The 141,709-nt window shown below is 48.7% G+C and overlaps 4 protein-coding genes across 11 annotated transcripts; all 4 read left to right on the top strand.

The window, feature by feature from the left end:
* The first annotated feature begins 28,716 nt into the window (after positions 1-28,716).
* On the top strand, positions 28,717-55,903 carry NPTXR (neuronal pentraxin receptor). Its single transcript, XM_073326664.1, has 5 exons — positions 28,717-29,415; positions 47,613-47,835; positions 48,500-48,753; positions 49,333-49,512; positions 50,333-55,903. Exons 1-5 carry the CDS (start codon positions 28,801-28,803, stop codon positions 50,555-50,557), a joined length of 1,497 nt encoding a protein of 498 aa, XP_073182765.1. The 5' UTR covers positions 28,717-28,800; the 3' UTR covers positions 50,558-55,903.
* A 16,867-nt stretch (positions 55,904-72,770) lies between these two features.
* Positions 72,771-78,745, top strand: DNAL4 (dynein axonemal light chain 4). 6 transcript variants are annotated; one of them, XM_073326641.1, is made up of 5 exons: positions 72,771-72,862; positions 73,287-73,325; positions 74,594-74,810; positions 76,405-76,488; positions 77,543-78,745. In XM_073326641.1, exons 3-5 carry the CDS (start codon positions 74,739-74,741, stop codon positions 77,705-77,707), a joined length of 321 nt encoding a protein of 106 aa, XP_073182742.1. In that variant the 5' UTR covers positions 72,771-72,862; positions 73,287-73,325; positions 74,594-74,738; the 3' UTR covers positions 77,708-78,745. The 6 variants fall into 6 exon arrangements, with proteins under 6 accessions (XP_073182742.1, XP_073182720.1, XP_073182751.1 ...); XM_073326619.1 differs by having other exon boundaries at positions 73,287-73,430; XM_073326650.1 differs by having other exon boundaries at positions 73,287-74,810; positions 77,543-77,609; positions 78,170-78,745.
* Positions 78,746-83,671: 4,926 nt separating this feature from the next.
* LOC140906462 (extracellular serine/threonine protein kinase FAM20C-like) lies at positions 83,672-98,786 on the top strand. Its single transcript, XM_073330460.1, has 10 exons — positions 83,672-84,168; positions 87,072-87,247; positions 87,401-87,479; positions 89,649-89,741; positions 91,214-91,329; positions 91,983-92,163; positions 93,549-93,658; positions 97,587-97,668; positions 97,922-97,981; positions 98,348-98,786. Exons 1-10 carry the CDS (start codon positions 83,672-83,674, stop codon positions 98,619-98,621), a joined length of 1,668 nt encoding a protein of 555 aa, XP_073186561.1. The 3' UTR covers positions 98,622-98,786.
* Positions 98,787-116,506: 17,720 nt separating this feature from the next.
* On the top strand, positions 116,507-140,858 carry SUN2 (Sad1 and UNC84 domain containing 2). Of its 3 annotated transcripts, none has more exons than XM_073326379.1 (18): positions 116,507-116,775; positions 118,614-118,773; positions 119,808-119,998; positions 120,630-120,764; positions 121,152-121,247; positions 122,198-122,291; positions 122,683-122,753; positions 124,906-125,042; positions 125,655-125,864; positions 126,318-126,395; positions 127,594-127,637; positions 128,881-129,046; positions 129,438-129,665; positions 131,859-131,943; positions 132,425-132,540; positions 133,728-133,895; positions 134,823-134,915; positions 137,261-140,858. In XM_073326379.1, exons 2-18 carry the CDS (start codon positions 118,649-118,651, stop codon positions 137,372-137,374), a joined length of 2,151 nt encoding a protein of 716 aa, XP_073182480.1. In that variant the 5' UTR covers positions 116,507-116,775; positions 118,614-118,648; the 3' UTR covers positions 137,375-140,858. The 3 variants fall into 3 exon arrangements, with proteins under 3 accessions (XP_073182480.1, XP_073182498.1, XP_073182491.1); XM_073326390.1 differs by lacking the exon at positions 116,507-116,775 and adding an exon at positions 117,301-117,509; XM_073326397.1 differs by lacking the exon at positions 120,630-120,764.
* The last annotated feature ends 851 nt before the right edge of the window (positions 140,859-141,709 follow it).

Below are 141,709 nucleotides of genomic sequence, written 5' to 3'. Positions count from 1 at the left end.
ATAACCACCACATCCTTTTCAGCAGTGCTATCAGCTAGCCAGTTATTCCATTTTGTAGTTGTGCATTTGATTTTTCTTTCCTAAGTGTAGTACTTTGCACTTGTCTTCATTGACTTTCATCCTGTTGAATTCCAAGCAATTCTCCAATTTTTCAAGGTTGTTTTGAATTCTAATCCTGTCCTCCAAAGTGCTTGCACTCCTCCCAGTTGGTGTCATCTGCAAATTTTATAAGCATATTCTCCGCTCCTTTATCCAAGTCATTAATGCCAGTTTTGAACAGTACCAGACCAAGGACTGACCTCTGCAGCACCCTTCTAGGTACATCCTCCCACTTTCATAGCAAACCATTGATAACTACTCTGGGTACAGTCTTTCAACCAATTGTGCACCCACTTTATAGTAATTTCATCTAGACCACATTTCCCTAGTTTGCTGATTAGAATGTCATGCGGGACTGTTTAAAAAGCCTTACTAAAATCAAGATATATCACATCTACTGCTTCTCCCATTCACTAGGCCAGTAACTCTGTCAAAGGAGGAAATTAGGTTGGTTTGGGATGATTTGTTCTTGACAAATCCATGCTGGGTATTTCTTACAACCCTATTATCTTCTAGGTGCTTACAAACTTATTGTTTTATCATTTGTTCCAGTATCTTGCTAGATATCTAATAAGGCTGTTGGGTCTCTAATTCCCCATGTCCTCTTTGTTTCCCCTTTTAAAGAGAGGTCCTATATTTGCCCTTCACTAGTCCTTTGGGTCCTCACCCATACTCCAGAAGTTCTCAAAGATAAGCGCTAACGGGTCTAAGTTTGCTTCAGCTAGTTCCTTAAGTACCCTAGGATGAATTTATTCAGGCTCTGCCGACTTGAATACATTTAACTTATCTAAATAGTCTATAACCTGTTCTTTCCCTATTCTGGCTTGTGTTCCTCGCCTCTTGTTGCTAATATTACTTGTATTGTGTCTCTGGTCACCATTAACCTTTTTAGTGAAGACTGAAGCAAAATAAGCACGTCTATCTCTTGCTTCTAATGTATTTAAGAACCTCTTCTTATTACCTGTTATGTCCCTTGCTAGGTGTTACTCATTTTGTGTCTTAGGCTATGTCTATACTACAGCTTCTGTCGGCAGAACTTATGTTGCTGTGAATCGATGTGAATAAACCACCCCCGGGCGCCATAAGTTACACTGACATAAGTGGCGGGGTGGACAGCGGCAGGAGAGCTTCTCCCATCGACATAGCTTCTGCAGCTCACGGAGGCGTTTTTATTATGCCAGTTGGAGAGCTCTCTCCTGTCAGCATAGAGCGTCTTCGCCAGACATGCTGCAGCGGTGCAGCTGCATCAGTGCAGCGCTGTACATGTAGACATGCCCTTAGCCTTTCTGATTTTGTCCCCACATGCTTGTGCTGTTCTTTTGTACTCCTCCTTAGCAATGTGTCCGTGTTTCCACTTTTTGTAGGATTCCTTTTTGATTTTCAGGTCATTAAAGAGCTCCTGGTGGAGTCATAGTGACCTCTTACTATTCTTCCTGTCTTTCCTTTGCATGGGGATAGTTTGCAGTTGTGCCTTTAATATTATCCCCTTGCGAAACTGCCAGCTCTCCTGAACTCCTTTATCCCTTAGATTTTCTTCCCATAAGACCTTACCTGACAGTTTTCTGAATTTGTTAAAGTCTGCTTTTTTGAAGTCTGTTGTCCTCATTCTGCTGCCTTGGGGAGCCTCATAATCCGAATAGACAAAATGGATGACAAAGGAAGTATCTCCATTTTGTGTGTGTGTATAACAGAAGCTCAGAGAGATGAAGGCCAAGGTAAAGGTATTTAAGCTCCTAACTCCCACTGATTTCAATGGAAGTTAAGAGCCTGAATACCTTTGAGGATCTAGGACAAGGTGACGCAGGGACTCTGTGTCTGACCCAGAAATTGAACCTAAATCTCAGTGTCCCATCCATAGGCGTTGACTTTCCAATCTTCCGGTGGATGCTCAAACCCTGGCTCTGCCCCAGGCCCCGCCTCCACTCCACCCCTTCCCCCAAGTCCCCATCCTGACTCTTCCCACCCCACCCCACTCCCACTCCCACCCCTCCCCCGAGCATGCTGCATCCTTGCTCATCCCCCCTAGAGCCTCTTGCATGCAGCAAACAGCTGATTGTGGTGGGCAGGAGGCACTGGAAGGGAGGGGGAAGAGCTGATCTGTGGGGCTGCTGATGGACAGGAGGCACAGAGGAGGAAGGGAGGGAGGGCTGATAGGGGGCTGCCAGTGGGTGCTCCGCACACACCATTTTTTACCCGTGGGTGCTCCAGCCCTGGAGCACCCACGGAGTTGGCGCCTATGGTCCTATTCACTGCCTCAATCGTAAGACCATCCTTCCTCTCTATCGAGCTATTCCTCATTTTCCTCCTACTTGATGCTTGCATAGCATCACTGAGAGGGAGAAGGAGATGCACCTATCTACAGATTTATACAACACACACATTTATATAGATATATATAAAACACTTGCAGTTCCTTCAGAAGGAAAGGCGTTCGGATGCTGGTACCCAGCCTTTAGCAGCTGGAGATGCTCTTCGTCATTCAATAGCCTTGCAAAAAGACAGGAATCACACTCATCCTAATTGCCTGATGTTGCAGTGTCTTTTATTATTTTATAATTATTATTTATTACTGTAGTGCCTTGGAGCCCCAGCCATGGACCAGAGCCCCACTGGTGCCGGGTTCTGTATAAAAACAGAGAAAGGTGGTCTCTGCCCCTCAAGTGATGTTGCATTAATCTGTAATGATGTTCAGTGTTATCCAGCATTGAAACAACAACAGTACAGTCCTGTTAGAGCGCTTTTCATCGAAGGGCCTCCCACAGCTTTCCAAAGGTAGGTGAGATGTTTCATCCCCATTTTACTGGTAGGAAAACTGAGGCACCAAGACATAAAGTAACTTGCCCTGGGTGACTGTGAGTTAGTGACAGATCTCAAGTCACCTGACTCGCAAGCCCCAGACCTAGTGATTAGATTGTGCTGCTCTCTCTCTACAGTTAGCCACACCTTTGTATGCAACATGCACTGTCATGATCAGAGCTGGGTGATTAGAGCAAAAAGAGCATTTGAATATTTGTGGGGATTGCAAATGGCTGTTGGTTTGGCTATGTCCCTGCCTCTTCTTATTGAATGCTTATTCAAGGGGTTTCAGTCTAGGGGATGGTGACTTGGGAACAGGGGTTTGTTCATATGAACAAACAAGAGTATTTGTGCACAAACAAGTATTTTCTGTTTTAAAAGTGCCATCCAGTCAGTGGGCAGAAACAATAGCATGGAGATTTAGCTGGCTACGCAGACATCATGAACAGCCAGTAAAAGTGACCAGAACATCAACAATCCCTGGGTTGAAAGCTGTTCAGTAAATACCTATGGACACCAAATACACTCACAGTAAACAGAAAGGAGGGCCGGATTCAGAGCATAACTTGTTTACAGTGAGTAGATCAGCAAAGCTCTAGCCACACAATAATCACAGGATGTATCTTGTTAGCTCTGTATTCGCCCTTTCCATGGCTAATGAGACACAGCAGGGTGTTTCTCCTTTCTCTTCCATTTTCAAGGCTGCTGGGAATGAGGGCTTGTCTACACTTAACAGGCTGGCTGCTTTAACTGTACCAGTATAGTTAAAGTGGCAAATCAAATCCTAGTGCAGACAGTTATACCAGTATAAGAGCTCTTAGACAGTCTAGCTCATTCCAATTCAGGAACCACTCAGATATCTTTGAGACTAACAAATTTATTTGGCTATAAGCTTTCGTGCCCAAATAAATTCGTTAGTCTCTAAGGTGCCACAAGGACTCCTCATTGTTTTTGCTGATACAGACTAACATGGCTACCCCTCTGAAACCTGTCAGGTATCTTTGTAACAGTAACTGCATCTATATCCGGGGCTTATACCTGCATAACTATCTTTGCAAAATAATAAATACATCACATCCCTAGCAGAGTTAGGGTATGTCTACACTACGGAATAAGGTCGAATTTATAGAAGTCGATTTTTTAGAAATCGGTTGTATATATTCGAGTGTGTGTGTCCCCACAGAAAATGCTCTAAGTGCATTAAGTGCATTAACTCGGCGGAGCGCTTCCACAGTACCGAGGCTAGAGTCAACTTCCGGAGCGTTGCACTGTGGGTAGCTATCCCACAGTTCCCGCAGTCTCCGCTGCCCATTGGAATTCTGGGTTGAGATCCCAATGCCTGATGGGGCTAAAACATTGTCGCGGGTGGTTCTGGGTACATATCGTCAGGCCCCCGTTCCCTCCCTCCCTCCGTGAAAGCAAGGGCAGACAATCGTTTTGAGCCTTTTTTCCTGAGTTACCTGTGCAGACGCCATACCACGGCAAGCATGGAGCCCGCTCAGGTAACCGTCACCCTATGTCTCCTGGGTGCTGGCAGACGCGGTACGGCATTGCTACACAGTAGCAGCAACCCCTTGCCTTGTGGCAGCAGACGGTACAGTACGACTGGTAGCCGTCATCGTCATGTCCGAGGTGCTCCTGGCCACGTCGGCTGGGAGCGCCTGGGCAGACATGGGCGCAGGGACTAAATTTGGAGTGACTTGACCAGGTCATTCTCTTTAGTCCTGCAGTCAGTCCTATTGAACCATCTTATGGTGAGCGGGCAGGCGATACGGACTGCTAGCAGTCGTACTGTACCATCTTCTGCCGAGCAGCCATGAGATGTAGATGGCATGCAGTCCTTCTGCACCGTCTGCTGCCAGCCAAAGATGTAAAAGATAGATGGAGTGGATCAAAACAAGAAATAGACCAGATTTGTTTTGTACTCATTTGCTTCCCCCCATCCCCTGTCTAGGGGACTCATTCTTCTAGGTCACACTGCAGTCACTCACAGAGAAGGTGCAGTGAGGTAAATCTAGCCATGTATCAATCAGAGGCCAGGCTAACCTTCTTGTTCCAATAAGAACGATAACTTAGGTGCACCATTTCTTATTGGAACCCTCCGTGAAGTCCTGCCTGAAATACTCCTAGATGTAAAGCCACCCCCTTTGTTGATTTTAGCTCCCTGAAGCCAACCCTGTAAGCCGTGTCCTCAGTCGCCCCTCCTGGCGTCAGAGCAACGGCAAACAATCGGGCATCTGAGAGTGCTGTCCAGAGCAGTCACAATGGAGCACTCTGATGGGGCTAAAACATTGTCGCGGGTGGTTCTGGGTACGTATCGTCAGGCCCCCGTTCCCTCCCTCCCTCCGTGAAAGCAAGGGTAGACAATCATTTCGCGCCTTTTTTCCTGAGTTACCTGTGCAGACACCATACCACGGCAAGCATGGAGCCCGCTCAGGTAACCGTCACCCTATGTCTCCTGGGTGCTGGCAGACGCGGTACGGCTTTGCTGCACAGTAGCAGCAACCCATTGCCTTCTGGCAGCAGACGGTGCAATACGATTGGTAGTCGTCCTCGTCGTGTCCGAGGTGCTCCTGGCCACGTCGGCTGGGAGCGCCTGGGCAGACATGGGCGCAGGGACTAAATTTGGAGTGACTTGACCAGGTCATTCTCTTTAGTCCTGCAGTCAGTCCTATTGAACCATCTTATGGTGAGCGGGCAGGCGATACGGACTGCTAGCAGTCGTACTGTACCATCTTCTGCCAGGCAGGCAAGAGATGAGGATGGCTAGCAGTCGTACTGTACCATCTTCTGCCGAGCAGCCATGAGATGTGGATGGCATGCAGTCCTTCTGCACCGTCTGCTGCCAGCCAAAGATGTAAAAGATAGATGGAGTGGGTCAAAACAAGAAATAGACCAGATTTGTTTTGTACTCATTTGCCTCCTCCCCTGTCTAGGGGACTCATTCCTCTAGGTCACACTGCAGTCACTCACAGAGAAGGTGCAGCGAGGTAAATCTAGCCATGTATCAATCAGAGGCCAGGCTAACCTCCTTGTTCCAATAAGAACGATAACTTAGGTGCACCATTTCTTATTGGAACCCTCCGTGAAGTCCTGCCTGAAATACTCCTAGATGTAAAGACACCCACTTTGTTGATTTTAGCTCCCTGAAGCCAACCCTGTAAGCCGTGTCGTCAGTCGCCCCTCCCTCTGTCAGAGCAACGGCAGACAATCGTTCCGCGCCTTTTTTCTGTGCGGACGCCATACCAAGGCAAGCATGGAGGCCGCTCAGCTCACTTTGGCAATTAGGAGCACATTAAACACCACACGCATTATCCAGCAGTATATGCAGCACCAGAACCTGGCAAAGCGATACCGGGCGAGGAGGCGACGTCAGCGCGGTCACGTGAGTGATCAGGACATGGACACAGATTTCTCTGAAAGCATGGGCCCTGCCAATGCATGCATCATGGTGCTAATGGGGCAGGTTCATGCTGTGGAACGCCGATTCTGGGCTCAGGAAACAAGCACAGACTGGTGGGACCGCATAGTGTTGCAGGTCTGGGACGATTCCCAGTGGCTGCGAAACTTTCGCATGCGTAAGGGCACTTTCATGGAACTTTGTGACTTGCTTTCCCCTGCCCTGAGGCGCATGAATACTAAGATGAGAGCAGCCCTCACAGTTGAGAAGCGAGTGGTGATAGCCCTGTGGAAGCTTGCAACGCCAGACAGCTACCGGTCAGTTGGGAATCAATTTGGAGTGGGCAAATCTACTGTGGGGGCTGCTGTGATGCAAGTAGCCCACGCAATCAAAGATCTGCTGATATCAAGGGTAGTGACCCTGGGAAATGTGCAGGTCATAGTGGATGGCTTTGCTGCAATGGGATTCCCTAACTGTGGTGGGGCTATAGACGGAACCCATATCCCTATCTTGGCACCGGAGCACCAAGCCGCCGAGTACATAAACCGCAAGGGGTACTTTTCGATAGTGCTGCAAGCTCTGGTGGATCACAAGGGATGTTTCACCAACATCAACGTGGGATGGCCGGGAAAGGTGCATGATGCTCGCATCTTCAGGAACTCTGGTCTGTTTCAAAAGCTGCAGGAAGGGACTTTATTCCCAGACCAGAAAATAACTGTTGGGGATGTTGAAATGCCTATATGTATCCTTGGGGACCCAGCCTACCCCTTAATGCCATGGCTCATGAAGCCGTACACAGGCAGCCTGGACAGTAGTCAGGAGCTGTTCAACTACAGGCTGAGCAAGTGCAGAATGGTGGTAGAATGTGCATTTGGACGTTTAAAGGCGCGCTGGCGCAGTTTACTGACTCGCTTAGACCTCAGCGAAACCAATATTCCCACTGTTATTACTACTTGCTGTGTGCTCCACAATATCTGTGAGAGTAAGGGGGAGACGTTTATGGCGGGATGGGAGGTTGAGGCAAATCGCCTGGCTGCTGGTTACGCGCAGCCAGACACCAGGGCGGTTAGAAGAGCACAGGAGGGCGCGGTACGCATCAGAGAAGCTTTGAAAACCAGTTTCATGACTGGCCAGGCTACGGTGTGAAAGTTCTGTTTGTTTCTCCTTGATGAAACCCCCTGCCCCTTGGTTCACTCTACTTCCCTGTAAGCTAACCACCCGCCCCTCCTCCCTTCAATCACCGCTTGCAGAGGCAATAAAGTCATTGTTGCTTCACATTCATGCATTCTTTATTCATTCATCACACAAATAGGGGGATGACTACCAAGGTAGCCCAGGAGGGGTGGTGGAGGAGGGAAGGAAAATGCCACACAGCACTTTAAGCACAGCACTTTAAAAGTTTACAACTTTAAAATTTATTGAATGACAGCCTTCTTTTTTTTGGGCAATCCTCTGTGGTGGAGTGGCTGGTTGGCCGGAGGCCCCCCCACCGCATTCTTGGGCATCTGGGTGTGGAGGCTATGGAACTTGAGGAGGAGGGCGGTTGGTTACAGAGGGGCTGCAGTGGCAGTCTGTGCTCCAGCTGCCTTTGCTGCAGCTCAACCATACACTGGAGCATACTGGTTTGGTCCTGCAGCAGCCTCAGCATTGAATCCTGCCTCCTCTCATCACGCTGCCGCCACATTTGAGCTTCAGCCCTGTCTTCAGCCCGCCACTTACTCTCTTCAGCCCGCCACTTACTCTCTTCAGCCCGCCACCTCTCCTCCCGGTCATTTTGTGCTTTCCTGCACTCTGACATTATTTGCCTCCACGCATTCGTCTGTGCTCTGTCAGTGTGGGAGGACAGCATGAGCTCGGAGAACATTTCATCGCGAGTGCGTTTTTTTTTTCTTTCTAAGCTTCACTAGCCTCTGGGAAGGAGAAGATCCTGTGATCATTGAAACACATGCAGCTGGTGGAGAAAAAAAAAGGGACAGTGGTATTTAAATAGACACATTTTATAAAACAGTGGCTACACTCTTTCAGGGTAAACCTTGCTGTTAACATTACATACATAGCACATGTGCTTTCGTTACAAGGTCGCATTTTGCCTCCTCCCACCGCGTGACTACCCCCTCAACCTTCCCCCCTCCCTGTGGCTAACAGCGGGGAACATTTCTGTTTAGCCACAGGCAAACAGCCCAGCAGGAATGGGCTCCTCTGAGTGACCCCTGAAGAAAAGCACTCTATTTTAACCAGGTGACCATGAATTATATCTCACTCTCCTGAGGATAACACAGACAGATAAAGAACGGATGTTGTTTGAATGCCAGCTACACTGCAATGCTTTGTTCTACAATGATTCCCGAGTACGTGTTACTGGCCTGGAGTGGTAACGTGTCCTACCATGAAGGACGCAATAAGGCTGCCCTCCCCAGAAACCTTTTGCAAAGGCTTTAGGACTACATCTAGGAGAACCGCAAATGCCAGGGCAAAGTAATCCTTTCACATGCTTGCTTTTAAACCATGTATAGTATTTTAAAAGGTACACTCACCAGAGGTCCCTTCTCCGCCTGCTGGGTCCAGGAGGCAGCCTTGGGTGGGTTCGGGGGGTACTGGCTCCAGGTCTAGGGTGAGAAACAGTTCCTGGCTGTCGGGAAAACCGGTTTCTCCGCTTGCTTGCTGTGAGCTATCTACAATCTCATCATCATCATCATCTTCTTCGTCCCCAAAACCTGCTTCCGTATTGCCTCCATCTCCATTGAAGGAGTCAAACAACACGGCTGGGGTAGTGGTGGCTGAACCCCCTAAAATGGCATGCAGCTCATCATAGAAGCGGCATGTTTGGAGCTCTGACCCAGAGCGGCTGTTCGCCTCTCTGGTTTTCTGGTAGGCTTGCCTCAGCTCCTTCAGTTTCACGCGGCACTGCTTCGGGTCCCTGTTATGGCCTCTGTCCTTCATGCCCTGGGAGATTTTCACAAAGGTTTTGGCATTTCGAAAACTGGAACGGAGTTCTGATAGCACGGATTCCTCTCCCGAAACAGCGATCAGATCCCGTACCTCCCGTTCGGTCCATGCTGGAGCTCTTTTGCGATTCTGGGACTCCATCATGGTCACCTCTGCTGATGAGCTCTGCATGGTCACCTGCAGCTTGCCACGCTGGCCAAACAGAAAATGAGATTCAAAAGTTCGCGGTTCTTTTCCTGTCTACCTGGCCAGTGCATCTGAGTTGAGAATGCTGTCCAGAGCGGTCACAATGGAGCACTCTGGGATAGCTCCCGGAGGCCAATACCATCGAATTGTGTCCACAGTACCCCAAATTCGAGCCGGCAACGTCGATTTAAGCGCTAATCCACTTGTCAGGGGTGGAGTAAGGAAATCGATTTTAAGAGCCCTTTAAGTCGAAATAAAGGGCTTCATTGTGTGGACGGGTGCAGGTTTACATCGATTTAACGCTGCTAAATTCGACCTAAAGTCCTAGTGTAGAGCAGGGCTTATACTGCTAAAACTTTTAAGTGTAGAGCAGGCTTGAGAGCATAATGCTCCACTGGCTTTTTTGCTCCTTCCCGTCACATTTGCTCAGCTCTACCTTTAAAATAACGGGCCAGGTCCTCGGCTGGTGTATATCAGCAAGCTGCATTGGCACTTTAGTGATTCACACCAGCTGAGGAGCTGGCCTAGGGATTTTAAAGTATAGTCTCAAATTTGTTTTAAAACAGGTCTCCCCTGACTATAAATATGTTTTTTCCCTTCCAAAACAAGCATGTCCTTTCTTGTTTATACAAAAATTGTGGGGACACTTGATGAAATGAAAAGGTGACCACTTTAAAACAAAGATTTTTTTTTACATGTGCCATAGAATTAGCATGTGGTACTCACTGCTACAGGAAACTAAGGCAAATAGCTTAGTTAAAATTTCAAAAAGATCAGACATCTCTAAGACTAAAAGCAGCATCTGTAGGGTGACCATATTTCCCAAAGGGAAAACAGGATTCTGCGCAGGGCTGGCCTGAGCCCTTCCATCTCCCACCCCTGTGCGGGGCTTGCCCGGTCGCTGGCCCGAGCCCTGCCTGCCTCCCCCACTACACAGGGCTGGCATTGCCACTCACCCCTCCTCCGCACGTTCCTCTGCACTACATCACACTTTTTTGACAAAAGTGGGCATTTGTCCTGGTTGCTCTTACAACTGATCAAATTGGCCAGAGCAAATGGGACAAATGCCCACTTCTGCCAAAAAAGTCAGGACAGGGCTTAAAAAAGGGACTGTCCTGGCCAAAACGGGATCTGTGGTCACCCTGAGCATCTGCAGTAACATTAGCTAGGATCAAATGACAAGGGCTATTAACCCTCATGCTTCAGGGCATCACACGCTGATCACCAGCTGAAGTCAGGATGAAATTACCTATCAGCCTTTGAAAAATGTTAAGACACTGGCATCCCTCCTATCACAGGGGGCTCTCTCAGCTACCCAGTGTGCTCTACAGTATAGCCCAATTCTGTCAGCTCACAGCTGGTTTCCTTGCACCGTGTGTGTCTTTTATTCCTCTGTTCCTCTGCTTTTTTTTTTTTTTTAAACACCTTGACCATGTAACTGGCACTTTCCACACAGCCAGCCTCCCTCCCCAGCACAGCTCAGCTTCTGAACTGCCCCTTCCTTCCTGTTCCTTCTACTTAGATCCTCCCAATGACATCATTAGCCCCAGTAGTTACCACTCAGGTGCTGGCAATCTCCCAACAGAGGGTTTAATTGCTCACAGCTGAGCCTGAAGCCAACCTCATACTGCAGCAACGTCAGCGATCCGGATGCAGCTGCTAGCACTCGATTACATTTCCCCTACTACATCCCAAGGCTCTAGACAGATGTTTCACCCACACGCAGCAGCTGCAACCAGTGCACCTCTTGCTTCTCAGCTCCCCTTTTCTGCCAATGATACAACTTTCATTGCAACGGGTTTTAATATTCGATGAGTATACAACCTTTCATTTGGGTACATCTTCACTCTGCCTTTCTCCTCCCATTTCTATAGTCCAAGCTCCTTTCATCCTTTCTCTTTATTTCCATGTCTCTCGTTTCTCTCCTGAAGTTTTCCTCATGTCTCTCCCTTCTTTCTGGCTTTTAATCCCCCCACCCCCTGCCCCAACATCTTTTTCCATCTTCTCTTTTAGTCACCGGCTTTCCCTTTTTCCATCCTGCTTCCCTGCTCCTCTCCTCTGTGGTGCTGTGTATTGCTCTTCCCCTTGCTTTGTCTACTTCTCCATGGTCCCATTCTCCCAATCCTTTCTCCTGCCAGTCTCTTCACTTGACAACTTCATCTTTCTACCCTTCCCCTTGGGATCACAACAACCTCATCTCTTCTTTGATAATGGAGGACTGCAGTTTTTGCTCGTTCCATCCCATGAGTGCATCTCCCAGGAGGCTTTCTTCCAGTGAAGATGGATTTCCAAAAGCAGAGAGAGTGCCAAAAACCTGGATAACAATGACTAACTCTCTGCAATTATATCTGAAGGGTGTGAATCCTAAGGTATGAAAGAGATTCTGTATGGCAGGGCCAAAGGAGATCTGGTAGTAATGGAACAGAACAAATGGGATTATAAAGAATAGCAGGAAATAGCTCTTGATAGTGAGAGTTCATCCTGCATTTTGGTAAGCCAGGCCCCGGGCTAGGATCTGAATCCATCCTTGGCTCACTACTGGCAAACAGAATCCCTGCCTGGTGGCTCTCACAGGCATAAATCTTCATGCATCAGAGCATAAGCCAGTTGCTGACTGATAAGGTTAGAAAGGAACTTTTCATATGGACTGCCATATTTGGGTTCAGGAAGGAATTGACCCCCAGGTCAGATTGTCAGAGTCCCTGGGCGGAGAGGGGGTTTCGCCTTCCTCTGCAGCACGGGGCACGGGTCACTTGCAGGTTTAAATGAGAGTAAATGGTGGATTTTCTGTAACTTGAAGTCTTTAAACCATGATTTGAGGACTTCAGTAATTCAGCCGGAGGTTAGATGTCTGTTACAGGAGTGGGTGCGTGAGGTTATGTGGCCTGCAATAAGCAGGAGGTCAGACTAGATGATCACAATGGCCCTTCTGGCCTTAAAGTCTATGATTCTATAATTGTCCACTATAGGATTTCTTAAAAAGAAAAGTAGTACTTGTGGCACCTTAGAGACTAACCAATTTATTTGAGCATGAGCTTTCGTGAGCTACAGCTCACTTCATCGGATGCATACTGTGGAAACTGCAGAAGACATTATATACACAGAGACCATGAAACAATACCTCCTCCCACTCCACTCTCCTGCTGGTAATAGCTTATCTAAAGTGATCATCAAGTTGGGCCATTTCCAGCACAAATCCAGGTTTTCTCACCCTCCGCCCCCCCCCACCACACAAACTCACTCTCCTGCTGGTAATAGCCCATCCAAAGTGAACACTCTCTTTAAAATGTGTATGATAATCAAGGTGGGCCATTTCCAGCACAAATCCAGGTTTTCTCACCCCCCCACCCCCCTCCAAAAACCACACACACAAACTCACTCTCCTGCTGGTAATAGCTTATCCAAAGTGACCACTCTCCTCACAATGTGTATGAAAATCAAGGTGGGCCATTTCCAGCACAAATACAGGTTTTCTCACCCCCCCCACCCCCTTTTTTTTTTTTTTTTCAAAAAAACACACACACAAAAACTCACTCTCCTGCTGGTAATAGCTCATCCAAAGTGACCACTCTCCCTACAGTGTGCATGATAATCAAGGTGGGCCATTTCCAGCACAAATCCAGGTTTTCTCACACACACCCCCCCACACACACACACAAACTCACTCTCCTGCTGGCAATAGCTCATCCAAACTGACCACTGGGCCATTTCCAGCATAAATCCAAGTTTAACCAGAACGTCGGGGGAGGGGGGTGTAGAAAAAAACAAGGGGAAATAGGCTACCTTGCATAATGACTTAGCCACTCCCAGTCTCTATTTAAGCCTAAATTAATAATATCCAATTTTCAAATGAATTCCAATTCAGCAGTTTCTCGCTGGAGTCTGGATTTGAAGTTTTTTTGTTGTAAGATAGCGACCTTCATGTCTGTGATTGCGTGACCAGAGAGATTGAAGTGTTCTCCGACTGGTTTATGAATGTTATAATTCGTGACATCTGATATGTGTCTATTTATTCTTTTACGTAGAGATTGTCCAGTTTGACGAATGTACATGACAGCTTGTGCCACACCCTCTCAAAGAAACTGCGGAATCACCTGATCAACATCCTCTACAGCAAATAGGGAAAGGTTAAGAATGAGCTCTCAAAAATGGATACTCTCATAAAAAAACAACCTTCCACATAAACTTCCTCTTGGCTGGATTTTACTAAAACTAGACAAGCCATTTACAATGCACACTTTGCTTCTCTACAAAAGAAAAAGGACACTAAACTTTCTAAACTACTACATGCTACAAGGGGCCACAGCAATGGTTCCCTCAACCCACCCAGCAATATTGTTAACCTAGCCAACTATACTGTCAGCCCAGCAGAAGCAGCTGTCTTATCTCGGGGCCTCTCCTTCTGCCCCTCCACCCCCACGAACATGATACAGTTCTGTGGTGACCTAGAACCCTATTTTCGACGTCTCCGACTCAAGGAATATTTCCAAAATACCTCTGAACGACATACTAATCCACAGAGGCCTCCCTACCAACATTACAAAAAGAAGGATTCTAGGTGGACTCCTCCTGAAGGTTGAAACAGCAGACTGGACTTCTACATAGACTGCTTCCGCCGATGTGCACGGGCTGAAATTGTGGAAAAGCAGCATCACTTGCCCCATAACCTCAGCCGTGCAGAACACAATGCCATCCACAGCCTCAGAAACAACTCTGACATCATAATCAAAAAGGCTGACAAAGGAGGTGCTGTTGTCATCATGAATAGGTCGGAATATGAACAAGAGGCTGCTCGGCAGCTCTCCAACACCACTTTCTACAAGCCATTACCCTATGATCCCACTGAGAGTTACCAAAAGCAACTACAGCATTTGCTCAAGAAACTTCCTGAAAAAGCACAAGATCAAATCCACACAGACACACCCCTGGAACCCCGACCTGGGATATTCTATCTACTACCCAAGATCCATAAACCTGGAAATCCTGGGCGCCCCATCATCTCAGGCATTGGCACCCTGACAGCAGGATTGTCTGGCTATGTAGACTCCCTCCTCAGGCCCTACGCTACCAGCACTCCCAGATACCTTCGAGACACCACTGACTTCCTGAGGAAACTACAATCCATCGGTGATCTTCCTGATAACACCATCTTGGCCACTATGGATGTAGAAGCCCTCTACACCAACATTCCACACAAAAATGGACTACAAGCCGTCAAGAACACTATCCCCGATAATGTCACGGCTAACCTGGTGGCTGAACTTTGTGACTTTGTCCTTACCCATAACTATTTTACATTTGGGGACAATGTATACCTTCAGATCAGTGGCACTGCTATGGGTACCCGCATGGCCCCACAGTATGCCAACATTTTTATGGCTGACTTAGAACAACGCTTCCTCAGCTCTCGTCCCCTAACGCCCCTACTCTACTTGCGCTATATTGATGATATCTTCATCATCTGGACCCATGGAAAAGAAGCCCTTGAGGAATTCCACCATGATTTCAACAATTTCCATCCCACCATCAACCTCAGCCTGGTCCAGTCCACACAAGAGATCCACTTCCTGGACACTACAGTGCTAATAAACAATGGTCACATAAACACCACCCTATACCGGAAACCTACTGACCGCTATTCCTACCTACATGCCTCCAGCTTTCACCCTGACCACACCACACGATCCATTGTCTACAGCCAAGCTCTGCAATACAACCGCATTTGCTCCAACCCCTCAGACAGAGACAAACACCTACAAGATCTCTATCAAGCATTCTTACAACTACAATACCCACCTGCGGAAGTGAAGAAACAGACTGATAGAGCCAGAAGAGTTCCCAGAAGTCACCTACTACAGGACAGGCCTAACAAAGAAAATAACAGAACGCCACTAGCCGTCACCTTCAGCCCCCAACTAAAACCCCTCCAACGCATTATTAAGGATCTACAACCTATCCTGAAGGATGACCCAACACTCTCACAAATCTTGGGAGACAGGCCAGTCCTTGCCTACAGACAGCCCCCCAACCTGAAGCAAATACTCACCAGCAACCACATACTACACAACAGAACCACCTACCCAGGAACCTATCCTTGCAACAAAGCCCATTGCCAACTGTGCCCACACATCTATTCAGAGGACACCATCAAAGGGCCTAATAACATCAGCCACACTATCAGAGGCTCGTTCACCTGCACATCCACCAATGTGATATATGCCATCATGTGCCAGCAATGCCCCTCTGCCATGTACATTGGTCAAACTGGACAATCTCTATGTAAAAGAATAAATGGACACAAATCAGATGTCAGGAATTATAACATTCATAAACCAGTCGGAGAACACTTCAATCTCTCTGGTCACGCAATCACAGACATGAAGGTCGCTATCTTACAACAAAAAAACTTCAAATCCAGACTCCAGCGAGAAACTGCTGAATTGGAATTTATTTGCAAATTGGATACAATTAATTTAGGCTTAAATAGAGACTGGGAGTGGCTAAGTCATTATGCAAGGTAGCCTATTTCCCCTTGTTTTTTTCTAACCCCGCCCCCAATGTTCTGGTTAAACTTGGATTTATGCTGGAAATGGCCCAGTGGTCAGTTTGGATGAGCTATTGCCAGCAGGAGAGTGAGTTTGTGTGTGTGTGGGGGGGTGAGAAAACCTGGATTTGTGCTGGAAATGGCCCACCTTGATTATCATACACATTTTAAAGAGAGTGGTCATTTTGGATGGGCTATTACCAGCAGGAGAGTGAGTTTGTGGTGGGGGGGGGGGCGGAGGGTGAGAAAACCTGGATTTGTGCTGGAAATGGCCCAACTTGATGATCACTTTAGATAAGCTATTACCAGCAGGAGAGTGGGGTGGGAGGAGGTATTGTTTCATGGTCTCTGTGTATATAATGTCTTCTGCAGTTTCCACAGTATGCATCCGATGAAGTGAGCTGTAGCTCACGAAAGCTCATGCTCAAATAAATTGGTTAGTCTCTAAGGTGCCACAAGTACTCCTTTTCTTTTTGCGAATACAGACTAACACGGCTGTTACTCTGAAACCTATAGGATTTCTTGCCTCTGGAGCATGTGGTCCTGGTTGCTGTCTGAGAAGTGGTATTGGCCTAGATAGAAATCTGGTTTGAACTGGTCTGGCAGTTCCTATGGGTATTGTACAATGCAAGAAGTGGGGTGGGTTGCTTACAGTAGCTAGAAAGGATGTACTTGTTCTGTAGGGAACAATTCTGCACTAGCCAGAGTTCAATATTCTGTTTCCATCTCTTTTGATTCTATGAACACTGACTCTGTGGCTATGTCTACACTATGAAATTAGGTCGATTTTATACAAGTCAATTTTTAGGAATCGATTTTATACAGTCAATTGGGTATGTCCCCACTAAGCGCATCAAGTTGACGGAGTGTGTCCTCAATACCGTGGCTAGCATCGACTTACGGAGTGGTGCACTGTGGGTAGCTATCCCACAGTTCCCGCAGTCTCTGCTGCCCATTGGAATTCTGGGTTAAGCTCCCAGTGCCTGATGGGGCAAAAACATTGTCGAGGGTGTTTTTGGTACATGTCATCAGTTGCCCCTCCCTCCCTCCGTGAAAGCAATGGCAGACAATCATTTTGCACTTTTTTTCCTGGGTTACCCGTGCAGACACCATACCACGGCAAGCATGGAGACCGTTCAGCTCACCACTGCTGTTGTGAGCATTGTAAACACCTCATGCATTATCCTGGAGTATATGCAGAACCGGGCTAAGAGACACCAGCACGACGAGGATGATTGTGATGAGGACATGGACACAGACATTCCTGAAAGCACGGGCTGTGGCAATTGGGACATCATGGAGGCAGTGGAGCTGATTGATACAGTGGAACACCAATTCTGGGCCCGGCAAACAAGCACAGACTGGTGGGACCACATAGTGTTGCAGATATGGGATGATTCACAGTGGCTGCGAAACTTTCGCATGCGTAAAACCACTTTCCTGGAACTCTGTGAGTTGCTTTACCCCACCCTGAAGAGCAGGAATACCAAGATGAGATCTGCCCTGACAGTTAAGAAGCGAGTGGCGATAGCCCTGTGGAAGCTTGCAACGCCTGACTGCTACCAGTCAGTCGGAAATCAGTTTGGAGTGGGAAAGTCTACTGTGGGGACTGCTGTGATCCAAGTAGCCAATCCAATCACTGACGTTCTGCTATCAAGGGTAGTGACTCTAGGAAATGTGCAGCTCATACTGGATGGCTTTGCTGCAATGGGGATCCCTAACTGTGGTGGGGTGATAGACAGAACACATATCCCTATCTTGGCACCAGACCACCTTGCCAACCAGTATATAAACCAAAAGGGGTACTTTTCAATGGTGCTGCAAGCACTGGTGGATCACAAGGGATGTTTCACCGACATCAACGTGGGATGGCCAGGAAAGGTGCATGACACTCGCATCTTTAGGAACTCTGGGCTGTTCGAGCAGTTGCAAGAAGGGACTTACTTCCCAGACCAGAAAATTACCATTGGGGATGTTGAAATGCCAATAGTTATCCTTGGGGACCCAGCCTACCCCTTGCTCCCATGGCTCATGAAGCCGTACACAGGAAGCCTGGACAGTAGTAAGGAGCAGTTCAACTGTAGGCTGAGCAAGTTCAGAATGGTGATAGAATGTGCCTTTGGACGTTTAAAAGCTCGCTGGCGCTGTTTGCTGACTAGGTTAGACCTTAGCGCAACCAACATTCCCATTGTTATTGCTGCTTGCTGTGTGCTCCATACTATCTGTGAGAGTAAGGGGGAGACATTTATGGTGGGGTGGGAGGTTGAGACAAATCGCCTGGCAGCCGATTTTGATTAGCCAGACACCAGGGCGATTAGAAGAGCACAGCTAGGTGCACTGCACATCAGAGAAGCTTTGAAAACCAGTTTCATGACTGGCCAGGCTACAGTGTGACAGCTGTGTGTGTTTCTCCTTGCTGCAAACCCGCCCCCTTTGTTGATTTTAATTCCCTGTAAGCCAACCACCCTCCCCACTTCGATCACAGCTGGCAAAGGAAATAAAGTAACTATTGTTTTGAAACCATGCATTCTTTCTTTATTAATTAAAGAAAAAGTGAGGTAACTGACAAGGTAGCCCAGGTGGGGTGTGGTGCAGGAGGAGGGAAGGACAAGGCCACATTGCTTATTGTAGCCACACTAAAAATCAAACTGTCTGAATGACAGCCTTCGATTGCTTGGCCATCCTCTGTAGTGGAGTGGCTGGGTGCCTAGAGCCTCCCACCTCACATTCTTGGGCATTTGGGTGAGGAGGATATGGAACTTGGGGAGGAGGGCAGGTGGTTATACAATGGATGCAGCAGGGGTCTGTGCTCTTGTTGGCTTTCCTGCAGCTCCAACAGATGCCTCATCATGTCCATTTGCTCCCCCATTAGCCTCAGCATCGCCTCCTGCTTCTGCTCTTCGCGCTCACTTAATGCTTTCCTGGCCTCTGCCACTGAATGCCTCCATGCATTAAGCTGTGCCCTATCAGTGCGGGAGGACTGCATGAGCTCAGAAAACATGTCATCGCGAGTGCATTTTTTTCACCTTCTAATCTGCGATAACCTCAGGGATAGAGATGATAGGGGAAGCATAGAAACATTTGCACCTGGGGGCAGATAAAAAGGGAGAGTAAAATTTAAGATGATACATTTCTGAGAACAAAAGGGAGACTCTTTCACAGTGAATCAAGCAATTCACCAAAGATAGCACATGTGCTTTAGGTGCAAGGTCGCATTTTGCCTTTTATATTGAGCGCCTGCTGGTATGATGACACATCACAAAGGCTGGGCAATAGAATTCGGTTTCCAGGCAGCCATGGTAAGCCTTTTGGTATGCGGGGTTGGCTTCTTCCACCTTCATAACATGTGGGAATGGTTTCAAACTGCAGCGCCATCCTTTCCCATAGCAAGCAATGCCAGTTGGGTTTCACATTTAAAAGGAAGGGATACGGTTTTCGGGTGGATGTGCAGCACACACCTTCCCCCACCCCACCACATGGCTATTCTCTGGGATGATTCCTTTTAGCCAACCGCAGACAACCCATCATGAACAGGGTCCTTTTACTGTTCCCTTACAAAATTTCCCCTATTTCAGCCAGGTGACCATGAATGATATCACTCTCCTGAGGCTAACACAGAAAGATAAACACCGAATGTTGCTTGAATGCGACCAAAACCCAGGACCATTCGCTGCCATGCTTTGTGCTGCAATGATTCCAGACTACTTGCTACTGGCTTGGCGTGGTAAAGTGTCCTACCGTGGAGGACGAAATCAGGCAGCCCTCCCCAGAAACCTTCTGCAAAGGCTTTCAGAGTACCTCCAGGAGAGCTTCATGGAGATGTCCCTGGAGGATTCCCGCACCATCCCCAGATACGTTAACAGACTTTTCCAGTAGCTGTACTGGCTGCGAATGCATCCCAATTCTTCAGGGCAAATCAAATATTAAACACTATTGTTTTTAAACCCTGTACTGTAGTTACAAATGTGCACTCACCAGAGGTGCCTTCCCCGGCTTCAGGATTGGGGATCCCGCCTTGGGAGGGTATTGGCTCCAGGGTGATGAAAAGGTCCTGGCTGCCGGGGAGAACAGATTCACTGCTTGTCTGTTGTGCATTCTCCTACTACTACTACTACTACTCCTCTTCCTCATCCACAAAATCCTCCTCCCTGTTGCGTGAGACTCCTCCCTTGCAGGTGTCCATGGACAGTGGTGGGGTAGTGGTAGGGTCCCCCCCTAGAATGCCATGCAGCTGATCATAGAAGCGGCATGTATGGGGCTCTGACCCGGAGCAACCGTTTGCCTCCTTTGTCTTTTGGTAGGCTTGCCTGAGCTCCTTAACTTTCATGCAGCACTGCTGTGTGTCCCTGTTGTAGCCTCTCTCCACCATGCTCTGTGCAATTTTGGCATATATATTAGCATTTCTTCTTTTTGATTGGAGTTCGGCCTGCACAGATTCTTCTCCCCATACAGCAGTCAGATCCAGTGTCTCCCTTTCGGTCCATGCTGGAGCTCGTTTGCAATTCTGGGGGGACTGCATGGTCACCTGTGCTGCTGAGCTCGACACGCTGACCAAACAGGAAATGAAATTCAAAATTTCCCGGGGCTTTTACTGTGTACCTGTGCATCAGAGTTCAAAGTGCTATCCAGAGCGGTCACACTGGAGCACTCTGGGATAACTCCTGGAGGCCAATACTGTCGAATTGTGTGTGCACTACCCCAAATTCAACCCAGCAAGGTCGATTTTAGCGCTAATCCCCTCACCGGGGAGGAGTACAGAAGTCGATTTTAAGAGTCCTTTAGGTCGACGGAAAGGGGTTGGTTGTGTAGACGCATTCATTTTAAAATTGACCTAACATGGCTAAATTTGAGCTAACCCCAAAGTGTAGACCAGGGCTGTGTCATGCTGGCCCTGGGGAGGATTTGTGCCTCCTCATTCTGCTTATAGCCAGTAAAACAAGCCTGGGCACTTACTGCTTGTGGTACTAGAAGATGTAGACTTTAATATTTCATGTCCACTGTTAGAGTTGTTTTCACCCCCTCTGCCAACTGGAAGAATATTTCATGCTGTTATTGAGTGGTGCTTAAAATCAATTTCATTTGGTTTCCATCCATCTCTTCTCTCTGCTTTAGTTCTTCATTTGTATACTGGCATATTGGTGATATCAGCCTGTCGAGGAGGGGAAGTGTATGTGTTCATGGCCTATAGCAGGCTTGGTTATTAACAGTAACTGCTACAAGAGAAGCTATCAAGGAGAAAGAAACCATGGGTACAGAGCATGTTGTTTAGGTCCACTGTAATGTGATGGTGGTGGTTTTTTATTTCTCAAATACAGAAAAAACATCTCACTCCTTCTCTGGGTGGCGTAAGTCTTGAGCACAAGAGCAGAGTGGTAGCCATCAAACCAGCAGGAGGAGGCAATCTCTGAATAGGCTTTTCTGATTAAAAAAATCACTTGGATAAATTGCCTGAAAACTTTGCACCTACTGCTTCTCTTGTACTTGCAGAGAGGGGAGAATAGAAATAGGCAGTACAGGGACAGGAAAAGTATGTGTAGCTTTGTATAAGTCAAACACTACAGTGCAAAGGACTTTAAAGTCGTACTTAATGTAAAGAACAATTATAAGGGGAACATTAACACAGGGTTATTACTCTCAAGATAGTAGCAGATTTCCTTGTATTTCTGAATAAAAACTTGTCAGTCTGATATTCTCTGTTAAGTTGCCCTGACATCTTTCCTCCAAGGAAGAGAGCTCTGCTCACTATGCTCTCTCTTTCACAGGAGTTAGAGAAAATACTTATTAATGTAGGTCATGTCTTGTCTGTACTTCCCCACCTCTGGCTAATGCAGGTCTATTCCCTATAGTATATTCTCCAGTGCTCCATTCAATCCTTTTTTAAATGAGTCAAGTCACTGGGGGTAGGATCCACAAAGTTACTTAAGTGCCTAAGTCTGGGCTATTAATGCCGAAGTCACAATTTTAAGCTCTGCTACATCCACAAAATCCTGCCAAACGCCATAGGCACCTAAACTCACTTGGTGCCTTAATTTGCAGGGTAAAAGTTCCCTAGGCGCTTAAGTTTCTGCCTGTGGGTATACGCACAGCTGATTCACACTAGCTGTCCAGGTGCCTATCTCCTTCCTAGGCCCCAGAGCTATTCACAAACCTGGGGAAGACAGGCATTCAGCCACCTAAGTTGCATGGGGCTCAATCCGGTAGGTGTGTTGCTTACCATTCAAGATGAGGAGTAGGAGGAGGTGGTGCTGCCCACTTAATAGCTTTTAGCCCAGTGGTTAGAGAACTCACCTGGGATGTGGGAGACCCAGGTTCAGTTCCCCCCACTCTGCCAGATGAGGAGACGAGACACCTTGTTCAAATACTGTCTCTCAGCAGAGAGCTGGTCTAACCACTGGGCTAGGGGACATTCTGATGTAGGGTTCCCTCAGTCTCTCCTGTTGAAGTCATTCAGCTCTGGATAAATAGCGAAAGAGAGATTGGAGCAGAGGGGACTGGACTATGGGTCTCCCACCTCCTAAGTCGGGGCCATGATCACCAGACTACAGAACCACTCTCTCTCTCTCTCTCTCTCTCAGGTCTAGTGACTATTTAACTATTTATCCCTAGTGGAACAGTCAATAGGCCAGAGAGAGAGAGTGACTCTGTAGTCCAGTGTTTGGCCCACCCACCTGTGAGGTAGGAGAGCCAGGGGCAGCCAGTCCTCCTGCTCCAGGAGTTGTTAATTGTTCCACTGTAAATAAGCTTTGGCAGGAGAGGCTGAGGGAGCCTCACATCGGCCTACCCCATAGCTCAGTGCTTAGAGTTAGTGATAGGATTTGAATGGGGAGGCCAAGTGATAAATGAAGGGGCGGGAGCTCCCGTTTATGGACACCCAGCCAGCCAGTTAGCTATAAATAGGGTGACCATATTTCCCGATGCTGAATATGGGACCTGGTAAAATTACTCATATTCAAGCGAATTCAATGGCAATCAGAATTCTGCAGTACAAATATTCAAATTAACATCAAGTTGACTGAGCCCCTGTTAAAAAGAAATACTGTGTAGTTGGATTCTTTTTATTTACCTTTTATCTTTAAGGCTGTAGAGTTCACACAGGGAGACGTGACACACACACTCCCGTACACCCCTCTCACACAGGGAGGTGACTAACCGACCTGACCCTCCCTGCCTGGCGCTCTCTGCCCTCCATGCCTTGCTGGGGACCCGGGATGGACCCGCCTCTCCTGGTGCCTGGCAACACGTCTTCTCGAGGCAACACATGGGCAGGGGGCACACAGGTTCACATGCCCCCCTCCCCAGATTTCTGCCAGGATTCACACCAGAATGTGGCCAGCAGCAGCCTTTCGGAACTTTGTGGGAGGGAAGGGACGGGAGCTGCTTCCAGCCGCAGGGGAGTCAGGGGAAGGGATGACTTGGCCTGTGCTTTGCAGAGCTCATCTCTTCCCCCCACCTTCCCACTCTGCTATGGCTGGAAGCAGCTTGTCCTTTCCTACCTTAACAGTGTTGAAAGGCAGCTAACACCTCCAGGCTGCTGCTGGCCACCAACATACATAGCCACCTCCTGTCCCCCAGCTACAGCACAGGCAGGAAGGGGTTAAGTCCTAAGGATGCATTGTGCACCAGGGCTCAGGATACCTGACTGCAGGGGCTTCAGCGAATCCGGCCAGAGAGGTGGCTCAGCAGGTGAGGGTATCTAGGGGACAGAGCAGTCCAGCGCTCCCTGGGGGCAAGACCTAGGGCAGAGGGCTGGAGAGTGAAGAGGGTGCTAAGCCGCTGCCCAGGTGGCTGCTGTGGAGTCTGCAGGGTTGGGGTGCAAACAGGCTGGAAATTGCTCCCCCTACCACTCCAGAGCTTAGCTGAGGAGCAAAGAGGCTTCCTTGCGTCAGTACTATGCAGGGCTTTCGCACATGCAGAACTCAGCTCCTCCTGCCCAGCACCCTTAGCCGGAGGCTCTTGGGCTTTTCTGGGTCACTGACCCAGCCACAGGCACTGCGGGAAGGAAAGAGTCATAACATCTGCCAGCCAGGCTGTTGGTGAGCTGAGTGCTCCGATCAGGGGCTGGTTCTCCACACAGCCCTGGGAGCGGGAGGTGCCCCAACAGGGGATGGGAGGCATATGGAGGACAGTGGGGTTGGGGGGAGTGAAGGGCAAAGCAGGAAGAGGACAGCAAGAGAGGGAGCACATAAAGGGCTGATGGGCGACATGTAACTGGCTGACACCTGGCGCCTGCCCGCACTCACCAGCTACCGCAGCTCATAGCCAGTGCCGGTCAGAAACAGAATGCGGGGGCGGGGGGGTGTGAGGCCCTGGCACACAGTGGGGGCTGTGCTGATGGAGCAGCAAGGGGAGCGGCCAACCCTGTGCGCTGCAGCTTTGCCCCGCCACCAGCCTTGCACAACCACCCCCATCGCCAGCCACTGGACCCCTCTCCCCACTGCTCATGGGACCCACCAATACTGAAGGGAAGAGGAGACAGAAAATATGGGACAATTTGCCAGCTTTTAAGAAAAAGTTGGGAGACCCGCAGGAGGCCTTAAATACGGGACTGTCCCTTTAAAAACAGGACATCTGCTCACCCTAGTATAAAGTCCCTCTTGGTGGCTGTTCTCTGCTTGCTTTACCTGTAAAGGGTTAACAAAGTCCCCCAGGTAAAGAAAAGGCACCTGACCAAAAGAGCCAATGGGAAGGCTAGAACTTTTTAAAATTGGAAAAGAAGCTTTCCATTTGTGTCTGTGGTTGTTCTCCGAAGAGCGGACACACAAAGAAGCAATGCTGTAAGCAGCTTTAAGCCAGGTATAATAATAAATTATCAGATCATATTTAGAATTACTTATCTGAAACTCCCAAATGTGTAAGTAGATCAGGAATGTTTAGAAAGACGCGATTAGGGTTATTTCTGTTTATTTCTTATGGCTAATGGATGCCTCTGTGCTAACCCCAGATGCTTTGGTTTGCTTGTAACTTTAATCTGAACCCCCCAAGAAAGCTATTTTGGGTGCTTAATTTTTGGAATTGCTCTTTTTAAAATCTAGCGAAAGCCTAAATTCCAGATGTATTTTCTTTCTTTTTTGTTTTTAATAAAATTTACCTTTTTTAAGAGCAGGATTGAATTTTGGTGTCCTAAGAGGTTTGTACATGTTGTCTGATTAGCTAGTAGCAACAGCTAATTTCCTTTGTTTTCTTTCTCAGCTCTTCCCTGGAGGGGGTTTGTGTGAAAGGGCTTTAGGGTACCCCACAGGGAGGAATTCCCAAGTGCTCCTTCCTGGGTCTAAGGGGTTTTTTTGCATTTGGGTGGTGGCAGCATTTACCAAGCCAAGGTCAGAGAAAACCTGTAACCTTGGGAGTTTAACACAAGCCTGGAGTGGCCAGTATTAATTTTTAAAATCCTTGCAGTCCCCCACCTTCTCCACTCAAAGTGCCAGAGTGAGGATTCAGCCTTGACGGGGGCTCCCTTCTCCCACTCTGTCAGAGAGGGGGAAATTGAACCTAGATCTCCTACATCCCAAGCAAGTGCTTTAAACACTGGGCTAAAGTTATAACATGGGTAGTGCTACCTCCTCCTCTAGACATACTGTGGTGCAAGGCCGGCACCTAACTCATTGCCACAAGAAATGCCTTGGATGCCTGAGCAGCCGGACTCCAGGCAGTGTCTCCCCATTCATGGATAACTAAGCAGAGATAGGCACCTCCTTAGTACACACTCTTCTCCTCAGCACCCCCCATTGGCTAGCTTAGGTGGCTCCCTACCTAGCATGTTGGCTTTTATGGGTCATGAACTAAGGTGCCTATTTCTCCCTATTCATTGTATAGGAGTTTAGACCTCTAACTCAGACTTTATGGGTCAGCTGAAATCAGGAAGAACAAGCACTCTTGCAGGGAGGGGAAAACATGCATCTCACAAGATCTCCAGCCCCTTTCATTTGTGGACCAAAGAAGAACACTCTGAACAATTCCTACTTCTCCTTGGTGTTTACACCTTTCATATACTTGAAGGGAATTATCATATCTTCATTGGGATCCTCCCTCAGGAAAGCACTAAACTTTGGCAAATCTAGACATATTTAAGTAGTTTAGTCTTTTCTCATAAGTCAAATTCCTCCAAAACCTATTGCCTAGTCCAGGGAAATGGTTCATGTTCTAAAGGAAAAGACTGAGGGCATATTTACTTTTACGTTAAGGATAATTGGTGCCACAAGTTTTCACTGAGAATTCTGATAACTTATCTTCCCCGAGGTTCTAAAATTTGGGTATTTCATTTATATTTGAACTACTTAAGACTTTAATTCCTTGGTAACTAGTGACCAATTTGGGAAGAATATAGAGAAATGCATGTTTAGAACATCCCATTGGCGGCTGCTTCTCCATGGGAATTGAGGCTTCTTGCTCTCCTTTTGTCTCTGTTAATGTTGACTGTGGCTTTTATACCTGTAAACCCTCATCATCCTAATAGGCCAAATTCAAAGATGACAAATGATGTAGCAGATTACATGTTGGTAAGTCAGCGCAAGCTGGTTGAAGTGGATGAACTTACACTCTAACAGGGCAGAAAGAGAGGGTGTAGCAAGAAAAGCAAGGAGCTGGAGAGTGTAGATGTAACAAGGTGGTCTGCCCCATTAAGGGTCAGGGGGCCTAGGAGCAGCCAGCCTTGTTCTATTATCACACCCAGCTGGGAAGGAGGCAGGAGATCCCTATAAAGGACTGAGAGAGCTCAGGAAGAGCTGTGAGATGGGGGTAAGCTCCTGTGAGTGGCCCTGGAGCAGAGGGAGGCAGGCAGAGTGAAAGGCCTCTAGGCATCTATGGATAGTTGTTGTTTAGCAAAATAACTTTGTCATGTGTTTCTTTGTGAGTTTTTGCTTGAGTTAATAAACCATTCCCTGAGGGAAGGACCTGAAAGAGATCTGGACATGGTGCTGATTCTTTCCTGGGCTGGGAAGACAGGCCAACAGTTTACAGTCAAATAAAGCAAGGAGAGCCATCCAGCTACTGACATCCAAAAGCTAGACCCCATCACACTCGAGGTTCCAACACCCAAGCATGCCAACACACTCTCCTGCATCCATGTGATGACAAGATGCCACGTGGATGGCTCCTCACATGACACATCTACACTCATGCTGGCACCCACCCACCAAGAGGACACACAGACCCTCAGGCACCCACCAGATGGGGCTGGATCCTCAGCCCATTGCAGCCAATGGGAGTCTTTCCACTGACATCACTGGGCTCTGGGTCAGGCACATAAACAACCTTGGCAGAGTTTGATTTTTGACCATATAATTTTGACTGAAAAGATCAAGGTTTATTTTAAAGCATTTTTAATTTTTATCAGTTTAAATGTTCACAAATACAGGAAATTGGGAGTGGGATCAGATCATTATTTAATGACAGCTGATGCTGCAATTCAAAAAGTTAAAGCTTTTTAAGCTGTGAAAACAAGATTTGTCAACATCATGTGTCCAAATACACAAAGTAAATATCCTTAAGTCAACAAATCAGACCTGTTTTTACTGTCCAGTTGCTAGTCCCTTTATAGAAAGCCCAATTCAAAAATCTAAATAATTTAATAAGGTCTCAAGCAGCATTTTCTTATTATTTATTATTTAATGGAAACATGTTCTCATTGGTCTGTGCAGGTATAGTAAAATCAACATTTACCAATAAAAATCTAATCCTTCCTATACAATATACAATACTACCCATAGACATCTCCCAAACTCCTGAACACATGTGATCCTGGGAAGGCTGCCTGGGGGCTGCTATGATTTTATTTAATTGTCTTTAGGCTACCGGTGTGCATGGCACTTCAGTAATGTTGGCTAAAGGAGGAGCTGCTTTATATTTCTGGGTATAGTTATTTACCTTTAATAATTTTTAAAGGAAGAAAGCAATTCGTTTTAGACTCAGAGACACATAACAACCCCACTCATGTGTCTAACATTTTTGAAACGCTCAACACCTCCCAGAAGACAAAGCCTTTTCCTATTTGACATAGCAATAAAGAAAATAAGAGGAAATAGAACAAGCCTCTTACGGGTTCTTATTGGCAGCTTCTTGTTGGGTTCTGTTGGGTTCCTGTTGGCAGCCCTTAGCTGTTGCTTTAAAATTATTCTTATTGTATGACTCCCCACCTCCACCCCCTTGCAGGCTTGCCAACCCTCCAGGACTGTCCTGGAGTCTCCAGGCATTAAAGATTAATCTTTAATTAAAGACGATGTTATGTGATGAAACCTACCGAAACTGGCAACCCTACCCCCTTGCTTAAAGAAATGTGTTTAACAGCCCGGGCTAGGTGGGGTGCAGGGGGCCACGTGGTGGATTCTGGGAGTGGGGCCCCAATCCATGAAGTGGCAGCCCCCGTTTGCCCAGGGAGGGGGCGATGCCAGCTCCCAGCTGGGTGGGAGGGTTCCGAGGACTGTATTTGATCTCCTGCGCTGGCTGGGGCTGCGGTGCTCAGCAGCAGCAGCAGCTCCCGGGCTGGGTCTCTTCTCTTTCCCCTCTCGCGCCTCTGAGCGCCGGAGCGAGGCGGGCTGCGCTCCCGGGCCGGCGCCGAACGGGTGCGGGGAAGGGCGGGGAGGGAACCCGGAGGGGCAGAGTCAGTGACGTGCCCATCAGCCCCCCCCCCCCCCCCCCCCTAGCCCCAGCCCCAGCCGGAGACACTCGGCGCCGCGCTGGTTCCAGCGGCACAAGACAGCCGGGGGCTCCTCAGGCAGCGCCCGCTCCGCCTCGCGCTCTCTCGCTCCCGGGGCGCCCGCCCGCCTTGTTTTCTCCTGGCCGGGCCCCCCTCGCAGCTGCCACCCTGAAGTTTCTGGCCGTGCTCCTGGCCGCAGGGATGCTCGCTTTCCTTGGTGCAATCATTTGCATCATCGCGAGCGTCCACCCTGCGGCCAGCCCCGCCGGGGCTCTCCAGGGTGCTGACAATGACTCCAGCGCCGCCGCCGCCGCCCTGCTGCCGGCCTCCGCCGCCGACAAGGGGCCGGGCGCTCTCCACGGTGCTGGGCAGAGCTTCTCGGGCGGCCCCCAGGACTCCCTGCTGGAGCTGCTCTCCAGCAGCGCCCGGCCCCGCCAGCAGCAGCGCCAGCAGCTCTTCAGCCGCTTCCTCTGCACCCCGCTGCCGGCCGAGTGCCCCTCCGACAGCCCCCCGCCGGGGGACGGCCCCGCGCCCGCCGGGGACCTCTTCTTCCTGCACGCCGCGGCCGAGCAGCTGAGGCAGACGGCGCTGCAGCAGAAGGACCAGATCCTGAGCGACCAGGAGACCATCCGCGAGCTGACGGGCAAGCTGAGCCAGTGCGAGAACGGGCTGGAGCGGAGCTTCCAGGACAGCGCCTCTCTCTGGGGCGGGCCCCGGAAAGACACCATGGGCGACCTGCCCTGGGACTCGCCGGCCGTGGTCCAGGAGATGGAGGATGCTGTCCGGTCGCTGAAAGACAGGATCGACAAGATAGAGGCAAGGCGTGAAACCCACCCCCCCCATCCCGTCCCCCCGCAGCCCCGCGCCCTCCCCTGCCGATCTCCCCTCTTCCCCCTCCTCTCCTTCCTCCCCACTCCGTGCCCCTCAGCCTGTCAGCTCCCACGGCTGAGCCTTCTCCTCCCCTGCTTTGCACGGCCCTCTCCAGGCTTTTCCTAGATTGCCAATGCCTGAGGGGTTGGGGGGAGGGGGGTTAGTGTATTTGAATACTTCATGTAATTAAATCAGAGATGTAATGTACTCTGGTAAATCAGACCCAGCCAGGCAAGCCCTGACTGTTGGCTCTGGGAACTGTGGGCCCATGGGTGGGTGGCTGGCTGTGTGGGCGGTGGTGGTGAAATGGGGACACAGTATAATGGATTGAATACCTGTGAGTGTGTGTTTGATTCCTTGCCACCTTTTCTCTGGTTTCTCCCTACTCTTCGATGTGAGATTTCCTCTGATAAAAAGCTTTCATTGAAATAAAACAAGTAGCTTTCATAGAATTCAGAGGTGGAAATTATAGCGATATTGCGTGTGTGTGTGTATATACAATATATAATACATAAAAATGGATATTTCATGCCCTCCTCTCACGCTTCCAGATGCCCCACCAATGTTGGATTGTTCCCCACAGAATATTCCAGCCTAGTTTTAATTGACTCTCAGGGGATGGGGCTTTCATCACTTCCCTTCAAAGACTATTACTTATGTAAAAGACCTTAGGACATTTTATAGGTATCCATTGAAACATTTTGTAGACATCTCTTCTTCATAAATGCGGACGTGTGTCCCTTTCAACTCCACCGTCGAGTTTATTTTGAACTCATGTTTTCTCCATTCCCTACATATCTATACTATTAATTGCCCAGGGCCAGAGCAGGCCACCAATGCTCCCACAGAGTAGTACCTCACTCTGCCCATAGTCCTATTGCTGTGGGAGAGGGTAGCACCATGGAGTTAGTAGGGCTAGATTCTGCTGCCTTCGCACATAATGAGTAGTTCCTTAGTTATCCAGTTATGTCACTGATTGCAATGGGACTGCTTGCAGAATAAGGCTCTGTACTGCTCAGTGGGAGCAAAGGTGGCAGAATATTTCCTAACAATAATGAATATTGCTTACATAAGAAATAATGAATTATGAAAGTGAGGCCATGGACATTTTTGTTTACATTCAAGAAAGGGCTCTGTGTCATTTTCTGCTTGCCTGCAGTGCTATTCCTCTTCTTGTCCCTGCTTTGGGGTCACTGCCAGTGTTTCAGTCTCCAGTCTGGTTACAAGGGGATGAAAGCCAGCCTTACATAAAGACATACAACAGCTGTTCCCCTTGGTGGGTGGGTGTGGGAGGGTCTGTGTGTGGAAACTGAATTTTCATGTTGTTAGTGGCTGGTGGCAATCTCAGAGATGATATACACCTTTGCAAAGTGAGTTAAATGTCTCTTTTCTTTCTGGAATGCCCTCGGGCTAGATCTCAAGCTGGGAGATACTGATGGATTTGTGTACCTTCAAGGGGTGAAATCCTGGCCCCATTGAAGTCCATGACTTTGGTGAGGTCAGGATTTTACTCAAGGTGGGTAGCATGTCATCTGGGTACTTAATGAGGAGACATGTTTCTTATAGCGAGTAAAGGGTTGCCCCTTCCCTGTGGAATGAGCATGAGTTTGCCACTCAGAACCCAAGGATCTTCCCAAGATCTGTTTGGATCTCAGGAGATCTGTCAGAGGCCAGGGCCATCTGTATAGAAACCTGGATGTCATGACTGACTCCAGGGCCCACTCATCCCCCTGCATCTGACTCCCTTGCAAGGGATTCCCCACCCATTTCTATCTATGAATGAAAAGGGGGCTCTCAGCATGGGAGAGTGAAAAGTTAACCCAGGCTGATGTCAGGGCCTGTCCTGACTCACCTGTCCACATCAATGTCTCTCAACCCCTGGAGAGCTCTCAGTGGATTCACGGGGGAGAAGAGTATGCCATGAAGGCAGCTCATCATCTTCCACACAGGAAGGGGGAGAGCTATATGTTGGGGGAATCCTATAAGCATGGAATCTAGAGATGGGTGGACAGGGATGATCCCTCTCCTAGAGACAATGTCATCAGGAATAACTTTCTGTGTGCAAGAAAGAGAGAAAAGGAGAGAAACACACTTAGGCACATACAGTGAGAGAGAGAGAGGCTGATACACACACACACAGAGAAAGAGCTAACACAATACGTGAAGCCACTCAGATTATCCGTGCAACAGATATGAAGAAAAACACAAGAAGAGATAGAGACAAACAAAGACACGGAGAGAGACAGATATGCAGGATGGCGAGACAAAGAGAGAGGCAAGTGCACACACATAGGAACAGACTATGAAACACGCATGGATTACAGATCCACACAGACATACAGAGTGAGAAGAACTAGTGAGCTCCCAGAGAACAACATGCACACAGAGGAGAGAAACAGGTACACATAGGAACCGAGGAAAAGACTGTCACACACACAGTGTGAGACAGACACACAAAGACACACATGCAAGGAGACAAAGACCCATCTAGAGAGAGAGCCAGACACACCAGACCCAAAGAAACCCTTCAGAATGGAGAGACACATGGGCAGAGGGTCAGAAAGATGCAAAGACTGAGTGAGAGAAACACACAAACACAACTGGACACACACAGAGGGGTAGAGAGGAAAAGTCTCTCTCTCTCTCTTTCACACACACACAAACACACACACAGAAGGACAGTACAACGCACAGAAACCCAGAGAGAGAGAGAGTGAGTATATATGGTGGTGGGTGTGCATTACATTTCATCTCATTGAACATCATGAGATGACAAGTTAGATAATAAGCTTTTGTGAGCTACAGCTCACTTCATCGGATGCATACTGTGGAAAGTGTAGAAGATCTTTTTATATACACACAAAGCATGAAAAAATACCTCCTCCCACCCCACTCTCCTGCTGGTAATAGCTTATCTAAAGTGATCACTCTCCTTACAATGTGTATGATAATAAAGGTGGGCCATTTCCAGCACAAATCCAGGGTTTAACAAGAACGTCTGAGGTGCGGTGGGGGTAGGAAAAAACAAGGGGAAATAGGTTACCTTGCATAATGACTTAGCCACTCCCAGTCTCTATTCAAGCCTAAATTAATTGTATCCAATTTGCAAATGAATTCCAATTCAACAGTTTCTCGCTGGAGTCTGGATTTGAAGTATTTTTGTTGTAATATAGCAACTTTCATGTCTGTAATCGTGTGACCAGAGAGATTGAAGTGTTCTCTGACTGGTTTATGAATGTTATAATTCTTGACATCTGATTTGTGTCCATTTATTCTTTTACGTAGAGACTGTCCAGTTTGACCAATGTACATGGCAGAGGGGCATTGCTGGCACATGATGGCATATATCACATTGGTGGATGTGCAGGTGAACGCGCCTCTGATAGTGTGGCTGATGTTATTAGGCCCTGTGATGGTGTCCCCTGAATAGATATGTGGGCACAGTTGGCAACAGGCTTTGTTGCAAGGATAGGTTCCTGGGTTAGTGGTTCTGTTGTGTGGTATGTGGTTTTTGGTGAGTATTTGCTTCAGGTTGGGGGGCTGTCTGTAGGCAAGGACTGGCCTGTCTCCCAAGATTTGTGAGAGTGTTGGGTCATCCTTCAGGATAGGTTGTAGATCCTTAATAATGCGTTGGAGGGGTTTTAGTTGGGGGCTGAAGGTGACGGCTAGTGGCGTTCTGTTATTTTCTTTGTTAGGCCTGTCCTGTAGTAGGTGACTTCTGGGAACTCTTCTGGCTCTATCAGTCTGTTTCTTCACTTCCGCAGGTGGGTATTGTAGTTGTAAGAATGCTTGATAGAGATCTTGTAGGTGTTTGTCTCTGTCTGAGGGGTTGGAGCAAATGCGGTTGTATTGCAGAGCTTGGCTGTAGACGATGGATCGTGTGGTGTGATCAGGGTGAAAGCTGGAGGCATGTAGGTAGGAATAGCGGTCAGTAGGTTTCCGGTATAGGGTGGTGTTTATGTGACCATCGTTTATTAGCACTGTAGTGTCCAGGAAGTGGATCTCTTGTGTGGACTGGACCAGGCTGAGGTTGATGGTGGGATGGAAATTGTTGAAATCATGGTGGAATTCCTCAAGGGCTTCTTTTCCATGGGTCCAGATGATGAAGATGTCATCAATATAGCGCAAGTAGAGTAGGGGCGTTAGGGGACGAGAGCTGAGGAAGCGTTGTTCTAAGTCAGCCATAAAAATGTTGGCATACTGTGGGGCCATGTGGGTACCCATAGCAGTGCCACTGATCTGAAGGTATACATTGTCCCCAAATGTAAAATAGTTATGGATAAGGACAAAGTCACAAAGTTCAGCCACCAGGTTAGCCGTGACATTATCGGGGATAGTGTTCTTGATGGCTTGTAGTCCATCTTTGTGTGGAATGTTGGTGTAGAGGGCTTCTACATCCTTAGTGGCCAGGATGGTGTTATCAGGAAGATCACTGATGGATTGTAGTTTCCTCAGGAAGTCAGTGGTGTCTCGAAGGTATCTGGGAGTGCTGGTAGCGTAGGGCCTGAGGAGGGAGTCTACATAGTCAGACAATCCTGCTGTCAGGGTGCCAATGCCTGAGATGATGGGGCGCCCAGGATTTCCAGGTTTATGGATCTTGGGTAGTAGATAGAATATCCCAGGTTGGGGTTCCAGGGGTGTGTCTGTGCGGATTTGATCTTGTGCTTTTTCAGGGAGTTTCTTGAGCAAATGCTGTAGTTTCTTTTGGTAACTCTCAGTGGGATCAGAGGGTAATGGTAATGTGTCACCCCTCCCCATGTGAACCTTAAAGCCTTAAAGATAAGACGGTAAATAAAAATAATCGAACTACTCAGTATTTCTTTTTAACAGGGGCTCAGTCAACTTGATGTTAGTTTGAACGTTTGTACAATTGATTGCCATTGAACTTGCTTGAATACGAGTAATGGTTACCAGGTGTCCCATATTCAGCATAGGGAAATATGGTCACCCTACACCTAATACAAGACAAAACATCCCATTATGAAGCAGAAATATGATAGTCCCTCTTGACACAGCTTGATTAGTCAGCCTCTAAAATACTGCATTCAATTTTCGGCACCTGATGCCAAGAAGAGGGCAGAGGAAGAGGAAGTTGTCAGCAACCTGGAGGAAGCAACCAAAATTATTGGGGATGGGAGTGATTGACCAAAGAAGGAAGATTAAAAGAGCTGAGCGCATAACAGACCACAGGTATTTGAAAGGTGTTGCTTTTAAGGAGGGGGAGGAATTGTTCAATGTGGGTATCACTAGGAGCAATAGGATGGAATTGAGCAAAGGGTAAACTTCACCTGAATCTTAAGAAACATTCCTTAAGGGCAAGATTTCTTAGCCTGTGGAACAGTCTTCCAAGGGAAGGAGTGGAAGCCCTAGCAAGTTGGCACTTTTAGATAGGATTGGACAAAGCTCTAGAAAATAAACTGTATGGGGAATATTCTGCAGTAGTTGGAGATGAGGGGAGTTCGACAAGATATGGCCTAATATGTCTCTTCTAATTATGATTTCTGTGCTTTTTGATCCAGATTGTGGTGCTGGGTTGTGTCTCTGCACCTCAGCTTCCAGTTTTATTTGCTTTCTGCTAAGGATGTTTTTAAAGATAAAAATTCTGTCTGTGCGTGGGAGGGGGATAAAGTGGGGGGAAAGAATCAATTGGTGGGGATCTGTCATGTCAGAAGTCTTTCTTTGGGACTGACAGAGCTCTTGGCACTGAATAAGGAATAGAAAAAGAGCTGTTCCCTGCCTTCAGGAGCTTAGTCTCAATAGACAGACAAAACCAAATGCACTGGGAGACTCATAGGAAGGTTCTGTCTTAGAGCATCTATCTGGTAACAAGCACATTAAGCAACAGTCTTTTTATTGACATGGGTTAACATATGCAGGTTTTGCAGGAGAAGTGAGTTTTGGGAGGGATTTGAAAGAAGATTATTAATATAATCTGGATGCTGTTAGTGTGGCTGTCAGACATAACAGGATTTATTGGTGCTTTAAAAACCCCCTATTAAGTAGTTTCGTTCTTAATTTTTTTAAAGTGATTTAGCTGTGGTGAGACAGGCTGGCTTGATAATCCTGGAGGCTAGAATCCCCTATCCCCAAAGAACAGGGGCACAACAGACAGAACCAGTAACACTTCCCAGGCACACCACCCTCAGCAACTGTGCACCCAGCTCGCTCTGAAGAGACCCCTACCAGCTGAGGGTATCCTTGGGCCTTTCAGTCCCCAGCCTTCCTGCTGAGACTGCAGATAGAGAAGGGAAGAACAGCGTCCGTTGTGTTGGATCTGTGTGTGGAATGTGGACACCTGTCCACTATGGAAATGGAATGGGTTACCTAACTCATTTCACATAGGCCATCAGACAGTCATCGTCAGATGGGAACAACTCTTCCGACACTACCGAACTCAGGCTAAATTCAAACAGGTGCCTAGAGATAAAAGCTTCTATAACCAATTGCTTAATCCCGCCAGCCGCTCAGTCTGCCAAGCGAGTCTTCCTTTCTTCTTCCTGTGCAGTATTTTTTTCTATTTTCTCACGTTCTCTCCATGTCTCTCTAGACACACACACGCATACCTATGCTTGGGCATCTGTTCTTGGCTTGCAAAGCCAGTGATGCCAGAGGTACCAGTTAAATTATTTTAAGCCCCAAACTTAAGAGAAAACAATTAACCTTAACCCAATTTGCTGCTTTCAGTCTGTGGAGCCTTCTCCACTCCAGCACCCATCTGAAATGGGTAAAGGTGGAAGGGAAACGGACAAGCCAATCCAGAGTTTTATAAAGGAACTAACCCTTATTAAACCACAATACTATTCTACACTAATCACCCAGTAACTGCCATGTCATTGTTGTAAACTGTAATGTTTTGGCCTATTACATAAATTACTAGTGTACCTTTGTCTAAGGGAATCTGCTATGGAGAAAAACAGGCACATCCATCCCATTTCAGTTCATGGCAAAGCAGAGACATTGGGCCTCTAACCAGGAAAAAAAGATCCTAGGTGGAAAAAGGCTATTTTGTCACATCTGGTCCACTCTCCACCCCCACCTCCACTGTAAGGTGGTTCTCTATGGTACATCTGTAGTGGCTTTGTCTCGGTGAATTTTAAGTGACTTCAGCACCAGGGCTTTCTACCTCTTCCCCGGGAGACTGGTCTGCAGTCTAACAAGCCTCTCTGATAGGAATGGTTTCTTGTCATTCATATGGAGCAAGTGTACTGAGGCAGTGCCCAGCCCCAGGCTGCAGAGTGGCTGTAGAAAGGCTGTGCTCAGGCTAATGCAGTCCTAATGCTACAGTAGCACCTGTGGCCATCTCCATGGGGGAGAGGAGGAAGTGAGGCTTGGCAGGACGGGGGGGGGGGGGAATCCATGTAGGAGCAGAATCTCTTTTGCTATGTGTGCGTACAGTACCTAGCACAATGGAGCTCTAGTCTCAGCTGGAGCCTCTAGGTCCTACTGTGATAACAAGAATTCTCCAGCCCCATTTTTTCCGCAAACCACTTCAATCCCATCTGCCCCCTGCATGCCAGTGTGCATGGGTCCCCACAAAGCTGAGCTCCCTTTATGGACCTCTGCTACACCCCCTTGCACAGTGGAACCACAATGGTGTTGCTTCCAGAGGAGTCTCTGCAAAGACAGGGGGAGGACTGGTCCCATGGCTCCCAAGTGATGCAATCTAGACTGAGAGGTTTCCCATGAGTATACGGGGCATTAGTCCTTGGTCCTGTCCTCTTTATCTTAGCAGTTAAGGTGAACATATTGGAGGAAGGGAATGGGGGGGAGATTGTAACAAAAGCAGTGGGAACAGATTTTGTAATGCATTAGTTAAACGAGGGGCTTTGATCTCCTTATATAAATGAAAGTGCATTTGCTTGACAACGAATAGAAACCAATCAAGTCCCAAGACTCACAGATTGCCAAGGTGCTGGCTTCCCCCCACCACTCCAGACGTTGACATTTAATGTGGTTAATATTAACTGGCAAATTTCAATCTTTTTGTTGGCTTGGCAGCACAAAGGCATAAAGAAGCCCCCGCTGCCCACCCCCCGCTTGCTGCCTTCGCTTTGGCAGGTGGGTAGCACTGAGCTGAATGAACAGCTTTTCAGAAGTCATTCCGTACATTCCCTCCTACCAAAAGGGCAGTGGAAAATGACATTAGTGCCGCAGTTACGGCTCTGAAGTCATTTGGTCTGAGGGGAAAGGTGCTAGACTGGCAGCCCTGGAAACTGAAATTGCCAGCACAGGGCACAGCTCAGCTGGCGGCAGTGAAAATTTCCATCACTCCACTGTATCTTAATGCTGACTGTAGGGGAAGCCCTTTGATGTGGGGAGTTCAGTGTCCATGGCCCTGTCAATCCTGGGCCTCTCTGGTGAGCTGGGCAATTAAGCCCCCGATGGGATGATGGTTTTGTGCTGTGAAAATCTGTCCCACTAGGAATGGGATTGAAACACCCCTCAGCTAATTCTGCACAAGCCACTGACCACGTGTCAGGAGGTATTTATTTCCTGGTCCACTGGCCTGGGACCAGGCTGGAACTGCTGACCTGGAGGTGAAAGGCTGCGGGAACCATTCACCATCCAATCGTTTGGCAAATACATTTTTGTCTCTTCCCACAAAGAGTGAGGCTAACATGATAGTTCCAGGGAGAGCTGTAAATGGTGTCCTCATACTCCGTAAACCTCCTGTCTTGCTTCCCACCTGGGCCAAGCAGAGTCGTTATAGGAATGGCCAGACAGATCCCACTAGTCAATCCTAACTGCTCCTCACCCTCTCCTAGAAGATGAGCTAACCCAGAGGAGCCTGTCCAAAAATCATGCTCTTTGCTGCCAACCCCAAGCACAAGCCAAGTTTTGAGGTGCAGGGGCCCTTGTTGGCATCTCCCAACCTAGCACAAACCTTCCCATCTGGCTGACCCCCCCACCTCCATGTGAAAGGTGATGTAGAGCGGAACCCTCTTTAACACTCCCAGGGACAAGCACCACCATCCAAAACCCCAACCAGCTTCTGAAGCCCTCTCTCCTTGCAGCCCCAAACTGACCCTCTCACAGCTTCTGAAATCTTCCCTCCCCGCCCCCCAGAGACAAACCCCCTCCCAGCTGCCGAAACCTTATGCTCTGCTCCACAGTGACAGTTTCCACTGTCTCCTGCCCAGTTGCCAAGCCCTTTCCACCCACCACTGACTTCTGTTGCTTTCTGAAGTTTTCTGGGGCTCTGCAGGTCTGATTTTGCACCGCCCCCTGCTAGGGTTGATTGAGGTTCTCTGCTAGGGAAGTGGGATGACATTCTTACTGTCCCTTTCAGTCAGCACACAGGGAAAGTGGTGACAAGTGAAGGCTCCGTGTGTGGGCAGGTTACGAGGGCTCATCGTCCCATATGCTGACAGTGCCAAAGCCAATACTGTAGTCTGGTTCTCCTTAGATCGGATACAAGATCATCTTTGTGACCCATCCAGGAATCAGCGGAGTCAGGGGAGAGAACAGATAAACTGAGCTAGACAGATCAATACAAAAAGAGACAAAAAAGGTAGGGGAGAGAGACAAAAATAATTAGAGAGAGAATGTGGTATGAAGGGAGCTAGAGAAAGAGAGAAAAGTTTCAGAGAGAGAGAGAAATGGAGGAAGCTGCCAGAAGAAAGAAAGGACGTTACAGAGAAAGAAAGGAAAGAAGGAAAAGAAAGAAAAGGCAGTCAGTCAGAGGGAATGAGGGAGAGAAACAAACCTTTATTGATCAGTGTAGGGCAGATTGTCATGATGCTAACAACAGTGACAAGAGCTCTTTTCTATTAACAGGTGGAGCTGAACATATAAACAGGGACATGGCATTTAAATCCAGAGCTAGAACAATCAAAGGGTGTAGCAGACAGTATCTCTGCAGCCTTTGTAATATCCAGCAGCCTAAATGGATTAGAAAAGCCCTCAAAATCCGCAGCAACAGTAATAGTAAATAAATAAATAAAAGCTAAAACCAACAGGGAGCACAAGTAAATAACCCCACCAAAACAAAGCAGGGCACCCCCCACACACACCTGATCATAAATTATTCCTCTCATGGGCATGTAAATGACTCATTCAGCTTTCCCTCCTCTCCATCCATCCCCCTTCCCTGATGTTCCTCTCCTCAGCTTTCTCTTCTCCTTTCTGTGTCTTTATCAATGTGTCATTTTGCTTACACCAAAAGCACCATGTGCCCCATGGGGAGTAACTAGAAGTAATGGCACAAATTTGAGCAAAGGGAAAATGTGGCTGGAGATCAGGAAATGTGTTCCTAACAGTGAGAACTTCAAAGGCTATAGAATAGTCTCCCAAGGAAAGTGGTGGGAGCCCTGTTGTTTGGGACAATTAAAGCTAGAATGGAAATACCACCAGGGAATAGATTTTAGAGGACAATCCTGCATTGGCTGGTGGCAGGGGGTGGAACTAGATAGCATAATAGATCTTTTTCATCTTTAATGCTTACAATTCTATGACTGTAATTGCAATTAAAGCATCTTTTGCCCTGAAGGAGGCCAGGATAGAGAAGTACTCAGCAGGCAGTTGACTAAAGAGAGAATTCACCCCCCTCTAACTATCACCTCTTTGCTGAGGGATCATTTTCTTGTCAATTCATCTGTATTTTAAAAGTATATTCTATGCCTCATTTTACCCACAGTGGGGATGTTTTTTCCCTTGATAGAATAACCAGAGAAGTGATGCAGTTTGTGATGGTTTTTTTTAAATGATTATTATTCAGAAAGAGGTTCCGTTATCACCGGCTTAGCTAAAAAAGCACAGCAGAGGCAGCTGGTCTTCTCCCACCTACTAGGTTGCTAGGAAGTCCATCTCTCTGCATGAGTCTTTGCCAGACAGTCCTGGAATTATTGCTCTATTATTAATGCTGTTATTATTAATGCAAAGAAGATGAGAAAGAAAGTTGTTCACCAGTAGCCCTCCCTGCTCTTTCTCAGGAAATAGATTGTGTGGAATATGCCTTTCTGATCCTAGACCATCCCAGTTCACCATTCCAAAGAAAGGAGACATACCCAACATGCTGACGGGCAGGACTCCATCCTGACTTCTGGACTGAGAGGAGACAGATCTTTGACCTAGCAGAACAAGGCAGAGCAAGACCCAGTGGTTGGAGAATGAAGTCAGATAAATTTAGATTAGAAATAAGGTCCACATTTTTAACAGTGAGGTAATTAACCAGTGAATAAATTACCAAGGAATGTGGTGGATTCTCCATTGCTTGAAGTCTTTAAATCAAGACTGGATATCTTTCTCTCAAACGGAAGTTATGAGCTTGATTCAGGAATTACTGGGTGAGGTTTTCTGGCTTGTGTTTTGCAGGAGGTCATACTATTTGACCATGAAGGTTCCTCCTGGCCTTAAACTCAATGAATCTAATGATCTACTAAGGTGACCTGCAAAACTTAATATTAAAATGAGCTTGTGCCCTTTCTTTGTTTCTTTTGGATCAGAGCCAGTCGGCAAATTTCTGACCAAATATTTTTTCGTCAGAATTTGCTCATTCATTGAGTCAATATGTTTTGCCAGGTAGGTTTCAAAACTGCCTCATTTCCCACAAGATTGCCCCCTCCTGGCTCCTCAGCAGCCTGCCTGCTGGACTGCCCAGGGCTGGAGACCCCAGTACTTCCTGGGTCTGCAGCTTCAGGGTAGCTCGCCAGACTGCCTTGGGGCTGGGAAGCCCAGGGCTTCCAGGGCCCAGGGCTCCATGGCAACACACAAGGCGAACTTCCCCGGGGTAGGGGCTTCATTTGCAAAGAATTTTGTTTTCATTCCTAATTGGAATGACACCAGATTTCAAAGTATCTAAAGCCTGTGTGAAAGGGGACTCCCTTTCTCCACCCAGCTCTACTGATGATGAATAAAGAAGGCCTGAAAGTGTGCGTGTGAGAGGTTTCTGCTTGTTTGTTTACCTTAAAAATTCAGGTCTTGTTTGCCCTGGAAAACTCTTGAACTAGTGACTTCACACAGCCAGTAGAGAGGAGAAGGCGATTTTAGTCAGACTGTTTAAAAACCCTTTGAACCAGACCATCATCTGAAGAGCTGGCTCTATAATTTTAGTTTGTTTATCTGGACACCTACATCACTCCTATGACTAATGAAGATTTTGATGAAGGAACATCCTTGTTAAAGTTTCAACACCACCCAACACTTCAGTCAAGATCTGAGAGCTCACAACATACATGATCTGAGACCCGCAACAGCTCCTGCACCAAAACCTGGAAGGGGGGCAGAGAATGCCAAACACTGATCTCCCTTTCAGGGGAAAAAGACCGTGTGTGGATTAACTACAGGAAGAGACTATTCTAGCTACCACTAACTGAAGAGAGCAGGAGTGAGGAAATTCAATATGTACCTGAGCATGCTAGTGAGAGCTTAGGGAAGAGCTGGGAGGAGGAGGAGCTGTTCCATTTGTATAGGTTTGCTTGAATGGAGTCCACTTTAACCCTACAGCCTGTTTGCTTATTTCAATCTAATTACACAGAGCTGCTTTGTTTTAAATTTCCGGGCATGCTAATGAATTCTTTTGTTGCTGCTTAGCTTGAATAGCTCCTATTCCAAGTCTGTGATTCCCTTGGGAGTTACTTTTGTTGCCAGCAGTGGGAAAGCTGCATGCAAGACATTCCCCGATAGGCTCTCCTACCTGTTTAAACCTTCCAGTTAGACTTCCAGACAGATGGCCTGACTCTCCTCTCACTCACACCGGCTTTATGCCAGTGTGACTCCACTGAGCTCAGCAGCAGGACTCCTGATTTGCACCAATGTGAGGGAAATCAGAACCAGGCCTGGAATCTTCTGTGCCTGTTTATCAAATTGAATAGACTTCTCTTAGAACCCTGAGAGAGCTGTTCCCATATGAGCCAAAGGGGCCACTACAGGGGTGCAGGAACCTCCTTCCCCTTCCCCCTGAGCCAGAGGTCTAGGACGGGAATCCAGCTGGGATCTCTCTTTGGCCCAGCACAGCAATGTATGTCACCCTTATAAAAATATAACTGCTGATAGATAGATTAGATAGATAAATAGGGCACAAGTCAAACAACACATCTGTCTATCCAAGTGTCAGCACTTTGCACAGCGGTCCAGTGGACCTTGGTTTAATTCCCAGCTCTGGTCTTTGTTCCACAGGCTGAAATACTGTGGAACAGTGTTCTTAGCCCCCAGCGCAGGAAAAGGGCCTCGTGTCCCCTTAACAGCCAATCCCCTTCTGGCCAGTAAAGGGTATGTCTACACAGCAAAAAAAAGAAACACAGAAGCAAGACTCAGAGCCCAGGTCAACTGATTTGGGCTCACGGAGCTCAGGTTGTGGGGCTAAAAACAGCAGTGTCAATGTTTGTGCTCTGGCTGGAGCCTGGGCTCCAAAACCTGGCGACTGGGGAGGGTCTCAGAGCCTGAGCTCCAGCCTGAGCCGGAACATCTACACTGCTACTTTTAGCCGCACAGTGTGAGCCCCATGAGCCCAAGTCAATTGATCCAGGGTTGGAGACTTGCTACCCCTGGAGGGTCGGGAGAGGTTTGCTGTGTCGATATATTCCAAGAAGCAGAGATAAATGATGGTGCGGAATCCTCAGGGCATTGACAGGGAAATAGAAACTGTCCTGTAGCGTGGGATGAAATTATGCTGGCATTGGATTCTGGAGTCCAAGGAAAGATGGATTTCAACATGTTAATGTGTCACACACTGGTGTCTACTAGCCACACTTCTGAGTCTCAGTGTTCCTCCCTAAGCTCTGGGTGCTGGAGGAGTGGAGCACAGAATGGAGCTAGCCTGGGTGGGGCCCGCTTTCTGTGTGAATAGAAATGCTTGCCTTAGAGGGCACTCCTGGAGATCCCCATTTGGATTCTGGGCAATACCAGTTCTTCCCAGCTAGGGAACCGGAAGTGCTGCTGGCAGTGATAATAGAAATCAGCCAGAAATCCACTTTTGCTGGCCTTTGCAGAAGCTTCTAGGCTGTGAAAACACAGGAAGTCACCACCCTGTGACAGTTTCCAATGAAGCAAAGCAGAAAATGGAGAATTTTCTCTGGATCCCTTTCCTAGCCCACGTGGTGGTGAGGTGCCTGTTGGCAGTGCAGTCTGGGCTCAGACCAAGCCAGTTTGCAGTAGAACAGCCTGCAGGCCCATCAGTTTCTTTAACATCTAAGCAGGGTGGAAGGAAAATAACTTGTTTAAAAGGTTTTTTCTGTTGATGACAAATGGATTTTTGAACAGTGTGAAAAATGTGTTTGAAATGTTTCCAGTTTTTCCACTAAAGAATTTAAAAGAAAAAAATCATTCTGAGTCATTTGGTTGATGAAGTGGAAAATTCCACACACACAAAAATTAAAACAAATTCATTTCATTCAAAATATGTATGGAAAATAATTTCCTTTTTTTCAACCAGCTCTACATTGAAACTCTCACTGAACATTAGCATTCAGTTTCTAGTCTTTAGGGCTGTGGAAAAGACCTTCAGAACACAGACCCAATGCAGTTTGGAGAGAAATGATAATGCTATGTGTGGGGGGGTGGCCTAGTGGTTAGAGCATGGACAAGAACTTAGGACACCTGGGTTCTATTCCCAGCTCTGCCATTGGCCTGATGGGTGACTTGGGTAAATCCCTTCACATCTCTGTGCTTCTGTTTTCCCATCTGTAAAATGGGGACAGTCATGTAATGTGCTTTGAGATCTACTGATGAAGAACATTAGACATTGCTGCTACTCTTATGTTGCAAATGCTGCCCCAATCCTGTCAGCACTGATGGTCTTAAGTACAGTGGAACTAACTGCTGTGGGTTCCGCTGTGTGTTGGGGTGGGGAGGCAGGTCATGTACAGTGACCCTATGTCAAGGTATGGGCAGGTGGAGGTGCAGTGAAGTGGCCTGCAGATTCATAGGAGCACAGGAATTGCCAGACCGTCTACCCCAGTATCTTGTCTCTGACCGTCAGCAGCAGCAGGTGCTTCAGAGGACAGTGCAAGAACCCCAGCACTGCATGCCCAGGGGTCTCATCCTCAATCACAGCCCTGCAGAGGAGCAGCTGTGGCCCAGCCCACCATGTGGTGTGTACAGAGATTCCTTTTCCATTCCCCTCTGCTCGTTGATCCTATGCACAAAGCAGACTTTTGGTCTTGAGAGTGGTATTAAGAGTTCCTGTTCCTGTCACTGGGGAGTTGATTCTAACCCTAAAGATGTCAGTTTCAGTTATGAACTATTTCATGTCTGGTCCTTTTATCAGATCTCTAGCTAGTCTGGGATTGTGGGTGGAGTTGGGGATTTTTGGTGGGGCGTGGGGAGAGCTTCACCACTCCCACTGCCGTGCCCTATCCCCAGTCAGACCTCGGAGCACAGCAACTGACAGAGCGAGCACATGGCCTGGGATAATGGAGCCTGTTTTACTGTGAGGAAAAGATTTGCGTGGGTATCAGAATTAGCCCCCGAATTTTTCCAAAAGGGCCAGAGGGTCCTTCACTCCCAACTGGACAAGCCACTGGGGAGGGGCAGAAGCGACATTGGTGTAACATCTCACTAGAGATGGGTGGAAGGGACTTTCATGTAATGCTTCATTGGAGGTGGGTGCAAGACGCTCAGTTTAACATCCCAGCTGGTCAGTGAATGGTGTTTTGTATCCTTCCTCTCTCTAGTCTAGGTCTGTAACAGGAATTATCAATTGAGGGATGTCTCAATGAGGAAGGTTTTTCCAACCATCAATACTTCTTGCAAATCCAACTCGAAAAGAGGCAGGAGGCATTGATGGAAAAGCAGGACAGATGTACATGTGTATAAAAACAGACCAATACGCCACAGGCAGGGGTGGGACAGGCAGGCAGAGATGGATTGGTTACCTGTAAACAGACAAACTAGGTGGGGGAGGAACCTATACTCCAGACACCTGGAAAGAAAGCAAGAGACAGAGACAGTGTTTGATCTTTCAGGTCAGTTTCCCTGCCCCTGGCACATTTTCCTTCCTCGCTTGCCACTTTGAGCCGATATCAGCGCTCACCTGAGCTGGTCGTACCCCCAAATGCCCTCTCCCCAAGTCATTAACTAAGCAGTGATTATCCAGAAGCCTTGAGTGCCATGACCTCATCTCAGGCCAGCTCTGGGGGGCAAAGGCTGAGCGTCACAGCTGTTCTTTCCCACCCGACCCTGCGTCTGTAGGAGAGCCTAAGCTTAACATAGCAAGAGGGATACACGGGGGAAATAAAAGAAGTTTGTTTCTCTGGGGGAAGAGAATGGGAGATAGCATGAGGCAGCTCCTCAATTCCGCACGGGCAGGAGGAGGGCTGGAACGGGAAGAGGGTGGAAGGTGACCACAGTTACAAACCCACACACATACAGGCACCCCGGCCCTGGCATCAGTAGCCTTGAGAGGATTTGTGAAGCCCAGCGCAAAGGGAGGCAGAGAGTGTAAGCTAGTCCAGAGAAGAGCTGATACTGGAGGGGGAATGAATCCCGGCAGCAGCCACCTCGCCTTCACCACGCTGGCGTTAAGAGCAGGAGGCGTGTGGGATGGTGTCGAGCGCTGACTCCCACAGCACCATCTGCCATCACCGAACTGATTACGTACAGGAGGCAGCACATTTTAGGCTAAGACAATACCCTGTCCTTGCGAACAGTGTCAGCTGGGGATGGGGTTGAATAGGAGGGTTTCTCTGGCTGAACTGAGCCCTTCTGCCAGAATGGACAGGGGCATAGACAAAGGCTGTGCAGCAGGGCCCCCCAAGGGCAATACCCTTTCATTCAGCTTTCCCCTCTCACCACAGATTCCACCACCACTGAGTAATACCATCCCCTTCTCCCATCTGGCCTGGTGTCCGCTAGGGAGCCTGCAGGATGATGGTTGGGTCTTTTGAAAATGCCGTAACATCTTGGGACATGCCCTCAATGTTCCTGACCAGGGCTTTGCAATAGCCAAAGCAGAGCCTGCCTCAAAGAGTCCAGTGCAGGTTTTACTCTGAGCCTGGTCCATGGGGAGGTAGGACTTCGAGAGTTTGGGGTGGGCAGCGCAGGCATGATCTGTAAATCTCAGCACTGGGATTTAAACTCCCAGCAACTGGAGACACTGTAGGTGCGGCCACTGCACCCCAAGATTCTGTTATACAAGTTAATACACACCCTGGTGGGGAGCTTTACCAGCTGGGGCCTTATCTCCTGTTGGGGTCCTCCCCACACTTTGCCATGTACTACCTGCTGTGACCTCACACACAAACACAGAGAGAGAGCAGCACAGAGAGAGAGCAGCGACTGAGCTGAGCTAAGAGGATTACAGCACCACTTTGTGATGTTACAATGACAGTCGCCTGAAAGTCGGAGATGAGAGCGGCAGGGAGGGAGAGGACCTCTGATCTTTCCTTGCTCAGCCCCAGCCACTGTTATAGACTCAGAGCCTTTAAGGTCAGAAGGGACCATTGTGATCATCTAGTCGGACCTCCCACACGTCGCAGGCTACAGAACTTCACCCTCCCTCTCCTGTGATAGGCCCCCTAACCACTGGCTGAGTTACTGGAGTCCTCAAATCATGATTTAAAGACTTCAAGTTACAGCGAATTCACCATTTACACCAGTTTAAACCACCAAGTGACCCATGTGCCGCGCTGAAGGGGAAGGCGAAAAAATCCCAATCTGACACGGGGGAACATTCCTTCCCGACCCCAAATATGGCGATTTGTTGGACCCTGAGCACGTGGGCAAGACCCACCAGCCACACACCTGGGAAAGTATTCTCCGTAGTAACTCAGAGCCCCCCCATCTAGTGTCCAATGCTGGCCATTGGGAAAATCCTCACAAAATTTCCAGTCACAGCCCCATGGTCTCCTTTCTCCATGGAGAAAGTTTGTCCAAAGACAGAACTGACATCAATGGAAGTCCCTTTGTCTATTCAACCCCAAGGTAACAGGGAAGGATCATGAAGGGTAACCAGTTGACGTGCTTAATGTCAGATATGTTTGTAATGAAACTAATGGAGTCTCCTAAAGGTGAGGGTCACATGAAGACGGAGGCCCTTAAAGACCAACCAGTTTGACTTGGAAGTCCAGGGCTTTATCCCCAGGTGACTCTGAAGAGATGGGGCTGGGTAATTTGTTTTCATCTTTGTGGTTATGTTTATCCCTGATTTTTGTCTTTCTTCCTTTCCCTCTCCCCTCCCCGTTCTTCACCTCTCTTTCCGAGTGCAGCAGGAGCTCCCAGCACGAGCCAACATCTCCACCACCTCCTCCCCTGTGCTGACCCGAGATGTGCTCCACACCGAGATGGAGGAGCTAGAGGAGCAGCTCCTCTCCAAGATACTGTCTCTGGAGAAAGAGCACTCCTCCGTTACTAGCAACAATGACCAGCAGCAACAAGAGGTGGAGAAGGAGCTGAGTGTTCTCCAGAGCCGGGTCTCTGAGTTGGAACAGGGTCAGTACTGGTAGGGGAGAGTCTGATTAAACCATGATCTGCTCCTGGCTGATTCAAAAAATCCTATCCCCCGCCTGCCATCTATGCACATGACAGTGCCTCACCATTCTTAATCAGGAGGAAGGGTAGATGCTTTGGGCTAGAGATGAAATACCGTGTCACTCTAACGATTATTTTTCAGTGTATCTGACTCTGTACAAATAAGTGGCAACACAGCCTGTGGCCTAAGGAGATTACAATCTAACCTGGACTCGGGCCAGGTTCAAATATAGGGCACAGAGTCTGAAGGGCCAGACATTGAGCAGTAAGGGTGTTCTTTCAAATCTCTCCTATGCACTGTGCTCATTGGGCTATTGCTGCCTGGCCTGTTTGATTGCACCATGCCCTTTCAATGCAGCCTTGTCTATGCCACGAAACAGAACCACCACTGACAGTGGTTGTTAACAGTTGCAGCTGAGCTGGTGCTGTACATGGAGGCAGGATGGTGCTGAGCTGCAAGTGCTGTCAGTGGCCTTTGTCAGCAAGGGTTCCATTCTGTAGGGTTGATTTCAGTGTTGGATTGGTTTAATTTTCAGTGTTTCCATGCGGGACAGTCCCTCTGCAGCTCCCACTGTTACTCACCTGTAGCCCTGTTTCTTTCCCCGCTCTCCTTTGTTTGCCCAAGAGCACCCAGTAGCACCAGACTTCAACCCTCCAGATGCCTACAAGGTGACCATCCCTGTACGGACCAACTACATGTACGCACGCATGAAGAAGAGCCTGCCGGAGCTTTTCGCCTTCACAATCTGCATGTGGCTGAAGTCCAAGGCCTCGTCTGGGCTGGGCACTCCTTTCTCCTATTCTGCCCCTGGACAAGCCAATGAGATTGTGCTGATGGAGTGGGGACACAACCCCATGGAGCTGCTCATCAACGACAAGGTCAGGAGGGGTTAGAGCCTCCGAGCAGGGAGCATAGGCGGAAGTAAGCGTGTTTGCCACCCTTTCCTGGAGAGGGGGAGCGGGGAGAGGGAGGAGCCTCCCACCCTACTCCCATTGATCGGGATTACTTCCATGCTTCCCCTTGTCCTGGAGAGAGGAGAGGTGTGACTACCAGACCCTATTGTTTCTAACTCAGAAACCTTATTTACCCACCCCTGCTCTTTCCTTCTCCCTGCTCCTTCCCCCTCCCCTTTCCTACCTCTCCCTTTCTCTCTTATTTGTCTCCTTTCTGTTTCCCTCTCTCCACCTCCTCCCTCCTGAGGGGATCCTCCTCTTTCCAGGCACAGTCCTGAGGATCTCTCCTCCGCCCCCTCCCTGCATCTCCCAGTTCCCCTCTACACTATCCCTGAAAATCAGGCTGCTGCATGTCAGAGCCAGTGGGAGAAGGTCTGTGCAGGACTCCTGACCTGCTGCTGCAAGTGACTGCTGGGAGAGATTGTCCCACAACATGCCAAGGGTGCGCTGTGGCTTTTAAGGCAGCCCCATGACACCCCTGGTTTGGTTTTGGGTTTTTTTAAGGTTGCCCAGCTGCCCCTAAATCTGAAGGATGGGAAATGGCACCACATCTGCATCGCCTGGACCACCCGGGATGGCGTGTGGTGGGCATATGAGGACGGTGAGCAGCGCGGGTCCAGTGAGAGCCTGGCCGCCTGGCATCCCATCAAACCCCACGGGGTGATAATCCTGGGCCAGGAGCAGGTAGGTTGCAGTTGCTGCATCATCTTGGGAACAATTAACCTGGTATTCTGTGGAATATGCACAGCCTTCTGGGGTATTTGTAAGCCTCAAAAGCAGAAAACTGGTGTCCCCTCTAGCACTCTCCCCAGACTGCAGTTACCACCCTATCTGGAGCTGGTCAGGACAGCTCCTCAGCTGATCAGAGGGACCACTGTTGACTGCTGCAGCGTCCGCCTCCCTCATCCTCTCCTCAGTGGTGCTGGGAGGGGTTGCCTGTGTCAGCCCTGCACAGCAAGAGCCCGGGTTCTTTTTGGAATCCCCTCCCTGATTGCTTCCAGGTCCAAGCTCAGTTATAGCCCGCGGATGCTTGTAGAGCACCTGGGAGTTTGGGTGGGAGTTCGCTTGGCAATGCCGTATTCAGTCTGCAGCCATTGTTGGCTGTGTGTGTTTACAGTAACAGCGCCCCTCCGGATCACCTGGGAAAGGGGATCCCCAGGAAGAGAAATCTGAGGTAGTCAGGAGTAATGCAGTGGCCATATTCATTCATTGTATTCGCTCTACCCTTGTCTGTCTCTCTCTCACTTTCTCTCCATGTCTCTCTCTTTCCTTTGTTCACTCTTGCCATTTGATTTCCTTTGTTTTTTCTCCATTTCTGTTTGTTTCTTCTTTTTCCCTCTCTATTTTACCTTTTCTCTCCTCTCACTTTTCCTTTCTCTCTCTCTCTCTCTTTCCCTCCCCCTCGTTTCCTTTGTATGTCTCTCATTCACTGTCTCTCCCTCTCCCTTTCTACCATTTCTCTGTTAATGGGCTGATACCCCTCACCCCCAATGTGCTGGTTCAGGATACGCTGGGCGGTCGATTTGACGCAACCCAGGCCTTCGTCGGCGAGATAGCTCAGTTCAACATATGGGACCACATCCTGACGCCCACGGAGATCCTGGGCCTGGCCAACTGCACCTCCCACCTGCAAGGCAACGTGATCCAGTGGGACGACGAACTAGTGGAGGTCCTTGGGGGTGCCACCAAGTGGAGCTTTGAGATGTGTGAGGAGAGGATGAAGGCATGAGAACCCCCCTCCACCCCCACCTATGGAAAGGAGCATGACAGCGACTTCCACTGTCTCCACGTCACCTAAGGAATGAGGTGGCAGGGATCCCCTTTTTCCCAAATAGAAACATCTTGAGTTCTGAATCCACTCGGGGAGGGAGGAGGGAGGAGCAAGAAAACCATCTGAACTCAAAGAAATTTGACGCTGTTTGTTTGATTGTGCCAGTTAAGGCCTATTTGACTCGTAACAAGTGAGTGGCAAGGTCCTCCACCAACCATCCATACAATGGCACCACCAGGGGTGGCTCTGGTGTGAGGATGAGGGAGCCATAGGTACCATGGGAACTCCCGAGCCAACATTTCTCCTCTCTGCACATCCTATTGCTAGCATTGCATAGTCTAGTGTGGGTACTGGGTGGAACTGCAAAGGCCATAGAGCCTAGTTGGCGGGGCATTGGTCCTGGGGAAGCCACTGGCTGACTGGGAATACCCAAGCTAACTGCATGTTCCACTGGGAGTGTCACAGTGAAAAACCCTCTTCCAGATATTAGCTCCATGGTCCTGCCAGCTGGGATTCCCCTTGGATTCCCCCCGTCTGCTATAGATACCAACACCTGGGTTCCACAGAGGACTCAACAGGTTTTGTTAATTTCCCCCACAAATGGGCCAAACTCATCCTGGGTAGAACTTAATACTTTAAGGCTGAGTTTCTCACAGCTGCCCTAGGGGCATTTGGAAGCTCAAATCCCATTTAGTTTGGGCTTCTCCATCCTGTCGGCAGATTTGAGAAACTCAGACTTTTAATATTCACTACATGAAAAAGTCTTGTAGCCTCTGAACAATGGGGGACAAGAACAAGCCCCTGATCGATTCTCAAAAGCTGTCCCATTCCTGTTTCCTTTCTTAAAATAGGATTGTTCATTCCCTCCACTCCTCCCACATCCCCTTTAAATCCCCTGAAAGGGAGACTGTCAATGCAAAACTCACAGGGCTAGATTCATTCCACTGGCCCAAGCCCTGGTGGACAGCTCACAGTAGGAGGAAGTCAGCCTGAAATATGGGGGGGGGAGGGTGATGCAAGGAACTCCCTGCCTGGGATCAGTCCAGTCTCAGAAGTGAATGGTGCTGGGTAGGGAAAGGGTAAAAGCAGGACAGGGTAACAGCTGGTGCGGCCTCAGTGTGCTGGAGCTGCGGGCAGATTGTGTGGAACCCCCCCGCCCTTCCTCCCGTGGAGCACACATTGGGGACACTAATTGCCTTCTCCTGGAGGTGCTCTCTCCCCTCAGCCTGGTACTGCCTGCAGAAGCAGGGGGCAAATCTGTCCCACAGACTTAAAACCAAAGCCTTGACTGTGTTACACTTGCTAGCTCCTCCTAATACTGAAGCCAACAGAGTTAGAACATGCGAAGGGCTTGAGTACCCCAGAAAGTTTTGCTGGGTTAACTGTACCCGTATAGTTAAAGCAAACAAAGCAAATTAACCCCGACCGTAGTGTGGGTGCAGTTATATGGGTATCAAAATACTTGTACTGGTAATTGTACTGGTATGGCTTATTCTGGTTCAGGGAGTGGAATAAGATCTGCTTGTATAAGGCACTTTATACTGGTACAACTATAACTACTTTTGTTAAAAAAAAATCACACACATCCCCATCCAACATGGTTATCCTGTAAAACTTTTAAATGTAGACCAGGCCTTTGACTGGGATTTGCAAAGGAACCTAAGGGAGCTAGGCACTCAGTTCCCATTGAAATTCAATGGGATTTGGGCACATAATTCCTTCAGGCTCTTCTGCAAATCCCAGCCTGATTGCCTTATTCTCACTGATGCAGTTTGTTTGCTTTTTGCATGTCACCGAGCTGGGAACAGGAAACAAGCCTAGTCAGTTTCACTTTCTGCTTTAGTTTCACTTCCTAATTCCCATAACCCAGCCTGATGCTGTTGTCAGGGCTGGCTCCAGGCACCAGCTTTCCAAGCAGGTGCTTGGGGCAGCATTCAGAATGGGGCGGCAGTCCGTGTCCCGCAGCGGCAATTCGGCTCTTCCCGCCGCGGCAGCTTTTGGGCAGCAGCCCGCCGCTCTTCCGGGCGCAGCGGCAATTCGGCGGCGACTGCTTGGGGCGGCAAAATTGGTAGAGCCGCCCCTGGCTGTTGTGTTTGTGTTTCCAATAGTCCAGTCCTCCTTGAAAAGCACTGTTGTCCCCCCTCACCCCACCCCCCCACAATGCCCTGACATTTATCATCGTAAATTTTGTGAGGCCGTGCTTTTACCACACTTAAATGCTGGGCCTAAAGCTACTTGACAGCATTGCCTTCAATCTATTACTGTTCCTACCCATCAACCCCCTCCAGTCCTAGTCAATCAAATACATCTTACACCTCTTGGAAAGCAGGTAGTTACAGTCAATAGAATGGGTGGCAAAGCTAATGCCAACTTTACTGATAATTTTTTTTACGGATAGCTATATTTATATAATATGACTCAAACTCCATCTCATCAGCAAACCCTTTTTAGTCCTAAGAATACAGTAAATGCAAACACACACACACGTTTATACTATATAGGGAGTGGTGCTAGCCGCATGAAAGATGCATTTATCAGGCACTGTTGGCTTCCTCCCCTGCATTCTGTCCAATAAGCCATCTCCACTGGAAATACTTCGAACATTCCAAACCTCTGAAGCAATTTAAACAGCTGCCTTTAAAAACCAGCCAACCTGCCAAGAAATGTTCCCTAATTCTCCCCGCTCTAGAGGTGGAATGTTCCCCCCACCAAAATTACAAAGCTGGAGGCTCAGGATGCCCACCCACGGACAAGGTCTAGTATCTTGTGACACACCAAAGTTAAAATCAGATGCTTTTACCACTGACAAGGAGTTTTTGTTTCCAGCTCTAATAGATCAGGAGGTATCTTGACCTCAAAACCATGACGTGATGGTGTATTAGAGAGGCCTTTTAGAGGTTTTAGAAAAGCACAAGTTGACCTTTCCCTCTGGGCGGTAAAAAAGTAGATGGAAACAGCACAAGGAGCTTTCTCTGCACCAGAGGACAGGGATGGGGGAGCTGGGAGGCCGCATGATTTTTCTAGGCAAGGAGAGAGAGGGGAGCGCTCCCTCTGCTTTTCGCAGTGGGGATAGAACTGTGCTCCGTCCTTTACTTTCACCCCTGCCTTTGAGACATGTACAGTTAGACTCCTGGTATGCAGGAAACCTGACTACAAGCAGAGGGATACAAGGTAGTTCCAATAATGTTGTTAGTACCTCTTCACCATTTCTTAAAGCATTTTTCTGTGGCCTAAACAGGCTCTCTGATGGGGTAGGGTGATCTGAGTGTTCTATTGGTACTGAATTAGGATGACCTGAATAACTCGCTCAGCGCCGTGCCACCCAGGAATAACGTGGTCATCCCATGCTGATCAAGCCTCTCTACCACACCAGCATGCGTTCTCTTTCTATGCTATATATTTTCATATCTGCTGTATGTATGGAGAGATTGAGCCAGATTCAACTCTGGCTTATGTTAAAGCAGCTCCATTGTAGTCAACTGAGTTTCATTTGCACCAGGTCCAAATCTGATTGGCTGTAGCGTAGAAACTGGTGTGTTCTCTCTGAGCCACTCAGAATGCAACTTTTCAAACCTGGGATTGCAGCTGGGTGTGTTCCTTTGCTCAGCCTTCTTTCTCCACCCCCCAGCCATGCAGGGATTTGGGGTGGGCATGTCCCACTTGCAGCCAGGACTGGGAAGCATGCAGACAAAAAGCAAACTGTGATCCCAAATCTTTCCCCCTAAAACAAGTTCAGGGCCTGATTCTTCTCTCTGGCACCAGCCTGATGTAACTCCACTGACTTGACTGAAGTTGCTTTGGAGTGTCACTGGTAGAGTGAGAGATGAATCAGGCCCTTTGGGGTTTGAAGGCTTCTTCTTGTATTTTATCTGACCCTGAACACTTAGATGCTGGGTCAGTAACTAGCTGTTCCCCACTCTGCTGCTGGAAAGGCCTCAGTTACAGCCCTGGGTGGGGAAAAGTGAAGCAAGCCGTTACACCCTGATCTCAGGGTTGCAACTGGAGTCTCTTCTGAAATAGAGCCAATATGTTTCCTCTTTCCATTTGGCCAACAATCTGCATTTCCCCTTCTTCACTGACTCCCCTTGGTAGGCTGCGGGCAGAGGGTATTTTCCTTGATGGGAGTGCTCATGGTTGGCCATTGCACCTGCTTTGCTAGACTCTGTGCTGCCTTCTGGTGGAGGATCTTTGGGGCAGAAAAGGTTCTGCATATCAAGGTCAAAGGCAGTTGGGAGTTGGGAAAGGGCCAGCATGGCTGGGTTAGCTAGGACAATGCTTTCCTGGGCTGCCCAGCAAGTGGTGGGTGCCACCTCTGTAGTGAGCTAATCAAAGGAAAGGGGGAAGAGGTGCTCCCTGGGGCATGTTTTCCAGATCAACATTAGAGAACAAGAAGGAGAGTAGGAAGAATCCAAGATGAATTCCCTGGGGCCAGAGTACAGAAAGGAAGGGAAAACAATATCCCAAGGGATAGATAGTCCAGTCTGAGTAGTCATGCCTGCTCCATAGCCCCGTCACTTGCTAATGACATGTGGAGGTAGCCTGCCTGTGCTTCTTAGCTGCTCAGCAGGTGTGGGAGGAAAGGGGAGTTGAGGATGGACTTTCACCAGAGCACAGGGAAAGAGCCAGCACCCTTAGAGGGGAAGCAGCTTGGGGGGCGCGGGATTGAAAGCTGCTGGACTTGAAGCTGCAGGTGGGGGAGTTCATTTTCCTTTGGAGTGCATGACCGCTCAGTGTTTCCAAGCTGCGTGAAGCCACTGATGTCTGCATACACTGTTGGGCGGGGGAGGGGGGGGTACTTTGGGGTTTTGTGATTGCTCGTGTTGTGTTTTGCTTTCCCCTCCTCAAAACCTTCCACTTTCCATGTCTGGTGGTTCCACCTGTAGGATCGTTTCCCTTTTCTCTCTCAGCTACACAAGGTGGGGAAGTGGGGGTGCAGGGGAGACAGACAAATACATTGTTGTTTCCTGGATTATTCTAGTGTCTGTTCTGACTGGATCTCCTGCCTCTCCTCTAGCTGCCCTATGCTCACACTGAGATGCAGCTAACGCCCTGCTGGAGGGAGGGACGTTGGGGGGGGGGGCTCAAACACAATCATGTTCAAATTGTAAAACACTGTGATCTTAGTGCACCATGACTGGGGTGGGGGAGGGGGAACAACTACGCCAAGCCGCTCCCTCCCTCTCTCTTGCTCTCTCTCTTTTGTACATCCGTGACATGAGATTCCACGTGCGCACGCGTGTATATGTATCATATCTATTTTTCTTTTGTAAAGCTGTGAACAATAAACGTGACGTTTATGTTTGATTCCCTCTGGGAGCTTAAGAACCATCCAGTGACTTGCCAACTTGAGGCAAAGGTGGTGGAGCTGCCGAGACACCTAGACAGTGGCTAGTGAGCGCCGTGTTCCTGGTGCGGATTGGTATGAGGGAGAGGTCCTGGAAGCTAAACTTAGGGCATGGCTACAGTTGCAGATGTAGAGCGCTTTGAGTTAAACCAGCCTTCAGAGAGTGCAGTAGGGAAAGCGCTGCAGTCTGTCCACACTGACAGCTGACAGCGCATTGGCGTGGCCACATTTGCGGCACTTGCAGCTGCATTGGGAGCGGTGCATTTTGGGCAGCTGTCTCAGCATGCAAGTGCTGCAACGTGCTTTTCAAATGGGGGGTGAGGGGGTGGGGTGGAGTGTGACAGGGAGTGTGTTGTGTGTATGTGGGGGGAAGAGAGCATGTCAGTATGCTGTCTTGTAAGTTCAGACAGTAGCAGACTCCCCCCGCCCCCGACTTCTCTCTCTCTCACACAGCATTCCACATTAATGGTTGCTTTGTCTCGGAGCAAAGATAAGCAGCCAGCTGTCAGAAACAGAGCTTTCAAAGGGCATATCTGCATTCCTGCAGTGATTCAAAAACAATGACAAGAGTGGCCACTTGACTTAAGGGGATTGTGGGACATTTCCGGAGGCCGATCAGACTGCAGTAATGCAACACCTCGTTCACCCTGACACCCGAGCGTTTCAGCCAAGATGCAGCAAGCGTTAATTTTCTCGCCGAGGTGGAGTACCAGGAGCTCTCTAGCTGTGGAGTCTGGGCGCTCTACGTGCCTTGCCAGTGTGGTCGGATAGTGAGCGAGGGCAGCTGGGGCTGCTTTAATGCGCTCTAACTCGCAAGTGTAGCCAAGCCCTTAGATTATTGGGACGAAGGCTTAAATCCAGGGCTTTTATGACAGGTATGGTAGCTTTCTCTGTAATGCTTCCAGTGCCTCACAAAGGGCAAGCTAGACAGAAGGACCATCCGGGACTCAACACATGGATGAGAAAACATTATAAAGGGGCTAATGTGTATTGGGGTAGCACCTGGAAGCCCTAGTCCTGGACCAGGACCCCATTGTACTAGATGTGATACAAACACAGCACAAAGAGAGGATCCCTGCCTAAAGAGCTCACAGTCTAAATGGAAGGTTTCAGAGTAGCAGTCGTGTTAGTCTGTATCCGCAAAAAGAACAGGAGGACTTGTGGCACCTTAGAGACTAACCAATTTATTTGAGCATAAGCTTTCATGAGCTACAGCTCACTTCATCTAAATGTAAGGCACCAGGGCACTTTTGAGAAAGGAGAGAGCTGCTATAGAAATGGTGGGCCTCACCTTAACCAAAGTGGAACCAGATTGCTGGTGCAGCAAAATGCCAAGATTTATTTAGCCTCCAAGCAGAGAGAAAGCTGACAGTTGTCAAGGCGCATTCAGGTTGGAACAAGGTGTCTGTTGGGGATGTCAGGCCTACAAAGTTGACTCTCTATTTGATACTAGGACAGAAATTTCAACTGCCATGGAGGAGAAGCAGAGCTGGATCAAAGAGAGGGACTTTCTAGAAAAGTAACAGGGTGTCAGATAAAGGGGCTAATTAAAAATAGGTGCACTGTCACAAATAAAAGCTATAAATATCCATAGACCAATGTGGAAAGCATAAAGACAAAACAGACTTGAACTAGATGGGAGAGGCGCTTGTTATAACAGACATTTCTGAAACAAACAAAATCAATGGGATACTGTTGTGCTTTGGTATAAACTATACAGGAAGAACTGACTAGCTCGGGGCCCAGGTGGAAGAGGAACAGATTCTATAGGATCAAAAGAGAACACTTCTGCACAGAGAGGACTATCTGATGAAAGCGGTAGGAATACAAATGCAAGAATACAAATATACGAGGAGGATGGTGCTACCAGCCTCTCGATCAGAAAATAGCATTGAGTATGTGTGTACATGTCGTGCTCATGTGCTCCCATGCTGAGGGAGCTCAGCTGAGCAAGAAATCTAATCAAACAGTAATAACGGGTGTTTTTAGCTACCCACAAGTAAACCGGTCGTACCAGGGACCAGGTTGACAGGAGAAACTTCTTAGAACAGCTAGTTCGAAAGCAAACAATGGCTGGGTCTACGCTAAACTTTTTTCCTTAATATTTCTCACCATTGCTGTCACTGGCACAGCTCCACCAGGGGTAGCAATAGCGGGGGTGCTTGTAGAGATGAGGCACTGGCATCTGCTAGAGTTTTACCCATAGTATCACCCCAACCTGCTCTGAGCAGGGCTAGACGAGATGGTGGTTAAAATACTGGCAGCCAGTCTGCACAAGCTCTCCACTGTTGCTTCTGCTCATGGAGCTGTGTCTGGTGCTAGCTCGGGTGGGAAATTTTAAGGCTACGTCTGTGGCAGCCACAGCCAAGGAGAGGCTATTCTCGGTTTAGGCCCTGACTCAGCGAAGCACTTAGGCCCAGATGCTCAAAGGGATTTAGGCACCTAATTCCCATTGAAATCAATTAGCATTAGGTGCCTAAATGCCTTTGAGGATCTGGCCTGTAAGCATGTGCTTAGGTGCTTTGCTGAATTGGAGTCTTACTCCTCAGCAACCCACAGAAGCTAGTTCAAGACGTAGCCATAACTGAGCCATTAAGTAATAGGGATCTTCCATATAACTAGAGCAGCATCTTCTAGGGAGACGTCATCCGAAAGTGACCACTGTGGTACTAAATAGTAGAAAAGGGGATTTAAAGAAATAAAGAGGACACCAGTCAAAAAGACGCTATAGTCAAAACCCCAGGACACTACAATCCTTAGACTCATCCTGGAGGCTTCTGGGATGATATCCTGGCTCCACTGAAGTCAACGGCAAGCTGCCCATCAAAGTCACAGAAGGCATGTATGCCCCTGTGCTGGGGTGTCCGCCCCACACAAACCCTGAGCAAGTTAATGTGGGCAAGGAGAGGCCAATTAACCTTAGATGTTGCACCTGGAGGGGAATCAGAGACTGACAGGGCCTAATGGCAGATGAAGCCGAGCTGGGGGAGGAGCTGGGCTAGCATTATAAGCCTGGAAGTGAGTACAGGAAGAGGCTGCAGGGAGGACAACTGCAGTCACTCCCTGGAGGGGGAAAGGAGTTAGTCAGGGACAAGAAGGAGATCCAGCAGAAGAGTAAGACCTAGATCCTGCCCTGGACTGGGAAGTCTGGCAAGAGGCTGAGAAGGGTGGAGTAGCCATGGAGAACAGAGGAATCGCTGATGATAAACCAGGGATAGGCTAGGATATAGAGAGGTGGGATAGGAAGATACCCAGTAAACAGCAACAGGGTCTGAGTCTGCTAGTCATAGGGTCTCTGGGTTGGAACCCGGAATAGTGGGCAGCCCCAGGTTCCCCTACCAGACACTGGCAAAGGGGTCCAGGGCTGGGAAATGTGAACTGGAAGACTGTCTGAGGCAGCATCTGGACAGTATGTCTGGTGGGACTACATCATGACCTAGTCGGAGGGCTGAGTCACAAAGAGGGAGCATCCCGAGTCATGGAGAGGGGCCACAGCATGAGCAACTGACAAATGGGGGCGCCAGACAGGAAGAGAGCTAATTCCTAGACCCAGCCACAAGGAGTTGCCCCTGTAGTGAGTGGACCCCGTCACAGCTCCTAGACAAAAAAGGATGCTGGAAAGCAAGGAGCAAAGCAGTCTGGTTAACTGGCGAGGTTGTAGGGGTTATTGGAGCCAAATAGGTATCCCTTCAGACCTGGAAATCCAAACTAAGGGAAAACAATAGAAAGGAACAAAAACTGCCACAAGTAAAATGTGAGGTGGAAATTGGAAAGGTTAGAAGCAAGTGGAACAGCAAATAGCCAAAGGCATAGAAATCAATAAGAAATTCCTTAAGTATATTAGGAACAGGCAACCAGCAAAAGATCAGGAGCATCTGTTGTATTACCAGAGAGTAAGGGAAGCAACTAAGGAGGATAAGGCAGAGCAGCCTTGATTTCTTTGCCATCATCCTTCACTGTATCCAGTGCTGCAGAGCTATTTCACCCAGACCTACTTTATTCAGGTAACCAAGATGAGGCGCAATCAGACTGAGGTGTCGAAAAAGGAGGGGCTGGGGCAAACTGATCAACCAAAGAAAAGCAAGTCACCAGCACCCAATGATATTTCATCAGGGATCTCTGAAGGAATGGAGGAGTGACACTGAGCTGCTAACAAAAATATGGCAGGTTTCAGAGCAGCAGCCGTGTTAGTCTGTATCCGCAAAAAGAAAAGGAGTACTTGTGACACCTTAGAGACTAACCAATTTATTTGAGCATAAGCTTTCGTGAGCTACAGCTCACTTCATCGGATGTCATCTCATTAAAATCAGCCGTTGCACAAGAGGACTGGAGGTTTGCACGTGTACTTCTCTTGAAAAAGGTGCTATGAGTGATCCGGCCAAAATTACACGCATGTCACTACCAGGTAGCGTTATAATATAACTTAGATGAACATGGTCTGCTAGGGACAAACCAGCACAGGCTGTGCAAAGGAAAGCCGTATCGCTCTCATTTTTTAGAATTCTTTGGGGATGTCAACGAAAAGGTGGATAAAGACGACCTGGTTGATATAATTTATCTAGCTATTCAAAAAGCCTTTGACAAAGTCCTCTCTATGCAGCTATTAAGGAAAATAAATAGTCATGGCATGAGAGATCAAATCCTGCAACGGACTAGAAACTGGTTGAGAGACAGAAGACAAATAGTCAATTTTCAACATGGCAAAATGTTACTAGGAGGTGCCCCAACGTGCTGTGCTAGAATCAGTGTGGTTCGTTTATTTATTAGTGATCAGGAAAGGAGGTGAAGGGTGAAGTGGCAAAATGTGCCAATGACACAACATTTTGTTGGTTAGTCAAGCTATTGAAAACAGAAATTCCAGAGGGACCAAAACAGATAGTCGATTGGACAGCACGGTGACAGATAAGTGCAAGGTAACTCACACTGGAAGGCTTCACTGGAACTACCTGTACACACTGCTGTGTTCTAAATTAAATGTGGCCACTCAGGAAAAAGATCCGAGCGCCACTGTGGGCCACTCAGTGAAAACCTCTGCTCTTTGTGCGGCAGCAGCCAAAAAAAAAAAAAATTAAAATTAAAAGCAAACAAAATGTCAGGATGCATAAAGGAGGGAATAAAAAAGTCAGAGTGAAAATGTTATGATGCAACTATATCAATTGACAGCACACGCTCACCTTGAATACTGGCTTCAGTTCTGGTCACCCCAAATCAAAAGCCATGGCAGAAATAAAAGAATCCAGAGCTGGGACACTGCTCGGAGGGCTGGTGGAAAGACTTGTACATGAAGAGAGATTGAAAAGATTGGTGCTGTTTAACTTAGAGAAGAGGTGATTAAAAGAGGACATGACAGAGAAAGAGAGAACAAGGAATGGTATAGAGAAGATAAAGTGAACTCTCTTCTTTACCCTCTCTCAGCAAGTCATTCAATGAACATGAGAGGCAATGCTACTAAAAGTGATCAAAAGAAACATTTTTGTATACTGGCACATAGCTAACTCATCACCACAAATATCACTGAGGCCAAGAGTTTAGGATTAGATCAAACAAAGGGTTAGACTCAATCACAGACCATACGGGAACCTACAGGGGGAACAAAAATTTGATAATGGGCTCTCCAATCTAGCAGACAAAGGTACAACAAAAGCCAATGGCTGAAAGTTGAAGCTAGACGATTTCAGACTAACACATTTTTAAGTGAGGGAAATGAACCACTGGGACAATTTACCAAGGGTCGTGGTGGATTCTCCATCACTGGCAATTTTTCGATCAAGATCGGCTGTTTTTCTAAAAGATCTGCTCTAGTTCAAAGAGGAGTTAATTCTGGGAAGTCCTATGGCCCGTGTTATACAGGTGGACAAATTAGATGATGACAATCATCCTTGCTGACTTTATAAACTCTGATAAAAAGACTCTACATTTACAAATACAAGGGATATAAACCCTCATGATGCAGGGCATAAGCCAACCACTAATTGGCAGGGGGCTAGAAGAAACATCCCCTATTTACTATCAGTATTGCCACAGCCTCTAGAGGCCCCAGCTGCGTCTAGAGCCCTATTATGCTAGGCTCTGCACATACACATAATAGGCTGCCCCTGTCCTGAAGAGCTGATGGGCCGGCTATTCATTATAGACTTGCTTGGACTTTCCTCTGGAGCATCTGCTACTGACCCCTGCTGTTGACAGGATACAGGACTAGATAACCAGTAGTCTGATATGAATTGAGGTTATAGTAACCTCTCTGCTCTGGCGTGGTGACAGTTTTATCTCTGTGGCACTTGTTAGAAGCAGAGAGGGAGTGCTCAGCACAGGGAGCAGATGACTTTCCATTTGGGAGCAGGGGAGGGCCAAGCATTACGCTGTGTTCCAGGCCTTCTGTGAGACAAGATCCCACCAGCCCATTTATCTAGGCAGGGAGCTCCCAATGTCCTGAGCTGGAGGATTCACACAGTACCTCCCTATCCACCCGCTTCAGAGCTGCCTCTGCTCCAAGTGAAACTCGACTATGGCATTTCTGTCAGCTAGCCAAAGAGGTCCTGCTGTCCCAAGTAAACCAAGATCACAGCTCCTGCTCTGATGTGGCTGGAGAGATCCTGCTGCCCTATGCACGACTGAATCACAGCACCTCCCACTTGCCAAGCTGAGAGTGCGTGGTGTGGGAAACACTAGATCACAGTGCCCTATCCTGACTGGCTCGAGAGCTCCCACTGCGCCATGCAAAACGTGTTTCTAGCTCAGAGAGCACACCTCTGAGAGCTGATGCTCCCTAAATGAGAAGAGAGGCCAGCACCTTTTTGAGCCAGCCAGGGTTTCCATTGCCCCAAACTAAACACAGTTCGAGAAGCTCCTGTGGAGCTTATAGAGTCAAAGATTATAAGGTCAGAAGGGACCTCTGCGATCATCTAATCTGACCTCCTGCACAGCACAGGCTATAGGAGAGGCCAAATTCAGGAAGACGAGAGAACTTTAGGATTTCCCTCCACATTGGAACAGAGACACCAACAGAAGTCTAGCCTTTGCTTACAGCCATTGATCAGGAGGATATCATGAACATTGAAAGAAAACTCCCATTAGCTGGAGGATCCAGAACTCACCCTCTGTGGGGTTAATAATTTAGGAGCTGACAAGCAGGCAATGCCAAAAGGCAGTGACTATTTTTCAACAGGGGCCATGAAATTTTTTTTTTAAATCAACATTTACTGCAATTAATGGTTAAATTTCCCATTCAAAAAAAAAGCAATTCCACAAACACCATGATACAATCACCTCCCATGCTGCAGAATATATTGATTTTTTTCTTTATTGAATGTCACTTTATCTACAGATCGGTAAGAGACTTTGGTCTGACCTAAGACTGGGTGGAATGAAGGAGCTGATCTAGGCCCTGAGCTCCAGAGAGACCCCCAAGTCCCCTCACACACACACCCCCAAAAAAACCCAACATTTCAGAAATGGAGTCTCCCTCTAGATGTGGCCACTCCACCCACCCCACTTGGAAACATGCACATGTGAGTACATGTGTTCCCAAAGAAGCAGTTGTTGGGAACACTGGGGCATGGCCACTAGGTAACTCGAGGGGATGGAAGACCACAAGTGTCAATGAAGCCCCCTCGCACTAGGCCCCGGTGTCCTTGCCCCCGACCTCCTGCCTGGAGGCACTCGCAGCAGCTCTGTGTGCTAGGCCCAAGTGTCCTTGGCCCCCCCGCCTGGAGGCACACACAGCAGTTATGCTAAAAATTTGCAACAGTATGTTGCAAAGTCAAACTGCCTAAAACTAAGCAAAGCCAAACAAAAAAAATATAAAAAAACAATGCTAAATAAAGCAGCTTTATATATAGTTTAACAAATGATACAGAGAATTAGGGAACTAGCTGGGAACTGAATTAGCTGGCTATATAAATACTTAAAGCAGCTTGCTATTAAATAAATATGCTAAAAAAAAAAATGTATAAAAGCCTGTGTAACTTCCTGCTCTGTTGTGCAGGATTTGAGATTTTATTCTCCCTGTACCTTTTTGCAGCTGCAAATAAACTTTTCTGCTTCTCCACCCCGTTGTAATTATTGGGTGTAGCACACCGGGTAACAAACCACTCAAGCTGTTGTTCAGCCTCTCGGCACTGGGTGCCGGCAACAGCTTTTGGCGTCCCTGGGTGGGCTCGAGGCTGCAATTTAGCCTTGCCCGGACCCCTCCTGGAGGTCGAGGATTGCGGCGAGAACCGACGCCCAGCGCGCACCGGTGAGTTCATCGGGGGCCTCGGAGGAGACGCGATTTGATCGACCCCAGAGGGCACAACGGTGCAACGCACTCATATAGTGGAGAAGCTGTTGTGGACCACGGTGAAGAACCGGTCCCTTAGACGTGGGGGAGGAGCAGCTGCAGGGCCACGGTGAAGAACCGGTCCCTTGAATCAGGTAGGATCCTTTTAAAATCCGGATTATATGCTCTTTTGGAACCTGGGGACGCCCAGAGTTACCCTGTAGGTATGGGACAGGGACAGAGCTCAGAGGTTAGGGCACGGTGTACGCCCCTAGAGTGCATTCTAGCAAACTGGAAGGTATTTGGTGCGGATCCAATGACTAAGAGCCAATTAAAACAATTCTGTACAGTTGACTGGCCTCAATATCAACTAAAGAACCAGGAGTGGTGGCCACCAGGAGGGTCAATTAATTACAACACGATCCTCCAATTAGTTTTGTTTTGTCAGTAAATAAATAAATGGAATAAACATATGTATGCGCATTTGTTTCTGACTTTATGTACTCGACCAGATATTTTACAGCACTGTAATCTAACTCCGACTGGTTCGGTAGTAGCTAATGTTAGTCCCCAGACCCCAACCCCCACTGTAATGGCAGAGCCGGTGTCCCCTTCGGCCCCCACACCCCCACCGTATAAGGGTAGAATGCCTCGGGTTATAGAGATTGCCCCCTCGGTGGGACTCTATCCTTTGCTTACCGAGACGGTTGTGGCTTGCCCAGGGGCAGACGGACGTCAGGCTACCACTATGCAAGTTTACACCCATGTGCCATTCAATCCAATAGACTTAGCAGCTTTTAAAACACAGGCTGGGGAATTCTCAACAAACCCAAGCAGGTTTATTTCAGTCTTTAAGGGGTGCCTCAGTAGTCACAAGCCAATTGAGACGACTGTAATATCTTCCTAAGAACCTTGTTGTCTGAGGTGGAAAGGGATCAGGTTACAGCTAAGGCAAGGGGAGCGTCAGCGTTCAAGCGAAAAAAAAGAAAGGAATCTATCTGTCAAGTTCCTCTCCAAATAATTGTAAGCGGCTCAGGGCATTTCTGGGTATGGCAGGCTTTTGCAGGATATGGATCCCAGAGTTTGGACTGTGGGCTAAACCCCTGTACAACTGTGTAAAAGAAGCAGATCATGACCCCTTCTATTGGACCCCAGAGGCTGACAGGGCATTTAAAATCCTAAAAAAAAAATTAATAAAAGCCCCAGCTCTGGGCCTGCCAGATCTCTCTAAGCCGTTTCAGTTGTATGTACATGAACAAAGGGGGGTGGCCCTAGGAGTGCTCACACAGCTGTTAGGAGCATGGAAGCGTCCTGTGGCTTATTTTTCTAAGCAATTGAATCAGGTTGCAAAGGGTTGGCCGGCATGTTTACGGGCGGTCGCAGCTACTGCCCTATAGCTTAAGGAAGCAAAGAAGCTAACATTGGGAGGGGTTATGCAAATCTATACTCCCCATATGGTCCGAGCCTTATTGGATGCAAAGGGAGGGCTTTGGCTCACCCAGGCTCGGATTGCTCGGTACCAGGCTAAGCTGTTAGAGAACTCTGAAGTCACCCTACAGCCTTGCCCCTCCCTTAACCCAGCCACTCTCTTGCCAGAAACAAAGGAACAGAAACATGACTGTTTAAAAATCATAAATGTCCAGTACTCCAGCCGTCCGGATTTAAAGAATGTACCTCTCCCAAATGCAAATTATAAGTGGTACACTAATGATAGCAGTACTGTAATAGATGGGCAAAGGAGGGCGGGTTATGCTGTTGTAACCCTCCATGACACTGTGGAAGCTGAAGGTTTGCCTGCGGGGACCTCTGCCCAGCTTGCCGAACTAATAGCCCTGACCCGTGCACTTGAACTGTCAAAAAAAAAGCGGGTCAACATTTTTACTGATTCAAAGTATGCTTTTGGTGTGCTGCATGCTCATGCTGGCCTATGAAAGCAAAGGGGAATGCTGACAGCCCAAGGCTCCCCAGTCAAGTACGGGCCCCAAATCCTCCGGCTCCTAGAAGCTGTACAACTCCCCTCGGAAGTGGCGGTGGTACACTGTAAAGCCCATCAAAGGGAGGATCAAAATGTGGCCAAAGGTAACGCCCGGGCAAATAAAGAGGCTAAGCATGCTGCCACCCTGCCATCCCCTCAGGCTAAGAACGCCCATATGCATGCCCTTATCCCATCAGTAGGGAAGCTTCCAACCCCTCAGTACTCTGGGGAGAAGAAACAGCTAACTGACAAATTCAGTCTCCGGGAAAAGGAGGGATGGCTCCATTCCCCAGAAGGAAAGGTCCTCTTACCAAAGGGCCTAATCCGGCCAGTGCTGCAGAAACTACATCAAACCACTCATGCTGGCAGAAAAACACTTATCCAGCTAATGGGAAAATACTTTATCACTTCCGGACTCCGACCCCTGGCTGCCCAGGTACAAGCGGACTGCTTAGTCTGCCAAAAAAATAACCCCCGACCGGGACATCCTGTGCCACCAGCTGCCCTAGAACCCACTCCGGGCCCCGGACAAGTGTGGCAAATAGACTTTACTAAGTTTCCCCGGACCCAAGGGTTCAAATATCTCCTTGTTATAGTGGATCGGTTCAGCGAACGGCCAGAAGCCTTCCCATGCCGTAACTGCACTGCCAAAACAGTGGCCCTCAAGTTTGTTAAGGAGATCATTCCTCGCTTTAGACTCCCCCTGTAAATAAAATCTGACAATGGGACACACTTCACGTCAAAAATCATTCAAAGCATCTCACATGCCTTACAGATCCCCTGGAAACTCCATACGCCCTGGAGACCGCAAGCCAGTGGGGTAGTGGAGCGGACCAATCAGACCCTTAAACGGCATCTCTCAAAAGTGTACCAAGAAGCCTCACTGCGATGGCCTGATGCTTTGCCCCTCGTCCTACTCCGTATCCGCGTTCTCCCAAAGGGTAAATTAGGGCTCAGTCCCTTTAAAATTGTTTAAAAGGGCATGGCCCATGAATGGCACCCCGGTTCTGTCAGGGGAATGGGAGTTGTGTAATGTTTTTTTGTCACAGTATATGTGTTCCCTGTCTGCTGTTCTCTTGTCTCTTCACAGGTATACCAAGGATTCCCAGCCTCTCCCCTTGGACTCTCCCGTCCACTCCTTACAGCCCGGTGACTCTGTGCTTGTTCGCACCTGGAAAGACGAGCCTCTCCAAAAAAAGTAAAAAGGACCCTATACCATCCTGCTGATCTCCCATACAGCGGCAAAAATCAAGAAACACAAGAACTGAATCCATCACTCTTGTCTGAAGGCAGTACCTGCCCCCTCGTCAGCAGAACAGTGGACCGTCCAACCTGCTGACTCCTCATCTAGTAACAATCTCGGGCTAAAGCTACTGTTTAAAAGGCACAAATAGCGGGCACCTTAATGCTAAAATGGGCCCACCCAGGTACTGGAGACCCTGGGTTAAAAAAACTCTGGTAATAATTAATTGGGTAACATTGTTATTCTCTGTATTGATATTTCCAAATTGTGCATATCGGAAGCATAACTCCTTTGTTTTGCTTGCGCACCATGTTGCTACTTTAACAAACCAGACTGATTGCTGGGTGTGTGCTCCAACTCCACTATCCCCCAAAACGGGAATGCCCCTTGACATGCTGCCCTTGACCCTAGCAAAATTAGCCACCACCAAAAAGCAGAAAAAAACGGACTCACCGTTCTAAAACAAAACCTCTTTACAGCAAGCCACCTATTAGGACCAGAAGTATTCAGTTGCAGTACTCACTAAAAAAGTGTTATGTTTTACCCAAAACCAATCTAATCCCTATAGGCATCCTGTAAAAAAAAGCTCCTGTGTTATTACACAGTGGGCTAATGGGTATTAAATAAAAACCAACAGGGGAGGCCAACAGTGTGGGTGTAATGGTTCCTCCCCTTTTAAAAAAACACTTACAAATAATCTTACCACAAAAAAGGTGGTACAGGCTGAAGCCCATGCCCGAGCCGGAGCACAGGTTGCCTATACTGCCCCAAAAAACAATTGGTTGCAAACCTTGTTTTCAGGCTGGGGTTTGTCGTCTTGGCTTGATGGTTTATTTAGCCTGCTATTAAAACTTCTCTTTCCTGTACTGCTTGTATTACTGGTATTATGCTGTGCGGTATCATGTGTCAGGGCCCTTTTGCAAAAGTTAATAAGTCATTCTCTTCAGGGCTATCACAAAGTGCTTATGCAAAGTCATATTATAAAAAAATAAGTAGCCCAAGTGAGAAAACTCAGAGCCAAGGCTGTTGAGTGTTCTCAAAGGGGGGAGTTGTTGGGAACACTGGGGCATGGCCACTAGGTAACTCGAGGGGATGGAAGACCACAAGTGTCAATGAAGCCCCCTCGCACTAGGCCCCGGTGTCCTTGCCCCCCCCTCCTGCCTGGAGGCACTCGCAGCAGCTCTGTGTGCTAGGCCCAAGTGTCCTTGGCCCCCCCGCCTGGAGGCACACACAGCAGTTATGCTAAAAATCTGCAACAGTATGTTGCAAAGTCAAACTGCCTAAAACTAAGCAAAGCCAAACAAAAAAAATATAAAAAAACAATGCTAAATAAAGCAGCTTTATATATAGTTTAACAAATGATACAGAGAATCAGGGAACTAGCTGGGAACTGAATTAGCTGGCTATATAAATACTTAAAGCAGCTTGCTATTAAATAAATATGCTAAAAAAAAAATGTATAAAAGCCTGTGTAACTTCCTGCTCTGTTGTGCAGGATTTGAGATTTTATTCTCCCTGTACCTTTTTGCAGCTGCAAATAAACTTTTCTGCTTCTCCACCCCGTTGTAATTATTGGGTGTAGCACACCGGGTAACAAACCACTCAAGCTGTTGTTCAGCCTCTCGGCACTGGGTGCCGGCAACACACCTATATTTTGTGGCTGCCAATGACTAACCCTTGCAAGTAGGCCCCAGGATACCCTGAAAAGCATCCTCTCTGGCCACTTTCTTTGAATGCCCAAAGGAGCCTAGTGCCATCTGTCATATCCTGAAACTTCATACAGTGGGATCTATTCACTCGGCAGCATCAAAGATTGAGGGGGGAAAAAAGAAGAAGAAATCCTCTCTAACTTGCTGCTTAATGACAGGGGTGGGTGAACTACACAGGGATTACAGCATTTAAAAAACAACTGACTCTAGAGTTCATGTCATCCCTGGAGAGATCACAGCAGCTGCCTGGAAACAAAATCGCAATAAAAAGATCTTCTTCCTCCCAGAGATCCTGTTCTTAATTATCTATTCATTGCAAAAGAGACGATCTCCAGCTTTTACCCATCCCTGGATGGCCAGGGTGCTGCTACAGCCTCGTTCCAAGAGAACAGTGACATTAAAAAAAGGGAAGAGGTGAGTAAAACATCAAGTGGTGAAAGGAATTGAAGTGATTGTAAATGAGTGAAGGACAAGAGGCAGCATTAAGTTTCTATCCTTTATGGTGGCGGAAAAAGTTTCCTAATGTAAATCAAATAAGACCACTGCGGTATCATCTTCCTGAGTCTGCAGACAGACAGCTCCAGTGCCTCTACTGCTTAGTCAGGAAAATGATATTAACAAAGCTCTGATCAGTTTCATTGCTGCTGCATTTAGAAACCTGTGGCCAGCTGTTAAATTGTCAAGAGTCAGGGCACTCTACTATTGCTTGGGAAAGGCATAAGCAGCAGCCTAGATGAGCACTGAAGTTATTCAGAGGGGAAGAAGACCCATGTGGAGGCTGGGGATAGGGGCATCTGACTACACCTTTCATGTTCTCTCATGCTTACCTCTGTGCCTTCTTTTGGATGGCCCCTTACCTCTAGAAATCACTCCTGGATAGAATAGCAGAAAGAACTCCTCACTACTCATCTCTGGGGAGAGAGAGCTCCTTCTTCCAGCTGCTGGACAGGGGTGGCGGAAGCTTCAAACACATGCTAGCCAAAAGCTGATAGGAAAGATGGAGCCTGCAAGCAGAGTGCAAGGACAGCATCCCACTTAAAAGGCCTGTACCCTGCCTAGCAGTTGGGCTTGGGGAGCTAAATTTCTCCTCAGGGTGTTGCTGTTGGAGCTTGCTGGTGGGGACGCCATTCATGTATTGACTTTGGGCTAATCTAGCCCAAAGGCCCTATTAAATTGTTCAACCTCTAGTTTAGAAGGGAGTCAATGCTTGGCTAACTGGACAGTAGAGCTGATCAACATTTTCTGAAGGAATAGTTTTCCATCCGAAAATGCTGATTCCACATAATCAAAATGTTTCACAGGAACATATTGATTTTGTCCAAATTTTCAATGGGAAATCATTAAAACTGTTTGATTACTTAGTATTATATTATAGTCAAAATGAAATGTTTCAACCTTATTGAAATGAAACATTTTCCTAAGGTGGCGACAAAATATTTTCAGAATATTTCATTTTGCAAAAAATGCTGAGCTTTCAACTATTCATCCCAATTCAGAACTAAATGAAATTTCAAAATCTCAGAATTTCTGACAGGACAGAAATTCTGTTGTTTTTTTTTACCAGACCTACTCTATAGCAAGAGATGCATCACTTTGGGGACGTAGAGGATTTCATAGACAATTACAGGTATAGAAAACCCTCAAAGCAAGCAGAAATGAAATGTATAAAGGTCTTTGCTGAGGCCGGGGGGGGGGGGGGGAGTGGTTAGTGTCACGCCAGCTTCTTGTTGAACCATAACACCCTTCCCCTACCCCTCCTCCCCCCCCGTCCTCCCCCAAGATTCATACAGGCGTTTTTCTCCTCCCCAACATGAAAGTCTTAGGCTTCTCCCAAATGAGTTTACAACGAGAAACTCAAAAGCTTGAGATTTTCCAGACCCTTCCCAGCCGCACTCTCTGCTATTTAAAAGGGGTGGAGGCCTAATATCAAAAATGTTTTTTTAAACCCGAAAACATTACATCCAAAATTTAAGTGGGTTCAGATAATGGTAGAGCTCAAGGTCTATTGTCTTTGCAGTCTGTCTGATCAGAATGCACAGTTCAGGGTCTTTAGGTTTTGATGGCTGATTAGAAAAGTCTCCTTCTCAAGTCAAAAGCCTGAGGTTAGGTAGCAATGGCCCCTCCCCTACAGATCTGGTGTCCAGGGGCATCCCTCTCCCAGGCCACAACTGTCCTTAATCATGCTAAGGAAGTGGCATAGCCATGGGTGAAAGGGGGTTAAAGCTAAACAGGAACAAAGCACTCATATTCCAGACTAAGAGAGTTATTCAGGAACAGCTATTGGTCTGTAAATTCACAACTTGCCTTAATCTTAATTAACTTTCAAGTGTAGACAAGCCCTAAAGTATTGGTTAGCAACCTTTTTGGGCTCAGTACCCATTTTTAAACCTTGATGGCCTGTGGCAATGCTGTAAATAGCTCATAAAGCCCTCAAGTGGCCCCAGAACTGCCCTGATCTATTTGAAGAATTGTCTCTTGAAAATATTACACTCCTCACCTCCAAGGGGGAAGGAGGTGGCATTGCAGCACTGCTGCTAATGCAATGATCTTGTTGCAGAGGACTAATGAACAGGGATGTGAACCTCAAGGTAATGTCAGCACGAGAAGACAAGGTGTTGGGGTGGCATAGACGTGTCATGACATCACAGCATGGCAGGTCTGCACATTGCAGCAGCATGAAGGCGTCTTGGAGTGGGTAGTGCTGTGGCACAGTGATGCCCAGGCATGATGCCCTCACAGTGTTGTGACAGTAGGGCAGTTTTATGAATTGCCAGTCTCAGTGGCGCCGTGGCATGGATAGTGTTGTGGCATGGACGTGTCACAATGCCATAGTGTCATGGCATGGATTATGCCATGGCATGGCAATGTGATGGTATGCAGGTCTCACTGTGCCATGCAGAGGCTGATCTAGCTATATATCAGCTAGGCACCTGCCTAGGGTAACAGATTCCTCGGCAGCTGCCAAGGGTGGCAGATTTGATCCAGCTGGCCCCTCCATCATGACAGAGGGGCCGCCGCGCCAATTTGAGTGATATTGCAATACCGCACTCCAGCGTGTGACGCCACTTGCAGCTGCCTAGTAAATCACATTTGGCCTGGCCGCACCTTTGTCATGACAGATTGGCAGCCGGGTCAATTTGAGTGTTATGGGGCACATGGAAGTGTTGCCTAGGGCTGTAGATTTTGTTGAGCAGCCTCTGGTGCTATACTGTCATGGCATGGGTGGTGTCAGGGCATGGAAGTGCACGGTGCAGCGGTCTCCCCGCACCCTGCTATCTCAGTGTGGGTGGTGCTGTGCACACCACTGGCATGGCACGGCAGCCTCAGTGTCATGCTCTTGCAGGCAGGGTTTTGCTATGTGGGTGGCACTGTGTTGTCAGGGTGCCGTGCCAGGGCGTGGGAGCTATATCCCGTGACGCTGAGGGGCTAGTGCCTGCTCTGAGCACAACCCCTCAAGAACCTGAACCACTGCCACAGGGGCTCCCTCCCAATACTTTGAGCTCACATGTGATCAGGCAGGTATTGGACGCCTACCACCCCAGCCCCGAGGAGAAGGAAGGACCCTTTCACGCCATCGACAAACCTTGGAACCAATAAGACGTTTCGAATTTTCCAAACCAACCAATGAGAAAGGGGAGGCGGGACTTCCGGCGCTGGTTGCTAAGGCAAGCACGTCTCTCTTCCTAACAACGGAGCGAAGCTGATATTTTGGGGTTCAGAGCCGAGGAGGCGCAGGTGAGACCGAGTCCCTCCCCCGCCCGACCCCTGCCCACGCCCCCCAGCCAGGGCTGTCAGCGGGCAGGCCCCCGCCCCCCAGCCAGGGACCCCACCCAGCCGGGGCTCCTGCCGCAGCCAGGGTCCAGCCCCCGCCCGGGATAGCGCCGTCCCCTCCCCCCAGTCCCTTCTAGGTTCTGGTGATAACCCCTCCCCCGGCCTGTGCGATCTGCCGGGCCCCTCCGTGATGGGGTGTGGGGAGGCTCTTGTCCTTCTATGGCTTGATGGCCCTAGCCACCCAGTGGGGGGTCTCCCCTGTGCTCTGTGTGTGTGTGGGGGGGCTCTGATAACCCGCCCTTGCCAATCACCCAGTGAGGATCCCTGCATAAAACACCAAGGCCCAAAGCATTCTCTGTGTGTGTGTGATTATTTTTCCTCCATCCAGGCCATCTTTTCCCTCTACCCCCCATCGCCCCCATGTCAGGTGGGTCCAATGCCTGGAGCAGGGGGCGTGTGAAGGAGGTGCTGTGCTCAGAAGCGGGTCTGATGCCGCAAAACAGGAACGGGTCTCCAAGGACGCTTCCGTGGGGTTGTTATAAACCAGCTCTATTTAAAATTAAAAGACTTATGGGTGAAATGCCTCTCAGCAGCATTTCTTCCCAACCTGTTTGTGTGTTTAAACTGTCTGCTGTATATGAAGGACTCGGAGCTGGATTGTGTATGTCATGGGGCCTGGGGTTGTGGGTATGACGTTTGGGAGATAAACCTGAAACACCGCAACAACTCAAAGGAACTGCCTCATTCCAGCCATCTAGTTTGCTATCCTGGCTTCCACCATCTGTGACTCCGTGCTGACTGAGTATTTCAGAGGGATGTGTAAAACTCCCACAATCCCTTTTGGGGGAATCCGTAGCCGTAGTACTTGTTACTTCAGTTATTGTGTCTGTAGACTGGCTTTACTATGGCCTCAAAGAGGTGCTGGGTGTGTTATTGCCCAGTGATGGATCATTAGCTTGTCAGGACCTCTTATAATGCTCCTGTTTTCTTTGAGGGGATAGGGGAGTGTCTTATGCCAGATAGGAGAACCAGAGGAGACCAAGGTGAAATGTTCTGAATTTGCCCATCAGAGAGTGCTGTAGGACTGCGTCACCTTCTGAGCGACTGGCCAGGCACAGGCCCAGAGAAGTGGTGCAACAGAGTCTGATGTGGCACTTCCCTGATTGGCAAACCCTGGAGTTGAAAAAAGAAGTCGAAAAACAAACCAAAACAACCCATTAACTATTTCCATCCTGAAATGCACACAAAATCTGTTCCTGTTGCATGCATACTTTGGCTGCATTGCAAACTGTATTGTGTCCTGAATTGGACAACAGCCTAAGGCAGGGGATGGTTGATGCTATGCTCTCTGTTCGGCTGTTGGAAAGCATTGCTGTAATTTCACTGTGTCCTGCCCCTTCACTAGCAACCAAGCTGCCATCAAGTCAGAGCCATATGTCTCTTTATGGAGTTGTGCCCTGAGAGGTGCAGCACATTTGAAGTCTTGACTATGGAAAGTGACAACTTTTTGTAAGCTCTTTGTCTCTGTAATATCTTGTAACAGAGTTCTCCAGGTTAATTTATATACCCTGGAAAAGGTATGGAGAAGCAGTAAGCAATGGAGGAGATGGCAGGATTCACATCTTGCTTCTCATAGTGATCAAACTGAACCTTTTTAAAATTAAACTTTCTCCCCCCCCCCCCTCTTTTAACTAGTTGGGCAGAGAACCACCTGCTTCTGCTGAAACTGTGCTCTCCCTGATTCTCGAGAGTTCCATCCCTCTCGCCCACCTGCACTGCAGCATCTGGCTGGTCCTAAGTAGGCACCTCTGCCCCCTCTCAGGGTCACAGTGGAAGGACCATGGCAGACACCGGGGAGGGGAAAAAGGAGGAGGCAGATTATAAAAGACTTCACAGCTTCCCGCTGATCAGGGTAAGAACAAGGGTGGGCATGTATGATCATGAGAACGTCAAGGTACAAGGATGGGAGATAAATGTATTTCAGTCATACCTACCCTCCAAATCAGTTTGTCCTCAACTTCTGAGTAGCTACAAGAATATGATCGTATCATATCAATTCTGCCTGAGGACTGCACCCTCCTACCATTTCCCCATGTTCCACTCTACTGTGAGGCAACTTAGAAGCAGCCTGCTCCAAAGTTTACTAATGTTGCCACTCAGTCAGCCACAGCAAGCTAGGGCAATAGAAAGCAATCCCTTTCTGACCCCACTCCTTCAGCACTGAACATGCTGCCTTTACAGCACTCCCACCACATTCAGGGTACTCTGTGCAGCTTGGGGTTTTTCAGAGGAGCTTGGAAAAAAAACCTCTCTAGGCAATGAGATAATGGAACAGAGGGGAAACTATGTGTAACTTAGATTTCCCTGTAGGGCTTATTGCAGTAATATCCAAGGGCTGCCTACCTACTTTTACCAAAATATGAGCACAAAATATTATGATCTATGAGGAAAGGTTAAGATAAATAAATCTTAAATTCAGCTTGGAATAAACAGGTGCAGTTCCATGGGAGTGTCAGGGCTCTAATCACCAGTGTTGTAAATAGTAGTATAAATTGTTCAGAAACTAGTTGTAAGTAGTAACGGAGCATAACTTTTACCTATTTGGCATTGAGTGGCTGTGCAGAAATGAGTGCAGCTGACATGTTGAGGCCATACAGGAGAGGTTGGGATGTATAGGAAAAAGACATTAGAAGGAGAACAACTAACACACCTTCCCTTTATCTTAATTCCCCCTTTAGTTATTTTTTTCTCATATACTCCCTCTTCTCAACCCTTTATTCTGCTCTCACTTACTCTGGTCTCCCATTGACTACACTGATGCCACTGAGAGCAGACCTTGACTCATTGTATGTGTCACGCTTGTCTTGGAAACACAAGGAATGCCAAATTGTTACAAGTCTCGTTGCTTTGTCACTTACACCCATTTTCTTCTCCAACTCTCCCCACTGCTCACAACACTCCTGAATTTGGCCCTAAATATGTCTAACTTGGCTATGTGGCAATGAAGCACACCAAGAAGGGAAAGGAATGGTTTAGGAGGATCCCAGAGGTACAGCTAGGAGTGAAAGGATGAAACTGAGCGAAGGGAAAGCCTCAAATAGCTATCACTGCAAGGTATGTTAGGCTGTGGAATACTCTCCTAAAGGAAAAATTGGAAACTTCATCACTTGTAACTTAAATCACTGAATCTTTGGAATATAAGAAGGAAACAATTCTGCATTGACTGGGAGGGAGGGATGAACAAGAGGTGACCTAATAAGCCTCTTCCATCTTGAACATTTGCATTTCTCCAAAGGCAGAGCTATTTCTGATCTCAAACCCTTGGCATTTGAGCTCCTATTGGTGGTGCTCTTGCGTCCTCTGTGGTACAGATCAGAGGAGGTAGCATGTGTGATTTGTAGGGCACAGCTGTGGCATGATGGAGGGAGCAGCTGACACCAGTTTATCTGATCTTCTGTCTTGTGCCCAGCTCTTTGGGTTGCTGAGCTCCCTCTTGTTTTTCCCAGCACACAGACATGCCAGAGGAGATGCGAGTGGAGGCCATGGAGCTGTGTGTCACCGCCTGTGAGAAATACGCCACCAACAATGAGGTAACAGTCAGTGCTAAGAAGGTTATTTTGTCTGGACATGCTGGTTGCAATCACTCTGTCTATATGTCTCCATACTTGGAGAGTCTTCTGGAGCAAGAGTAAAGGGGGAGGCAGAAAGGAGGTCAGACACTCTGGTCCCGATTTTCTGCTGCTTTGTTCCTGCACTGGGCACAAGGAGAAAAGGGATGGGGGAGGAAAGGTGATTGGAGTCTCAGACTAGGCTCCGAGCATTGAGAGAAGCTTCAGGCCTGTTCTAACTTAGTCTACGTCCCATTGGCTCTTGTAAGCCAGTTTTCTGTATTCTGAGCAAAGTGGGAGAGAGGTCTCTGATCCAAGTATCACTTGGCGGTGCTGTACAGGTAGGGGGGTTTTGCTCCCTCCTGAATTAACATACTTGGTCTAGTACATCCCGTTATCCCTTGGTCTCAGATGATTTCTGGCTGAGCAACAGGGGACAGTCTGCTTGTTACAATGCATGTTCAGTGCTGGGAATGAGTAAGAACTAGAAGGGAGAGTGGGGGAGTTTTTCATATCTTCCATTTGCCCCTCAGGCTGGGAAAAATGCCTTGTGCCACTCTCCAGCATCTCCCCACATCTCCCATCCATTCTCTAGCTGATGCGTAGTGTGGGGGGAAGGAGCTATTCACAGCCTGGCCCAGTCACAAAAGTTGTGTCTTGCTGATTCACTGCAAGGAAAAAGGAATTCCCTCAAAAACAATAAAGAATAATGATCTGATTCTCCTGTCAAACTCATTCTTGTGTGACTTAAATGGGCCAAGTCCTGATTCAAACGAGTGAGAGGAGAATCAGGTTCTAAATACAGACCTCTAATATCTCCTACTGGGTTTTCAGAAGTCTGCAGCAAAGGAGTCTGGGTACTCCTCAGTGGAGTTCTGCTGTACTGTAACCTCACCCTAGCTCTCACCCTCCTCCTGAGAGTCATGTTAAAGAGAGGGCAACAGTGGGGAATTTGTATGCACAAACACACCCCTCCCATCTCTCTGACCTGCTGCTCCCTCTGCATACTCCTGGACTCTTTCTCTTTATTCCTCAGAGTGCTGCTAAGATGATCAAAGAGACAATGGACAAGAAGTTTGGCTCTTCGTGGCATGTAGTGATTGGTGAGGGCTTTGGCTTTGAGATCACCCACGAGGTGAAGAACCTGCTGTACATGTTCTTTGGCGGCAGCCTGGCTGTTTGTGTCTGGAAGTGCTCCTGACACATCTCCTCATGTCCAAGGCTCACCACATACAAGGGATTTCTTCATTCCTTTCACAGGTTTTTGTACAATCTTGAGGCAGGGCTTTATTTTTAATAGGAAAATTTGGGGATTCTTTTTCATACGCTGTGTCTGTGCGTATGTAAATCTGCTGAGCTATCTAATCCAAATTCAAGGGGTATCTCACTTTGATCTTGTGTGTCTCGTTGCTTAAACAATAAGGTTAGGCAGGAAGGGATCTGGTGGGTAGGTTATCCCATGGGGTGCTGTTTATGAAGCCATACATCAGAGCTAGGAGTGTGTGTGAAAGGGAAAAGGGTGCTAATCCAGCCATGCCATCTTCTTCTCCTGTCTTTCCACACTATTTTCTCTCTTCTCTGAAGTCCCTCCTACAGCACGGAAAGGTGATGATCAATGTTGACAGTATTCCTCCCCTCTCATTTTCTTTCTGTCCCTATCTAGGATGACCTTTTGGAACAGGTCATGTGAAGGATCCTCCCCCACTGTCCCAAACAGTGCTGGGGGCTAAGTCTGCTGTCCTGCACCTCTCTCCCACTCTCTGGGACAAGAACATGACAGCTGAGCTGCCTGGGTGTGAGAAGAAAGTGACAATTTAGAAATCCAAACCCAGTGGGTGGTTGCTGTGCAAACTGACCCTTCCTTTTCACACCCACTGAGCAGTGGCATAGCTCTAAAATGTTTGCAGTTTCTGGCACACGGGGGAGTGGGTGAAAACTCAATACAGCATTTGAATGCATCCTTAAGAGAGGCAAAAACTCTTTGCACACCATAGGTGCCAGTATTGTGCACACTCCATATCTTGTTTAGAGGCTGGTAGTGGGGGGGGCTCCATGTGAGCTGCCAGTTTGTCAGTCATCAGAGATTTAATATACATTTGTTCTTGAGTCTGTTTTATCTTTTTGAAGCTGTGGGGAAGGTGTTAAGAGAGAGAATGAACCTACTTGTATTTTACATATATGGCTTATTTATATGAATATGGGGATTTTTTTTAACAATAAAAAGTTTATTACAATGGTGGCTTTTGTGTTTGAGGTTTTCTCTTTAGAACCCATCAAGGTGGGGGCCCAAAGGGAAGGCAGCCAACTGTGACTTAGTTCAGACTTGGGATATGTCTTCACTATTCTGCTGTTGGCTGGGTAACTTGTAGCAGTGGGAGGAAGGAGTTCTGTCCTCTTTAATTTTGGTTTTGTGCTGGTGGAAGGATTCAGTGCTGAGGGAAGGTTGCCAGATCAACAATGCTGGAGAGCAAAGTCGTCTGTTTTATCTCTAGAGCAGGTTCAATATGAGCAGCAGCAGGGCAAACTACTCACGCTCCACACCTTCTGCCAATCTGCCTCAGTCCTGATCTAAAGGGGCAACCTCTAAAGAGGATTTGAGTCTCTGTGGATCATTGAATTGTTGGCATTCTCAGACGAGAGCCCAACAATGCTACAGTCCATGCCAGGTCTTGTCTATCCACAAGGCCTTTGGAAAGAAAAAAGTGGAACTAATTGACTTGCATTTAAAAAAAAAATCTCCATTTGTCCCCTAATCTCTGTTTTACTTTAGACTGTGAGCTCTAAGGACAGGGCCCATCCTTTCTTGAACATCTGAAAAATGCTTGGCATACCATGGATTCTACTGTAAACAAATAATCTAGTATTACAAAAGCCATCAGAATTTATTTTTTAAATGAGACTATCTGTGCCACTTGCAGTAGGAGCAAAGGCCCTGTGTCCTTTCACATAGGCCTCACCTGTCAGATGGGAAATAAATTTTCCCCTTCCCAATGTGGAAGTGGGGACTTAGAGTAGCAAATCCCCATATCCCTTGAGCCATCTACTCCCGTTTCTCTTACCTTATAGGAATTACAGGCTGCATCCCACAAATGAGCCAGCTCCCCCTTTTTTTAAACGAACGTAGCGCTACTGGAAAGGGCTCCAGGGTGATCCAGACATTTAGCCAATGAAAATCTTGGTCCTTTTGTTCTAAGTCTTCCATCCTCCTCAGTGCTATGTTTACGTTCCTTAGGGCCCAGAGGGTAAGTAAGGCAAGTGACTCTGGAAGGCCCTGCCTCTTGTGGGTTTGCAAGCTGTTATGGTGTTTCTGAAACGACACTTTAGTTTCTTTAATTTTATTTCTTTCATGCTAATGAATAGTTAATAGCTGTGCACGTGTGCGCACACACACACGCATCCTGGTCATGGGTGCCCATGCTAGGGTCAGGTTGACCTGTAGAGATCAGACAGAGGGAGGGGGGTTACCTCAGCAAACAATCTCTTGGCCCCACCAGCCATCTGTTATCTGGCCAGTGGTCATGTGGCTGCAGCCATGTCTCTGTGACCTGCACAAAACAAGCACATTCTGCTGAAGTTGGCTGGTCCCCAGCAATTAGACCCCACGTCAGGAAGATAAAACCCCTCAGTTACCCCAGTTGCACTTGCTTTAGGAATCTGGGAGGTTCCCATCTTCTTCTATGCCTTTCCCAACAAACACTTCCCTCTACAGACAGCAATCTTGGGCCTTTCTGGGGCCTACTCTGTTCTGGGAGTAGCCACAGTCATTTTCACTATTGGCTGGAGTGCGTACCTTACAAACGTGTTCCATGAGTGCATCAGCAATGGAGTTTCAAGGAGATGCCTATTGGGCTGGCAGCAAGTGTGTTTCTCCTGTGTTAAGGGGCAGGGAGAGGAGAGGTTTGTCCTAGTGTAACTTTTCTGGCACCCAGTCCATGTGCTGTTACCATCATCCTACCATCAAACAGTGCTTGAGTCACAGGTGGGGAGGGAGGTGGAAAACTGCAGGGTGGCATGTGTCGGCACCAACCAGCATGACCCTTCCTATCTGCCAGTTGGGAAAGGCCACAATCCTTCAAAATCCAATTATAAGCAGTGAATCATTTGTGACTTACTTTACTGCGAAGGGGAGCAGGGATCCATAACGTTCTGCTATTGGACTGCATGGTGGGGAGTCCCTGAGTCCTTGAAAGCACTGGAAAGGTCGCAGAGGGAATGACCATCATGGACTCCCTGCCCCAAAGGTGACTCAACTCCAGCAGGCAGGGGATGGGAGGCATGAATCTGATCACTTCCCTGCAATGATGTCATGGCAACCAGATGCACTGCTACACAGCCAGATGAGGAGTGTTGGCTTTGAAGCGCTCCATCTCTCGTTTCGCTGCAGGCTCAGACCTGACTCCATGAAAAATCTTTTGGTTAATATTTAATGCTGGCATTGAAGTGATGCAGAGCCTGAGGGTTGCCAGCGCCGTGCCCAGCCTCCTTTCTGCTTCCCACTGTGACACTAACTCACTGTTGTCACAAGGGATGAGGGTTTTGAACACTTCTCGTGTAAGGCTGGGATCTTTGTGAATGGGCAGGCTCCCACACATACACTGATGATGATGATGAGCCCACAAGCTGGGTATGGGATCCTTGCACACAGACTGACCTCAAACCCAGCTCTGTGACCCGGGGAGGTGTGGGGTCCCCACACACCGACCCAGCTCGGACCTGGCCCTGTGACATAGGAGATAACCCCACTGCTCAGTTGTGGGGGGTCCCCATTCACAAAGCAGTGACCAACTCATTTCACATAAGCCACTGAATAGCTTATGGTGGTAAAAGGTTTTGGGAAGCAGGAACCTAATGGGTCTGTATTCCACCCGCAATCCCTTTGAGCCACTTTGTTCCCCCAGGCCAGGGCCAGCTTGGAACCAGTGGCCGCCCTGTGAAGGGCTCTGTAGCCTTTCCCCAGTCCCTCAGCCTTATCCACTCCCTGCTGCCTGGCTAGGTCAGCAGGACTTTTTGAAGTCAGTCATTTTGCTGGAAAGCTCTGCTCATGTGAGCCCAGAACACGGATGCACTTAAGAGTTAATGTCTTTAGCAGAGACTAAAGGGGGAAATAAGACCTGTGCATTTACTATCGGCCATGTTATTACTGCAGCGCCAAGGAATGAAATATAGCATTGTCAGAATCTGGGGCGGCCGAAAGCGTCAGCTGGAGACCGTTACTAGGCAACCATTGCACCATGGGACATGAGCAAGCAGAGAACTCATCGTTCTCTCCACAGCAGCTCTGTGTGTATGTGTTCAAGAGAGTGTGCATGTGTCCTAGAGAATGTATGACTGTGTCAGAAAGAAAAGTGTGAAAGGGAGGGAAGTGATACTGAGTCAGAGGAATGTGTGTAAAGAAAGTGGGGCTCTGTGTGTGCCCACTGGTGCCATCCAGCCCCCTGGACCTGGGCCCAGGTTGGATCTGCTGACATGGCCACGAAGGGCTTCACATCTTAGCCCCAGCCCCCTGAGTTATCTATTCTCCTTTCCCCAGATCTCCTAGGTGAAAGGAAGATTTAAAAGAGAAAACTGGCATCTCTTTGACTCCTGTACCCCAGTGCTGGCCTCTCACCCACAAGATGGTCTAGGTCCCACTGCCTGTTGCATTAAGTTTGTGATTGCAAGCTTTGCAGGGTTGGTTAAATCCGGGAAGCTCTCCCTTCTATTTACCTCCTTGGCCTTCCTGATGGAACCAGCTTTGTGTGCTATACATCACTGGAAAGGTGAATTTCCTGCAGGAAGGTTTCCCAGGGTTAAGGAACTCTTCAAAAAGATTGAAATCCTCCATACCCATTTGGCTTAAAAAGTTGCTAGCAAGCTCATTTGGAACAGAGTGAAGATGCAGCTTCCTCTCTCACACTTCTGATTCCTACTTGTCCCATTCTGTAAAGTGCGGTATCAGCAGAAACAATGTAGTGCAAGGGGCCGGTATCATATAGTGCAGGTACTTGAATAACTCTTCCATGGCACCTTTAGCATGACATCAGCACCCCTTGCTATTCCAGTGCTGGAACCCCACCCCAGAATTGATGATGTACCTAAATTCTGACCCAAAACATCCTCTATTATTCCAGTTCTAGGATTCCCCAAAGCAGTTGTACCATCCACCTTGCTCCTGACTTACAGCAACAAGCCTGGGACCCCTAAAGCAGCTTTGCCAGCACACCTCACTCCTGATCTGCAGCCACTCTTGATGTGCCAGTCCCGTCCCTCTCTTCTAGCTCTGCCAATACTTAAATTGTTGATATATCCAGTATGAGTGTCTCTGTGTCTGCATGTCAGTGAAGAGGTTGGTATGTTCAAGAGGCCTTGTAGGTATGAGGGGGGATGTTAGTGTATATGTGGTTGAGTGAATATATTTACATATGTGTGTGGTTATCTGTGAGTGTCCCATTGCGAGCAGGAGGTGGGAGCAAGTTCTTTATAGGTGGATGAATATGTAGGTGCATGCATGTAGATATAAATGCAGATGTAGATGAGGGCATATTAGTGTATATGGCAAGGTGACTGGGGGGTATGTGAGTGGGTATGTCAGGGTGAGTGTGTGGGGCTATGTATGATTGTATGTCAGTGTGAACAGAGGGGGGTATTTGAGTATGTGAAGAGCAGTCCGGGAGAGAGGCTGCAGGGTGGATTAGGTGAGGGGATTGTCTGCAGTCACTTCTGTCATTGAACAATTTGCTGAAACTGATCTGGAACTTGCCCTGTTCACTCTAACCTTGGCACTGCCTGCTCTTCTCTTATCAACACTGATAAACCAAGCTGCAACCTCCCTTCTTCTCTCTGTCCTGCTGACAGCTGCCACATCCAGGGGGTCCTCTCCACAAGGGACCTTGGAGCTGCTCCGGACTCACTGCTATGGAGAGACACAATCACCTTTTGTCCTGAAACAGCAACAGCAGCAGAAGAGAAGGTGACAGGTGTTGCTAGCTTAGTTTTCACCTGCAAACCCCAACTTCTGCATTGCCCTTGTTTTTTAACGCTGAAACTCTAAATCCAGGGTGCTACACTGCTTGGGACTTCTCCATCCTTCTTGTTTTTGGCAAGGGGATCACACCGCATAAGTATTAACTCTGTCCTACCCACACGTGGATGTTCGCTCCTTGCCACGTGTATCAGCTTGGAGAGGATGTTACGCCGACTGCAGATTCTGCTCCAGAGGAAATTTAAAATTTTGCTTTTCTTTCTCCTCCTCTTGGCTCTCTTGATGCACATGGCTTTGGATTTGGCTCTCCCAGCTGCTCCCAGCTCCTGCAGCTGTATCCCAAAAGCAGCAAACCCCTTGGGCCTCCCACCATCTGGCCCGTTAGTCTCAGTTCAAAAAAAGTTGAGCCTGCGGATCCTTCAGGATTTCAGTGGCAGCAATGGCTCCTTGGAGAAAGGCTCCCGTTCACTGGAAGGGAGGCCACCAGCAGGTGGTGGAAGCAAGATGGTTCTCAGAGATGGTGACTTTGAGCACCAGTGGGAAGATGTGAAGTCGGCACGGACAGGGCGGTCAAAGATGGCAGCACTCTTTGAGCATCCCCTCTATAAGATCCCAATCCCGGAACTGGTGAAGGAAGACAAGCTCTTCAGTGTCAACCCCAAAGAGAAGTTCACACTGAAAAACAGTGGGAGTGATGAATGGTGAGAGACCACCTAATCCAGCGTATTCTTTAGGAACACAATAACCAGACCAGCCTATAGTCCATCTAACGTGGTATCGTGGCCAGGGCTGGCCCTAAATGTATTTGGACCCTGGGTAAATAATTATTTTGATGTCCCAACTCATTCTTCCCCACTTGGTTTAGAAGAGCCAGGTCCCAATCCCAGAATGCGAGGATGCAATGCCAGCTGGCCAGCCAGCCTTGCAGGGCTTGTGTTCTAGCACAGAGCTGTAACCATAAATGTGGCATCCTAAGCTGTTACCCATGTATAGATAAAGCCAGCCATGGGCCTTCCTCCGTTAGTGGCCATTGTCAGATCCTCTGCAGGAAGGCACAAAATCCCCATAATGCACCTAACTGTGCAATACCATACCATATTTTTGTGGGGGTGGGGATGTTTTGAATTCAGTGGGTGATCAGCTTCTGCCCAGGAGCGTGGGCCATTGTAACTTTATCCTAGTCAGAGTCACTGTTATTCCACATCTCATAAAGGGCTTCCTTTTAAACTTTACTAAACTATTTGCCTCAGCTGTCCTGTGGCAGTAAATTCCACAGGTTATTGGCTATGGCCTGTGTTTTCAGAAGTGACTAGTGATTTTGCGAGCCGCACTGGAGGCTCCTCAGAGGGCAGCTGCATGGCACTTTCTGACAATCAGGCCCCTTTAAAGTGTCTCACTGGGCTGCCAAAATCAGACGATGTGAGTAAGTATTTCCTTTAGTCCATTTTAAATGTACTTCCTTGTAATGGGAGGGCCCCCTTGTCCTTGTCTCCTGAAAGGAAGTCAAATGGGAACCTCTATACAATTCATTATATTATATAAGGTACCTTTATTCTATCGCCTCATCTCCTTTCCAAACTCAATAGTCTTTAATCTTGCAGTGCATAGGAAGTCCTCTTCCCCCTCTCCATAGCGCTCACCATTTGCGTTCCTGTTCTCCAGACTGCCCCCCTTTGAAATGAGATGACCAACAGTTAAGTTACCTACAATCTCAGCATTACTTCCTGCCTTGCATTTCATGAGATGTTCTCTCATCTGCAAGGGACTTGGTGGTGCAACGATCACACTGTTGGCATGTGGTTATTTGCGTCCCCACATGCCCATGTCACCACTACTCCTAGATGAAGAAATAAAAGCCAGTTGGTAATTAATATTGTAAATACGTAGTAGCTACTTTAAAGGAACCACATTGTAGTTATTAAAAATAGAAGTTAGAAAGAATGGAAATTCAGAGCTATATTCCACAAACAATCTTAACCCTATCTATCTCAGAGGATTAGTTTGTCATATGTCTATAATGTAACCTGAAAGATGGGTATGTGTTGTTTAAGGTATAACTATTAGATGATGTAGTTTCAGTATACTTCCAGGGGAGGGGAGTAGATTTAGAGTATAAACTCTTTTGGGGGTGGGACTGTCTCTTTGTTCTATGCTTGTACAGTACCTGGCACAATGGGGCCCTATTCTCAAGTGCCCAGATCCTCAAAGCTATTTAGGCTTCTAAGTACATTTAAGGCTCTGGGCCTAGGTGCTACTGTAATATAACATCATAATGCAAGTGTGCAGAAACTACACTGTATGATAGTTTTAACAGAGATAACGTGAACTCCTCTCCCAGAGGTAAATCAGAGGTATAGGACAAAGTAATCAAAGGGAAATGGTGGGTCAGGATAAAGGGTCGGTGTTAAGGTTGTTTCTGGAAAATAACTATGAATCTCCTTTGTTCTAACATTTAAAAATATATAAATACAGGTGCCTCCTTTAAAGTAATTGGTATCATACAACTAACTGTACACTCTGGTGGTAATCCTTATGCTGGGGGAAATTCAGTTAGATTTGGACTCCAAGTTAAAATACATGCAAAGCAGGACTAAGAGGTTTAACTCTATTGTCTTTCTTAAAGTGATACTGTGGAATCCTTCTCGGATCATCAAATAATGCATCCTCCCTCTTCTGTGCCCAGCAGGCACTGTGGGCCAAAGGTTTAGTCTGTCCTAAAATACTTGTCATCTGGTAAGACCAGATGCAGAGGATACTTTGGAGAGGCCCAGTCCAGGAAGAGCCAGGGATGGTGCAGGTCAGGACTGAGGTGTGTGTAGGAGCCTAGGCCTGGAAGAGCAGGGAGTGCTCTCCCACCCTCTCTTTGTATTGCCATTCCTCCTATCTCCTTTCCATCGGCTGCGCATGACTCTTGTGTTTGGGGAGGCTGGATCTGAGTGCTGAAAGCTCCTTAGAAGCGGGACGCCGGCACCCGGACTGTAGCCCTGCTCCCGCTCGGCCTCCTCCCCCTGATGCCCCACCCACCTGATGCTCCCTTCTCTCTGCCCCCTCCTGCCTTAGGGGCAAGCGACAGAGTGGGAGGGGGTGGAGAGGAGCAAGCCGTGGGTGGGGAGGGACCTTGGGGTGGAGCATGGGCAGCACCATGGTCCAGGTGCTGGTGGCATCCCCACCTCTCAGGAGCTTCTGCCGGCTAGGGTGACTAGATGTCCCGATTTTATAGGGACAGTCCCGATTTTGGGGTCTTTTTTCTTATATAGGCTCCTATTACCCCCCACCCCCGTCCCGATTTTTCACATTTGCTGTCTGGTCACCCTACTGCTGGCAGTGCTCCAAAGGAGGCAGGTCATGGCGCCTCCAAAGGGAGATGTGCCACATCCGGCATTGCTTGCCCCGCATGGTGAGGCTTAGCCTCCCCAAGCCTCGTATACCCGCCACCCCTGCTCCTCTCCACCCGGTCCCCTCCCAGCTTCTTGTTTGCTGATAGGTGTGTGAGAAGGGACTGATCTTGTCTTGGTGTGACCATACGGGAACACTTTGGAGATGGAGAGTACATTGTGCATGTCCTAAACCCTGTTGTTATGCGGTGGTGGCTTTGGGGCTGCAGGGTCAGCAGCAGTAAAGCAGAGATGGTCCTTCCGACTGGGAAGACCCCATATGATACCTACCCCACGTGGCTCAGGTTCCACATTGGCATCAATCGCTATGAGCTGTACTCCCGGCAGGACCCCATCACTCCTACCCTGCTGGAGGAACTGGCTACACAGAAAATCATCGGCTCAGGTACCAGTCTTGCTTGCCTCCCACTGTGTGCCCTCCATGTCTGCGTTGCTTTTTGTCCCTCTCTCTGAGTCTGTCTGTCTGTCCGTCCCTCTCCTCATTCTCTTTTCCCCTTTTCTCCTGCCCTGGCCCTGATTCTCGTCTGTATCATTTCAGTCCAGAAACCTGGAGGGACCCAGCTGAAGTTGATCATGACGTTCCCAAATTATGGGGAGGCACTCTTCAAACCCATGAAGTGAGTAAGGCCAGCAGGAGAGGGGCCAGGGCCCCGTCAGTTCCAGAAATGGGCCTGTACCAACATCCTGGATCCAAACACCCTGGGCTTGGGCTTGGGCTCATTGTAAATCATTTCATTACCTGGTGAGGAAATCCAGGTAGGAGACTGAGGGAGGCAGGGACTCTAGCCTTATTCCATGAGCTCACTTACCAGGGCCCCTATAAGGGAAGCTGGTGGGAACCTGAGGTGACCTCCCCCACTGGCACCTTCTTCCTGGGAACAAATGAGATGTGCTGTTCAGCTGTTTGTTTCTGATGGGGCGGTGCGACCTCTAGTGGTAGAGGAGAGCAAATCCTCAGAGTGGATCATTTTGTATATTCGCAAAAAGAACAGGAGGACTTGTGGCACCTTAGAGACTAACCAATTTATTTGAGCATAAGCTTTTGAGAGCTACAGCTCACTTCATCGGATATTCGCATCCAGTGAAGTGAGCTGTAGCTCACGAAAGCTCATGCTCAAATAAATTGGTTAGTCTCTAAGGTGCCACAAGTCCTCCTTTTCTTTGTGCGAATACAGACTAACACGGCTGTTACTCTGAAACCTGTCATTTTGTATATTGTTTGCACAACTTGCAGGACTTACAAGAGGTGGGGGGCAGAGAGGACGGTTGTACCAGGGGGTCCCGAGCAGGGTGCCCCCCAAAACGTCTGTAATATCTGTGTAAATAAATAAAGAAATGGGAGGGGTGAGGCCCCAGCCAACACGATGTACTGGGGCTGTTAAATTTCTCTCTACGGGCCTGACAGCATGTTAGGGTGACCAGATAGAAAGTATGAAAAATCGGGACAGGAGGTGGTGGGTAATAGGCACCTATATAAGAAATAGCCCCAAATATCAGGACTGTCCCTATAAAATCGGGACATCTGGTTACCCTACAGCATGTATATGTAAAGAATAACAGGAGGAATGTCAGGATGGGGGACTCTATCCTGGGAAGCAGTGACTGAAAAAGGGTGGTTTCCTGGTGAATAATAAGCTGAACTTGAGCTCCCTGTGTGATGCTGTGGCCAAAAGATGCAATTCTGGGACGTATAAACAGGGGAATCTCAAGTAGTAGTAGAGAAGTTATTTCATCTGTGTATTTGGGATTGGTGCAAGCACTGCTGGAATACTGTGTTCAGTTCTGGTGCCCACAGTTCAAGAAGGATGTTGATAGATTGGAGAGGGTTCAGAGAAAAGCCATGAGAATGATTAAAAGATTAGGAAACATGCCTGACACAGTGATAGACCCAAAAAGCTCAATCTATTTATTTTAAAAAAGAGACAGTTAAGGTGACTTGTTTATAGGCTATTAGGGTGACCAGATGTCCCGATTTTATAGGGACAGTCCCGATTTTGGGGTCTTTTTCTTAGATAGGGTCCTATTACCCCCCACCCCCGTCCCAATTTTTCACACTTGCTGTCTGGTCACCCTATAGGCTATAAGTATCTTCAGTCTAGCAGAGAAAGGTATAACATGACCCAATGGCTGGAAGTGGAAGCTAGACAAATGTAGACTGGAAATAAGGTGTAAATTTTTAATGGTGGGAGTAATCAATCATGGGGACAATTTACCGAGGGCCGTGGTGGATTTTCCATCACTGGCAATTTTTAAATCAAGATTGGCTGTTTTTCTAAAGATCTGCTTGCGGAATGATTTTGGGGGAGTTCTATGGCCTGGGTTATACAGGAGGTCAGGCTAGATCAGTGGTTCTCAACCTCTTTACCATTGTGGGCCACATATGCAGCTCTTTATGTATTATGTGGGCTGCAGCTGTGTGCTGTATGGCCATGAGGGCGTCACATGGGCTGCAGCTGTGTGCTGATTGGGCCACAAGCAGCCCCAGGGGTTCAGAACCATTGAGCTAGGTGCTCATAATAGTCCCTTCTGGCCTTGGAATCTATGAATCTATGAAACATATAGCAAATGATAGGATGACACTGGGGCAGTTCATGAATGGGGATGGGAGGTGGTTTCCACAGCTCTGGTGTCCACAGTGAGTTTGAAGAGGGAAGTGACATAAAACATGCACCTAGATCAGAAAGTGAATGATTCTAAGTTTCTCCCCTAGTGGTGAGCAGGCTTAGGCTTGGCACTGGAGGCTTTAACCTCCTCTGTCCCATCCCTGCCCTTCCCTTTCATTTCAGGCAGACCCGGGACCAAGAGACCCCAGCAGATTTCTTTTACTTCTCGGACTTTGAACGACACAATGCAGAAATAGCAGCCTTTCACCTGGACAGGTGCGCGCCTCAAAGCCCTTCCAGCTCCCAGCTCTGTTCTTCAGGAGACAGAGAGTACATCTATTAAAGGGGGCTGGCAGCAGCCCTGAGATCTTAGCCACAGGATCTGCCATCTGCAGGGAGCCCCCTTTCTCCATCTGGTGGGGAAAGAGGGGAATCCTAATTCAGACTGTTAGCACCTTGGGGAAATAATTGTGTATGGCACCTAAACATCATGCACATCTACGATGCTATGTAGATTCAGCTCCACATTCATTCATTCATAAGATCCTGCACACTCATTGCTTATTCAGTGGGCCCAAACCGGAAGGCATATGCCTTTGCCAGTGCACCTCAGTCTTGACCTGCAGCATTTCCTACTTTAGCAGTCCTGGGACCCCCTGATACAAGCAGCTGTCAATACCCTTCAATCCTGACATTAGAGCACCCCTCGCCTTCCCCCCAATCCAGCTCTGCCATGTACTCTTGTCCGGACCCATAGGATCCCCACTGGCCTACCCTTGGCCAGTTCTGGTCCTGCCACACAGCTCTGCTGATGTACCCTGAAACTGACCCCAGGCACTTCCAGTGCAGGCCTCTCCTAAACACAGATAGTCTGAAGCCCCGCGACGGGGGGATGGAGCCTGAAGCCCCGCGACTGGGGGATGGAGCACGAAGCCATGTGGCCAGAACCTGGGGCCCCGCTACTGCACAGCCAGAGCCTGGGGCTGGAGACCAAAGCCCTGTGGCCAGAGCCTGCTGCCCCGCCACCCCAGGGCTGAAGCCCGAAGCCTGAGCCCCACTACCCATGGGAAGGTGGGGAACTCACCGGCTGCCTGCTCCTTCAGTGTTGTGCCTCAGGTGTCTCCAGAGTGGGGCATGGCCCAACCCCTGCTGGCAGCCCTTGCAACCAATACCAAGGGAGTGCATCTTGGCGCACCAGGGAGGGGGAGGGACTACTGCTTTGCTCCCCATCACATCCCCCCCAGTCACAGTCCAGGAGGCTGTGGCCGCAAGAAAAGCCCCTGGTGGCCCCATGTGGCTACGGTGGCTGCATTTGAGAAACACTGCATTAGCGTATCTTCTCCAGGAACTTAAGAGTTGCTGTATTGGATCAGATCACCTGTAAACAACCTCCACCTAAGGGAGAGCAGGGCAATGACCTATGGGGGCCATCTAGCCCAGAAACCCATGTCCAACACCTGCCAGTATCTGAAGCTTCAGAGGACGGTGCAAAATCCCTGTGATTTGCACCTAATTTGTGCAATACTACGACAGTGGGGTAGCAGAGATATTCCTGAGCCCACATCTTACACACCAGAGCATGGTGATCAATAGCCCTTGTCATTTTTACTCTAGCTAAAGTCGCTGCAGATGCTGTTCTTATTGCTGCGTCTTCCATCTCATTGTGAAACAAACACTCAGTTTAGGGAAGAAACTGCTTTGGTCCTGCGTTTTGTTTAGTTCCTTGTGTGCTCTCCTTGTCCCCGAAGGATCCTGGATTTCCGGAGAATCCCCCCAGTGTCTGGCCGTTTGGTGAATATAACTAAGGAGATTCGTGACATCACAACTGACAAGAAACTGGCTAGAACCTTCTTCATTTCCCCAGGTGAGTGTTCTCTGTCACAAGCTCCCCGGCTGGGCTGCTGCGGGGGGAACTGCAACTCCGGTGACAGGCAGCTTCATGCCCCACTTGCCACTGCCCAACCCACATGTGATTAAGGAATGATCTGCAGTGCATCTGGAAAGAGAACACCTGCCTGAGTGCTCTGGAGCCGTTCCTGGGTTATCTGCCTGGGTTCTATGTCTTCCTCCAATTCAGATTATCGGCCTGGTTGCTCCATCTCACTAGAGATTACCTGCCCAGGAATCCCATCTTCCCTTGGAGTTACCTGCCTGAATGCCTCTTTCCCAAGATACAAGACTTCCCAATGACTTTACCAGTGGGCATGTCCTCTCCCCCAGCCCATTGATCTCCTGCTAGCCATGTATTTCAGGCTGTGGGTGTTATAGTGGGATCCCAGCTATGTCCTTGCTGCGTTCCAGCCACATTGGAGCCCTTTTAGGTTAAGTGCACAATGATAGCACCTCTTCTAATCCAGATGGATTGCTGTACAGAATTACTGTCCACGTTCTGCAGGTGAGCTCTCCTGAGCCAGCATGCCATCGCACTCACCGGATAGGCTGTTACTCCTTGGGTGGGTTGGGACTGCTGCTCTTTGCTGACCTTTGCTCTGTCCTGATTTGACCGGCTCCCCACAGCCAGCAATGTCTGCTTCTTCGGCGAGTGCTCCTACTACTGCTCCACGGAGCACGCCCTGTGTGGCAAACCGGACCAGCTCGAGGGCTCCATGGCGGCCCTCCTGCCTGACAAGGAACTGGCTAAACGCCACTCCTGGCGCAGCCCCTGGAGACGCTCATACCACAAGAGCAAGAAGGCGGAGTAAGTGTGTTGGAGGGGAGGTTAGGGGTGCAGGTGGGGTGGGTGGTGAGTGTGGCAATGGGATGGGGGCTGCAGGAGAGATATGGCGGCGGGACAGGAAGACTGACAGCTGTGTGGGGAAGAGGAGGGAGTGGGAAAGGTGGTACAGACAGTGTCAAGGCACTGGGTCAGGGATGCAAGCTGAAAGTGGTGATGTTCCCCACACCACAGCCACACATGAGAGGGGACATCAGGATTGCCAGGTGTCCAGTTTTTGCCTGGAACACCCGGTCAAAAAGGGACCCTGGTGGCTCCGGTCAGCAATGCTGACTGAGCCATTAAAAGTCCAGTCAACGGCACAGCAGTCGACTGCCTGCCGCGGGTCCATGCGGCTCCTGGAAGCAGCAGCATCTCCCCCCTCTGGGTCCTACACATAGGGGCAGCCAGGGGGCTCCGTGTGCTGCCCCCGCCCCAAGCGCCAGCTCCTCAGCTCCAATTAACTGGGAACTGCGGCCAATGGGAGCTACGAGGGTGGTGCCTGTGGATGGGGCAGTGTGCAGAGCCGCCTGGCTGCTTAGGAGCCTGAGAGGGGACATGCCACTGCTTCAGGGAGCTGCTTGAGGTAAGCACTACCCGGAGCCTGCACCTCCAATGCCCCAACCTCCTGCCCCAGCCCTGATCCCCCTTCTACCCTCCGGACCCCTCAGTCCCAGCCTGGAGCACCCTCCTTCACCACAAACCCCTCATCTCCGGCTCCATCCAAAGTCTGCACCCCCAGCCAGAGGCCTCACACACACCCCACACTCCAACCCCCTGTCCCAGCCCACAGTCCCCTCCCACACCCTGAACTGCTCATTTCTGGCCCCACCCCAGAATCCACACCCCCAGTCCAAAGCCCTCACCCCTTCCCACATCCCAACCCTTTCCCTCAGCCCCCTGCCTCAGCCCGGAGACACCTCTCATACTCCGAACCCCTCAGCTCCACCTCCCATCCCAGAGCCCCCTCCTGCACCCCAAGCCCCTCATTCCTGGCCCAACCCCAGAGCTCATACCCCCAGCGAGAGCCCTCACTCCCTCCCGCACCCCAACTCCCTGCTCCAGCCCAGTGAAAATAAGCGAGTAAGTGAGGCTGGGATGGAGTGAGTGGTGGGTGGATCCTTGGAGAAGGGGTGGGGCCTCAAAGGAGAGGTGGGGCAAGGGTGTTCGGTTTTGGGCGAATAGAAAGTTGGCAACCCTAGACATCTACCATGGAGTGTCCCTTGAAATCCGTTCCTGGGTGTGGGGGTTGAGAAGGCCCAGGGAAGCCCAAATGGTTAAAAAGAGTCATCCAAAGTTTCTGTGATGATCTCCCCACTCCCGGAGCCCAGGACACCCTGTGATTTCCTCCCTTCGGCCTCTCTTCTAAGGTGGGAGCTGAATCAAAATTACTGTGCTCAGGTGAGAAAGACACCACCTTACGACAGTGGCTCCCGCCTGCTCAACCTCATAGACATGACTGTGCTTGACTTCCTGATGGGTGAGTGTGTGCCCCTCTAACAACCTGCCCATGCCTTCCCAGGCCTGGGGCTACAGATCTGCCCACATGTGACACACTCATGCCTGCAAGGAAGCTCTGAGGCTTTTGCATAGACATTTTTATTCACAGATGACTAGGGTTGCCAGTTTTGGTTGGCTGTATTCTTGGAAATTTCATCACATGACATAATCTTTAATTAAAGATTAATCTTTAATTCCTGGGAACGCCAGGCCAATCCTGGAGGGTTGGCAACCCTACAGACAACCCATGCCTGCAGATAGTAGGGGGGCAGAGTCAGGGCAGCTGGCTTCAGCAGTGTTACTGAGCATGCTCAGTCTGTGTGAGCATGCTCAGTACAAGCCAAGCAGCAAATCTGGGAAGGCACGTGATCCTGCCTGCCACTTCTGCTTTTATTTATAGATCAGACAGAACTCACAGGGCAATGACAGGGCCCCTTCTGTGGAACTTGTCTGTCTCCCTGCCTGCTTTCCCACGCTACCCCTTCACAGCTGTTACTCAGTGTTACCGCATGAGTCCCTTGCTCTGCCCCCTATTGGCTGCACTCTGGTATTGCACTACACACCATATTAGGTATTTCCATCATTACACTTAATTTTCATTTTTAACTTCCAGAATTTTGTTTTAATTCTGTTTTAAACCAAATGAACCCTGGGCTCATCCACTCTCCCCCGTTCTGAAATGTCATTCTTAGCACTCCAGTTATATATTACACTTTCTCCATTACCAGCAGAAAGCCGTTTCCTTCTTGACTGTTATTAATGCCACTGGCACCATAATGACCTGCCCTAGATCACTGAGGTTCAGGTTGTTGTTTGGGAGGATGAAGCCCAGCTTGTCAAGTGTTCCAGGGTAACATTCACAACAGTGGGTGTAATATTGTCCTTTCACATGCTTCCTTGTTGACCAACCTACAGCATTGTTGGTCTACACCACATTGGGAGAGCTACTTTCCTTTTAGTAAAGGTGCCTTTTTATCTTATCTGTGTCAAGGTTTGCACCCCCACACATCTAACTTCAGCATCCTGCTTTGCTTAGCTGGCCAGCATTTTCTACATCTGTTTTTGCATCTTCCGGACTGAAGTGTACAGCCAATGGCTCTCCCCTTCGAGCACTGCCAACAAGTCACAATTTCCCCTGCAAAGGTCGTAGAAATAGTACCAACTAATGAAATTATCCCGTTCTCCAGCTGTTGTGGCCCTGGGAACTCCTTAAATCGAGGCAATAAGGCTCAATAGCATCTGTAAGCTTTATCATTCATCTGTCTTCTCCCTTCTCACAATAGGCATTCAGAGCATTATGGTGCCATCTATTGGGAAGCAAGGGTCAAAAAAATGGTTAAATCCTGCTGTTACGGTAGCCACAGAGAGTATGTCTACACAGCAAAGAAAACCCTGTGGCTGGCCCATGCCTGCCAACTTGGGCTCGCGGGACTTGGGCTGCAGGGCTGTTTCATTGCTGCGTAGACTTCCAGGCTCTGGCTGGAGCCCAAGCTCTTGGACTCTGCAGGGTGGGAGGATCCCAGAGTTTGGGCTGTGGCCCAAGCCCGGGAGTCCTCAAAGCAATGAAACAGCCCTGTGAGCCCAAGTTGGCTAGCACAGGCCAGCCACAGGGTTTGATTTGCTGGGTAGACATCCGGAGTCAGTGCATCCTGACCCCTGCCATGTGACAGGGACCTGATCTTTTGTAACCCCACATCTGATGACTAAAGCCAAGAATAAAAACCAGTTGGTTATGTTCTGAATGTCTGTCATAGGATGGGAGAAGAACTTACATTTACTTCAGTGGGGCCATGTGGGATGTAAATCTATGTGGCCTATATGTCTTGTGCTCTTACACTGGGTGGCTAGTGTTTTTAACTTATCTCCAAGCTGTTGAACCTTTGCTACTGTCAATATACAGAATTTGCTGCACAGGGGCATTCAGCCAAAAGACAATGATGGCTATTGCCCAGTCATTGGCTAATGCTGTTAGTATTTTTTTCCCTACCACTCTCATTCCTACCCCTCCTGTTTCAGACCCTTCTTCTTTGCTGTGGACGTATTCCAGTGCTGTGCCTCGGTGCTGTTCACAATGTTCTGTTCACTGAGGGATCTGAAGAGCATGTCTTGATCACTGCTTGTTTGTTGTCTCTGCTGAATCCCAGTCTCTTTAACTGGTTACATAACTTGGACAGTTTCCCTTTTCCACTATGTTTTGTCACTGATGCAAGCAGTTAGGCTGATTTTGCTGTTGGTGCCATTGGACTTACTTCTGCTCCATTTATGGCTATTGTCCGTTAATAGCTTTCAGGGTGCCCCAGATTGTTGCAGTGAGAATAGTTGGAGGCCTTCAGTCTCAGCTCCATGCTGGGGACAGATTGATCCTCCAAGTCCCACACACAACTTAGACTTGGAAATTAATATCTTAGATTTGTCCTCAGTGATCTCTTCTCTTTCATCCCTTTCTCAATTTTCATTCTGCTACTTATCTACCTCTTCCTTTTCTGGGATTCAGTTCAGGTTACACCCTATCAAATACCACCAGACAGATTAATGGGGCATGCTGTTGTGGGCAATAAGACTTACAAATGTATTGCTGAGCATTGCAACTTCACTCCCTCTTTGGGAGTTGCCAGTTTCTCTGCAGGCCATTTTCCTCCCTTGACCCTTCTGTTAGCATTATCCATGTTTTCAAACACTTCTGTCCTTTGACCCCAGAATTCAAGGTTGTTCCCTTAAGCAGATGTCTGAATGTTGATTCCCCAAACTGTAAGGGGTCTGTAACAGACCATGCCTCCCTCTCTCTAATTTTCTTTTGCTGGAATAAATTTGGAACTATGGCCAAGACTTTCAAAAGTGTTGAGTGATTTTAGATGCCCAACTTGAGACATCTTAAAGTGGCCTGATTGTCAGAAGGTGCTGAGTACTGGCCCTCTGCAAATCAGGCCTTTTAAGCTGTCCCAGATCAGAGACCCCAAATCACTAATCACCACTTTTTAAAATCTTGGCCTGTGTCATTGTGCTAGCCAGTGTTCACCCTCTGGAGCAGGCCTTTTGCTGCACCTGGATGCCTTACGCCTGACAACATACTGGAATAGTGTTCACCATTTTTCTTCTCGACTCTTCTTTCTGCTGCTTGGACAACAGCTACATCCCTGGTATCTCCTTAGCTGGTATCTCATCAGTGTCCTGCAAGGGACTTTGGAGATCTTCCCCGTTAGCTTATTTCACTTGTTTCCCCACATAGGCATATTACTGGATAAATCGTCCATTAAGCAAGTGTTATACTTTCCCCTGAAGTGTATTGCACTGGCTATTGCTAAAGAGAGGAGGCTGGACTTGATTGACCGTCAGTCTGATCCCTGTGACTTGTCTGCTTATCTCTGTTGTCATGATTAGCTGTTAAACTCTACGGGAGTTTCCCTGGCCATTTACAGCACCTTACAGTTCTCAGGGTCCTGACATAGTAAGTGTTCCATGAGACTGAATTTTGGTATCTGGAGACAAGCAGATCCAATCACTTTCTGCTGATTTTTTTGCTTCCAGTACTACCACTGAATGCATGTGTTCAAGCAAAAAGAAAAGGAGTACTTGTGGCACCTTAGAGACTAACCAATTTATTTGAGCATGAGCTTTCGTGAGCTACAGCCCCACACTGACAGTTAAATCAGTGCCCCTGGCTCCTGGTGAGGACATGCACTGCTGACACAAGAAGCATAGTGTGGACAAGCAAAGTGATGTAATTACTGTGGTGGCTGTGTCAACGTAACTTAGGTCAACATAATTTTGTAGTGTAGACGTGCTCTTTGTCTACTCTATCCCTGGAGTGCAGGATGTGCTTGAAGCAGAATGTCCAGTTTACCTTCTCTGCTGCTTTCCCCCTTCCCCTTTGCCCTTCCCCTTTCCCCATTCTCCTCTCCCTTCTGCAGGTAACATGGACCGACACCACTATGAGACCTTTGAGAAGTTTGGCAACAACACCTTCCTGCTTCACCTGGACAACGGCCGAGGGTAAGGGTGGGAGATGGACTCCTGCTGACAAGGAGTATGGAGAACAGCAGACACAGGGAGACCAGGGGAAGGTTCTGGCAGGGGGGTGTCTCTGCACATGCTGGGAATGATGTGGCAGTCCAGACATTGCTTGTGATGTCATTGCCATATTGCTGTTGAGGTCTCTGGCCCAGGTGGCTGGACAATATTGCACAGCCCATAAGGGGCACATTACACTCATTCAGGAAATCGATACTCTCTTTGCTCTCCTTAGATTTGGGAGACATTCTCATGATGAAATGTCCATCCTGGCCCCTCTCCAGCAGTGCTGCAGGTAATGGCTTTCTTTACCCCTTCCCTCCTGCCCCATTCCACCCCTGAGGGGGTAGCTTTCCAAGGAATCAGTGGAAATCTGATTGTTCTGGTTCAGGAAGTGCCCTGTCTGTGCTTGGGCGACTGGATTTTCAAAGTGGAAAAGCAGGATCTCTGTCACGTGGAGTAGAGTGGCTGCTGTGGCCCACCCCATAGGTGTCTGTTTCAGCAGTGGGTGAGCAATCCCTGCATATACTGTCTGCAAAGCACTTCGGGATCAGTCAGGATGGACGGCACTGCATGAATGTCAGGTGTTGTTGCAGCTGTCCCTTTACTTGGTTGATTTTTCTTTTCTCCTTTCTTCCCTTCCCCTCACCCCCACTCTTAGTATCAAGAAGTCGACATTCTTGCGCTTGCAGCTGCTTGCCACGGAGCCGTACCGCCTCAGTGATGTCATGCGGGAGTCGCTGGCCTCAGACCGCCTCTCTCCAGTCCTGTCAGAGCCTCACCTGAAGGCGCTGGACCGGCGGCTCCAGCGAGTACTGGACATGGTGCGCGTGTGCATGGCAAAGGGAGGCCAGAAGGCAGTGCTAGTGGATGACATGGGAAAGCTGCAAAAAGGGAAATGGCAGCACCAAGAGACAAGGAGCAAACAAGCGTGATGGGCTGAGCAGACACTACTTCCCACCATGACCCCTGAGGCTGCCTCTGCAATCTGGACTCTTGCTGAATGAGACTCAGCACTGGTGCAGCCACGGCTAGCTGCCCATATTGGGGGCATAGTCCCTGGATCTACTGATGGTGGGGAGAGGGAGACAGTTTAGAGGGGGAAGTGAGTGGGGCAAAGAGAGACAAATGGGAGGTCTGGCTGTAATCGAGGGGGGAACCCTACATAGTGAATCCAGGGGAGGGAGGGAAGTAGATTTCAAACTCCAGTAAGCGTTCAGCTCCTACAGAGTCCTGGAGCCAGCAGGGCCAGTCTGCACTAGAAACTTGCATCAGCACAGTTGCGCCGCTGTAGCACTTCTGGTGAAGACGCTCTAAGCTAATGGGAGAGAGCTCTCGTATAGGCATAATAACTTCACCTCTTTGAGAGGCGGAAGCTATGTCAGTGGGAGAAGCTCTCCTGCCGCCATAACGCTGTCTACATGGTGGGTTAGGTCGATACAACGACATTGCTCAGGGGAGTGGATTTTTCACATCTCTGAGCAATGCAGTTATAGTCTTGAAGGGAGTATGTAGTGTAGGCCTGGGTTTAGGTAAGGCTAAGGACCCCGGGCTACTTAGGGAGAAAGGTTGCTCTTGTGGATAAGACACTTCTGGAGACTCAGGAGATCTGGGTTCATTTTTTGGGCCATCGCCTCTGTGACCTTGGGTAGGTCACTCATCTCTCTGTGCCTCCGCTCCCCTTCTATAAAAGGGAGATGATAATAATCATGCCTTTCTCTCACCTGTGTCTGTTTATTTGTAAGTTCTTTGGGCCAGAGACTGTCTCTCGCTATGTGTTTGCACATCACCTAGCACAATGGGGCCCTGATTTTGGTTAGCATCTCGAAGCACTGCTGGAATACAAGTAAATAACATGAATATTTTGCAGGGGGAAAGCCTCCAGGGGGAACTCCCTGTCTTACAGTGACAGTCACATTAAAAAATCATAGCTTCTTAGTCTACATTTAAGGTGTTTCAGTGTTTTTGTCACTCAGAGATAAGCCTGTGACGTGTGAGTTAATAAATAACTCTCACCTAGCTGGGAGCGCGCTGCGGTGGCTGGAAACTCACGGACACAGTAACTGGGGGGCTATGGGGGTGCATCAGGTCACCAGGGAAGCATGGTGTAGTGATTAGTGTGTGGCTTGGGGAGTTGCATTCATGACTCCTCTGGGTTCCATTCATGACTCCTCTACTAGTTTGCTGTGCGCAGCTTGGAGAATTCAGAGAAGAGCTGCGTAAAGCAAAAGCAGTCATTATTGTGATAAAAACAACAAGGAGTCCGGTGGCACCTTTAGTCTTTAAGGTGCCACCAGACTCCTTGTTGTTTTTGTGGATACAGACTAACACGTCTATCCCCTGATTACTGTGATCGTGGTGGATCTCGTATTGCCACTGCAGACCTTCACTGCATCTCAGCTTGTGTCACTGCCATTACAGTGTACTCTTCCTTTGCTCGGTATAGATCATTGCCCTCATCCTAGCGTGAAAACAAGGTGCTAGTGACTGCTGGCACTTTAAATCTCTAGACCTGTTCTGAGCAGGGTTGGGTGATACAGTGGTTAAAAACATTGGCAGATAGCCTACAGGAGAGCTCCTGCCAGTGAAGCTGCCCCAGTGACAGCAATGGTGGAAAATTAGTCCAGTGTGGTAGAAAAGCCCCAGCGGAGTTGGAATGATCAAATCCCTGGTACACAGAGCCATGGAGAGAATCCACCCCAACCTCCAATAAGGAGGCAAACCTTTGCAGATTCTCATATAATTGCCTTTCACCACTTCTTAATTCTCCCTGAATAAGGGTAATAGCAATATACAGGACTGTGCACATTCACAACACTTTACCTGCTAGATCCTCACAACCAAAAAAAGAGATAAAAGATGGTCCAGTGCTCCAGGCATCAGCCTGGGGCTGGAGAGAGCTGGATTCAAATCCTTCCTCCGCTGCAGACTTCCTGTGTGACATTGGCCAAGTCACTTAGCCTCCCTGTCCCTCAGTTCCCCCTCTGTAAGATGGAATTAATTGTGCTTCCTTACCTCAGGAGAGGATTATAAGGAGAACTACATTAAAAACTGGGGTGCTCAGGTGCTGTATTAATCGGGGGTAGGGAACCCAAATCTCCCTTGCAAGGTGGGTAATTCCCATTTACAGATGGGGAACTGGGAGGTGACGTGAGAGGTCAGAGAAGAAGCCATTGGCAGAGCCAGGACTAGCACTCAAGATTTCCCATCCTGTGTCTAAACTATTGGATCATGTGTCTCTCCAGATCTTTTCCCTCCTCCGTTTTTCTTGATAAATCCTTCACAAACTCTGCCATGGTGACATCACAGCAGCTCTCATGGGAACAAAAGGCATCCATCTTTTAATTACTGATGGGATTACATGATTTTGCACTTGGAAGAACCTGGACTTTGTTCTGGGGGGGCGGGGAGGAGAGCAAGTGAGCCTGCAGTTCCAGCACAGTTATCTAAAGACACAGCAAAGAGAAACATAAATTTGCCAGCCAAGGCTTTGGGAGAACAGGATCACTAATCTGCCTTTCCTCTTCAAATGCCCCCTGCTTGAATTTTCTCTCACACGTGAGAGTTGTTCTTTTAAATGGCACAGATCTATTCAGGGACTAGCACCATATTTAGCCCTGGTGGCTCAGCACCTAGATTATCCCCCTAATCCCTCTAGGGGGAGTTGGAAATTAATCTGCAGTAGGTTTCCGTCAACAAAAACTGCGATGGGGGCAGGGGGAAGGCAGGTGCTGCTAGCAAGTTTGAGGGTGCTGGTGCTACTATTAGGCTGTGGTAGCGTCCAGGATGTGCTAGGTACTGGTGTTCTTGCTTTAAGGAATGGAGAGCTTGTGTTACAGGGAGAGGTTAAAAGAGTTTAAATACATCTAGTTTGGTCAATGATGATAAATGGGGGATTCAGTCTACGAGTAACAGGGTTGTACACAACAAGGACAGAGGGGCATACGGTGGGATTTAAAGGAGTCTCACTAAGGCCTTGGTGGCACTGAAGGTATGTCTACACTGCAATAAAAGACGGGCAGCCCGAGCCCAGTGAACCCAAGTCAGCTGACCCAAGCGCTGAGACTCAGTGTAGACATACTCTGCAGTCCAGCCCCGCGGTGGGGAAAGCTCTGGTGTGGGCTGGCTTCCAGGGCGTCAGCCCCCATGTTGTCTAGGCCTGCTCCCCTCTGGTTAAATGACCTGGCCCTATAAACACCAGAGCCTTGCTCCCACTAGAGCTCTCCCCAGTGCTACTATGGGCTGTGCCCAGGGCTGCCCCAAAAGCAAAAAAAAAAGGGGGGGCTGCCGGAGATGGGGGGCGGAGGAGTCCGGGAGGGGGGGAGGGCGGCCTCTCTTCTCCGCTTCCGCTCTCCCCTGCAGGGGCAGAAGCTCGGTGGTGCTGCGCGCCCCGGGCTCTGCCCCAAGGCTCCACTGCAGTCAAGCGCCCGCCTCTTCCCCCAGCGTCCTCCGCTCCCTGCCCCCGGCCAGCCCAGCGGCGGGGAGAGAGAGGAGGAAGTGGAGAAGGGGGGGGGCAGGGCCTTGGGAAAGGGGGTGGAATCGGGGTATACCCCTCTCCAGCCCCCTGCTGTGAGCCGCTCAGGGCAGGGGGCTGGGAGCACCCCCATGACCCCAGCCCACCTCCCGAGCCATGACCCCTGCACCCCCCTCACACAGTGCCAGCCCTCTGCCCTAACTCCTGCACCCCCCACCCACTCCCAGCCCTCTGCCCTGACTCCTGCACCCCTCTCCCACACCCTGTCCTGCCCCCCCCACACTCCCAGCCCCCTGCCCTGACTCCTGCATCCCCCCACATGACCCCAGCCCTGACTCCTGCACCTCCACACATACCCAGCCCCCCACACCCCATGTCCTGATCTTGCACCCCCCACACATACCCAGTCCCCCACACACACCCCATGGCCTGACTCCTGCACCCCTCCAACATCCCCACCCCAACCCTGAGAACCAAACGGGGAGCTCCTGCACCCTCCTGCCCACATATCCACCTGCACCCCTCGCACCAAACGGGAGCTGCCCCAGGTAAGTGCTCCACACCCCTACCTCCTGCCCGAACACTGAGCCCCCTCCCTCATTCTAGCTCCTGGCCAGACCCTGCACCCCAACCCCCAGCCTGCTCCTGCACCCTAACTCCCTCCCAGACCTGCACCCCCAGCCCTGTACTCAGTGCACCCCCACCCTCAGCTCGATGCGGAGAGAAACAAAGAGAATGGGCTAGAACCAGGGAGAAGGTAGGTACCCACTTTATGTGGGAAGGAGTGTGAGGGATCCTGTTTTGCCCCTCCCCAGCCCTGCTGCACTTGCAGTTTACCCCCAGCCCCTCCCTTGCTCCAGGGTCTAACCCTAGCCCCCGCCCTTCTGTGCTTTTGCTCCTGGTCCCTGCCTTGCTCCAGTCAGCAGGAACTAATCCTCCCCCCCGCCCCACTGTGCTCCTCTTGCCCCGGCCCCTGTCTCACGCCAGCTGGTGACCAATCCTCCCCATTCCCCGCTGTGCTCTTGCCCCTGGCCCCTGCCTCACTCCTGCTGGGGACTAATCCTCCCTCCCCCCATCCCCCCATGCCCAGCTGTTAGGGTGGATAAAAATTAATGATTTTTAAAAAAAACCAAAAATATCGGATTTTTTTATTTAAATTGGATTTTTGAGGAAAAAACATATCTAAAGATAGTTTTAATTAAGATACATTATATCTCATCATGGAATAGGGATTATAAATTCTAATTCTACGGTATGAGACAATATATTCATGTAATATTTAAGAAAAGTTTTGTAAATGAGTTCTAATAGTTCATGAATTAGGGACCCAATCTTATGGGTTCCAGGGGCTTCTGAATAGATTATTTAGGTTAATCTTTCTATCTACCCAATGGGACTCAGTGCTCAATCTAGAAGATACCATCAGAAATGCTTAGTTTTGCAGCTGTATTATGTTGTATTATGCAATAAGCGCCGAACTGCGTGATATAGATGTTATCGAAATGTATAGAAAGCCCGCGTTCGCTCGCAGCATGCGTCCCCACTACCATTACCATTGGTCCTCCCCTCCCCCTCCGACTACTATTCTAGAAAATTCTTTGACCTATATAAGTGGCCGGGTCAGGCATGCCCAGTGCAGGGTCTACAGTGTTTGTAATCTTTGTCGCGTGTACTCTACTGAAATAGCATAACAAGCCCGTGGCTTTATGTTTTAATTCAACTGTATGATACCCCCTTTTAATTTTAAAATATGGATCGGTTCGTTGTTGATATAAGAAAAGGAGCAGACAAACTGAATTATAATGAATGTGCTGATGGTAGTGCAAATACCTTGGACTCCTCGGTTAAGAACTTACATGAAGATAATACCGCCACCAGTTCCAATGTGTGCAATAAACTGAGTAATGACCAACAGAAACAGATTGTGTCTCTTAGTTCAGGTCAGTGTAGTTCCTATTCAAAGCCATCAAATATTCCATCTGATGACTTGGTCTGTGATATTCCAAAAAATAGATTAGAACACCAGTCTCGATTATCTAGAGGTCCTTATCAGCCTAGATTGAGTATGTTTCCTAGAAGTAAAATAGGGAAGAAACAAAGACGTTTTCAGTCCGATTGGTATGAAAAGCATAGGTGGTTAGAATATAGCCCATCAAAGGACGCAGCATTTTGCTTTTACTGCCGTTTCGTCTCCTTTAATGATGCAGCATTTATTGATAAGGGATTCAGAAACTGGCATAGGGCTAATGAATGTTTTAAAAACCACCAACTGTCAAAATCTCATGTGTTGAGCTGTTCTTCATGGTCAAGTTTTAATGAAGGGAAACCTGTTGATGCATTGTTGGATGAGGGCAAGCAGGCTTATCTGTCTAAGCAAGAAGAAGAACGGTGCCATAAACGAAGTGTAATTGACATTGTTCTGTGTTTGGCGAAAGGCGGGAGACCATTCAGGGGTCACAATGAAAAAGCTGACAGTTTTGAGAAAGGCTTATTTCTAAATCTTGTCAATATGCTCCAAAAATATGATCCTGTAATGACAAAGCACGTGCAACAATCTCCTCGAAACGCTACCTATCTGAGTAATCGCATCCAAAATGATTTAATTGTAGCCTTGCACAACATTGTGCAACAAAAGATTGTGTCTTTACTAAATGGAAAAATGGTCTCAATAATTGCCGACGACACTACTGACTGTGGACACCATGAACAGATGTCCATGGTGGTGCGGTATTTTGACAATGAAAAACATAGTCCAGTTGAACATTTTGTGTCTGTTCAGAGACTATTAACAGTTGATGCTCAGTCTATTTTTGACCAGTTAAATGACGTCCTTGGCATTCCTAAAATTGACTGGTCATCAGTGATGTCTGTCTGTTTTAATGGCGCATCTACTATGTCTGGATGTACTGTGGGAGTTCAAATGAAGTGTAAAGAAAGAAACAGTGAAATACTCTATGTATGCTGCTATGCGCATTGTTTGAACCTTGTCCTAGAAGATGCATGCACTGGAAGTAAACAAAACAGAACTGTCTTTGATTTTTTTTGTGTTATTCAGACTCTTTATGCCTTCATGGAGGGGAGTCCTGTGCGACATGCAGTAATGGAGAAGATTTCACAAGAAGTCGGATCCCAGTTGAAGACTTTGAAGTCCCTGTCAAACACAAGGTGGGCATGCAGAGCAGAAGCTGTGGCTGCTGTAAAACAAAACTACTCCATCATTTTACAAGCTTTACAAGAGATTATTGAAACAACTCGCCTTGCTGATGCTAAAATAAAAGCCAGGGGCCTTATCCATGAACTAAATTCATTCAAAAAAAACCAGGAGTACTTGTGGCACTTTAGAGCCTAACAAACTTATTTTGAGCATAAGCTTTTGTGGGCTACAGCCCATTTCATTGGATGTATGCAGTGGAAAATATAGTAGGAAGATTTTACATACAACAGAGAACATGAAACAATGGTGTTACCATACACACTATAATGTAAATTAGGCTTGAATAAAGACTGGGAGTGGATGTGTCATTACACAAAGTAAAACTATTTCCCCACGTTTATTTTTCCCCCTACTGTTCCTCACATGTTCTTGTCAACTGCTGGAAATGGCCCATATTGATTATCACTACAAAAGTTTTTTTTTCTCTCCTGCTGGTAATAGCTCACCTTAACTGATCACTCTCCTTACAGTGTGTATTGTAACACCCATTGTTTCATGCTCTCTGTGTATATAAAATCTTCCTACTGTATTTTCCACTGCATGCATCCGATGAAGTGGGCTGTAGCCCATGAAAGCTTATGCTCAATTTGACAGGGCAAGGCCAGATGGCTATAGAAAAGTAGTGGGAGATAGATATATTAGCTCCAGGCTAAACAAATCCCTGGTACCAGGATAAGTGAAATGGCAGCTGCTCCAGGTCAATTAAGACACCTGGGGCCAATTAAGAACTTTCCAGAAGGCAGGGAGAACACTAGGTTGATTGGGACACCTGAAGGCAATTGGGCTGGCTGAAACTAGTTAAAAACCTCCCAGTCAGTCAGGTGGGGGTGCATGTCACGAGCTGTGGGAGGAAGTTGTGCTGTTGGAGAGGCTGAGTAGTACACACCATATCAGGCACAAGGAAGGAGGCCCTGAGCTAAGGGTGAAGTGGAGCTTGAGGAAGTGAGGGCTGCTGTGGGGGAAGTAGCCCAGGGAATTGTACCTGTCATGTTTCTAAAAGGTCAGCTACCATAGCTGATACTATTAGGGTCCGTGGGCTGGAGCTCGGAGTAGAGGGTGGGCCCGGGCCCCCCCCTCCCCCGCCCTTTGCCCCCTGATTAATCACTGAGACTGGGAGACAACAGAGACTGTGCAAGGAAGGATAACTTCTCCTCACCTCCCTTGCTGGCTTATGATGAAAATGGCTCAGGTGACTGTGACCCTTGTCTCAAAAAGGGTTACGTGGAGGGTCACAGTGAGCCTCTGAGGCTAGCGAAATCCACCAGGAAATGTGGGACCCACAGAGGCAAGGACAGACCTTTGTCACATCAAATAAATTTGTTAATCTCTAAGGTGCCACAAGTACTCCTGTTCTTTTTACAGATACATACTAACACAGCTGCTACTCTGAAACCCAAATTCATTCAAGTTCATCTTTGCCCTTTGCTGTACCCTATTCTACAGATGGTGGTAAAAGTGAGTAAGGCTCTTCAGGCTCCAGATCTCAACTTACTTACTACAATGACGGGGGTGAAAAGCTTGTGTAACTCTTTGGCTGCGATGAGAAGTGGCCCAGAATATTTTCAATCTATTTTCAATGACAGTATGAAAATGTGTGTAGAGAATGATATATCGATTCCTCCAGTTAAGAAGAGAAAAATGTCCATTTGTATTGATGACGTGTTTGAGTCCCAGCATCACTTTGATACAAAAGAGGAGCAGGAGAGAATAACTTCATTTTACCCACTCCTAGACTCAGTGATTACCGGTATTGACCAGCGATTTGAACAGGAGACTTGTAAAATTGTGACTCCAGGGAAAACTGCTGAGCTTAGACATAGGCAGGGACGATATGAGAATCATTGCCAACAAATGTAAAGTGTCCTTGGATGAGTTGGAAGCTGAAGTCAGATTGCTTCGGGATTATGATGGTTCTGTTCCTAAAGGTAGCACTACGAACACCACCAGAGAGTGGCTTGATTGGCTAAAGGAATTGGATCGGTCTTCCATGTTCCAGGCCTTTTACAAATCTATCCAATGCTTTGCAGTCTTACCTGCTACAAGCTGTTCATGTGAAAGAGCCTTTTCGAAACTAGTACATGTATAAAACAAACTAAGTACAATGTCCCAGCAGTGCCTCGACTCACTCATGATTCTGTACATTGAACAAGAATTGGCTTCGTCAGTAAATTACAATGATGTGATTGAGGAATTTAAGTCCATAACACCTGGTGAGCAACGTCTCATTCTCTAGGACAGGAAGATGAAGAAATCTTAATCTGTTTTTGTCAATTTGGATTAGCTCATTATCTGGTTAAAGACAAAGATCATGAAAATTGACTGTATCTTTGTATACGCCTGGTTATCACTACAGCAAAAATTTGGTATTTTGTGTCTCATTTTTTAAGTTTGTATTTTTAAAGTAAAATTTAGTTAACTTAAAAAACATTAAGTTTAGTTAAGTTTTAGTTTCTTTAGTTTGTTTGATGAATAAAAATATGTACTTTATGATTGAGTATTCAATAAATGTTCGCCTTTAAAAAAATTAATAAATAAAATTCCCTGGGTGCACACCCTAATGAAATGTGTTGCACACACACTTATGGTAGAGCTGCACAAGCAGCTGTACGATGGTGGGGGTGTTAAGGAAGAGCTTGGTGGAGACACGGCCAAAATGGGATGAAGTTGAGCAAAGAGAACATTTTAGCTGGATGTCAGGAAACCATTCCTACCTGACAGCCTGTGGCAGGCCTATTGCATTGTGACCTAGCCTCCCAAGGGAAGGGATGGGATAAAGCCCTGGGAACGTACTATAAGGAACAGCCCTGCTCTGGGCAAGGGGCAGGCAGGGACGTGCAAGAAGTATCCAAATAGGTCTTTGCCGTCTCCAGCACCTGTGATTCTACATCCTTACGCTGACTTTTGGGAAGCAGAAAAAAAAACATTGACTGGGGATAGGCTGTGACTCACTAATCTCATGTCATTTGTGAACCCATGTCTCTAGAGATGAACGGGCAGCATATTTTCTCCCCAGGTTTTATGCTTCTGAAATGGCAGAAATTACCAGTCATTGTGCTGGCTCCAGGAGACAGGAATTTCATATTTCCTGCCCAGCCCTCTGTCCGTAATGGTTACCAGGGGCTTTGTTGTTCTGTGTTTGGATTTAAGAGATTTTTTTATTTTTTTTTTCCTTTCTTTCTTGGGGGTGGGCAGGTGTTGGCTTGCTTAAAAGGCTGGCAGGCCCTGTTCTCTCCCAAAATGGTGGGAAATTTGCCCCAATTATATAATGATGGCATGAGAGAGCAGGACAAAGGAGGGCAGGTCAAGTGCCTGCTGAGTGAGCTAGGCTGAGTGCTGATCATTTTTTCCAGAGAGGATGGGAACAGGGGGAAAGGACTTGAGGGAAAGAGAGGAGCACTGTTTGGGCATGACTGACTCCTACAGCTGCAGGAGGTGCTGTCCAACACTGGCTGTAAAGGCACCTGGCTAGTGCGAAGGATTTGGAGTCAGTGAGAACGTGCCCATGTACTCCGGGGCTAAATTTGGCTCTATCTCTTTGACATTCCATATAAACAGTTCCCAGCATAGTCAGACTCCTGAAAGCAGAAGCAGCACCCAACCCTAGGATATGAGAACCCGTGAAGTGGCCAGGCCATCAGAGGTGCTCAGTAGGGGTGGAATTAACCCATGCCCCCCTCTCCACCACCACCTATTAAAGAGAGAGAGCAATATCAGAGGGATAAACTGTCCAGATACACTGGGTGTGAGCTAGAGATCACCAACTGCTCCCCCGCCCCTGCCCCAACAGGTGTAGAACTGATAAATGAAATTGGTTTTAATTCTTCACTTTATTAATGTAACTTCATAAGTAAAGTTTTGTGAATGAAACTACATTCATTCATAAAACCAGGTACCCCAATAACTGGCTAATTGACAGTTAAGCTGCTTGCTAAGAGCCACAGCTGTTCAGGCCTCTGCCCTTGTAAATTTCACTTTCAATCCAATTGCTGCTTAAATCCCTGAAATTTACACTGTTTCAACATTGCAACTTCTGTTCACTGTTTGTCATGCATTATACTTGTCTATATTGTAACTTCTGTTCACTGTTTGCCATTCCTTACACTTGTCCATATTGTAACTCAAACTCCATTTTAACTTGTCTCAAACTCCATTTTAAAATGCTCACTCAATTTTGTAAAAGCTTGCTGCAACCTTCATTTTTGCAAAACCCTGCTGTAATCTTATTAGTTTAGTTTAGATGTGTGAATGAGGTATGTATGGATGATGGAATCAACCTCCAGCCCCAGACTGTCCTGATTAAATAAAGTGTAATAAGCGATGGTCACATAAACACCACCCTATACCGGAAACCTACTGACCGCTATTCCTACCTACATGCCTCCAGCTTTCAGCCAGATCACACCACATGATCCATTGTCTATAGCCAAGCTCTACGATACAACCGCATTTGCTCCAACCCCTCAGACAGAGACAAACACCTACAAGATCTCTATCAAGCATTCTTACAACTACAATACCCACCTGCTGAAGTGAAGAAACAGATTGACAGAGGCAGAAGAGTACCCAGAAGTCACCTACTACAGGACAGGCCCAACAGAGAAAATAACAGAGCGCTACTAGCCTTCACCTTCAGCCCCCAACTAAAACCTCTCCAACGCATCATCAAGGATCTACAACCTATCCTGAAAGACGACCCATCCGTCTCACAGATCTTGGGAGACAGGCCAGACCTTGCTTACAGACAGCCCCCCAACCTGAAGCAAATACTCACCAGCAACCACACACCACACAACAGAACCACTAACCCAGGAATCTATCCTTGCAACAAAGCCCGTTGCCAACTGTGTCCACATATCTATTCAGGGGACACCATCATAGGGCCTAATCACATCAGCCACACTATCAGAGGCTCATTCACCTACACATCCACCAATGTGATATATGCCATCATGTGCCAGCAATGCCCCTCTGCCATGTACATTGGTCAAACTGGACAGTCTCTACGTAAAAGAATAAATGGACACAAATCAGACGTCAAGAATTATAACATTCAAAAACCAGTCGGAGAACACTTCAATCTCTCTGGTCACTCAATTAGAGACCTAAAAGTGACAATTCTTCAACAAAAAAACTTCAAAAACAGACTCCAACGAGAAACTGCTGAATTGAAATTAATTTGCAAACTGGATACAATTAATTTAGGCTTGAATAGAGACTGGGAGTGCATGGATCATTACACAAAGTAAAACTATTCCCCCATGTTTATTTCTCCTCCCCCCCCCCCCCCCCACTGTTCCTCAGAGGTTCTTGTCAACTGTGGAAATGGCCCACCTTGATTATCACTACAAAAGGTTTTCTCTCCCCCAACACCCCCCCCCCGCCGCTCTTCTGCTGGTATTAGCGCATCTTAAGTGATCACTCTCCTTACAGTGGGTATGGTAACACCCATTGTTTCATTTTCTCTGTGTATATAAATCTCCCCACTGTATTTTCCACTGAATGCATCCGATGAAGTGAGCTGTAGCTCACAAAAGCTTATGCTCAAATAAATTTGTTAGTCTCTAAGGTGCCACAAGTACTCCTTTTCTTTTTGTAAACACCCAGTGGCTGAAGATGCAGACAACAGCCGTGACAAAGTAAGAGGAGTCCACCCTCAAAAGAAAAGAACAAAAGAACAATTGAAAAAACATCAAAGCCAGGTCCTAGGCTGAAAGTCAAGTCTGCAATTGACGGGTGATCAATCACACCGAACCCAGAGGCAGCTTGACACAGTAAGACCTATAGACTCTGGATTCAAACTAAAGCCTACAAAAAGGATGGATGAGATGGAAGACTTTGGAGGGTAACATTCTGCTGCCAACATGGAAGGGCATCGGTGCATGCCCAACAGAGACCCAGCCCTTCCTTGTGCCCGGCTTTCCTGTCCAGTTAGCCGCTATAAGCTACGAACCCAAGCCACGAACTCAAGCTACATTCAGGACTGGTAATTATACAGCAGCTGCAGAACATTTGGGGGGGTGTGTGTGTGTGTGTGGGTGTGTGTGTGTGTATACGTGTGTATACATAGGTGTTAGATATTAGTTATTGGTCATAAATCAAATTGTATTATAATAAACGTGACATCTTGTCTTGTCCCCTGAAACGATCCTGTGTAATTCTGTCTGCATAACACAGGGACTCTGAGTCTTAATGCAGGAATTCCTGAAAAGAAGGATTCCAGTCTGGGGACTCAGGGTTTCCAAAGGAATCCAAGTGGCAGAGTCCTCAGGGGTGAATTATGGCCATACGGAATGGACTGGCCAATCCAGAGACTACATCCTGATCCAGCAAAGCACCTAAGCATGCAAGAAATACCACTGAAGTCCTGTGCTTAAATGTTTTGCAGGATTTGGGTCTATGTGACAGAAGAAAGACAAATCATAAAACAAAATTATTGTTAAGAAAGTTAAATGATGGGGGGAGGGGGGAATCAATGGGAACATTAGTAAAGGGTGAAAAACCACAGACAAATCAGTTGTGGGGAAACAGATTCTGCAAGCCTGTAGAAAAGGGACTGAATTAGAAGAAACAGAAGAGACCAGGAAGAGAAAAAGGAAATAATACAAAGCAGATCTAGTCTATTATTTTTACTGTAGAGAAAGTTTGCTTCATGCAACATTTTGAAGCTGTGGTTTAATGGCGAATTGGCTGCTTCTAGCAACAGCAAAAAATCTATCCATTTCCCTTGGCTATGAATGAGGGAAGGTGATCTTCCTCTCCCAGGCCGCTTTGGATGCTGCAGAGCCACCTTAATTTTCTTCCTGAAAGTTGGCCCCTGGGTCTAAGAGATTGCTATCGTAGCTGACATAACTTCCAGTCACCTCATTTACATACTTCAGCCTATCTTGAGACTGAAAGGTGAGACCTAAGGTGAAACAATGGGCTTGTGCCCTATTTTGTGATAAACACAGGAGGCCCAAAAGGTGTTTTCCACTCCCCACCCCAACCATGCTTGTTTGTTTTTATCCTTAAACTATCCTGACTGTCAAGACTGTTTCTTCCTGTCCTGCTAAAGGACTCGTTGGAGGTCTCAGATGTACCTTGTGATTCTTATCTTCCCTCTCAAAGCTTTATAGCGTTCTACTGATCTTTCTTTGTCATGCTTGGAAATAATCAGGGTGTTGTTTTTTAATTAAAATGTCCTACTTTGTCAATGTTTTTCAAGTCCCCTGTCTGTCTTGCATGGACATGGAAGGTTCCATTGCACTTTTCTTAAGAGCATGTTGTTGCCCCAATGTCTTTGGCCAACATTTCCCTGCACCACATGTGTACAGCATACTGCACCACCAACTACCATTCCCCACCTCAGGGGGGACTGCAATTCCAAGCAGGTTTTTTGTCTACATTGTGAAAAAAAAAAGTCTTAAGCAATCTGCAAAGAGAGTCTCAAAACTCATCTGCCAGGTAGAGTTTGTTCATTAACAAGAAGTTGAACCAAACGGCATTGGAAAACTTGGGGATGTCATAATGTAGTTGCTTAACCCTGGGTGTTGCCTTTTGGAAATGCACTGTTTAATACAGGTTTCACTGTATTTTGTAAAGATTCGTAGATATTAAGGTCAGAAGGGACCATTATGATCATCTAGTCTGACCTCCTGCACAATGCAGGCCACAGAATCTCACCCACTCACTCCTGCTATAAACCTCTCACCTATGTCTGAGCTATTGAAGTCCTCAAATCATGGTTTAAAGACTTCAAGGTGCAGAGAATCCTCCAGCAAGTGACCTGTGCCCCATGCTGCAGAGGAAGGCAAAAAAACCCCAGGGCCTCTTCCAATCTGCCCTGGAGGAAAATTCCTTCCTGACCCCAAATATGGCGATCAGCTGAACCCTGAGCATATGGGCAAGATTCACCAGACAGATACTCAGGAAAGAATTCTCTGTAGTAACTCAGATCCCACCGCATCTAACATCCCATCACAGGCCATTGGGCCTATTTACCATGATATTTAAAGATCAATTAATTACCAAAATCATGTTATCCCATCATACCATCTCCTCCATAAACGTATTGAGTTTAATCTTGAAGCCAGATAGGTCTTTTGCCCCCACTGTGTCCCTTGGAAGGTTATTCCAGAACTTCACTCCTCTGATGGTTAGAAACCTTCTACTAATTTCAAGTCTAAACTTCCCAATGGCCAGTTTATATCCATTTGTTCTTGTGGCCACATTGGTACTGAGCTTAAATAATTCCTCTCCCTCTCCAATATTTATCCCTCTGATATATTTATAGAGCGCAATCATATCTCCCCTCAACCTTCTTTTGGTTAGGCTAAACAAGCCAAGCTCTTTGAGTCTCCCTTCATAAGACAGGTTTTCCATTCCTCGGATCGTCCTAGTAGTCCTTCTTTGTACCTGTTCCAGTTTGAATTCATCCTTCTTAAACATGGGAGACCAGAACTGCATGCAGTATTCCAAGTGAGGTCTTACCAGTGCCTTGTATAAGGGTACTAACACCTCCTTATCTCTACCGGAAATACCTCGCTTGATGCATCCCAAGACCGCATTAGCTTTTTTCACGGCCATATCACATGGGTGGCTCATAGTCATCCTGTGGTCAACCAATACTCCAAGGTCCTTCTCCTCCTCTGTTACTTCTAATTGATGCGTCCCCAACTTATAACTAAAATTCTTGTTATTAATCCCTAAATGCATGACCTTACACTTTTCACTATTAAATTTCATCCTATTACTATTACCCAGTTTACAAGGTCATCCAGATCCTGCTGTATGATATCCCGGTCCTTCTCTAAATTGGCAATACCTCCCAGCTTTGTATCATCAGTATACTTTATTAGCACACTCCCACTTTTTGTGCTGAGGTCAGTAATAAAAAGATTAAATAAGATTGGTCCCAAAACCTATCCCGGAGGAACTCCACTGGTAACCTTCCTCCAGCCTGACAGTTCACCTTTCAGTATGACCCGCTGTAGTCTCCCTTTTAACCAATTCCTTATCCACCTTTCAATTTTCATATTGATCCCCATCTTTTCCAATTTAACTAATAATTCCCCATGTGGCACCGTATCAAACGCCTTACTGAAATCTAGGTAAATTAGATCCACTGTGTTTCCTTTGTCTAAAAATTCTGTTACTTTCTCAAAGAAGGAGATCAAGTTGGTTTGGCATGATCTACCTTTTGTAAAACCATGTTGTATTTTGTCCCATTTACCATTGACCTCAATGTCCTTAACTACTTTCTCCTTCAAAATTTTTTCCAAGACCTTGATGTCTGTAGTATGCAAACTAACAGGTCTGTAGTTACCCGGATCACTTTTTTTCCCCTTTCTTAAAAATAGGAACTATGTTAGCAATTCTCCAGTCATATGCTACAACCCCTGAGTTTACAGATTCATTAAAAATTCTTGCTAATGGGCTTGCAATTTCATCTGCCAATTCCTTTAATATTCTTGGATGAAGATTATCTGGACCCAGCAATTTAGTCCCATTAAGCTGTTCGAGTTTCGCTTCTACCTCAGATATGGTAATATCTACCTCCATATCCTCATTCCCATTTGTCATGCTACAATTATCCCTAAGATCCTCATCAGCCTTATTAAAGACTGAGGCAAAGTATTTGTTTAGATATTGGGCCATGCCTAGATTATCCTTAACCTCCACTCCATCCTCAGAGTTGTGGTTCTTTTAGTGCTATAGGATGTAGTAGAATCTTGCTCTGGTAAAGTCTTTGTGATCCCCAAACCCTAGTAAAACTGAGGGTTGGCAAAGTCAAACATGTATTGTAATAAAGGTGTAACACACAAGTGCTGGGACCTTAAGCACTTGATCTTTATTTCCTGTCTCCATCACCTGATGTAGGTCAGAATTATAACAACAAAAGGTTAATACCCCTGTTACATGACAGGGGTTGGTATCCACTGACTACAGCTACTGTTGTAGGGAAGCAGGGCTGAAGTTGTGCTTTATTTGGTGGGAATTTATGTGAGAGGTGGAAGCTTCAGCTCTGTAATATGTGTACCAATTGGTGCAATGTGGCCAACCCCGCATGTTCAGAAATCATGAGTCAGGCCCCAAAAATCATTAGATAATTTACAAATCATGGGGTTTAAAAATAATAAATTGTGAGTCTTTTTATTTCATTTTTGCATTGCCATAACACTGCCAGTCTTTGCCACAGACTTCCCATGTGACCATGGGCATGTAACTTAGCCTCTATGTGCCTATTTCCCATCTGTACAAAGTGGATAATAGTACTTCCCTACCTCGCAGGGTTATTGTGACGAGACAGCAATTAAAATGACTGTGAGACCTCAGATACTATGGCAATGGGGCCATATAAGTACCTTAGATAGATTGACTGTGGCACTTAGACTTAGACCTGGACCCCAATGTGCTAAGCGCTGTACAAATGGAACAAAAACATTGTCCTTGCCCCCAAAGAACTTGCAATCGAAGTATTTGCTTGCTTGCTTTTGAGCGGTCACATTTTCAAGCTTATAAGCACTTACAAGGACCAGAGACATATTTAAAAAAAAAAAAAAAAAAAAAAAGCTGACAGTCTCACATTATCACAGGACTCCAGGAGCTAAGGCTTTAAGAAAACACATGTAATAGCACAAGACTCCTAATGAAATCTCAAGAGCTGGTAACACAGCTGGGTATTGTTACTTTGGGGGAGGAATGTGTTGCTGCTTTGGCTTTGTAGTTATTTGTAATAGAGGGAGAGCTGGGGTTATGTTCCCCTGTGTTCCAATCCGGATTGAACAGGAAAGCCAAGAAGCCACTATTAGGCTGGGGATGGGGGGAGAGATGGTCCATTGTTACTGCAAAGCAGATACTTTGGTAAACAGTAACGGGAATGTGGATTAAAGCTAGGGCGCCATTGTCTTCCCGGGTCTCTGGGGCTGATTAGCGATCGCCCAGCGTGCTCGCTCCTTCGGGCAGGGGCTCTCCTGTTTGTACAGCGCCGGGCACCCTGCAGTCTCCGGCTCTGGCCGGCGCGGGACCCCAGCCGGCGAGCTCACGGGTTAATGGCCGCCGCCTGGGCCAATGACGGAGCCAAGCGGCGGGAAGGCGGGGCCCAGCCGGGGCCTTTGTGTTCGAACCGCCCAATGGGGGCGGCCGGCGGCGGGTGAGTGGCAGCCCCGGCGGCGGCGGCAGCAGCAGCAGCAGCAGCGTGTGGCAGTGACAGGCGCCCGCCCCAGGCCGCGCCGCGCCCGGAGCCAGCCGCTCTCCGCCGGGAGCCGAGGGGGCCGAGCCGGGGCGCTGCCCGCGGGGCTCAGCGCCGCCCCGCCTGAGACACAAAAGGCGTCCGACATCGCGGCGGCTGGCGAGAGCAGCGGGGCGGGGAGCGGAGCCTCCCTCCCGAGCCACCCAGCGGCCTGGAGCGCGCCGCAGCCAGGTGACCGTGCGCCCCCCGCCCCCCCGGGCCAGGCTCGGGGGCCCGCCGCGCTGTTCTCTGCCCCCTCAGCGCGGCGCCTGGGCGGGCGGCCGGGGAACGCACCGCTGCAGGAGCGGGCGGCCGGAGGGGATGCCCCAGGGCGGCGAGGCGCAGTGGAAACAGCAGCCCGGGGCGGGGGGTTCCCAGTTGGCAAGTGACGGGCTCCCTCCTCCGAGCCTCGCTCTGCCATCCCCGCCGGGGAAGTTGCAGCACCTGCCTGAGCCGGGGTAGACTCCGGCTCCCTGTCCCCGTCGCTGGCCGTGGCCCCCGCAGGCCTGGCCCGCCCGTGGGGCGTGAGGGCACCCAGGAAGCAGGAGTTAAGAGGGGCCATTTCTGCAAGGTGTTTGCTTTGACTAGGGGCCAGGTTTATCCCATGCGGCGGGGTAACTCTTGATCTCAGTGGCGGTAGCCCAGGGCTGAATGTGGCTCCCTAGCTGCATTTGAAGGGTGACTTGTGCTGCTGCTGGTGAGATGTAAGTAGTTCCCCCCCGCCCCTCCCTTTCCCCCCAGTGCACTAGGAGGGAGGAGTTTAGAAGCAGGATGTCAAGGGGGGGAGGCACGCACAGAAATGTCTGAGCTCTAGCAAGGTGTGGAAAGAGTCTGGGCAGGATGCGACCACAGAGCGGGAGTTGCCAGGGTGTGGGTGGGAAGGAGCCAGATATGGAAGCATCTCTGGAATTGTGCCAGCTCACAAGGTGGGATTGAAAGTTGTTACTTTGTTCAGTTGAACCCAGTTTTTGGTGCAGTCTCTGTGCAGCAAGACAGCAGTTAATGGGAGGAGTTTGTACCCATGTGGGTGGGCTCTTAGAGGGGGGAATAAAGGGAGGGGGAATTTACAACCCTATAAGCGGTGGAACATAGTGGTGGATTTGGGCCAAGTATCTGCCTCTGCGGCTGTTTCACGTTTTGGCTGGTGTGCTGCGGGGAGGCTGCTTTATAGAAACAGGTGCCAGGCAGGCACTAACATGGACGAAGCTTTGCTCAAGTGGGCTTCTTTTTGCAGGACATGTGTTCTTTTTCTGTCCACAAGACACCTAGTCCCAGTCAGAGCCAAGCTGTTTGCGTTGTGACATGCTGGAAGAAATAGGCTAGTGTCTGCCTGCTGGCTTGTGGAGAAGCTGAGCTAACTTGTTGTTGGGGCAGCCTGGGGCACTGGAAATGGAGGTCATGGGGAAGGGTGCATATGCTGCGTCAGGCCAGTTACTGGACTAGTGCTGATGCCCACCTGGCCCCCTACCGCTGCCAGGGCATCTCGGTCCTGACCCGTGGCGTCCGTTGCTAATTTAGCTTGGCCTTGGCTGAGCAGAGATTGCTCAGTCATGCTGAGCTGTTGGGTGGCGGTGAGAAGAGTCTGGCTGAGATCCACTGAACTCCTCTCGCTTTTGGCACAAGGCAGGATTTGAAACCATATCTGCAGGGGTGAGCGGCCGATGCAATAACCCTGCTGCAACACTCGCCCCACCCCACCTCCAGGATAGGAGACTGCCAACCCAGTCTGTTCTGAGCTGCTGCCTTTCAGGCTTTGCCCGTCCCCACGACTCAGGTGATGCAATCCCTGAGACCCCAAATTCCGGTGACATCTCAGGGAGTGAGGCTGGGTGAGTGAGGATTGCATCTGTACATTCAGAGCATTTCCACGGCCCTTTTCCCTGTCTGCCCCACTGCAGGACATCCCTTCCTCTCCCCCACAACTGAGTGAACGTTCATGGGCCTGCCTACCCCTTGCTCAGCCCATTGCCAGGGCCAGGCAGTACCTTCGAGTTCTCACGCTACCTCATCTCTTTCCGTTGCTCTCCCAGGTACCTTGTTGAGGGGTGATTGAGCCTCGTCTGTCATGTCCAGACGCAGCCAGCGCCTTGGGGCCACCCGCTATTACCAGGGTGATGATGATGGCAGCAGCAGCGGTGGCAGTTTGCTATTGGGTGGCCAGGAGCCCCCCTTTAGGGACAGTCCTAACAGGTAAGTGGGTACAGGGTGTGGGGCCTATATACCTCATCCCCACCTGCAGTGGTGTTGCGAGGTTTGTCCGTAGCCCAACTTGAAAAAGATGAGGAGTCAGTTTGCCATAGTGTGAATTTCCTCTCCTGAACCCCAGGTCAGGGGTCACTGAGAGTCCAGAGCTCCTTACCCCGTTCTGTGGGAGGTGAGGGTCTGTCCCTGAGCGCTCTGCACTTATCCTTAGAGGGGCAGGGTAGTTCACCCACTGGTGGTGAAAGGAGCATAAGAGAAAACCTACTGCTACTTTCATGACTTTACCAGCTGGATTTCCTTGCCGAACCCTCCCATGGCCAGCTCTGGGTAACCCCCTGTGTGCCCCACAATCCTCTTCCACCTTATTCCTCCCAAGCGGGAGCACAGCACTCTTGCTTGTCAGACATATTTTGGTGTTTCCTGGCCATTGCCCTCACTCTCGTATCACTGAGGGGGGCTGCAGTGATCAAAACTGGGGTGTGGGGGCCAGCTGTGCACAGTAACGCAAAGAGCTGAGTCGTCAAGCCTGTCCTGGGAGGCCCCCAGTAGAGGTTAGGGGTTGTTATCAAACCATCTTTCCCCAACCCAGCAACCTCTCCTGGTCACAGACACCTTCCAGGAAAACCACAGCAGCTACAGAGGAAGCAGACAGGAAGCAGAGGGCAGGGTGTTCTCTTGAGGGTGGCAGGACCGTGCCTGTGATAGGCCAGAGGTGTGTGTGTGTGGAGGGAGATGGCAGGGGATTGCCCCCAGCGGGACTCTTATTTTGCAAGGACAGATGACAGCAGTTTACACTGTTTAAAATGTGCTGCCTGCTCTGGTTCTCTCCTCGCTCAGGTTGGTTTCACTCCAATGACTTCAGCAGCGGTGTGAATGAGAGGAGGGCAGGCAGGGCCCCAGGCAATGTAAAACCTGACCAGAAGCAAGGCTGGCTCTAGCTCGCCCCTCCCCAGTTCCCCCTTGTCAACCTGCACATGTGCACGCAGCATATGAACTCTCTCTCATTTCCTTGCTTCGGGCAGGACCCTACGGAGGAAACCGAGCAGCATGAAGCGCCTCTCTCCAGCCCCGCACCTGGGACCTCCCCCTGCCACCCAGACCTCCTACTACAGCGAGTCTGTGATCAGTGAGTCCTACCTGGGCAGCAGCAGGGGACTTGCTGGTGGGGGCAGCACTGCCTTTGATGACCCACAGGACAGCGACTCCTACTGGGGTGAGTGCTGTCTCCCCTCGGTGCCAGCTGTACCGTGTCCTATCACCCAGTGGGGCCCCTGCCCCTCTCCCTGCAGCGACCCTGCTCCCCTCCTCTTTGATGTGAAAGAAAAACCTATGAACTGAGTCCTGGGCTTCATCTCCAAACTGCCTCAGCAATGGGATCCCAGGCCTGCCTTAGAATGTGCCCCCTTTGCTGGGAGCAGGGGACACTTGAGAGGAGAATTGAGTCTTCTCAGTTCCTCTCCCCTGGGCTGCGTGGGTTGCCAATGACTTGAGTAGTGATCACACACACACACGCACCCCTCCCCCAATGGAGCAGCCCTGAGTGAAGGAATGCAGCCCCACAGGGAAAGATTGTTGCCCCCCTCAGCCAGTACTGATGGGGCACCAAGATCAGTCCAGGGGAATTATCAGGGTGGGAGGTATTGGGATTGCTGAAGACCCCGATAAGTGTGTAGGGATAGGCCTCCCTAGTGCTGCGAGGGTAATTGGGCACACCCTGAGTCACTAGCAGCAAGCCCGCTACCCTACAGAATTCTGTCCCCTCCACCGGCCCCAGTGTGTGCCTGGGGAGGAGGAGCACAGAGGCTGTTGGGTAGTTTCTCAAGGGGACTCTGTTTCCTGGACAGGTGGGGAGCTCTCCGCGAGGAGAAGAAGAGGCACAGGAGGTACGGAGTCCAGTAAAATCAATGGGCTGGCAGAGAGCAAGACTTATGACACCTATGCCTCTTCATCTGGCTACTCCTCTGAGGATGACTATGCAGGTAGGGATGGCTCTGACACCCTGAAGGTGGCAGCAGCATGGGTAGCAAGGTTGCCTGGGATAGAGGCCTCCCAATAGAGACCCACTTAGGTCCTGGCTCCATTGCATGGGGAGAGTATAACTTCACAACCAGGGCTGGCCATCATCATTTCAGGATCACCTCAGACCTGCCTCCGTGACTGCAGTGAGATCAGAGTGAGGGTTCCCCACCTCACCTCAGGCCTGGCTCTGCAGCTGGGGGAAGAATAGTGAACATTCACTAACTAAGGCATCAGGGCCCCTCAGCACTGGATGCTGGAAGTCCCACCCCCCATTCCAAAGCGAGTGAGTGAAGACATGAGACCTCACTTTTGTGACTTGCGGCCTCTTCTTCCTTCCTTCGCACCAGGTCGCTCTTCCTTGGACCAGAGCAGTGCTGGTTCTGGGTTCAGGAATGCCATCTCACGAGCAGGCTCTTTTCTCTGGCTGGTGGTCACTTCACCAGGTAAGTGTGGGGCTGTCAGCATTCTCTGTAGGCAGCATTCTCCCACGCACACTGACACCCTCCATGCGCACATGTTCAGTAGTCATGGGTCAGAAGGGTATTTTCTCATGTGCTGGTTTTTAAAAAAAAAAAAAAAGGAAAAACCATGTTCACTAAAGCACTGTGAAAGTTAGGAAAGAGGGGACCTGGTACCAGGGCAGGAATGAGGGCATTGTCACAGGTCCCAGGGCTGGAATAGCCGGAGTACTGAGGGCAAGTCTGGTGTGTGTGTGTGTGTGTCTCTTTGAGATGGATTATTCATACTTATCGTTTGTTTAGCACCATTGGTGTGCTTGGTCTTTGAAAACCCGAGAAAGAAAAAGCCTTTATGTACCTCAAATGACATTATAATGACATTTATTTCTATTGTGGTACAGCTCAGGGGGCCCATTCATACTATTTATTTGTATTGTGGTTGTACCTACAGGACCAACTCAGGGATCAGGGCCCATTGTGCTAGGCACGGTACAAACACACCACTAACAGATGGTCCCTGCTCCAAAGAATCATTGCCCAACACACTAGGTGCTGTACAGTCTAAATTAGATGGTGCTGCTAGGATAGATAATGCAATAGACAAGCAGGGATGGTCAGAACTCCTAGAAGAACAGATCTCATTCAGTATAATGGATTTCTTTCTTCAGGGAATTAATGCCTCAGGGAAGAAGTGCTTTTAAGGAGGGATGGGCGTTTCTGTTTGTGCAGCACCTAGCACAATGGGGTCCTGGTGCATGACCTTGGGCTCCTAGGTGCTATGATAGCCATAATAATAACAAAGGGTGAGTAGCCTTCCTAAAGAACAGGGAGAGGGCAAGAACTCCGGAGAAAGGAAGCAGGGATGCTGGCCCAAGTGTGAGGAAGATACGAAAGGGACATCTGAATGTTCTAATGCCATGTGTGGGTCTTTGCAGGCCGGATCTTCGCACTGTTGTACTGGTGGATTGGAACCACATGGTACCGCCTCACCACTGCAGCCTCTCTGCTGGATGTCTTTGTCTTAACAAGGTCAGTGCAGATTGGAACCAGAGACATGGGGAAGCAAGTTGGTGTGGGTCTGGACCTGGATCCGGACAGGGCAATGGACAGGTGGAAGATGTGGGGCAAGGAATACAGTGTCCCCACAGGGGAGGAAACCAGTGAGATATATATGTGAAGGACCCCAGTAAATCTGTGAGGAAAACGGTCAGGGTTTTTATTTGTTTTTTTCTTTTCTTGTGGCCAAAACTGACTATGGACCCAAGCTGGGCTGTGTGAGTTGAGATTCAGGGTGTAACTTTCTTCCAGAACTTCCCCTTCTCCACTGCCTTGTACTGTCCAAGTGGATGCAGAAACTCCCTGGGCGACAGGTTCTGGGCAGCTGCACTAATGTCTGTTCCTTGTCCCCTCTGCTCTCCAGGCGCTATTCGGCTCTGAAGAAACTCCTTCTGCTCCTCCTGCTACTGCTACTCCTGGCTTCCATTGCTTATGGTGAGTCATCCCAGGCTCCCAAGCTGTTCTCCCTGCCCCCTCCCTTATGCCCTGGACAGCGTGGCTCTAAGCTCAAGAAGACATCCTGAGCTCTCTGCGGCAATGCGATGCTCCTGTGAGGTCACAGGAGAGCCTGCTTCCCTCTGTGCTCTACATGTGTCTATACTCAAAGGCACACTCCCTAAGGCAGGTTCCAGTGGGCGGGGAATGCTTTCACACAGGGCCAGGATGTTGTGAGTTTGGCCTTGGCCCGTGTAAATCCAGCATTAGCTCTGTGCTTGGTAACCACTGTCTGATATTCTGAACCCATCCCCTGACTCCCAATCCTCTGGACTGTGAGGGAATCCAGCTCCAGTTCCAAACGCTACAGCTGACCCGTATCTCCAGAATGAGCGAAACCAAACCCTTCCATCCAGCCTCCCCTTGTAGTCCTTGACTTTGTGTTCTCAATTTGTAGTTTAATGATCAGGAATAAAACCAAACTGAATTCTTTAAGGTTGGAGCCTCCAAGGTGGTTCAGGTAATTTAATTTTGTGGAGGACTGTGAATGACACGAGTGCTAAAATTAAAGACTTCATTTAATATCAAATAGTTAGTTAAAGAAAACAGGCAAGCTCTGCATTTATGCCCATGTTCTAAGATGAAATGATGCATCCCGTGGTGATCAGTCCTGGATGAGAAGAATGGGTGTAATCCTTTCTCCGTACCTGGATGGTAGATGGGCGCATCAATCTAAAATTAGCATGCTGTCCTTGTTGTAATCGCTTATAACAACACTCCACAATTAATTAGCATTAAGCCTGCCTATTAATATATATCTATATTTCCACCACCATAATGAAAATACCTTCTACTCCCTCACTGGCTATTTAATATTAGACTTGCCTTTAATTAATATCTGCGTAAATGCCATACCAATGACTCTATCCATCTAGATAACGTTTTCCAAAACAATAACATTTTATCTAAAACTCTTTGAAAAACAGTTAGGACCAAAACCTGTTTGCAACATGATGGGGGGCAGGGCTATGTCCTAACTCAGTGCTTTTCAACCCGGGGTCAGCAGACCCCTGAGGGTCCGCACACTATGCCTAAGATTTCCAAAGGGGTCTGCACCTCATTAGAAATTTTTTAGGGGTCAGCAAATGAAAAAAAGTTGAAAACCACTGGCCTAACTTGTCTCTGAGCTGCCTCATTTTACTTCACTCAGATTTTACCAGGCCTCGCTTGGCTATTGTCAAGCCTATTTTTAGGAGGTAGATTTTTGAGCCTACTTATGTTTCAGCACATTTCTGTATAACATAAGCAAACTATCTCTGTGGGCTACACCCTATAGCAGCAGTCCCCAAACTTTTTATGTCACCCCCCGCCTCCCCTTACCTGTAATGGACTCTACTTGTGCCCCCCTGGGAGCTGGGGCCGGGAACCAAGCTGGGACCTGAGCAGAGCTGAGGTCAGCGCATGGCTGGGTGGCAATCCCTTCCTGCCTCCTGTCAGGGCTGGCCTGGGCCCTGCTGCACCTCCAGGATACCCCATAGTTTGGGGACCACTGCCCTATAGCCTCTGGGTCAGGAGCTGAATTCTATTGCTTTGTCCTAGCTTCAACATATACAACACTGCAAGGGGGTTCTCTGCTGCCTTGTGTGGTGGTGGTGGTCATTGCTGTGAACTGCATCAAAAATGAAAAGGAGTACTTGTGGCACCTTAGAGACTAACCAATTTATTTGAGCATAAGCTTTCATGAGCTACAGCTCACTTCATCGGATCCATACATCGGATTCATACAGATCACTTCATGCATCCGATGAAGTGAGCTGTAGCTCATGAAAGCTTATGCTCAAATAAATTGGTTAGTCTCTAAGGTGCCACAAGTACTCCTTTTCTTTTTGCGAATACAGACTAACACGGCTGTTACTCTGAAACCTGTCATTATGCATCAAAAATGTGTACCTGAATGAGAGGAACCCATCTTCCGGTCACTATGGTGAAGTCACAAAGCCTGTTTGCTTTCTGTTCACATCTGTGAGCAAACCGTTTCTGAAGCCTGTCTGGGCATTTCTAATGCACCTCCATTTGTGGTCTATTGTACACATCTCCTCTTCCCCCCTCTCCCTCCCCCGCTTAACCAACCACCAACTTTTTGTGTTGCCAGGTGCTTGGTATTTCTACCCCTTTGGATTCCCGATGCTCTACCCTGCCATGTTTTCTTGGGGCACAGCAAAGCTTTCTCCCCCTGTTGCTGGGAAAGAGGAGATGCTTAGAGCCGGGGATTCGTCTGCGTTCTTTCGGGTGAGTGCCAGACGGATCTGGGGTGTGGGAGGGGAGTTCCAGCATTTCTTCTCATCCCTCCTGCTAATGCACCTACCCCTTAAAATCTCCAGTAGCAGGGTTAGGCAGACTGAATGTGGCTGAGGGACTCAGTCTCTAATCTGAGAGCAGCTCCCTTTTCATACCCTGAAAATGAAAGATGCGGGAAGAAGGGAGATGTCTTTAGCATCTGGGCTTGGATCATTTCCAACCTGTGTGCATACAGCCCTCTCTGCTAGCTGAGCAGAGGGTGCGTGCCCCTTTAGTCCGAGATGGATGTGTGTGCCTGCATGCGCACCGCTGCCCCCTGCTGGGGGGTGACAGACATGCTCGCTTATATAAGTTCCTTTGCGTGGTCGGCTGCCCTTCATATACCTCAGCCGTCCAACCCTGCCTGAATTTGTGCACACACCACTGCCCCCTAGTGGAGAGTGGAGGACATGCTTGTATATATCCACTCCCTCTGCAGCCTGTGCTGGCGGGTCACAGTTTGGTACAGAGCTGCCGGGACAGCTGGGTAAGGCTGCCAGTCCTACATATGCCACAGTGTGTGTGTTTGTTTTTTCTTTCTTTTTGCCACCCTGGGGGTAAAAGGCAGAGCAGCAAATCCTGTCTCGGTTTCAAAGTCTGGAGAAACGCTTCCAGACCCTAGAGGCTGAGGCATCCCGGCTGGAGAAGCTGGAGCTCCAGAGAGGGGTGGCGGCTGGGGGAGGCCTGACACATGAGGCAACCCTGACGCTCCTGGAGGGGCTGGTGAGCCGTCGAGAGGCCGCACTGAGGGAGGACTTGGCCCTGCACGTCCAGGTAGGGGAAGTGGGGGCTTCTCCTGGGGAAACCTGGCCTGCTCCGCCTACTTCTCCTTAAAGTCACAGCCACCTTTTTCCTTCCCGTCCCCCGGGCCTGTTGCTGTGGGGGTGGGAGAGGGGGGTGCATAAGGCTGATGTGGGTCTGGGGGTCAAGGTGGGTGGGTGGTGGGAATGGTTGATGTTGGTTTAAGTGGTAGGATTGGGGTCAAAGTGGGTGGATGAGGGTGGCATAAGTGTGGTGAGTGGGGGTGGGGTTGTGTGTGTGTGGGGAGGGTGGTGGGTACAGGGAGTATGATCTGGGGTGGGTGTTGTGTAGTGGGATAGGGTTGGGGCAGCTGGAGTATGGCAGGTGTGCCATGAAGGTGGGTGGGCAGCAGGTGTGGGGGAGAGGATATATTGTGGGTGAGATGGTATATGTGCTGATCTCTCTCCCAAACCTATCTCCCTGCAGAGCGAGCTAGATACCATCCAAGGCCAGCTGCAGAAGGATTTAAACGGGCGCCTGGAGAAGATTACTCAGGCATCTCAGGTAAACTAACCTCCCTCTTTAAAGCATGCAAGTATCAAAAACTGGGGATGGTACAGTCCAGGGACTTTGCTCCTGTCCAACAAGAGGTGTCACTATAGGGACCAGCCACGCTTAGGGAAGGAGGTGCATTTCACTTCAGTGCTTGCAGCTGTGGGACTGCAAGCTCATTGGGTCCTGTAAGCTAAATGCAGTTGGACTGGATCAATTCTCGAATAAGGAGATCACCAAGGAGAACCCAGGTGCTGCAGGAAGTGCTGCTGGTGATGCAGCAGGGTTTGCTCTTCCCTTGAATTAGCAGGTGTCCTGTGCAGCTGATGGAAACCTAAAACCCAGGCCCTGACCGCTTGTGTGAGTCAGGATTCATACCACTTTTCACAGGTGATGAGGCGTTGGCTCTGAAGAGCTTGCATGTTCTAGGTACAGTCATACATTAACTGTGCCTGCAGAGAGACACACAACAACGCCCTTCCTCAAAGATGGCAAATTCAAAACATACAAGGAAATACTTTTTCACACAATGTCTAACTAGACTGTGGAACACACCGCCACAGGAAGTTGTTGAATCCAAGAACTTAACAAGACTCAGAAAGAGATTGGACACTTACATATTCATAACAAGAACATCTGGAGTTAGCATAATTAGGAACAAAAATGTTGTAGGGGATACTAACCTCATGTTTCAGGGTTTCAGCCGGTCTCTGAGTATTAGAGACCAGGATGAGACCTAATGAGGGGGGCAGATTATCCCACGCATACCTACTATGGGATTCTTACACCTTCCTCTGAAGCGTCTGGTGCTGGCCTTGGTCACAGACAGGATACTGGGTTAGATGGACATGGGGCAGAGCCAGATTAACCTTTTGTGGGCCCAGCATCTGGACTGTGGCCTGGCTACCACCTCTGCCCATGCTCCAGCCCGAGGCCCCAGCCTTGCGTGGGCTCTTTCCCCAGAGCCACTTGCCTGGAGACAGAGTGGGTGGAGAGAAGCGAGCGGGGCCAGGGCCTCAGGGTGGCACATGGGGGTTGGGGGGGCCTTCTGAGTGTGAGCACAGCGCAATTGGCACCGCTGTAAGCCTGGTACTGACCTGGGGTTTAATCCACTCTGGCAATTCCTGTGTTCCTACGCGAAGTAGTGAAACACCCATGTGGCGGATCTCATCCTATCATGTTTGTTTCCTTTATACTGCTGCTTTCACAGGAGGTGGAGGCCCGGATGCTCCAGCTGAATTCGGAATGGCAAAGGTAATCCTGCCAGTCTCTCGGGAACTATTCAAGTGTAGCCATAACATGTCCTCAACTTGCTTGGGGTGATGAGATTTCTAAAGGAGCAGGTAGCGGGAGGCATCTGTTGGAATCCTGCAGGGATCCCTCTTAAGCCTGGTGTGGAACCCGGGGCTCATGGCACATCTACGATACCAAACTGGGAAGGGTTTCAGGTTCTGATGCAGCCTGGAAAATATCAACAAACATGGGCAGGAACCAAGATGAGATTTGACTTGGAGACAAGCCAGACAATATGTGGAGGGGAAAGGACCCAGCACACAGCTAGTGGGCAGGAGAGAGCGAAACCTGGAAAGCAGTGATGCCGAAAGGGAGGTGGCAGCAAGACTCGGCAGTCTGGTGGATGTGCTCTTGCAGTTTTGAGATGGTGGCAGAGAAAGCCAGTGTGCTCTTTGGCTACATGTGCAGAGGCAGTGCGTCCTGGAGCTGGTAGCCTGCAGTCCCTCTCTCTGTGACTGCCAAGATGGCACCTAGAACACTGTGCTCGGGTCTGGCACAGCAACCCCAGGAAAACATCAATACATTGCTGCTCTTCTCTCAGCTCCTCCAGAAATAACCAAGGGGGCTGGATTGGCTAAGGGCAGATGAGAAGAGCCGAGGACGTATCACTAGAGTAAAGGAAACATGATAATCCACAAGCCCTGGAAGGGTGCTTGCACCAGGAAGGAAGGGGTGGGAGATTGTTCAAAGGGACATGTGTCTCAGAGCTAGGGAATGGAACTGAGCAAAGGGAATTGCAGCTGGAGATAGAAACCATCTCTTGGGAGCAAGGGCTATTAGGCCTTGGAGAAACCTCCCATGGGAACCAACAGATGAGCTGGGGATGTGTAAATCCAGTTGGTCAGAGCCCTGGAGAATGTAACTTGGATGGGGACAATCTTCCGTTGGTTTGTGGGAGGGGTGACAACAGGAGGGAGGGGATGTTGAGTGAAAGAGATGATGTGACCTACCAAGTCTCTCACCAACAGATTACTTTGAGCCCTGGGGTGGGGTGTAAATCCAACAGGAATATACGCTCTGGTATTTATGGCTGTAACTTTCTGGCTGGGTTCCTCAGTACACCCTCTCCTCAGCGTCGTCCTCTGGGACCATGGCTGGAGGCGCCAGGGGGTAGCTCACTGCCTCCATTGCAATTCGGCTGTGTTCTGTTTGTTTGCTTTATTCTCCCCACCACCACCACCCTCCTTTTTTTTTTCCTCTGTAGCTCGACACAAGAGGGCCTGCAGGGGAGCTTCCGGCAGGAGATGGGCAGGCTGGAGACGCAGCTGGCAGGCCTGAGGAAGGAGCTCGCACTCCTGGCATCTGACCAACAGGCAGTGGTGAAGCACATGGAGTCGCTCCCGGGACAAATCAAGGGAGTGCGGGAGGACGTGAGTCCCCTTTAACGGAAGTCCCATTTTACCTGTTCTCTGCTAAACGGTGACGTGGGAATGTCTGAGTGATGCAGGACTTTGTGGTCCCACCATGTGCTAGGCACCTCTGGGTTGATGATTTCCTCCTCTCCCCCCCCTCCACCCCCGAAGCTGGACACTTCCAGGAGGGGTGACCTTTCTTCTGCCACAACCTGGGCACTGTTAGAGGTGGTCCTCACGCATCAGGTGTTGTCCAGGGATAGAGGCTTCCCCGCATGTAAGAGTCTGTAGACCAGACTCCCAGGGTCCTTGTGTGGTGTTGCTCTGCCCATTTGCTCTCCATAGTTTGTCGTGCTCTGCAGTGCAGACTCCCTCTCCTGGGCTGATCTCTTTCCCTTGGTGGTTTCAGGTGGAAGCACAGTTCCCGCAGTGGATCAGCCAGTTCCTGTTGCAGCCCAGGGAGGATGGAGTGGGCAGCCTGGTTCTCCAGCGCGAGGAGCTACAGGATCAGCTTCGGGAGCTGGAGCGCAAAATCCTCGCCAGAGTCTCTGAGGACCAGAGGATGTCTGCGCGGGATGCCAAGGCTAGCATTGGGATAGCGCTGCAGCAGGAGGGAGTCACAGGTGTGACTGAAGAGGTGAGGCCCTGTCTGCTTCGCAGCTTCCCCTGAGTAACTTACATGGCTTGGGGGTTGTGGCATGGCACTGTCGACTGTCAAACAGGCTGATGCTGCTTTCAGTGTGTCAGGGCTGTCTGCGCAAGTGTGCAGACGTGGGGCAGGCCAGCCCTGAAACCTTCACACACTTGCATACATGGGGCATGTGTGTGGCAGGCCGGGGTCCACGTGTGTGTGCTCGTGATGTGATGAGTGCAGTGTGTGTGGCTGAACTGCTGTCCCTAGCACGCACATAGGTGTGTGTATGCCAAGCCTGCATGTGTGGCTATGTGCTGGAGCAGGTTGGGCTGTGAAGATCAGGGGCTTAAGGCTTCATACGTTTTCTATGACCTATTTATTGCTTTTTTTTTTCTTACTCCCAGAACCCTGACAGTAAATTGGGTTGCGTTGCCAGGGACTTGCTTTGGTTGTTTTTAAAAAAATCAGTTTTGTGATTTACACATTTTATTAAACCCTCATGGAGAAAAGGAGGAGGCAGGGTGGGGAGTCAAGTCACTTACAGCCTGAGGTTTTTTTTTTTTTTTTTTTTTTTTTTTCCAGAAGTGCTGAGAGTTTGCAAATCCTGCAGTGAAGTCACTGAGTAGCAGGGGCTTGCCACCTTCGATAATCAGGCAATTAAAACGCAAAGCACTAAATATATCTTTACATAGGAGGAAGGATGAGCTTGTGGCTCAGGCAGTGGATTGGGACTTGGGAGATCTGGACTCAGTTCCTAGCTCTGCTACCAACTCCCCCTGTGACCTTTTAATTGTTTCATCTCTTTGTGCCTCGGTTCCCCCTCTGAAACATGCAGATGATATTCCCTTTCCCGCATCCTTTTTCTGTCTTGTCCATTTATGCTGTAAAGTCTTTGGGGCAGGCACTGTCTTGCTATCAGGGCCGGAGTAACTCTCCTGTGGGCCAGGGCTATTAGATTTTGTGGGGCCCCTGTATTACAAGTCTTTTTCCTAATTTAAAACAATTAATTATGGCATCAAGGCTATTAACACTTTACTAAACTTGCCTTTTAATTAACATAAAGCCATTCTGTGGTGACATTTCAGTCTTAAAACATGAAGAATATAGTTAAGTTAGTTCAAAATAGTCTACTTCTTACCTTAGAACAGCTGTTATATTAGTTGCTTTCTGGGAGGGAGTTTGGGTGCAGGAGGGGGTTCTGACCTGGGGCAGGGGGTTGGGGTGCAGGCTCTGGCTGGGAGGTGCTTACCACAGGTGTCTCCCTGCTGGCGGTGCAGCAGGGCTCAGGCAGGCTGCCTGCCTACTGTGGCCCCACGCCGCTCCCGGAAGTGGCTGACTGCTGGCACACCTCTGTGCGCCCCTGGAGGGATGGGGACAGCGTGTCTCAGTGCACTGGCCACAAGCGCAGCACCCTGCGGGGAAGGGGCCCGGGGCTAGCCTCCCTGGCCAGGAGCTCAAGGGCCAGGCAGGACGGTCCTGCAGGCTGGATGTGACCCGCGGGCCGTAGTTTGCCCACCTCTGTTTTAGATGCTGCCTCTCATTCTAAGAAGGTTCTGGTCTGTGGCTGTAACAATTCAGTGGCCTCACATGAATCATAGAATCATAGAATATCAGGGTTGGAAGGGATCTCAGAGGTATCTAGTCCAACCCCCTGCTCAAAGCAGGACCAAGCCCCAACTAAATCTGAAGCCCATAATCAGCAGTTCCTTTAGTTCCAACAAACATGGTTCACATCACTTCTGTTCTGTGACTTCTTTCAGTGGTTTTAGACAACATGTTTGTAGTGCAAATGGCTGCCCTGCTACCTTTCACCCACTTTGGACAAGTCGGCATTTTAGCCAACGGCAGAGTTCAACCCAGTGCTCGCTCGCTTGCTCTGTGTGTGAGTGAGAGGGAGAGAGTGAGTGTGTCCTTGTCCGTGTCCGTGCATGAATGGCTGTATACAATGTGTGTGCAGATGAGTGTGCCCTTAGGGACACATGTATGTGGCAGGGGTTTGAGTGTGATGGGTTGCACGTTTTGTACCTTACTGTTGCATATGCTGACCATTGCGCGCATTGGTGTGTGTACGCAGAGGCTTCATATACGGATATGCATGCAGGTGTGTGTTCGGATTGTGTGCGTGCGTGCGTGTGTGATCTGTATGTCTCCAACCTTTGCATTCAGCTCTGTTGTGTCCTTTACTCCTTGTTGCAGCAAGTGCACCTCATTGTGAACCAAGCCTTGAAGCGCTACAGCGAGGATCGCACTGGAATGGTTGATTACGCCCTTGAGTCAGGGGGTAGGTGAATCAGTGGCCACCTCGGTTCCCTCCTCCAATGGCCTCAAAATACAGAAAGGGGGTGTCAGACTGAAGACGCTTTTCCTTCAGAGGAAGGACTTGCTAGGAGACTTCTGACAGCTTAGCGCATAGCTGGCCACCTGGGCATGTGAAGAGGGAGGGTATTGGACTATCTCTCACGCAGGCAGAGCATTACAGTGGGGCTCAGCTGGCCAGTCCAGCCTCACTGGGCAAGAGTCCGTGTATGGCACAGCACACTATGGTTAGAAGGGGAGTTCAGCCCTGCCTGTAGGAGGATTCTTGTCTATCGCCCTGTGAGCTGAGCTGGAATATCTCCTCCCTGCCCTGTACTTTTATGCTCTGTCTGGTACCTCCCGCTCCCCAGGCGAGACCATAGTTGGAAGTTATGCTCTCTCTGTATATCTGTCACCTGGTGAGGATGCTGTGGTCTCACATGTCTTTGTTTCCCTTTCAATCCCAGGGGCCAGTGTTATTAGCACCCGGTGCTCAGAAACCTACGAGACAAAGACGGCACTGATTAGTCTGTTTGGGATCCCCCTGTGGTACCATTCTCAGTCTCCACGGGTTATCCTGCAGGTAGGGACCAAGCTGAGTAGAGAGATGTCCATATTTCCCCCTGTGAACTGAGCTGGAACTTCCTGCCACTGTCCGTGGACTGTTCCCTGCCTGTTGCCCCAACATAACCCAGCTGGATAGTTCTCATAACACCTCCCTGATTTAGCTAATTCCTCATTGGTGCTGAGAGTGCCATCACATCACCCTTGAGTCATCTCCTCTCCTGTTGCTACCGAGTCAGGCCTCCCGTCCTCTGAAATCACACTTCCCCCATTTTCATTCCCTTTCTCTGGGTTCTCACAGTGTACTGATCAGATCTGAACGTGGGGATAGGGATGCCTCCCTGACACCTTGTGCTACACAAAAGGCCTGTCCTGGGGCGAGGGAGGGGGAACACGGGAGTTAGGTGTGTTGTTTGTCACCTGATCTTACCTTAGCTGTGATCACAGCTGGGTCCTCAAACTCTGGTCATGGGTATGTGCGCACTGACCTCATTTGTGGCTTCAGTTCAAAAACCAGGCTGCAAATGTCCTAGGAATTTCCATAGCAGACCAGGTCCATGCTCCTTCCAGCCCCATGTCCTGGCCCTGATAGTGGCCAATGCCAGATCCTCCAGAGAAAGGTGTAAGAAGCCCCATGTCTGAATGCAATGCTGTAACCAGGGGGAGACCTTTCTTCCTCATCCCAGCTAGTGAGCTCTTTGTCATGAAGCCTGAGGGCTGACCGCGCTTGTCATTGTTAATGGAGCTAGCTGGTGTCACTGCAGATGTTGCACAACTTTCTCTGTGGCAGTCAGGTTCTTGAGTCCTTCTGCCGGCTGAGGATAGGCCAAACCCACTCCTGCCCCTGATCCAGAACCAGCCCCGGGGCACATCTGTGTCTTCCTCCCCAATGCCCACAATAACAGTGGGTTTCACGCCAGCCCAGGCTTAGGGTGACTCCTTCACAACATCTGAAAGGTAACTTTGTGCCACTCCAGTGGGGCGGGTTGAAGGTCAGACCCAATGTTTTCTTCATGTCTTGCACTGTGGTGTGTTGTTAACAGCTGCCACGTCGAATTCCAGAGGTGGCTGCACGTCCCGGGAGGGTGAGCGATCCCAGTATAGCAGCCTATAAAGTGCTTTGAGTCGAGAGGGCCTAGAGAATTGCATGAGGTGATGATTATTACTGTTACCGAAAGCTGGCTTGGTTTTGTGTTTTGGGTGTAGCCGGACGTTAACCCTGGGAATTGCTGGGCTTTCCGTGGATCGCAGGGCTTTGCTGTTATCCGTCTGTCCAGCCACATTCGCCCCACTGCTGTGACTCTGGAGCACGTCCCAAAAGCCCTCTTGCCCCTGGACACCATCCCCAGTGCGCCCAAGGACTTTGCCGTCTTTGTGAGTGTCTTTCTCCGTGCACGGAAATCGGGGGTAGAGGAGGAAAAGTCTGTGTTTGAGGAAGGGGGCACGGGTGGTCTTGGGATCTCTTTCCATTCATAATCACCCGCCAGTATTGGGGATGAGGATGTTTCCTTGCCTCAGAGTTGGGAAACTGCTGTCTCCCTAGGGGGGGCTGCAGAGGGCTGGTGTGTTAAGCCAAGGGACAGGGTGTTGGGGAGCAGGGTGAGATGGGGAACATGGGGCGGGACTATCCTGCAGAAGGAGTTGAGATGAGCTAGGGGTTCGGTACATGGGGGGGAGGAAACATGTTTGGGAGAGGAGGACGGAGACTGAGTACCTGAGGGAGGAGATGAGGTCTGAGGGGAGAGGGAATGGAGTACGTGGGACAGGGGAAAGTGGGGGAGGAGGGAAGGGAGAGGTTGACTGGGGACATTTTAGGGGGGGGAAGGGAGGCTATGGCTGGGGGTACATGGGAAGGGGATGGTTTGTGGGGAGGTGGGTGGGGTGGGTATATGGTTGGGGAGGAGGTTGGGGGTACACGGGGAGGGAAGGGCTGAGGACGTGTAACTCTCAGCCATAGGTGCTGGAACTCAGGGTGCTGCTGCACCCCCTGCTGTAAAGTGGTTTCCATCCTATCCAGGGTTTACAGTTTGGTTCAATGGCTCTCAGCACCCCCCCACTCTACAAATTGTTCCAGCACCCCTGCTCACAGCCTTGTCCCGCCACTGCTCCTGCATGTTCCCTGTTTGTTTACTTTGGCATGGGAAAGCAGGAGTGGAGTTTAACTGCACTTGTCTCTGTCTCCCTCTGCCCCTCTGGGCGCTCTGATCACCCTACATTCCTCCTCTCTCTCTCGCTCTCCCCCTCTCTGCTTCCTCATCACTCCGCCCTCCCTTTCTTCCCCACCTTCACTTGGTCTCACAGGGTCTGGACGAAGAAGGACAGCAAGAGGGCATCGTTCTCGGACAGTTCACCTACAACCAGGATGGGGATCCCATCCAAACGTTCCACTTGGAGGTACGGAGGAGGAGTGGTAGGGCATGAGGGAGAAGAGCCCAGAGAGCCCCGCACCTCTAGTATTTAGAAGCCAGTTGAAGGTGTCATCACACAGGCCGTGCCCCTGCCAATGCTGTTACCTCTGCTGTACCAGGGTCTCTGCCTGGAGCTCTTTGGACAGGGTGGTTTGGCCCAGTGCCCTCCCAAGATGGGCCCGCTGCTGCCCACTGTCGGAGGTACAGTTGGATGCAAGGATAGGTGGGCTAATGGCCTGATCCAGTGCAACAGGAGCAGGGAGACCGGAGCAGACAAGTTAATGGTCTAATTTAGTGCAGCATGCACTTGCATGTGAACTACAGGATGTTTCGGCTACTACTCGACTGACTCTGGAGGAAGCCCCCACTGTGATGCTCCCCAGGGGTTCCGAGGTTCCTGGCCATGACCTGCCCTTTGTGAGAAGCCATCCTATCTGTGCCTGCTGTGCATCAGCTCCCTGACACCCACAGCCTTGGGCCCACAAGCATGGACTCGGGTCTCCACAGACCCTCCCCCTCTCTGAGCCGGCTAGTGCTAGGTACGGCCCCCACCCCCGAGCACTGGGTGCGTGCCCTGCCGTATCCAGGCCCTGTCACTGGACACGCACAGTACTACCCAGGTTTGCTGTCCCCAAAGAGACTGTGTACACGCAGCTTGACTGGCCCAGGTCCTTGATGATAACACACAGCACTGGAATCTTACAGTGAAAACAAATGGGTTTATTTACAAAGATTAAGATTGAAGAGGGAGTGAGCAAGGACATTAAGAACAGGTTCCTTGTAAAACTAAAGGTATAACACGCTTCTTAGTCTTGAACTCTGACGGGCTAAAATCCTTGTCAATTCTTCACCTAAAGCAACCTCCCAGCATCACTAGCCCACAATCCAACTGTCTTGAATGCAAAGAGCGCTGTCCTTTCTGCTTTGTCAGTGAAGTATGACAAAATGTTTTTTTGCTTCTTCTATTTCCCCAAACTCATTGTTTTCTCCCCCAAAGACAGGATAACTCCTGGGGTGCTGGCTCCAAGGTGTCTTCCCATACTCCTGTTCGATTCACATTTCCCCCCCGCCATTCCCCCCCCAGTTTTTCTTGTTGACTTTCATATGTAAGTAAATAGGGTTTCCACTGCGTTGGCTTTACAGTGCTTGATTTCCGTCAGAGGCAAGGATAGGTGAATAGACCTGCTTTGTCTAGCAGAAAACCTGTTTGTCCGCTCTGCGTGGTTACAAACTTTTTAAAACCTAATTTCAGTGGGTATATGTAACTTCTTGGATATCATCAGTACGTACATTTCACTATGATATTAATGACCAGTAAGTTACCAGCTTTCTTTTGATATCTTACAAGACACTATTTATGGATAAATAAATACCACGAAGGCAGTGCGTTAGGTGTAGGGAGTTTGTCAGGCCTTGCTGTCACAGAACAGTGACCCCTTTACCAGTTGGCATGGAGGGGGTCTGAGGATCAAAGTGACCCAGACCCCTGGCTGGGCTGTGGCTTAGTTAGAGAGGTGACTTTCCTTTTGGGAAGGTCCTCTGGACTTGAGTGGATAATGCTGTAACCTCTCGATAGGGTTCTTTCTGAGCCATCCTGTAGAACGGAATAGCAACTTCTCCTGCTGTAGAATCCTACAGGAAGGCTCCAAAGCCTACAGAGAGGTTCTCTATCTCTGATAGATACCAAGGGCCAGCTCCTCTGCCCCACTCCAGTCTGTTTGCACTGCTCTGGTGGCACAAGGCAGTTCTAAAGCTGGCTTAACCACGCCTGGGGATTCCCCCTGCATAGGGGACCACTTGGCTGGTGTAGAGTCACTATTGTGGCTCCTATGCCCCACCCCATTTTTGGTCTCCCTGGCATAGGGGGTGTGGCCTGGGAGAAGGGTCCTGGTGGCACCACTTCTGTATCTGGCGGACCCGTGCATGGCTGGGGCACATTTGCATTTAGATGATCCCTGGTTGCTGGGGCAGCCTGGGGAGACCACTGGATAGGACTAATGCAGAACCAGGATCCAGGGGCCACAGAGATGGCTTAAAGCCACTTCTTCCCCCACCTTTTCCCCTCTGGTCTTGTGCCAAGCACAGCTTTGCCAGACCAGAGGATCGGGCCCATTTAAGTTTGTAGAGTACTTTGCATAGGACCCTACTCATTCCCTCCCTATTAAATTCTGAGGGTGAATAGGAACTCTCCAGCATAGGTGTGAGTGAAGACCCCTCCTGAAATCAGTGAGGCATCTGTGGGGAACGGGGGCTGACTCTTGCCTAGAAGTGGTGCTGCTTTCTGCAGAGAACGACCCAGACTATGAAATGTCTCCTCTCTTCCTTGCCTAGGGTGAAGATGTGGGCACGTTCCAGGTGGTGGAGCTACGGATTCTGAGCAACTGGGGCCACCCGGAGTACACCTGCATCTATCGCTTCCGTGTGCACGGGGAGCCGGTCCACTAACCCCGCCCTGCCTCTCCCCTGCCCCCAGCTGGCTACCTCAGGTTCTGCGCTGGCCGCAAGCAACAACCATGACAGAGAGAGGTTGTCTCCAGAGAGAATGGCAAGCCGGTTAAGGAAATTCTTTTTGCTGCTTCTCTCAAGTCCCAGGGTGGGAGATGTGGGGGAATGACCACCCTTGGCAAACCTAGTCCCCATATGCTTTTCTGTGCTGCCGCTTCCGGAGGGAAGAGTTTGTATTGGGGGTGAGGGGGGTGGGAAAGGATTTTAGTGTTCAAAAGGTGGTGTGATGGGAAACGAGGCTCCGATCCAGGTCAGACCAGACATTTTAACTTTTTAAAAATTGTATTTTTAAATGAGTCTATGCAGTCCAGACCTTTCCGCACCTCCCTTTTCCCAGCCCCATCCCTTCCAGATGTTAAAGAAGACTATAGCATAGTGTCCCAAGTTTTATGAACGAACATGTAGTTGTTATTATATAGCGGGGTGGAGGTGATATATTTATGGCATTGTTGGCTAGGTAAGCAGCATCTGAATGTCATAGAGGTTGGAGGGAGGGTGGGCACATGACCAAATAATTTTGCACTATCGCCCGTTTCCTTCCATTATTGGATCAGTGGTTTGTTTTAGTTAGACCCAGTGGCTGACTTGCCATGGGTTGAATTTGCAACTCATGACCCTGCAAAGTAGCTAGCAGGCATGTTAGCAGAGGGAAATAATGGGGACACAGACATGTATTAAAGAGGTAATATATAAGCAAAAGACTGGGGTTTTAGTCCTTGGGGGGAAAAGATAATCTAGTCTCCCTGGGATTGTAAGCCAGCCTCAACAATGGAAACCTTCCACTTGGGTCAGTGTCTTATGTAGTCCCCAAGATACCCTGCAGCTGAGTGCTATTGGATTTCACCAATATGCGAGGCTGTGGCCCAGAGTGGGAGAGGGCCCTGTATTATTCCCACACACGTATGTGTGTGTCGTTCTCGCATGTAAATCCCCAAAATAGTGCTAAACATTCACAAGTCAAAATGTCTGTGTTTGATGTCCTTTAAAACTCTTCCCCCGACACTGTCTTTAGTAATAATGGATGTACTTTTCCATGCAACGTATAATTAACGTGTAGAACTTCATACCACAAGGGATACCACTGAGGCAAATCGCTTAGATTAGACCGTTACAGTAACATTTGTAGTAGCACTAACTAGAGTGAAATGGCCAGGACTGTTTAATCCTCAGGCTTTGAGATGTGAACTGATCAGTAGCTATATTCAGGAGAAAATTTCCCTCCATGGCTGCTGCATGATCAGATGCCATGGCCCAGGAGTTGGAGACAGGGTACTAGGCTCGATGGGCCAGTGGTCTGGTAGTGCCTGTCTGCTTTGCTTTTGGAAAACCCTAGTCAAAATTATAACAGTCTGTGGTGGGTGTAAAAATATCTAATTACACCCCCCACTGGTTTATGTACATCTGTATATAGACAACTGTACATAGTGGGGTAGAGTCTAGGCTGTAGTTATCCAGACACATGGGGTTTGTTGATGGGGACGCAGGGCAGAAATGAGGGTATCAGTTTGATCGCTGGAAGTGGCACAAACCCTGCAGGATAACGGGGGGAAACGAGACTATATTGTACAGGCTTTGGGGATAAGGGGACGACGACCCTAACGGCTCTGATCTGGGGCGAGGGTGGGGAAAGACAGCAGGCTGAGCAGAGGGTATGGTGCCAAGGCTGGCTGAAGGGTGCTGCGACACAGCTCGTGGGGCTTACTGTAAATAGGGGCAGTGAGGCAAGCCAGTGCAGCTTGGTTCAGACCAGTAAGGACCCTGCTACCGGGCCTCCAAGGGAGAGTAGTAATGGTGGCAGCAATGGTTCCAGGAGGGGGCTTGTGGCGGAAGCTGGGCCTGGCCTGGCCCCTCAGGGGAGGGGTGGGCAGGTCTGTGTCACAGCCCTCCCCCATTCACAGCTGCTGTCCTGGGCTGAGGCAGTGTATGGGGGTGGTTGGACAGGGCACATGTGGGCAGCGCGGGGCTGACAGTTACCTCTTCCCATGGATTTATCTGGGAGCAGGGAGACAGCACCAAGGTGGGAAAGGCCCCTCCCTGCCAGATTTGAGCCACAAGGACCTCCCCCAGCCTGTTCGTGTTGTTCCTAGCTGGCAAGAGAAGCGGGGTGAGGGGGGAATTGTGAACAGGCTGGTGGGGCCTTCTAGTGGGTGTGGTTGTGAGAATATCAGCTTTGAGCTGCAGGACAGAGTAGGAGCTCATATCAGTGGCCTTGAGAAGGTAACATGTGGCTGCTCAAAGAAGGGTTTTGTCTCTCTAGGTTTTGGCCAGCATGCTCTGCTCTTAGTTGAGCTTATGTTTTGAATTGTTTTTTACTTATCCATATTGTCTTGTCTTTATCTGAAAGAAAAGCTAAGGGCTCACTTTGTTTCAGCCCCATTTGAGGCTGGCACCCCCCCAAGTCAAATTGGGGCTGTGAGCTGTGGGGGTACTGAGCACTGATTTTTGCCAGGTTGTCTCCAAAAAACTGTTGAAGTCCAGTAGGGCTGGGATGGTGTGAAGGGGAAGTGAGTGGGGTACTCCCTTCCACAGCTGGCAATGGGCTTTTTCTGGCCTTAAATCAGCTGGAGAAGTCAAGCTGCGCACGTCCTCTTGGTCTGCTCCTCCACTGCCTCATCAAGCATTTGGCTCTGATCCATGTGCCCATAGGGATGAGGGTGGGACAGCACCTCCCTTTGGAATCAATCACCACTACACCTAACCTGGCTGCAGGGGTGGTAACTGGGTGAAGAATGGCTTCTACACCAGATGCTGATTGCCCCAGGCACCAAGAGATTGGGAATCAAACAGCGGGCTCCTTTATGGAAGAGCACGGCCCCGGTCCCTAGAACTCAGAGTCCCACCTGCAGGGGACTCAGACTGGCAATTGAAGATAGGTTGTCCAGGGCTTTACAACCCCCTAGGAACAGTGGACCTACCCTCTGGTGAGTCCTTAAAATCTGACTACTGACCCAACCCTCCCCCAACATCTAGGCATGCTGGAACAGTGAGGAAAGGAGAAAAGGTTCATTAACTTTTCCTGTGCTCCAGCACCAGCTGTCAAATCACTGCTTCAGCTGCAGCCCCACTTCTTATCAACATGCTGGGTAATCATGGTACTAGATACAGAAGGTGAGAACAGCAAGGTGGTAATACATGGGAAAGATCTGCTAAGGCAGAGCTTCTCTGTTTACTCCCCTTGAGCTGCCTCACTTTTCCCCCTCTCTCTGTGTGTGTGTGTGTGTGTGTGTGTGTGTGTGTGTGTGTGTGTGTGTACCAGGAAAGTGTTATAAATTAACCTTGCACAAACCAAGCTGGGTACAGGCAGATTAATCTGTGTTTAATTCTGTAGCCTATTGCAAATGCTGCACTGTTTTGTTTGTTTATCTACAGACTGTAATTTATGCCTATGCAAAAAAAATCCAAGACAATAAATTGTGTCAAAACAGTTGAGATTTGTAGACAGTCCTCGGATGCAGTTTGCAGTGGCGAAGGCGGGGGTCAGAGCTTGGACAGAACTCATTTTCCAGCGGGAGCAGAGAGGGAGAGACACAAAGCAAGATTCACAAGGGGGACGAAAGCCTTGCCGCACCTGACTTTTGCGGCCCTGCCACCTACGTATTCAGGCTCTCTTGAAAAACTCCAGCAGGATGATTAGGGAGCGGCCTAAGAGAGCCAGTAGGAAATGCAGGAAAGGGGTGTGGCCTAAGCTCTGACCCTCCAAGGGAGTTAGGCACCTAACTCTGCTCAGGATTCACAGCTATGAACCCTACCTGGGAGTTGGCCACCTAACCCATGGCAGTCCTCCTCTATAAAAACCAGGAGGAAATACCCTTATCTTACAACCTAGTGGTTAGAGCACTCACCCAGCATGTGGCAGGTCTGGGTTCAAGTCCCCACTCTGCCTGATGTCAACGGACTTGAACCAGGTGAATGCTCTAACCAGGAGGGTATTCTGGGTTTTCTCAATCTCTTGTTGAAGCTGTCCCCCTGTGTAAAATACTTAAATTTGCCAAACCAGCTTCATTTCCTTCTTTGACAGGGTAACCGATTTGTTGGCTAGTGGGGAATGCAGTGGACATAATATACTTAGACTTCAGCAAAGCTTTTGACACAGTCCCACATGACAGTCTGATAAGTAAACTGGAGAAATGCAAGCTTGGCAGAACTACCATTAAGTGGATACATACTTAAACAACCACAAGCAAAGAGTAACTATTAGTGGAATGATGTCAGATTGGTGGGAGGTCTCAAAGGGGGTTCCACAGGGATCTGTTCTGGGTCTGGTGTTTAACATCT

This window comes from Lepidochelys kempii, chromosome 1 (genome assembly GCF_965140265.1).
Source record: "Lepidochelys kempii isolate rLepKem1 chromosome 1, rLepKem1.hap2, whole genome shotgun sequence".
In the NCBI taxonomy this organism is placed as follows: Eukaryota; Metazoa; Chordata; order Testudines; family Cheloniidae; genus Lepidochelys; species Lepidochelys kempii.
This window is presented reverse-complemented; position numbering and strand designations above follow the sequence as displayed.

What these genes read in the sequence shown, in the direction of transcription:
- NPTXR (XM_073326664.1), top strand. Translation starts at nt 28,801, where the DNA reads ATGCTCGCTTTCCTTGGTGCAATCATTTGCATCATCGCGAGCGTCCAC. An exon ending in GGTCTCTGAGTTGGAACAGG is followed by an intron (nt 47,836 to 48,499) that starts GTCAGTACTGGT and finishes TGTTTGCCCAAG; the next exon opens with AGCACCCAGTAGCACCAGAC. An exon ending in AGCTGCTCATCAACGACAAG is followed by an intron (nt 48,754 to 49,332) that starts GTCAGGAGGGGT and finishes GGTTTTTTTAAG; the next exon opens with GTTGCCCAGCTGCCCCTAAA.
- DNAL4 (XM_073326630.1), top strand. Translation starts at nt 74,739, where the DNA reads ATGGCAGACACCGGGGAGGGGAAAAAGGAGGAGGCAGATTATAAAAGA. An exon ending in ACAGCTTCCCGCTGATCAGG is followed by an intron (nt 74,811 to 76,404) that starts GTAAGAACAAGG and finishes TGTTTTTCCCAG; the next exon opens with CACACAGACATGCCAGAGGA. An exon ending in AATACGCCACCAACAATGAG is followed by an intron (nt 76,489 to 77,542) that starts GTAACAGTCAGT and finishes TTTATTCCTCAG; the next exon opens with AGTGCTGCTAAGATGATCAA.
- LOC140906462 (XM_073330460.1), top strand. Translation starts at nt 83,672, where the DNA reads ATGTTACGCCGACTGCAGATTCTGCTCCAGAGGAAATTTAAAATTTTG. An exon ending in CACCTGGACAACGGCCGAGG is followed by an intron (nt 97,669 to 97,921) that starts GTAAGGGTGGGA and finishes TGCTCTCCTTAG; the next exon opens with ATTTGGGAGACATTCTCATG. An exon ending in CCTCTCCAGCAGTGCTGCAG is followed by an intron (nt 97,982 to 98,347) that starts GTAATGGCTTTC and finishes CCCCACTCTTAG; the next exon opens with TATCAAGAAGTCGACATTCT.
- SUN2 (XM_073326379.1), top strand. Translation starts at nt 118,649, where the DNA reads ATGTCCAGACGCAGCCAGCGCCTTGGGGCCACCCGCTATTACCAGGGT. An exon ending in TCACAGGTGTGACTGAAGAG is followed by an intron (nt 129,666 to 131,858) that starts GTGAGGCCCTGT and finishes TCCTTGTTGCAG; the next exon opens with CAAGTGCACCTCATTGTGAA. An exon ending in TCCAAACGTTCCACTTGGAG is followed by an intron (nt 134,916 to 137,260) that starts GTACGGAGGAGG and finishes TTCCTTGCCTAG; the next exon opens with GGTGAAGATGTGGGCACGTT.